This window comes from Anabas testudineus, chromosome 24 (assembly GCF_900324465.2).
Source record: "Anabas testudineus chromosome 24, fAnaTes1.2, whole genome shotgun sequence".
NCBI lineage: Eukaryota > Metazoa > Chordata > Actinopteri > Anabantiformes > Anabantidae > Anabas > Anabas testudineus.
Genome location: NC_046632.1, coordinates 15,911,524 through 16,055,702, shown reverse-complemented (window position 1 = coordinate 16,055,702; position 144,179 = coordinate 15,911,524). Strand labels below are relative to the sequence as shown.

The 144,179-nt window shown below is 40.1% G+C and overlaps 5 protein-coding genes across 9 annotated transcripts; 3 read left to right on the top strand and 2 right to left on the bottom strand.

Moving 5' to 3' along the window:
* The first annotated feature begins 15,297 nt into the window (after window positions 1-15,297).
* On the top strand, window positions 15,298-19,503 carry katnbl1 (katanin p80 subunit B-like 1). Of its 2 annotated transcripts, none has more exons than XM_026341767.1 (10): window positions 15,298-15,463; window positions 16,009-16,115; window positions 16,247-16,284; window positions 16,492-16,774; window positions 16,907-17,022; window positions 17,110-17,160; window positions 17,334-17,423; window positions 17,660-17,764; window positions 18,107-18,200; window positions 18,913-19,503. In XM_026341767.1, exons 2-10 carry the CDS (start codon window positions 16,107-16,109, stop codon window positions 18,943-18,945), a joined length of 819 nt encoding a protein of 272 aa, XP_026197552.1. In that variant the 5' UTR covers window positions 15,298-15,463; window positions 16,009-16,106; the 3' UTR covers window positions 18,946-19,503. The 2 variants fall into 2 exon arrangements, with proteins under 2 accessions (XP_026197552.1, XP_026197551.1); XM_026341766.1 differs by having other exon boundaries at window positions 15,991-16,115.
* An 872-nt stretch (window positions 19,504-20,375) lies between these two features.
* On the top strand, window positions 20,376-23,780 carry emc7 (ER membrane protein complex subunit 7). Its single transcript, XM_026341765.1, has 5 exons — window positions 20,376-20,725; window positions 21,854-21,973; window positions 22,060-22,198; window positions 22,591-22,671; window positions 22,923-23,780. Exons 1-5 carry the CDS (start codon window positions 20,493-20,495, stop codon window positions 23,070-23,072), a joined length of 723 nt encoding a protein of 240 aa, XP_026197550.1. The 5' UTR covers window positions 20,376-20,492; the 3' UTR covers window positions 23,073-23,780.
* Window positions 23,781-26,954: 3,174 nt separating this feature from the next.
* chrm5b (cholinergic receptor, muscarinic 5b) lies at window positions 26,955-38,167 on the bottom strand. Its single transcript, XM_026341763.1, has 2 exons — window positions 38,090-38,167; window positions 26,955-28,454 (listed from the first exon to the last, which is right to left on the bottom strand). Exon 2 carries the CDS (start codon window positions 28,422-28,424, stop codon window positions 26,955-26,957), a length of 1,470 nt encoding a protein of 489 aa, XP_026197548.1. The 5' UTR covers window positions 28,425-28,454; window positions 38,090-38,167.
* On the top strand, window positions 28,798-55,337 carry aven (apoptosis, caspase activation inhibitor). The gene is made up of 6 exons (XM_026341764.1): window positions 28,798-29,002; window positions 30,477-30,648; window positions 50,930-51,000; window positions 52,442-52,537; window positions 53,092-53,374; window positions 53,664-55,337. The coding sequence occupies exons 1-6, from the start codon at window positions 28,808-28,810 to the stop codon at window positions 53,813-53,815; spliced, it is 969 nt and encodes a 322-aa protein (XP_026197549.1). The 5' UTR covers window positions 28,798-28,807; the 3' UTR covers window positions 53,816-55,337.
* On the bottom strand, window positions 55,044-140,861 carry LOC113149556 (ryanodine receptor 3-like). Of its 4 annotated transcripts, none has more exons than XM_026341758.1 (106): window positions 140,780-140,861; window positions 128,876-128,995; window positions 125,327-125,431; window positions 118,890-118,964; window positions 118,682-118,760; window positions 118,208-118,320; window positions 115,710-115,809; window positions 115,419-115,512; window positions 114,881-114,955; window positions 113,944-114,100; window positions 112,403-112,567; window positions 111,301-111,422; window positions 111,007-111,187; window positions 110,742-110,877; window positions 109,140-109,235; window positions 108,930-109,048; window positions 108,101-108,234; window positions 107,728-107,969; window positions 106,611-106,803; window positions 106,108-106,324; window positions 105,098-105,202; window positions 103,624-103,727; window positions 103,092-103,175; window positions 102,773-102,932; window positions 102,462-102,606; window positions 102,017-102,222; window positions 101,741-101,915; window positions 101,200-101,408; window positions 100,395-100,558; window positions 100,257-100,305; window positions 99,979-100,139; window positions 99,294-99,456; window positions 98,244-98,330; window positions 97,826-98,052; window positions 96,647-96,859; window positions 95,284-95,893; window positions 94,756-94,956; window positions 93,208-93,310; window positions 92,830-92,964; window positions 90,284-90,557; window positions 89,966-90,080; window positions 88,388-88,520; window positions 87,046-87,149; window positions 86,348-86,483; window positions 86,077-86,260; window positions 85,399-85,501; window positions 84,222-84,342; window positions 83,179-83,348; window positions 82,083-82,303; window positions 81,497-81,587; window positions 81,086-81,226; window positions 80,380-80,543; window positions 80,101-80,179; window positions 79,857-79,946; window positions 79,435-79,578; window positions 78,774-78,836; window positions 78,542-78,617; window positions 78,293-78,416; window positions 77,980-78,095; window positions 77,793-77,860; window positions 77,569-77,690; window positions 77,290-77,339; window positions 77,144-77,204; window positions 76,808-77,046; window positions 76,100-76,181; window positions 75,143-75,273; window positions 74,863-74,981; window positions 74,435-74,633; window positions 73,611-73,705; window positions 73,310-73,455; window positions 72,985-73,072; window positions 72,772-72,864; window positions 71,181-71,348; window positions 70,652-70,711; window positions 70,420-70,551; window positions 70,096-70,208; window positions 68,952-69,048; window positions 67,801-67,913; window positions 67,438-67,489; window positions 67,276-67,332; window positions 67,090-67,189; window positions 66,477-66,556; window positions 65,592-65,668; window positions 65,436-65,509; window positions 64,585-64,599; window positions 63,679-63,759; window positions 63,445-63,533; window positions 63,226-63,354; window positions 63,001-63,105; window positions 62,774-62,855; window positions 61,344-62,629; window positions 61,197-61,249; window positions 60,964-61,126; window positions 60,792-60,878; window positions 60,150-60,347; window positions 59,886-60,016; window positions 59,597-59,639; window positions 59,333-59,460; window positions 59,031-59,091; window positions 58,785-58,931; window positions 58,093-58,227; window positions 57,385-57,541; window positions 57,129-57,193; window positions 56,390-56,490; window positions 56,240-56,291; window positions 55,044-55,178 (listed from the first exon to the last, which is right to left on the bottom strand). In XM_026341758.1, the coding sequence occupies exons 1-106, from the start codon at window positions 140,825-140,827 to the stop codon at window positions 55,083-55,085; spliced, it is 14,541 nt and encodes a 4,846-aa protein (XP_026197543.1). In that variant the 5' UTR covers window positions 140,828-140,861; the 3' UTR covers window positions 55,044-55,082. The 4 variants fall into 4 exon arrangements, with proteins under 4 accessions (XP_026197543.1, XP_026197545.1, XP_026197546.1 ...); XM_026341760.1 differs by having other exon boundaries at window positions 88,388-88,517; XM_026341761.1 differs by lacking the exon at window positions 64,585-64,599.
* Window positions 140,862-144,179: the final 3,318 nt, after the last annotated feature.

Here is a 144,179-nt window from a genome sequence, read left to right as displayed (position 1 = left end):
GGTCTCCTATGTGTATGTATGTGTTTTACTTTGCAACCATGTACATCTGGCTGAAGCAACAATAAGGAATTGTCAGCGTGCACAATCATACTGTCAGTCATTCATGACCCAGTTAAGGAAAAATTTAAATTATTGTAATTAAGGGATGGGCTTACAAGGAGAGATGATTGCACAGGGAGGAATTTGGAGGCTTGTGACCAAAGAAACCAAAATATGACTATAAAGGTGTAACATTGGGTCTGTCTGACAGTTTGACACTTCAAGACTAATACTCCAAGAGCCAACTTTTGTGATCAAGAAAAGTACGAATTTCATGTCAAAATGCATTCCTAGATAAATAACCAACAAAACTTCCCACCAGGCTGCAACATTTATATCCAATCACATTCAACATGTACATTATTTAATAGCAGCGTTTAAACCACGGAGCTGGAACTGTAACCTTGAACTGAACATCCATTCTTCCCGTGCTTGGGATAGTTCAGTATTAACCTGCATTAACAGACCGTAGCAGTGGGGCAGGGGGGTGCAGAGGGCAGGAATTTGCTGGTGTTTAAGTCTCATGACCTGAGATACTCTTGCAATAATAACAACAAGACTTAGTGGCTAATTGGGGCCAGGAGGAATGTTGGACAGCTAAAGTGTGACGAAAAGCGTAAAGTGTGGGAAGAACTGATTAGATATACAGCATAATTATAAGTGTAGGCATAGTAGCTTATCTTTTTAGCAAAGCGCCTTGGCTAAAATCAGAGACGTGTGTTTTAAATGTGTAATATGTTTATGTTATTAGGGCCAAATTTTCAAGAGTTAATGATATGCTTTTAAATTCATTGTAAGGATGATGAATACACCAATTTAACCAGTATCTGCTATTTTCCTGCAGGCTTTTTTCCATTATTGTTAATCTTGTTTGTAATAGCATTTCATTTGTCACAGAACTTTTATCTATTGTGCTCAGCATCCTAACACAATTCATGAGCTACATAATAAAATAACTGACACAAAACAACATCTGAGGTACATATTTTAACAGTACAGTAGGAACAGTCCCGACCTTGAGTTACAACCTAGATGAAAATCCAGCTGCCTACTGGGTCAGGTTGTAAAAACAGAAAGTGTGAAGTGCCGTGAACAGATGAAAGCATTTCTCAAAGTCTTTAGCCGAACTGAAATAAACAATTTATGGTTTTGCCTTTGGGAAAAGTAAACAGAGGTCATTTTCCTAAACAGCAGAAAGAACTTTGAGACATATCAACCTCGGCACGAACAGTCGAAGTAGCCGTGAGTAATGGCAAGTTATTAACGCCCACAATGCTTGACATCAAAAAAATTCAAATTAGCGACAGACGACAATCAAACACACATTCACCTCAAGCTTTGCGTCTTTGACTTTGTGTAACATGGACGTTGAATAACATTTTAAAAAGAAATAGATTTTTAGTCAGTCTGGGTTTGGTTTGCAAAAAATCAATCAATCAAATCGTACCTGTTAATATTGAATTAAATTGTCATAAATTGTTTTTATTTAGTTTACTGATACGTTCACCAACATTACATGTAGTCAGTTGATCTACTCAATAAATAAGGTTTGGTAGCTCTCTCTGTTTTGGAAACTAAAAGAATGAGAAGCTGTGGAACTGATTGAATCACATTTTTTTAATCATTGCATGCTTACAAAGTGTTAAAATGTCAAATCACAACTCACAGTCTAAAGGGTTAAAGGATTGTTATTAACTCATTTTTAGACAGGGCAGGTTACAGTACATATTCTCTATAACACTGATGAACCCACACTTGCAGTAGGTGGTCTGTTTCCCTCCTCAGTTTTCTAGTGCTGAAAGATGAACTTCGGCTACAGTCTGTAAACAGTCTGATGTTTGTTATTCTGTTCTCGGTCACTAACAGTGTGAAAACACGAGTCTTTAGCCATCTACACCAGAGGGCTTTCCACTGGGAATTTTTCATTTTGCCTGTATTTTGGTCCACTGTTCAATTCTATTTTATTTTAATAGTTTGGTCGTAAGCGCCGTGCTTCTAAGTGATGTTCATTTCACACTAGTGTGAACACCTTTAAAGAAAACTATGTGCATACAAGAGTCAAGTTGAGCCGTTTCTTTAAAAACTCCTTGCTTAAATAACGTCCTGCAAGAAGCTTCTCCAAAGAATTTCAAGCTTTCCTCATCTCTCCATGGACTTCCATCACTGTTGTTGCTCTCCTCCATGTTTATTTTTCCCAGACTGTGAGGTGAGACTGAATGATGACAACAGACAACTTAGTCATTTGACTTAATTGACTTACAAGGTACAAAGGCAGACAGAGTTGAGGGAGGCGATCTTACCCCTACACCATCCAGCCGCTATCCCACTCTCACATGATCAGACAGCGTATTAGTCAGAGATCAGATAGAAAGCAGATCAAGAACCAAATATCAAAATGATAGATTATATGAAAAAAATCTAATCTGAGTCACTTGGAGTCAAAAAATCAGTCTTGGGCCTCTTCAGCATGTAATATGAACACAGACATAACTTTCTGTTTCATTATCGTATTAATATTTGTTTTTAAATGTTGTTTTTAATGTTTTGGAATTGCTCATGTGTGTCTGTATTTTAAAAAGCTCAGTATATACAGAGAAACAATGGATACTTTGGATTACACTATGGACTTGGATTACCTTGCAGTTTTTCATATTAACATTTTACGTAGCATGCACAGGAGAAAACATAAGTTTAAGTCTGTGTATTTTCTTTGTATATTGCACAATATAACCAGAATTTAACAGAGACCCTACTTGTGTGTTTAACTTGATGTGGAAATGTTAGCATGTGCAGTGTAAGCAGCAGCCAGCTCAACTGAACAGAGCATCCATCTACCAGGGCTCATTGATTGTGGTTTTTGACCAGCAGGACAGTCCAGCAGTAATTTTGCATTCTGCTGGTAAAGGACCAGGCTTTGAATGAACAGCCAGGTGCTTTCACCAACCCACCCTGCCTTTCTCTCAGCTAACGGTTCCACTTTGTAGGACAAGAGCTTGGCATGCTGCAGAGAACGTGATCACCAAGTGTTTTCTTCTGCTTCACATGGACATGTGTTGATGTGCTGAGTGTTATTCCAGCAGTGCAGAGAGCCGCTGGCGAGGTTCTCACATCTGTTGAGCATGTTGCTGTGTGTTGTGTTTAGATCCAGCAACATGTTGTGCCGTCCTCTAACCAGTAGCTGTTGCTGACAGTGGACAGAAATAATACAGCACAATGCTGGTGACCTGGTCAGCTGGAGAGGACAAGGTGTCACACACTCTGCTCCTGACATTTCCCTGTGGTTCACTGACAAAACTGTTTAGTTCTGCATGGGAAATTACAGCATGACTGTGCCCCCTCTCCCCTCAGCTATTTATTCCCATTATCCCTTCCTTCTGTTACAAATTGTAGTCAGATACTTTTTGGTTAAGTGGTTCGTGATTCATGCTTTCTCCAGGTTTGTCCAATTACCCCTTAATAAGAACTGAAGGGTGAGTGAGAGAGCAGTGGAAATCTTGTTACAGTCCAGGTGAGACCGGTTGGTACGACGCTGAGAGAGCACAGCAGTCACCGAGGAGAAGGCAGGACAGAGGAATGTGTGTGGGTTGGTAATTTGGAGCCTCTAATACCACAGAGATAACAAGTAGATGGTTCATTTTGAGGAAGATGAGAGAATTTTCTTTACTCTTTAACAACTGATCATGGAAAGATGCTCAATGCTGAAAGAAGTCCAATTGCCATTACTGAACTTCCAGATATCTGACTAAGTCCATTTAATATCACAGAATACTAGAATAGGAAATGATATGTTCAATTAGTATTACTGGGTTGTTGTTTTTTTTTGTATTGATAATAGATTTTCCATCTGTTTGGAGAGTAGACAGAATGTTTGTGAACTCACGGGGCAGTGTATCAGCCTTCACCTGGCTCTAGTTTGGATGTCAGTGGTTGAAATACCCGTGCCGTTTCAGACTAAACTCCGCCAAAGAGATTAGCACCTGAACACGCAAAATGCAGCTTCCTGCAGACCTGATGGAGCTGTCATGGGAGGCACGTACCACCGGTGTAGCCAAACTTTCTTCAGCAATGTTTTGTGAAACACACCCACACTATCTAAGGCCACATGTGGAGGAGTGTTGGAGATGAGAACTCTGATGGTGCAAACCTCTGTTTGTGGAAACTCAGTCCATGTATATGGCTGTCATGTTAAACATTAACAATTCATTGTAGTAACTAACTATTTGTACAGACAAGTCCACTTTTCAGATTGTAAGGCCATCCAGACTTTCATCAGTGGAAGGTGCTGAATCCAGCATATGTCTTGGCATGAGGGTGCATACAACAATGTCTAAAGGTACCCCTTTACATACAGTATATCCTTTATTCCATTTTAGAAATCAACCAAACCCGGAGATTGGGTTTGTAGATGTGTAGATTATGTCCAGTAGTTGATTTGTTTTATTCAAATCCTCAATTTTAATTCTCTTTATTTTGCAGTTGACAGACAAGACTCCTCCTACACCTTTGCCCACTGCTGTACAGAGTTGTGTGTGTGTGTGTGTGTGTGTGTGTGTTTAATATGCATGGTTGCATGCATGTATGAGGTCATACATCATGATGCTATGGTCATCCAAAGCCACATTTAAAGGAAAATCCTGACTGGCAAAGCAACAATAACCACACGTGTCACACACCCTCTTCCTGTCCCAATTTTAAAATTAAAGACTGTTAAGTGTAGTTTGTGGCGCAAATTACTCTCTATGGGGACACTAGTAATGTTTACTGTGGAATATTGGCCTCATCTCTGGTTGCTGGGAATGGGACAGCTAACCTCCTGTATGGGGGCACTCTTGCATGACTCCTTTTGGCCTGAAGGTTAGAGTGTTGGGAGCTTGGTGTTACCAAAACAGGAAAGCCTTGAGCATTAAGATGGAAACTGCCCAGAAGATTTGCATGTGCACAGACTTTGAAAACTGTCAATCTAGTGATGCTGGTTATTACACTTGGTTGCCACAGACTATTAAAAGTCTTGTTGCAATTTCTTGTATTGGTGGGTAAAAATCCACAGGTATCACAGCATTTTGTTACATATACTAGAACACATCATTGGTATTGAAGGAACTGCACTAGGTTAGTTTTAATCCTATGTATCAAATAGACTGTGTTTGTGTGAAAGACTGTAAAAGTCTTCCATGCACACAAAAGTTAGTTATGGAGTCTCACAGGGTTCTATATTTGGACCAATACTTTTCTTTTAAGCAATATCATTAGGAAACACAAATTTACATTTTTACACAAATGATACCAAGCTATATTTATCTATAAAACCAGACCAGAAGCCAAAAAAGGAGTTGAACGTTAACATGTTTAAAAGACAAACATGCCAGGTTGTTCTGTAATTATTTGCTTGTCAATTTAGACAAACAGAAATTATTGAGAGATACGCTGTGTAATCATATAGCTGTTCTAGATAACATAATGTTTGCCTTAGGTACTACTGTGCTCAGGCTGAAACTGTGTCAAGCTACAACAGTGTTTTAGAAGTATAATAAAGTTTATTGTCCCTTAGTATACAGGAAAACTGCAAAGTGTGCATTAACCTCTTGTTGCAGCATTTTATGCTTTTATTTACATTCATTCTGCTTAACAAACATTCCCTTCTGGCACATACAGTAGATGCATTCTTTTCTGTCAATTTCATGCTGTGTGCAACCAAAGTAGAGAAAATTGCCAAAGACCTGAAGCCAAGACACACATTTAACGTCTCTAGCTAAAAATACATAAATGTAAAAAGCAACCATGTGTTCCATATATGCAAAGAAATGTAGTTTGCAGCCTTCAGAGTGAGAACCCTTTATCATCATTTGGTCTGTGCATATGCCGTGAACACAAGTGTATTTTTATTGGCCAGTCCAGGGTTTCACATTCTAAATTCAAAGGATTATTGTGACTAATGTAGGTGTTTGACAATCTTATATTCCCCAGTAGCTCTCAGGCAAGTGCTGAATGTGAAGTGCACTATAATAGAATAATAAACAGATATAGTGGTCCGGTTGGAAAGATGTTGAATAAATTAAAAAAAAGAACTTTTAATGAAAAGTTAAATGTATAGAGGGCAGCTGAGATTTAGGCGTTGTGAAACTCAGCATGCCTGGCTCAGAGTTATTGTTTGTTGGGAGCCATTTTCGTGTCATGTTGGATCTTGTGTTCTGGTGTTATTGAATTACTGAAAACTCTGCTCTCTGTCTTGGTCTACCTGATTTATGGCTTCTTGTTCTTCGAAAGTATGAGTATAAATGTAGCTATTAGAGAGATATATACTTACTTTTTCTATGTTTGATGCACTTTTGATCTGCCAGCAAGAGAAAGTCAAAGGTCATTCAACAGTGGTACTGTATGATTTTAAGTCTGGACACTCAAGATCATATTATAAAATATACAGTATCTATCTGGGTGTGTGCAGATTGTGCTTGACAGAAATCGCTGGGCTGGGCTATGCATGAGAAGATGTTTTTAACATAGATGCAATTGGAAAAATACAGCAAAACATATAAACCTGCATAAGGTAACACAGCGTTAAGATAATGGTCTTTTAATGTGACACGGTTGGTGGGTTTTATTTGTCTATGTGTAAATGATGTAAAAAACAAATAGGGCCTTTGTTTACATTAACTAACTAACTAATTAACTTTAGGTTGTGAACAAACATGAACAGTCATTTTGCTTATCTGGATGCTGGAAAACTGAGTAGAGTGATGTAAAAATTGCAGCCATTAGTGGCTTTCTGCTGTCACTAAGAGGAATGGGCCGTTGTTTCCTCATTTTTCATAGACTAGGCTACACAAACATGGCAGCAGACAAGGGGTTTTTGTGCCTTCTGAATTTTAGGCCCTTTTCAATCCTCCTTTTAATAGTCATACGCTGGGAGTTTTCCTTTATCTAATTTCAGGTGCATGCTTACTCAGCAGTTACTTTTTCAGTCTTACAGTTCAAACCTAATTCATTAAGCTCTTTTCATTTTGTTTTTCCTGCCAGAACCACTGTTATTAGCTCAGGTTTTATTTGCAGGTACACACCTAATTCACATTTACATATCTGACATTAATAAATGTCACAATAATGCACAAATATGAGCTGAAAATTTGTTTGACATGAGACGCAAGGTTGGTAGATCTGTCAAAGCAATGATGCTGAAACAAAACTGTTGAGTTGCAGGTCATACGTGCAACCTGGTAGCTGAATGGTTGCAGCATAGCCTACACCACATTACTGCAGCACCCCCTGCTTAAGTCTGACTGATGACCTTTGTTGTTGATGTCATACCGCTTCTCTCTTAAACATGTCTTTCTACCATTACCACCTGTGGCTGCATGATAAGCATCTGTTGTGAGATTCAAGATCAAGCCTGTAACCACACGTGCCACCTGCACCTAATTTGAGCAGGTTTCCCTGTCTTTATCTCCACCTGACATGTGGCACGTACCAGATGGAGCTCAGTCGTACTATAGAATTCCCTGCATACTGTCGCACCCCAAAATGGCAGCCTGAAGCTAAACTGAAACACAGTGGATGCTGGTGATACCAGTCACATCGTAGTGTAGAATTGATTGTATCTGTTGCTAATCGGCAGCCAGATGATTGAACAAACATGTTGCTGTGTCCATGTTCCCTCGCTCAGCTCAGGCAGATCAGAAATACAAATGCTGACTAACTTCTGACTGATCTATTTGCATCCTTTAAGACCAACTGTTTTCTATATAAATATTATTAAACAGTAAGTTCTCAGACTCCACAAAAGATGTGTCCAAACCTTTATTAAGAGTCACGAGGAACACATCGTACCACCTTCTCCATGACAAAGGTTTCTCTTTGTCTAAGTCTTGAGGCTTCTTCGTGACAAAGAGCAGCCTCTTCTAGCCTGAGTACTTTGTGAGACCGTCCAGTGTGGAATGAACAACTGGCAGTAAACCCGTCTGTCTAGACATCCTGCCAGACGTCCAACAGCTACAGACACACACTGCCATCTGGTGTTGGAATGAGCTCTCCGAGGACAGCGTGCATATCTTCATCTGTTTGCTGTAAAGGGCCACCTACATAGAAATCTGAATGTCCCAACACAAGAGCTCTGCCACTCATCCAGTCGTGCCTCCCCCACGAAAAAGAGGCTCAAACAAATCCACACATTGTCCTGAAATTGCAAACAAACTTGGCAGAAAACAGAACCAGACAGGTTTCTCTTACAGCATGAAATAAGCGTATGACCGGTTTGGACTTTTGTCATCCTGTGGAGGTTTTGAAGCTGACACACTTCATGCATGTGTTTGGTTTGTGTGATTGTGGTTGGTAAATAACTTCAGTGTACCAGTGACTGTTCTAGTCTATGAGATAAACAAATTCATAATTGACTTGACAAAGACAGACCCTAATTATATGCAGATTTGAGCACTTTAAACTGTGCAGACATCGTTCCCCAAACAATATCTCTTCTTTCTTAAGACAAAAAGAAATATACACAAACAAAGTGTTCAAGATCAAATCTAAAGTCCCTGATTATTTGACCACGTATGGAATCATTCCCACATGCAGCAATAGAACCGATGCTTGTTTACACGTCATTGCTTTAATAAAATTACATCAGCATGTCCCCTGCTTGGTCATCTGTGGACGCCTTTGTGCCGACTCATGAGAAGAGGTACAGCACAGATCTGCAGAGGATGATGTGTCATCTGATTGGTTGGAAGAGTTATTAGATTCCCCAGGGAACTATTTCTTCCTGGAAATCTGTCCCCGAGTCAGATGACAGGACGAAATTGTTTCATACCTCTCTCTTCCTGAGATCTCTGCCTTAGCTTTGATTTCATTTGGTTTGCAGTTTGTGAACGAGGACCTGAACAGAGACGCTGTGTGTGAAGCGCCTGTCAAACCGCTCTTACGCAATGTCAACACAATTACCAACATTAAGCTCCAGAGGCTGCAAGTAAATTCAGGGGCAACTTTCCAGAGTTGTTTCACTCCCCAATGTGAGGGCTTTTATGAATGAGTTGGGAGGAAGACAGGACAAATTAGGGAGTAGAGTTGATTGGTTTTAGCAAATTAAGTAGCATGTCCTCTCCATCTCCTGATAAAAGAAAGTAGCAGATTAGTTTTCCTGTTAGTTGTTGACCCCTGGGGAAGGAACTCATCAACATGACTTCCACTATTCCATGCTTCGTGCTTTATGTTAATCATTTTTCATTGTGTTGTGCACATTTGTACTAAAAAGATGGTTATTAGTGTTATTGTCATTAAGCATGTCATACTTTCAGACTTTCAAGCGTCCTTTGGAACGGGGGCAGGATTAACAGGTACTGCAGGTTGAGACAATGTTGCTTTCAAAAAATGCGGATGCTTTATATCTCAGAATTTCCTGAAACATATATTCGTCTCACAAATTTGACACTTTCTCTCTCCTCTTTCCACTCACCCCAACCAGTCGAGGCAGATGGCCGCCCACCCTGAGCCTGGTTCTGCTGGAGGTTTCTTCCTCTAAAGGAGGTTTTTCCTCTCCACTGTCTCCTGGTGCTGCTCAAGTGGAGTCGTTGGATTTTCTATATAATTCTTTATACAGTTATATTTTGTAAGGTTAAACGCTGTAAAGTGCCTGAGATGACTTCTGTTATGATTTGGCACCATATAAATAAACTGAATTGAATTAAATACTTAAGTCATAAAGTTTCCCTATTTCCTCAAGGCAGCATAGTCTCAACCTGCAGTAACCCACTCTTATTTCTGACCTGAAAACCTTTTTATACACCTATTTATAGAATGGTTTATTGATTTCAAGGTGGAAGATCAGTTTTACAGTTTTCAGCTTCAAATTGCTGTTTAATTTTGTTCATTAACTTTCAAACAACTATCTGACTGAACACAATTCAAGTCATGTTTCACTGCAAACAAACTGCCATTGCAGGTCATGCTGCTTCTTAGCAATAAGCACATCCTGCTAAGTGAGTCTTAGCCTTTCATATTATGAAGGGAATTTTCCTGAACCTCAGAGGAATTCCAGCTTAAAGCCTGCAGACTCAAACAAGGCTGTGTTTTTATCTCGAGGAAAACTTGTCATATAAATCCTTCCTATAAATCTCCTAATGTGCTTACTGACAGTGTGGGTGGTTGCTTTTTTCTGAGAAAATCAGATTTAGCGCTCTATGTTTATCTCTACCTCATTTTTTAGAGACTCTTGTTTACAGAAGAGCCCAGGGGATTGGACTGAACACAATGTGTGGTTCACAGATTCAGATAATCAGTTTCAACATGTCAAACATGGTGCACATTGTAAACATCACATAGAAATTAACAGATTCTGTAGTTATCAGCAGAGAATTAGGTGGAATCTGTTATAAAACATCATAGAAAGTTGTTGGGCCTGCAGCACTTGTCTTAATATCAAGTAACTGTTTTATAACCAGGAAAGATGTGTAAAAAATCGATTTCTAATAGACGATAGAGTATGACTAATGTTTTAAATTTGCATAGAATTTATTCTGGTGCATGGTTTTTATTTCGTTAATACACAATAATTTTATTCTCTGAAGTACAGAGGGAATGTCTGTCTAACTCTGCAAGGGGCTAGATTGCAATTGCATTATTCGGTTACAATAATTAAATCTGCCTCAATTTTAAGCTAAAACATCTGTATACTCATTTGTTTTAAAGCAAAACAATAATAGCTAATATGTGCCAAAGAAACTGCAGCTATATGCTACAGAACCAGCCCTGCACTATCATTATCACCTGTATATATATATGGAGCTGAAGATGTTGGAGTTGAATGAAGTCTAGGTTTTCTCACTTTACTTCGTCCCATTTTGATATTTTGCTGTTATGCTCCTAGATATAAGCCAATGAGCCATAATCACAACTTGTGGTGTACACAGTGGCTGATCTGCATATCAACAACACCTATTACTGTATACACAAGCTTACACCTGTATGCCATGCAAATCATGTACAATACTGTACATACATACAAAGAAACATGCCCAAACGCATGTAATACATTCCAGTATGTTGTTTACCTCCAACTTCAGACTGGTCTTGCTCCTGCAGACAGAATATTTTGTTACGTGCCTGTAAAAGAGTCATTTTGAATATCCACAGCGCTTGATTGAGGTCAAAAATGTGATTTAAGTCTTTAGACTGCAACCGTTCAGATTTGCCAGAATCTAATTACAATTCCATCAAAGGACTGGAACATTTTGTTTGGATAGTTCATATAGTACAGCACAGTGACTCGGGTTTATTTGTGTCTCTAAAAATCACAGCTGCAGTCTGACTCTTCAATCAGATTTTGCATTTTTGTCTGGTCTGAGGAAAGAAATTATTTTTGAACAAAGGTACTTTCAGGTAACTGCCAAAAGAAAGTTTGGATGAATGTGGGCTTGGCATGGATTCTACCAGTTAACAAACATATTAAAACACTTCAGTAGGTTCTAGAGAAAATCCTGTTGGACATGGTGTTGACACCACAAGCTAAAGTGAGTTATCAACAGTGTTTTTATTTTCAATCACCACTCACAGCCTGTGGAGACGATATTAATATTATCCTGAGAAGATTCACCATAAGGTGATGATAATCAATCAGAAGTGCTTTGCAGTTTTTGGCGCTTTCTTGCTGCTGAACAGTTTCGCTGTCAGGATGTTTTCCGCAACCGATGGATCCTGATGGACCGCAGCCTCTTGCCAAAGGGGGAGTATTACAGTTAAGCAGTTTCTGTCCAAGGTGGGAGCAGTGGACCATAATCTTCTCTGCATGCTTCAGGGCCCAGGAGGCCTGCAGATCCGAGTGAGATGGTAGATCGCAGCCGATCACCCTCTGGGACACTGCAGTCTGCTCTTGTCCTTAGCAGTGGAATCAGACTACCAAACAGTATTGGAGCAGTTCGAGATGGACATTACTGGCAGGTTGAACTGCTTCTGCTACCTGAGAAAGTACATCCTCTTCTTGTTAGAGAGACTGGTAACCATCTTCTCATTTAATACTCAGAAAGAAGGCAAATAACAAGTAGTGTGTGCATGTGACCTCTTGCTACGTTTATGACAGAAATAGAGACATGAGAGTAAACAGTATAAAAAATATTTCCACTTTAACACTGTACACATGGTAATGGGTCCGTTTTTAACATGGTTTCCATCATTCATCATTTTACACAATTTGTGAAGAGCACTGGTTCCAAAATGGTGTTTCCCTGTGCTGCATGGAGGCTCATTAGCAAAAGTTATTTGTTAAACCATTAGGAGTGTGGCTGAGCAGGTATGTCAGGGGTCACTAAGCTACAAATAGACCTGGATAAATGTTTCCATAACTAAACAGTACCTGGAGCAGACAGAACTCGCTCCTGAGAAACAGTGTTTAGTCACATTCATAAATCTTAAACTGACGTGACTTTAATGACCATTGAATATGTCCAGACCCAGAGTTCAGTTCATGAGTGATTCAGTCCCAAACTAACCTAGATGTGATGTGATGAAACAACACACATGTAAAATATGCCTCAGACACGTGTATGTGCAGAATTTACATATTTAACTGTCCTACAGTTTAAAATCAGACCACATCAGAGGTGAGAGGTTGAAACTGGGAAATATTCCAGGATGTTATGTTGTCTTCACTTTTCTTTAATCCATTTAACTTGTGTTTATTTCCTTTTTTAAGGAACATTGCTCAGAGCGATGTATTGTGACCAAAGGAGCGGATCATTTAAAGGTGGATGATCTGTGTTTGGAAAAATCTTGTCAACAGCTGAATTTAATTTTGTGTTTATCACAATAAGAAGCTGCATGCAGGTGTTTGGTTGGTGTGAACTAAACGTCCAAGATGTAAAACAGATTCCTATGCAGTCATTCTTTAGAAGAAGAAGAAACACCTTTATTTGTCATTTGTCACATTTACATGTTACAGATGCTTCAGGCAGTCCACAGTCTGTAGGTAACAACACTTCTTAGTGTTTCTTCAGGCAAATTTTGCACTTTGTGTACTTTAGAAACCTGTGTGCAAGTGGACCATTTCAGTGTTTAATGTGTTTAGCATTATGTTTGGGAAACCTTATATTTTTATAGGCTCATCATGGATGACTGTTTAACCAGCTGATCCACAGAGGTCAGTTCAAGGACCCATAAAATATTAAATAATAAGACATATGACCATCAACTGCTGACAAATGACTAAAAAAGAGAGACCAGGGATAAAAAAGGAGTCTGAGGGCTCAGACATGAGTGGTGTGCACCTTTACCTGTGCGCACCTCTACCTGTGCTCACCTCTACCTGTGCTCACCTCTACCTGTGCTCCCCTCTACCTGTGCTCACCTCTACCTGTGCTCACCTCTACCTGTGCTCACCTCTACCTGTGCTCACCTCTACCTGTGCTCCCCTCTACCTGTGCTCACCTCTACCTGTGCTCACCTCTACCTGTGCTCCCCTCTACCTGTGCTCCCCTCTACCTGTGCTCCCCTCTACCTGTGCTCACCTCTACCTGTGCTCACCTCTACCTGTGCTCCCCTCTACCTGTGCTCACCTCTACCTGTGCTCCCCTCTACCTGTGCTCACCTCTACCTGTGCTCACCTCTACCTGTGCTCCCCTCTACCTGTGCTCCCCTCTACCTGTGCTCACCTCTACCTGTGCTCACCTCTACCTGTGCTCACCTCTACCTGTGTTCACCTCTACCTGTGCTCCCCTCTACCTGTGCTCCCCTCTACCTGTGCTCACCTTTACCTGTGCTCCCCTCTACCTGTGCTCACCTCTACCTGTGCTCCCCTCTACCTGTGCTCACCTCTACCTGTGCTCACCTCTACCTGTGCTCCCCTCTACCTGTGCTCCCCTCTACCTGTGCTCCCCTCTACCTGTGCGCACCTCTACCTGTGCTCCCCTCTACCTGTGCTCCCCTCTACCTGTGCTCACCTCTACCTGTGCTCACCTCTACCTGTGCTCACCTCTACCTGTGTTCACCTCTACCTGTGCTCCCCTCTACCTGTGCTCACCTCTACCTGTGCTCACCTTTACCTGTGCTCCCCTCTACCTGTGCTCACCTCTACCTGTGCTCACCTCTACCTGTGCTCACCTCTACCTGTGCTCCCCTCTACCTGTGCTCCCCTCTACCTGTGCTCCCCTCTACCTGTGCTCCCCTCTACCTGTGCGCACCTCTACCTGTGCTCCCCTCTACCTGTGCTCCCCTCTACCTGTGCTCACCTCTACCTGTGCTCCCCTCTACCTGTGCTCCCCTCTACCTGTGCTCCCCTCTACCTGTGCTCCCCTCTACCTGTGCGCACTACTGTGCTACTACTGTGCTCACCTCTACCTGTGCTCCCCCTCTACCTGTGCTCACCTCTACCTGTGCTCACCTCTACCTGTGCTCACCTCTACCTGTGCTCCCCTCTACCTGTGCTCCCCTCTACCTGTGCTCACCTCTACCGTGCTCACTCTACTGTGCTCACCTCTACCTGTGCTCACCTCTACCTGTGCTCACCTCTACCTGTGCTCCCCTCTACCTGTGCTCCCCTCTACCCTGTGCTCCCCTCTACCTGTGCTCCCTCTACCTGTGCGCACCTCTACCTGTGCTCCCCTCTACCTGTGCTCCCCTCTACCTGTGCTCACCTCTACCTGTGCTCCCCTCTACCTGTGCTCCCCTCTACCTGTGCTCCCCTCTACCTGTGCTCCCCTCTACCTGTGCGCACCTCTACCTGTGCTCACCTCTACCTGTGCTCCCCTCTACCTGTGCTCCCCTCTACCTGTGCTCACCTCTACCTGTGCTCCCCTCTACCTGTGCTCCCCTCTACCTGTGCTCCCCTCTACCTGTGCTCACCTCTACCTGTGCTCACCTCTACCTGTGCTCACCTCTACCTGTGCTCACCTCTACCTGTGCTCACCTCTACCTGTGCTCCCCTCTACCTGTGCTCACCTCTACCTGTGCGCCCCAGGGGGCCTTTGTCTTCTAATCAGTGCGTGTTTGCTTTTACTTGTTGCATTTAAAACAACTAAACATATGTATATAGTTGTAGATTCTCGTAAGATGTTTATTACTTATGTATTTTTGCACACCCTTTCATTCTTTTTGCACATTACTGTTGTTCTGTTGTTCTTTTTGCACTGACCTGCTGTAGCAATTGAATTTCCCCAATGTGGGATCAATAAAGAATATCTTATCTTACCTTATCTTAAACACGTGACGGCAGCCTGGTGCGTTAGGACCTGAACGCGGACCCGTCCAGCAGTCGTCGCTGCAGCTCCAGCTCTTCTTGTCCAGACTCCGTCCCACAATCCTCCGGCACCGGCGGTGTGTTCATTTGAATGGTGGAACTTCACCGCTAGCCAACCTGCACACAGAGAAGTTACGATCAAGTTTAACCAAACTGTCACGTTTTGGATTTACTTCACTGAGTAGACCCTAAGACACGGCGCACAATGAGTCGGTTAGTATTTTATTTTATTGTTTAAGTTATAAGAGTAATGTTTGAAATACTAATAAAGACACCATATGTCCCTTAATGTGGAGGCTAACTAGCTAGCTAACGTTAGCTAGCGGCCGAGCTACGTGTATCTTTGATGTTTGGGCTAAAGCTAACAGTTAGCTAAAGCTAACAGTGGCTAACGTTTAGCAAAGACATGAGGAAATGTAATGTTACATTCATCTAAACGTCGGCTCGTTCATACAAAACGTTATATATCATTTAATTAATGTATAATGAGACTTTTATTGCAGCTCTGCCAGCTAATTTCAATGTTTGTTTCGCAGCAGCCAACGCCTTCATAGCCAATATGCAACGTTTTTGTTTAATCTCATTTGAATGTTTTATTTTACTATTTGTGAACCACAGTGTTGCATCTAACATCACATGCTAAACTTAACGAGCTATACGGTTTTTAGGGCCATAAAAGAGAGCGACTTGTTGCATTGTTGAGGCGGAGATGTGACTGATCACAAGCGTTTGTTCAACAGTGTCCTTTATTATGGCAGCTGGTAATCATGTCTGGCAACGGGAAGTCTTTAAGGTCAACAGGAATCAATCCCATGGCTTTCCAAGACCCTGTCTGCATCTTTCTGCTGAAAAGAACATGAAGCAGGTACGAGCCAATACCACAACTTAATGTATGAGTAGTTTCCTCTTAATCCTGGTCACTGTGAAGTTCAGTTCAGTCGTATTGTAGTTGTAGAGATTGTAGTAGTGGCCTCATCCCCTATCCTTTTGTTTTAGGTGGATATTATAAATAAGGAAGAATTAGATAAAGAAAGGTGAGTCTGTGATCCACATTTTGGGATTAATCAAATTATCACCACTCACTCGCTATGTGTCCCACAGATCATGTCTCTCAGTCACTGGACCATTAAGGCATCTTTCCATAACCCTTATCACTGTGTGTGTGTGTGGCTTTGAATATTATGCTTTTCTAAGCTAAGACAGCTTTGCACCGGGTCCATCTCAATTTCTCCTCTTGGCAGGTTTCAAGTGCATTACGGCGTACACAGTCCAGGCAAAACGAAGCGGCTGTCATCGTGCAAGAGGAAGGGTTGTCTGTTGGAGGAGGTGGGCTTAAAGCTGCACCGCAGAACATCAGATGTAGGCCGTGACCGTAACCCCGGCATGGCCAACAAAGAAAATGAGCTCACGTGCTCCGATGATGTGCGGGGTGGTTATTACAATGACAACTGCGGGCTACCTCTGAACTCTGCAGAGGCCTCCAAGATGGCAGGGGCCAGCTCCAAGTACAGTGACTTAACTGAGGTGAGTTAAAACCATTGCATGTGCTTCTTTAGCACTTTTCTGTTAGAGTAAAAACTCTGTTTTTTAAAGTTGCTTTGTGTTGATAACATTTGTAACACCGAGCACCCTTTGTGCATTGTTTGTCTTTTTAAGCTGTCAAAGGACCATGAAGCTATGACTCACGTCCTTTTTGGGAGGAATCTTCGGCTAAAAGTAGCATTAACACTATGGCGAAGAAATGCCAGTGAATTAGTGGCATACCTTGTGAGGTAGAGTGATGGCTAGTACTGCATTTTGGTAATTGTTGACTTTAAGTTTTATGAAGTTTAAGTTTAATTGTGTTTTTGGTTTTGCAGAATTCAAGACACAGGAGTGCTGCTTGACTGCTTACCAGTCTTAACAAAAAAGTGAGTTTCACCTGGGTGATAGTTTTAAGAACATGTTGCTTCTAAATTATTTGTGACTTTAACTTGATTCAAATGCAGGCTGTATATACTGGACCTGCACAAAATGACAATTCTGTTTCCTGTTCTGTGTCTGCTCATATTACCAGTAACCAGTTTACTTTCTGTCTTATTAGTCTTCAGTCTGAAACATTGTGTTTGTCACTTGGCTGCTGCATTGACCTCATGCCCCAAGTGAAAGGGATTCTTACCAGTAAATACGAAGAGTAAGTACCACTGAGGAATTGCCTGCATATCTGATAACATAGTTCTCTGATATTATTTCTTGATGTACTGAGTAAAAAGAGATAAAATTTGATGTTGAGCTTTGATGAATAACTAATGAACTGAACCAAACATGTGAAACGTCTTCAGTGAACAGCTAAACCAGACACTTTTAAAATTCTACTTCTGAATATTATAATGTTTGACATAATTTGACAAGCTCCTTCGCTTTTTACAGACATATACTGGTGGGGTTACACTGGGTTCAAGCCGTCATCAAGAAATGGTGGCAGGAACTTTCCAAGAATGAGAAACAACTGCGGGACAGTTGTTCAGAGGACAGGTGGGCACTGCATGCTTTAATACAACTTTATAGTCCTGCTGTTACAGCACCAAGACGTGAAGGGTAGTTACAGTTTCCAACTAGGCCTCAAAGATAACTTTCTCCCTTAAAGCCTCATTCTGTAATTCCTCCATCATCTTGTGTTTCTTATTAATCAGATATCCAGGTATGATTCTGTGTTAATTAATAAGACAGTATTATTAGTTGCTGTCTTTTTAAATAAGGGCCTAAAAGAAGGTGCCAAAACTTTGTGAGGGAGGAAATATTTGGTGCTTCTACATGGTTCAGTCCTTTCCCACTCTCCTCATGTTGTGATTGTAATGTTTGTATTGTTGACTGCAGGAATATTGAAGTCATGAAGCAGCGCCTGAAGGATTTGTGGAAGGAAGGAACACGATTATGTCTGATTCCAGGATCTACAGGAGAACTGGCAAAGGTGGGAACGATGCGAGTGCGATAGCTGTAAAATATGTCAAGTGTGAGGCAAGATGGCATTTCGCTGTCTGTAAAAGCTTTGTTTGGTTTATTAAGTCTCATGAAATGTGCTTTTGTATTAGAAGCTAAGGTTTTAAACAGATTTAATCAATTTCTCTTTGACAAAACTTTAAAATGAAAAGAGCATCACATAGATGTTTGCCCCTGAACTGTTTCACCACGCTCTGCACGTGCTCTTGCTGATTCTTTTTTTATTTTTCTGCCATCTGTTGATTTTGGGTGGACACAGGCAACCACTCCCATCCTAAAAATAACCCTCTAGGTCAAGCAGAAGCGTCGTAGCATTACCGTTTGTAACTCCATTTTCTAGTGTGTATTGTGGTTGTGCTTCATTTGTTTTCATCTCCACATCCTCTTTCATGCTGAAATACACCAAACCAGACAATATTATGATCTCAGAAACACGTCATGAGACATTCTGAAGGGAAATAAATTTACTGAATTCTCTCTTTAACATTTTTTCTTACATTCAAGTTTCATTTAGTAATCCACAGTGTGCTTTGTGTGTAGTAGACAAATCATGAAATGTGTGTGTTTGAACTGTAATTTATTCATTGTGTTGATGCTTTGTGGAAAAGCATAACTGTAATTTATCCAGACTGTTTGACTGGCCATGACAACAGCTAAAGTGTTATCTCTACTTCGTGTTTCAGGCCATTGAGGCTTATCTATCACAGCTGCACTGACGGTCGTCAGTGTAGCACTCTGAGGATGTGACCACTACTGTCGGATCATGGTTGTGTTTCGAACTGATTATGATACCAGAGAAATGGACTGGTTCATTCTGGAACTTAAACTCAAACCTCTTAACTGGGACTGAACTTGACAATTCAGACAGCTCCATCGGTTCGAGCTGGAGACTCCTAAAGGAGGGCGGAGAGAGCCTTTCTGCAAAAAGGAAAAAAAACACAGCTAATGACTGCTTCACATTGAAGTGGACCATCTTGTGAAGGAGCATATTTAGTGGACCTCCATGAGACTGGGTGTAGCGTCGCTCTATGAAGTGCCAAGCTCTTTGTCTGTCACTACACCATTCTTTGCCATGGATTGCAAATGCACTTGTGGATGTAATGAATGCTCAGTTGTTTTGATGTTTTGTACCTGGGTTCTCTGGAATCAGGAACTTGAATCAGTCTTAAGTTATTAGAGCTTGTTTTCATTTTGCCTCTTCATATGACGTTTGACTGTACAATGTAAAAAATGATTCTTTTAATCTTCTTTTAAATAAATTTGATTAAACTACAGTCTTTTTTTTTTATTGCACCTACACAGCAGTGCAATAAACAGACATTTACAAAAAATTAAGTTTGTCAGACAAAAGACCTGGAGAAGCTGCGAGTTATTGCTTCAAATATTGGTAAATAAAAAGTTATGGCAGAACAAATGCATTTTAATAAACATACTTAATTGTTATTCCCTGTTCATCTTGTTTAGTTATACAACAAAAGTGACCAAACAGGTTTTTCTGCTGAGTTGGGGCTTTATTACTTAAACCTGTTCCTGCTTTTAGTTTGTTGTAAAAAATACACATTAAACAGTAGTAACAATAAAAATAAAGGAAGATATTTCAAAGTTTAAAACTGATGATAGTAGTTTTAAAGAGCTGATCAAATATGCAAACTCTTAGAGGAATTTATTTTAGATAATAAAAAAAGGTTTGCCTAAATGATGAATGTAGTCTTAACATTCAAGTCAGACTGCTATTTATTTAGCAGAGAGCTTATTATGTTATCTTCTCACTGATGTATATAACAAGCACAAAACATAAGATAACTTACACAAAGTTCAGGTGACATCAACCGACAGGAGAGAAAAATATTAATTTTCAAGATTTAAGATGTATTAAAACACTTTTATGATTCATTACATGCAAGAAGGTTAGGACTTTAAAGAGGGAAAAGGCAGCAAACTACAGTAGGTCTGGATTAGAAGAATGTGCATGTTTGCACATAAAAAGTAAAGCTGTACAAATTATGACTATTGCATGAATAAAGTCTACAAACTTTCTCTAAAAACGACTTAACAGAATCATCACAGTAGAGTTTTAAAGTGTTAACGTGCGTCTGGACAATAAAGAAAAAAAAGAGGTTGCGCAATAAAGTTTTGGATCGTTGAAGTGACGTCACTTTCCGCCGACCCAGCTGGTGACGAGGCTCCCAGTTGCTCTCGGACACACACACATATTGATGCACACACAGTTAGAGGTTATTTTATTTTATTAAACACAGACAGTATGGTGTACGCAGACAGAATACCGCTGTGGTGGCTTTTCGTGCAGGCTGCGATCGTTGTGGCGTCGTGTTTCACTGACATGGACTCGGGGCCTAGCGCAGGTGTATCGACACAACCGAACGGAGACCGGTTTAAAATCGAGGGGAGAGCGATAGTCCCCGGCGTAAAAACGCAAGACTGGGTCTCCGCGGCCAGAGTCCTGGTAGAAGGTGAAGAATATGTGGGATTTATGAGGTAAGAAACAGCTACTGTTACACCCAGCTAGCTAGCTTTCCTGTTAGCTATGATTGGTAGCATTAGCATAGCCAGCTAGCCGCTGCTAGCCTCACGGCAGATGGTTGATTCTTAATCAATTTAACAGCTTAAATGTGTTTACTGTAACTTAGGCAGAGTGGGACAACAACATGATGGTCGTTTCCATTAACGCTGCTCTCCTGTCACTGAAGTGAACTTTATGTTTGACGGTGAACCGGGGCTTATTAGTATCGGAGCTGTAACCAAAACAAATCTCGGCCACACGGGAGGTGTCTGCTGGTGTTTACAGGCCCACTCCAATTAAATAAGACGATATTTTAAAACGCAAAACCCTGCTTTGAATTATAAACTTTGAATTATAAAATCCAGGTTTATACTGAACTTTTTATATGAACATTGAAACATCCTGGATTGTTTCTTTCATCCTGTTTCCATTAAAATGAAGATGTTTGCTAATCAACCTTACCACATTCCCTTTGTGTCTGTGGTGGAAGTTAGAAACCGGCATATGGCAGTAATAACATTTGGATATTACATTGAGGTAATCTTACATATTGTTATGTCACAAACGTGTGTCTTACAGGTTTAAAGGTGCGTACAGAAAATGTAGGTGTTGCACAGTAAAATCAAACACTGTTTTGCCATGAAACACTGGACATTTGAGGATTGTCAAGTAAAATGTAACTTTATTTTATCCTGTGATGGAAATTGATGTGTTTAAGGCCATAATGAATACACTAAATAGAACAACAGAAGAAAAGAGATTAATTAATATTAAAACTATATACTGGCTCAGATCCCTTATCATGTAAAATCCCCTCTCTCTGTGGCCCCTTTGTTCACCAGACATGTATTTGCATACTCAACATGTTGCAATAGTGACCATATAATGAAATAAATGGGTGATGAGGGCATGATTTCTTTGTATTTACACTTGAGATTTGGTTGCTTGAAAGTGATTCTTAGGAGACGGTGTGTTCAACCCTTTGAGGATTGGTCTCTATTCTGAGGAAGGATAAAATCAATATGTGCAGCTCACATGAAGAATAGTCTAAATACTGTAATCTTGTCATAGCTTGAAGAGCTCATTGCTTTCTCTCGTTACAGAACTGATGGCAGTTTTGCTGTGAATGACGTCCCTTCAGGATCGTATGTTGTTGAAGTTGTCACTCCAAACTATAAATTTGAACCAGTGCGTGTTGACATCACATCCAAGGGGAAAATGAGGTAAGATTTAATGTCAAAATTCAGGAGGTGCAAACGATTCATGTTGGAACTCCAACCCACAAAAGTAACCATGTGTCATTTCACAGGGCACGTGTCGTGAACTACATCAAAACATCAGAAGTTATTCGGCTGCCGTATCCTCTACAAGTCAGGTCTAGTGGCTCACACATCTACTTCATGAAGAGGGAGACCTGGGGCTGGACGGACTTTCTTATGAACCCAATGGTAAAAACACTGATAGAGTTGCTGCATATGTACGACCTGTTGTGTTCACATAGATCAGTGATGTAAAGAAATGTACATGTTTTAAGAGTTCACACAGCTGACATGATTTTATTAGATATTAGATAACACTCTTATGATTCAATAAGATGTTTGATGATGGGGAATAGAAGACTCAAAGAGGAGGACAGTCTTCTTGTGCAAAAGCTCTTATTTCTGTTCTGTTTCTAATGTGTACGTTAGTTTTTCTAAAAAGGTTTTGAAGAATTCCTCTGAGTAGACATATTGATTTTTAATTAACTCAGTCAGTGAGTTAAAACGTGCACAGCAGCAGAAGATGAACAAACTCATTTTGAATCTGTTGTTTAAAGTTTATATTTGTGTTGATCCTTTAGGTTATGATGATGGTTCTGCCCCTGCTGATCATTGTTTTGCTGCCCAAAGTGGTCAACACCAATGACCCAGAGATGAGAAAGGTGAGGAATCCCTAGTAGCCTGTGCATTGATTTATTGTTCAGTGACTCTGGATTGTAGACAAGTTGGGCTTAGTAATTATGTAAACATGTGTCACATATACTGTATATCAGTGGTTGGACAAAATGCAGTGTAAACATTTAACAGAGGTGTCACAGAAGTGTGTGATGGCTTTTTACAATCATTCCGAGTCCGTTTCCAGTCTTCGTTTCTCCCTCTACAGCTGTTTTTATTTGAACTGTCGTCTTCACAGGAAATGGAGCAGTCCATGAACATGCTGAACCCCAACCCAGAGCTTCCAGATGTGTCTGAGCTCATGACCAAGCTCTTCTCCGGCTCCAAGGGCTCCAGCAAGGCAGGCAGCAGCAGCAAGGGCACCAGGCCAGCTGCAAAGAGGAGGTAGTACTGTGCTGTACGCGTCTCCTCAGGATGTCTAAGGAAGCACGAGTTATGCTGTGGAAGCAAGAATTTTAAGTGTCATGTTTTTTCCTCTAGGTCTATTGTACAGTTTTCTTTATTAACAGATGTTTGAGCACATCTTGATTTCTAAAAGTCAATTGGAAACTGAGCAAAAATCAGATTTTCTTTTTCCCATAATGCACTGAAATTTCTTAAACTCTTTAGAAGCTAATATTCTTCATTTGCTCTCTACTTTCTACATCTCCTCATTCTTCCTGTGCTAACCATGTGGTGTGCATCTTTCCACTGCTGCTAATCCCACTACCTGAAAGAGAACATATATACATATTCAGAGATTTTTTTTCTTCGGTTTCAGTAATAAGACTGTGAATGAAGATGAATTGAATTTTTAAGATGGATAAATTCTTATTTAAAAACCTAGATAAATAAATTGCAATGGTTATATAACAACTTTGTTTTCATTTCAGACTGTCTGAAAGTAAGCACATGGCCTTCTTATTTTTTGAATTATTATGTGGCGTACTGCATGGCCAGAATTAATACTGTGCATATGTGCCTGTGTATAAATTAGGATGATAATTAGTGGTTGTTAATGTTCAAAGAATGACAGAGCTGTGTGGTCGCTTTCACATCTCAAGAGTGTAACTGGCTTGAATTAATAAAACGGACCCTTAAGTCCATATTAAAGTAACTAAATGTGTGTGTGATGCATTTCCTAAGTTGATGACTTTGATAAACGACTCAAGATGCAGTTACTAGTTATTTTCAGAGCTTTCAGCTCATTTCTTCATCATCAAAAAGTGTCAGAGCGGAATCTGTTTTGTGAGTGTGTCAGTAGCTGTTTAGATTTTAAAAGTGAACCCAACACGTTCTAAAGTGCTACATGCTTGTATGTCAGCAGATGAATCTTGATGAGCGAACAGCTTCGGTCAGTTAAGATTATTTTCAAGGACAAGAATAAAGCCCGGACTTTCAACTTTCAAGCACTTAAGGGGTATTATTAAATGGTTCTTTTATCTTTTATTGTTTTTCTTTTAAAAATGGCTTCTCTCATGCCGTCAGATCTTCTTCAAATAAAACAGTTCAGATAGGTATTAGCTAGGATACAACCTGAGGCCAACAGACTTAAGACGTGGGTCCTGGATCAAACATTAAACCAAACACAGAAATCTGTCCACCTAACCAAGCTGCACAGTGACCAGTGTTTGTGAAGAGGGGTCACAGGTAGACCTGGTTTCATTTTCCAACCGCAGTTTTGAAGAAATAAGACTTTTTTATGTTATCAACCAATTCTGAGGACTAAAATCTACTATAATCCATAATCTACTCCATGAGTAGATTATGGAGTTTACAGTGCACAGTTGGTATTTAAGATAACAGGAATGTTAATGTGAAACTAACTCAAACTATTGTGGTCTTTGTCACAATAATATTAATAATGAATAATATTGTTATTATGATATAGTGTCATTTCAGTAGAATCAGTTTGTTGTTGTTTGTCTTTCTTCAGATTTGTTGATCACCTGTCTTACTGATTACAATATGAGACGTGCATGTAAACTGCAGCTTGACTGGTAGACAACTGGGAGGCTTTAATTCTAGTTAACTCTTTGGAGCATATAATCATTGACTCATTCCTCCAAAAGAATCCAATCACATTCAACACGTTTGATGTTTATGCTAAACAAAGTATATTTCTGCCTTTGAGTCGGACCCTCACTGTTCATATCAGCGCACACAGACTTGTTTTCACGAAGCTGCACAGACTCGTTCACAGAGCATTTCCACAGCAGAACAAAATCCACAGATAACATTTGACATTATGTCAGAAATGACACGAAAGTGCAGTAATTTACAACAGCGTCGCGCAGCCATCAGAGAGACAAAGTGGTACTCTTCAGATGCCATGTTTCCAAGTTTTCGTTTTATACAGTAAGATGAATATTGACAGGAACAGAGAACTGTCATATTACCACTGTGAAACTAATGCAGGAAATGCACAGAAATGTACACGTTAGCCCTTGAACACAAGATCAGATACAGATTGTAAGAGCCAAAGTAGAAAACATTCACTAAACATTTAAACATTCAATTATTTACATTTTTGATTTGTGAGGTTTAAAAATTAACAGATTCAGTGAATTGTGCTCTTTATACTATAACTTATTTTGAAGCCTTCGTTATGTCCTATATTTACAGTGCAAAAGGCAGATTATATGAGGTTTAAAGGATAGGTTCAGAGGTCTTACTCGTATGTTCCAGCAGCATGTACGCTGAAAGCAAGTTTTCACTATTATAATCATTGCTCCTGTCGATACTGGTGCTGAGGCAGTAACTTTTTAGTATGACTCCATAGAGACTGAAGAAAATGTACTAGTGTATGAAATAAAACAGCACATGTACTATTATTATAATACATTCAGATGTATTCAATTCTAACTAATATAAGTTAATTAAAAATATAAACTGTTTAAATCATAACTGGTGCTGCCAACTGGTTTTAGAAGTTAAACCATTAAACTGAGGTTACCTGAGTGAAGTGTTATTGTAGTATAAATACACCTGCATCTTGACTCTGAAGCCTCAGGCAACAGTCGCTGTGTGTTTAGTTTCTCCTGGTTCAACTTTGGAAGCTTGAAACTCCTTCAGAGGAGTCGCAGGTGACCTGGTGGCGTCGCTCACTACTTTTAAAGGAGGCCCTGCTGTAGGTAGATTTGTTACCTGTACTCTAAGAGATACCCAATGAATTTTCTTGTATCCATGCCCTCAACATTTCTTTTCAATAAGCTTTCTGTGGAGTTATTTGAAGCGTTCTCTGTCTCTAAGGTACTTAATGTTTTTAATCAGGATACATCAGTCTTTCCACGTACAGGTATATTTCTCTACAATCCTTAAAACACATTCAGTTTCCTCAGGTGAGTGACTTCTAAAATCAACTGTTTGCATCAGTGATAACTTTGGTGAGTTTCTTACATAATTAAAACCTATTTTCAGCTTTACATTTTTATTTATATTATTATTACTGTTTCCACGATGACATGTTTTTGTAATTTTGTACCAGAAAAGCTACGATTCCTTGAACTTATATGGACAAATACATGAATGAATGTACAGTATTAAGAAGGATACAGCACTTTATATACTGTTGTATATATTGTTGTGTTATAGTTTGTTTATATTATAGTTTCACTTATTAACTATAACAGTAAAAATACACAGTTGTAATAACTTTTCATTATGCAGATTTTGAGTTGAGTTATAACAGAGTTTGCTGCGTGGAGAGAAATGATTGATGGCTATGCTAACATAATGAAAGTGCACTGCACAGATTCAGCATTGCACAAAACAATCAATCAAAAATTCAGAACTAAAGATAATTTCTTCCACACAGTTTTCTTTCCTGTTGGAACCTAATGCCTACATCACCCACAATGCAACTTGCATGTGACAGGTTCATCTTGTCAATAGCGGCTCATGCAAAGATGTGGAGCAGGCATCAGAGGTCTAGTCACTTCTTTGAGTTTCTTTTTTTTTTTTTTAGCTATAACTCTTTTCAAATATGTAGAATATTTTAATATTATAATTTAAGACCTGTAAACTGTAAAATTCAGAGTTCTCCTAAATAATCTGAACCTATTCTTTAAACTTCTTCAAGCCACTTCTCATGAGGTTTCTTCTCTGTAATAATCTGGAAACAGCAGTTTAACTCATGTTCCACCAACACAAACTGTAACACACAAAAAAAAAAGAAGTAAATCACATGCAGCTCTTCATGCTGAAGATGATCACCACTGACAGTAAATATCTAAAGAGAATACACATGTGGAAAAAGGCTGCTTAAGTACTGCAGCACCAGCTCATGTCCTCATCTCCTCCTCTTCCACTGGCAGAGCAGAAGCATGCGGAAGGTCTTCTGGAAGGTCTTGTTGCAGAGGGCGTAGCACATGGGGTTGACGGTGCTGTTCACATAGCAGAGCCAGTAGCCCAGGTGCCAGAGGGACGTAGGGATACAGTCTGCGCAGAATGTGGAGATGAGCACCATGATGTTGTACGGTGTCCACGTGAGGATGAAGGCCAGGAGGATGGCACTGAGGGTCTGGGCTGCCTTCTTCTCCTTCACCAGCACCATCCTCTTGCGCTTGGTGATTTGGTTCTTCAGGGCAGGGTCCATGGATTTGGAGGTGGTGGAGGAGGAGGGGGAAGCATTTTTGTCGAGCTGCTCTGCTTCAGCTCGGCAGGATGTTACAGGTGTTGGACTGCTGTTCGTCCCCTTTGAGCCAGATTTGGACTTAAAGGAAATGCACTTTTTACAGTTCTTCTTTTTAGGAGTGGAAAAATACTCGTTTTCTGTGAAATCTTTCACCTGCCCGTTCTTACTGTTCTGTCCACTGCCCTGCTCTTTGAAGGATCCCTGTGGAGTTTCTATTGAGACATGGTGCTCCTCCTCCTCAGATGAGGTGTAGCTGTTGAAGGACGTGATCTGGTCAGCTTTCGCCCACGCCTCGTCCGACTGAGTGGTCGTCTTTGTGGCGTTACTTTGGTTAGAGGAGGACCAGGAGGCCTGACTCCGGTCTCGCTTCTCTCTGGTGAAATGAAAGCAAGAGTTAATAATAGTTTTCTGTGGTTTAGTCCCCGCTGGGACATCTCCTGACGCGAGTCCTTGCAGCTCTGCCAGGTCTTTTGTCCGTTTCTGTGTCTCCTTGTAGATCCTACAGTACAGGATAGTCATAACAGAGACTGGGATGTAGAAAGCAGCAATGGCCGTCCCAAACGTGATCACAGGCTCAGTTAAAAACTGGATCTGGCACTGGCACATAGGCACTGTTCTCTCTCCTACAAAGTACTGCCAGCACAGAATGGGTGGAGCCCAGAGGACGAAAGACACAAGCCACGCGAGGCCGATCATGATGGCGGCTCTCTTTGGGGTCCTTTTTGCTCTGTAGGTGAGCGGCCTTGTGATGGAAAAGTACCTGTCAAAGCTGATGGCAAGTAAATTCATCACTGAGGCATTACTGGCCACATAATCCACTGCAAGCCAGAGATCACATGCAAGGTTCCCCAAGGACCAGTAACCCATCAATATGTATGTGGTGTATAAATTCATGGACAAGACTCCTATGATGAGGTCAGCAAATGCCAAACTCAGCAGGTAGTAGTTGTTTACAGTCTTCAGCTGACTGTTTACTTTGAAGGACAGCATCACCAACACATTACCGACGATAGTTATCAAGCTGACAATGGCCGACACTGTGGCGATGGTTATAGCCTCCCAAACACTGTGAGGCGCAGGCTGGACACATGATGCGTTTCCAAAAGTGCTGTTTGTAGGATCCATGGTGCTGTTGGTGACAGGGTCTGAATTTTCCTAAAACAAAACAAAAAAAAAATAGAAATAAAGATCATTAGACACAGTTATTGTTAAATTTAGACCACGTTTTGTTTTTGAACCCTTTAATATAGTGTCCCTTTATTTTTCATAAAAACGTATTTATATGTTCAAAGCTAAAATCTGAATTTTCTACCTGACAAAATGCAAATATCTTTATTCAAAACTTATTTTGTAGACTTATATATTTAAAAAACATGTTTAAATTTGTGATCAACACTGAGATTATAAATGTAAAAACCCGGAACGACTTAATTATTATTTTACCGTAGGACACAATTCAGTGTAACGCCTGTGCCACACGCTAAACTGTCCGGTCGCTGTTTACAGCAATGGAGGGAAGACCGAGCAGAGGCAGAGGAGGCGGCTGGAGAAGAGGCGGCCGGGGTGGAAACGACAGCGACAGTTTTGGCGGTGAACACCGAGGCAGAGGCCGAGGAGGTCACTACCGAGGCCGGGGTAAAAGAGACCACTACCGCGGCCGTGGACGCGGCGGAGGCAGCCAAGCAGCTGAGTCCCATCACCGGGTGAGAGAAGCGTGGACGCCGAGTGATCGCACTCTGCCAGACTGCACTGAAAATATCACGTTTTAGTGGTTTAGCTTATGCTACGAAACCTCACACACAGTGAGGCGATGATTTTAAACTACATAGGTCCTTCCTGTGAATTCGGCCTAATTAGAACTAATTGTAGTGTAATTTAACAGCAGCTGTGACAGCTGAATTAGCCCACTTGTGCACAGCTTAGTAAAAGCTTTTTAACCAGAGTTTAATTTTATTTAAGTGATTCAACAACGTTAACATGTTTTACCATTTGTGACCTGATCCTCATCTTATTAAAGTGAGGCTTGTAGAGTCTTAGTCAGATAACCACTGAATTGAATGGATCAGTGGCATTATTATTATTATTATTATTATTATTATTATTATTATTATTATTATTATTATTATTATTATTATGCACCTAATCGTCCTGTCATTATGAAGTTTCAGTGAGCAAGCTGTTGAAATATCTCCCACAATACTTAAACACTTAATACAACCTGAACCTTTGACTGTTTGTCTTATTTCCACTGAGATGTTCAGTTGATGCTCCTGATATGAGGGAAACTATAGGGGCTCTGATTGCAATCATCAAAATCTCCTTTGGCAGACAGGGGCTCCTTGATTACAGTCATAAAAATCTAATTTGGTTCATCCATGTGGTCTTTATTGGTTTTGCTAGGTAAAAATATGTTTTTGTGTGTGTTTGAGTTCTCATAGGGCACCTGAAAAACAGAGCAGCGTGACCGCTTTGTAAAAACTGCCACATCTCACGTAGAGCATTTCTATGACAACATGATTCAAAGGTAAAATGTAATTAAACAAAAAGAAATCTGTGAGTCAGACCAATTTAATGAGTTCAGTCTGGCACGGACGCCTCTTTTCTGTCGTACAGCTGGACATGCCATTTACCTTGACCACTTTGTTAGACCTGACTACCAATTATGAATAAGAGCTATGTGTTAATGACCACTTTACAAAATGCTCTTTGGATTCTAGATTGTGGAGCTCAGTCAGTGGAAGTGTTATTTTGGTCATTGGGCAAATAGTCACATTAGTCAAAGCGTGATCACAGACTCAGCTGAGACCATTTGAATTCAAAATGAATCACACAAGTCTGAATTACTTTATATATTTATATATATATATATATATATATATATATATATAACTAATATAGTAAAGATGGTTTGAACACTGTTTAACGTTTAAATCCCTCCATTTTTTCAGTTTTCTAATGTTCAAAATCAGATGAAAACGAGATATTTTCCAGTTTCCTTGAAAATTCATACCAACCTTTGACCATTTGATCTCCAACTTCATCTGGCTGAAGGGTTTAGGCTGGATTTCAGTTATATGGCGTCAATTTATAATCAATTACAAGCAAAGTTGGGTGTGACCACATCTTTAAAGTTCTTGTCATGTTTCTCTCTGCGATTCCCATCGTCTGTTCTTCCAGGATCAAGATGGAGGAGACAACTTTCAGGAGGAAGATAACCGCGTGGAGGTTTTCTCCAGGAGGAAGCTGGAGTCAAACTGGGATCGTTACGAGGAGTCGGAGAAGCAGGAGCCAGATGATGACACACCTACTCAGAGAGGAACTGATTACCACGTCCTGCTGGAGTCGGCAGGTAACATCAGCGCTGTGTTGTCTGTGTCGCCTTTTGTCTCTAAACAGATTCAGGATCAAATGTTTAATGCTGAATGTTGTAATCCTGCATAAGGTTTTCTGATGATATTGGTTAGTGGATTAAAAAAGCTGCAATGAATTATCTGGATAACTGCATCCAGTGCTATTCAGAGCAACGAATGGGAACATTCAGTTTGCATAGAGAGATATTGGCTCAGTCTGTTTCGCGCTGTGTTGGCTTTTAATTTGTCTTTTAACCTTATTAGATTTGGTGCACTCCGTGCCAAACACTCCAGTGAGTGTGAGCGTACTGTCTGAAGTTGTCTTCGTCCCCTAATTAGTTCAAAGGAAACGTCTGTGTTCTTGTGGGACTTTAATTGCTCTGTATGGACACTGCTGTCACATGGCTGCATAGAAGAGTAAGTTCAGCCTCAGTGGTCAGTGTTTGGCCCCTTAGGCTCTCCACAGACTCCTCCTGGATTCTGAGTAAGTGAGCTCTGGTGTAACCACTGTTTAAATCACTGTGGTCTGTAGCTTCACAAGCTGTGAGTTGACATAGAAATGTAAGTTTTATTTTTAGTCATAAGCAGGTAAACATTATGTAACTGGGTGTAGCTCCGTGTTAATTGTAGCCTGCATGGATTTACAGTTTGGATTTAAGATGAGAGCAGGTTTCTGTTGCACATTAGTAAACAATCTAAAATAGCTCATTAACGTGAGCAGCCTCTCTTTTATGTGTTGTAAGAACATCTCCAGTTACCAGCAGACACGGTGCACAGAGAAACGTGAAACCTCTTTAGTTCCTGCACTGATGGCAGCGAATGCAGCGCTCACGACCTGAAACAAAACTCTACACTCGCACTTTCATGAAACGTCTGTCTCTCTAAAGTATTTGATGTCTGCAGAGGTTACTGATCGTGAAGACTCAGGTGCAGTGTTGTCTGATTGGGTGGTGATTTGGTGAATTGTTATTTGATCTTACAACGTACATATGAAATCTTTTACCCTCTAAAACACTGTTATCAAGACACTTTAAAAAACAACTTACTGCTGATTAAGTAATTTATTGAGCAAAAATACTAAATATTTACTCGTGCCAGCTTAGAAAATGTGGTTTTCCTACTTATCTGAGTATTATATTATTATAATTATTATAAATGTATTATCTTCAATAAGAAAAAATTGTAATTTACACTGGACTCTAGGAACCTGCAATGTACAAGTCAAAATAAATCTAATAATAATTAGACTGTCTCTGAATGCCTCCACTGGGCTCCATTGTTGTCCAAACTAAATGTTTCCTTACAGCCTATTAATAGTGCTCAAGCCCTGATTTGTCAGTCTACTGTATATCTAAGTGTTTTCACATATGACACTGTGAACAGGCAGTACTGCAGTAATACACAAAACAGTATTTAGTTATACATGAAGCAGCCACATGCGTTGGCTGCAAATGCAAGTGAAAGATGGTTTTAAAAATCACTGTTGGTGTTTAAAGATTCAGAAAAAAGCCTTGAATTTATTTTGCATTAGTTACTATTATACTGCTAATTGTGAAGTACTGGAACACTTCAACGTAGGAAGTACAAATCTCACTTCACTTTGTTTTCCTCTCGTACGAGTGAGTAGGTTTCATAATGCACCGCTGCAGGTAGAGGAGCACCATCCGCTGTATAAGCAGGTGTTTCGGTGTCAGAATCTAAAAAGGTAAACTGCTGTTAGATCATTTGAATTTTCTAAACCAGCACAGCAGGATGTGATAGAGATATTAAGATGCCATTATTCAAATTAGGGTCGTGACAACACATTGACCTCGCATTAATTAACAGAGCTCAACCAGTGATGCTGATGTGATTTCGTTTCTCTTTGTTGCAACAATAACATTTAAATTAGATTTTATTTTGTCCACACTTGATGCTCTTTTGTAATTAACTATATATGTTTTGGTAAATTAGTTCCTTTAAAGGTTTGTTACACTCGTTTTTCTAAAATTCAGTTGTTCTGTACAGTAGAGTCTCTTGGTGTCTTTTCAATCTTTGTTTTGGTTCAAAGCTGTTAAAGAGGCCATATTCTTCTTTTTCTATTAGTTGAAACTTAACTTTGGTGATAGTGATGGTTGATCCATTAAAACCTGTTTTAAAAAAAGGATGAAACAATTCTTCAAATCCAGTTCTGTTCATGTTTTTTTGTTTGAGGTCTTTTGAAACACTGCTCTGTGGTGTCCCTGAATGCCTCTCAACATGGATGATCTACAAGTCTGCACTGTCCCTGAATGCAGCACATTGCAGCAGCTGATAGACGGTACACGCTGAGCTGGACACGGTGTTCATTTCTTAGCTCGAGAGTTTCTGAAGGCGTTTCAGCAGCTCCCAGAAACGTTCCAGTCACAACTACGTTCATTTTAAAACATTGTCAGTGAGGCCACATTTGTATTAAAGCTCTGCAATTGTTGGTTATTAAACTAGAAGGTTTAAACAGATTAGTAATTAGTTGTTTGATGCATTTAACTGAATGTCCATCAGACTGTCTTGTGTTTTCAAAGGGCGTCATAAATCAATTTTTAGCCCAGGATGAGAGTTTAAACATTTACCTGTGTTTATACGATTGTTTTTTTTTTCTCACGCCATTAGAGCGTTAGAGAGCGTTGCGGCTCTGTGTTGTCTCTCTCCTTCTCTTGTAGCGTAAATGCCAAAGGTGCTCTTGTGAGTTGTTTGACTCCTATCTCTCGTCTCTGTGTTTTGCCCACATTGTCAGATTAGTCATGCCGTACAGCAAGAGGCTCCCGCTCTTTAGAGGACACTTAATGTTACGTGGGAGGTGATGCTTTCAAGAGTCGTTTTTTGGGTCAATTAGGGTATCCATGAAATCAGGAATCTGCCACAGAAACCTTTCTTTTCTCCTTCTTATTGTGGAGCTTATATCACCACTCCTGTTTGTATCCAAGGTGTTGAAGTATTACACTTTTTTTTTATTGGCAAGATTGAGCAGAACGTACAGGTCAGGAGTGTGTGCCGATTTTACTTTTTGTATTTCTGGACAGAAATGGCCTACAGCAGAGTTTCTTATCTTATGAGATTCAAAATCCCAGAGCAGAGAGGTCGAGAGCCGAGTTACTGACTGTGTGGTGGAGGCGTCAGGCAGCAGTGAGATTACAGACAAATTTGTAATCAAGTAGTCATACTCTTAACGGCAAGGGGCTGTCTGTGACAACAGGACACTTGTTCCTTTATCCTTAATAATGTTGACATCCAGTGGTTTTAGAGCTGAGGACAGTCCAAAACTGTGTAAATCTAAATCTGACTGGGTTGTTTCTGTCTGATCTGACATTAAGGGCAGAAAAGTAGAAGAGACATCATCTAACTTTTGAAATTTAGCTTAAGACAAAACTAACAAAGACATTTTCTCTGTTTGCTGATAATAAACTCAATATCTTTGCAATTTGAACCCCAAATTCAAATATTTTGCACTAATAATGGAGGTTTTTAATCAACCAAAATGAGAATCGCTGGCTGCAGCTAATTGTGAATTGTTTGTTTTGGCCTGGAGCTAATGGTGGCTACGTTAATATTAGCAAACTTCAGATATTACCGTACATCTAAGTTCTTATGTGACTCAACAGCTTTTTAAGGGTGTGAGAAAATACAGATACACTTGAACTACATATCGTGGTGTGTTCTTTATCACGATACACTACTTTTGTTAATATACAGCTCTAATTATGCTGCTGTGTGCTATATTTTTCTATCATATTAGTTTTCTAACTTACAAGCGCGGTTTTGCTTTAAATTATATGAATGAAATGCAGTTACCAGATAGATTTTACACTCTTTGCGTTAGGTGGATCAGACTTAACAGACATGTGGGGATGTTGTACTATTACTATACTTTATTGAAAGGCAGGTTGAGGGTGTTCTAGCTGGAGAAAAACATAAAAAGTGCAGCTAAAGCTTGTTTTTTGCTGATGGAGGGCGAACAGACACCTGAAAGTTTATTAAAAATATTACTGGTGTACTGTACCACTAACTCCTCTTATTGCCAAGGTCGGTGTCGGCACCTTAAACACCAGCCTGCATCAAAACTCCTGAACCTCTGCCCACATTTGATTTATTTTTTTCTCCAGCTATTAAATGTGAAAATGGATTGAGAAAATAAAACAGTTCAGTGATTAACAGTCTACTATTACGCATAGACATCTATAAAAAGTTCCCTTTTTACTGGTGAGTTAATTTAGCTTCATATCCCAAATGCCAGCAGTAACAGATGGAAAGATGGAGCGATTGTCTTAATAAAACGGCTTCATGAGGACTGAGCTGCCAGGTTCATAATTATAGTTCTCAGTGAGTCACAGTCCACAACTGTGTTGTAAAGCACGGTGTCACACAATGTAATGTTGGCAAATGAAACCAGAGAGAAAATCAGACAGTGATGTGGAGATAGGAGAGTGTGAAGGAAGGAAGGAAGGAAGGAAGGAAGGAAGGAACCTGTAACCAGAGCTTTTATTAATCTGAAATCGTAAATCCATGTCAGATCAGACTATAATCGAAAAAGAAACATGCATAAACTTATTGTATCAGCCATCCGATGTCTCTAAATGATAACATAATGCCTCTGCAAACCTTATATGCTGATGAAGACCATGTCGTGTGATCGAAAGCTCCAGATCAGCCTCTAGAGGGTCTGATCAAAAGTCGTTATATTTAGTGGATTTATCAAATGTTTTTCTTTGTCTTTGTTGATTCTGCTGTTAGTCACTATTACAGTCATGTAAAATTAACCAAGCTACCATCTCATCACTACTTTATACGTCTGCTCCACTATGTTTTATTTGACATTACTTGTTATGATGTTACAGACTCAGATGAATAATAAATAAAAGAAACATCATCATCACATATTATGAATTATTCTGCATTTTACGTACATATTTTGTACATTTTGATAATACTTTGAGTGCATACCTTTAACTTGTACCAGTATCAATACCCTGTACTATAGCTGATGTACTATAAGAGTACTCCACTCCATATTTCCCATGCGTCACTGCTGTTTATATAATCTCCATCTTTACTTTATAACTTCACTTTTTTTTTTCTTCATCGTACCCAAATTACTCTTCTGCCGCAGTGACTCAGCTTTTCTACAAAGCCCCGTCACTGCATATGTGACACAAATATTTCCACAAAACCTAAATGCATCTGGAATTTGCACAAGCTTCCTTCCCTGTGAATTTATCTATTTTTTATTTTGAGGTATATGATTGAGTCGTAAGGGCGTATTGTATAGTTGCTGACCTTCTGTTTGCAAAAGCTCTATTGAAAGCTCCACTGCACTCGGTGTGATTAAGAAAAATGGAGCCTGATGGGGAAATTATGTAAACAGTCTGTTTGATTTGAATCGAAGGTCATTTTATGTTGTTTTTTGGCCTCATGGATGGCTATTATGTAGCACCGCTGCTTGTCCAAACATCTCGAGTGCTTTTAGCATTCATGTGTTGTGATTGGGTGCGATTAGATTTTCTATTGCATTCAATTCTGAGATTCTCCGTGTCAGGAGGCGAGGACGCAGCAAATCCTTTTTCATGACTGTGGCTTCCAGGCAGAGGTTGCTTTTCAAGGATGAAACCTTGGCGCTTTTGGTACTTGAAATATTTCAGAATCTGTGGTTTTGAAACGGCTTTTGTGCAGAAATCTTTTCATCACCTTGAGAACTTAAGTTATTGTGAAGCACAGAAGAAATTGCAGAAAACCCGAGATGTTTGATTGAATGAAAACGCATCAAGTTGCCTTTGAGCCTCACGGAATAAATTGCTGTTGACTGTTTTGTAACCTGAAGGTAATTTGATTTTGTCTAGTCTCAGTCCTTGTATTGTTGCAGGTTGATTATACTGTTGCTAGGGGTGTTGAACACATGGTGCGATTGCTGTATTCTGCGTGTGTGTCTGTGTTCCTGCATGAGTAGAGAGGGATATCTGGGCAGTAATTTACATCCTAACATGACCATCTATCTGTACACATTAACACAAGGATCAATCCTCCTCCCCCGCAGCCGTAGTTTAGCAAAGCTGCTAATGGGCACCTATCAAGGCTCAATCATAATGAGACAAAAGGAAATCACGTTAGAGCTTCGGTGATTCGGCTAAAACAGCAGGGATGTTTTCTTAACGGAGATGAATAGTCCCAATCATGCCATTAATTTATATGTTGTTGTGTCGTTATGGATACTTGATTAGCCACGTCGGCTGGCGTCACAGCAGAGGAATGAGGCTCATCAAATACTGTCTGGTTGGCAGAAACTGCAAACAAAACATTACAGGTGCTGGGTTTGTGTCCCTGTAATTGCTGATTATTAAACCAGTGGAGGCTGGCTCGAGACTAAAGAAAGCAGCAGGTGGATCATAGACACTTCACTGAGATCATCCCACAGTGCAGTCTGCCCACTTTCATCCTTAAATATCTCTGTCAATGGTTAACATGTAAGGGTTCATTGTAGGGCAGCAGCTATTTTCATTAACTCTTTTCTTCTGTTTGCTGCAGATTAACAAGGATTAAGTTTGTAAAATGTGCTAATAAATGTCTGAAGATGTGCAGGTAAAAAGACCTTCATGTGCTGCAGCCTCCAATCATGTCCGTTACTGATGATTTTCATCAATAAACTATTGTTTGGTTTCTCAGAGCTGAAGCTGATGACTTCAGATTACTAGTTTTGTCTAATTTTAACAATCCAAACTGCTCGATAACCATTTTACTACAGCACTCCACTGGTTCTACAGTTAATCAATCATCAGAACACTAAATTAATTGAGAAAATAATAATCTCGTTAAATAATAAAGACAATAAGAATCAGTTACATCAGTTTAACATTTAAAACGCCAGAACAAGATTAACATTACCAAGATTAAATAGTTGCCAATTTCATTTCTGTCCAAAAACTTTTTAGTTAAGTTAAAACTTAATCAAACGTCATGTTGTTTCTAACATGTGTTCAGATGCAGGTCATGTGACTTTTCATGCTCCATTGTTTGTAATAATGCCTTAAATCATCTAGCTCCAGTGGATCTCCCACTTCTTCTTGAGTAAAAAATAAACACAGCATCCCTACACCCCCACACTGACAATGAATTAAGCACGTTTAAGATTCAGGATCAATTAAATAACACTTCGGGAACGTCAAAAGCTGCTGTTTTTAATGAAACGCATACAAAGCAAACGGCACAATCACAGCTCGGACTGTAAAAGCGCTGGTGACAACTGATGAAGCCCAGCACTTGTTCCATGATTCATTAATGTAGTTGCACAGGCTGCATTTAGGGTTTAGTTAAAATACGTTTTATACTGTTTAAAGTTATAATTTGATTTTACTGAACAGTGAGTGGCGTCAGCTGCTCCTGTGAACTGTTTAATTTCCTGCCACAATAGCCACATCACACAGAATTGGTACTCACCCTGTATGGTTCTGACAGTCCTCCAGCATTAAACAGGCATTTGGCCAGGTTTTTGATGTTCTGGTTTTTTTAACTCCTCCTTCAGTCTAACAGAGTTCGCTCAGTTTCTTCTCCTTGTGTCTCTCTCAGCCTTCTGTGTCTTTACTCACTCCGTTTCCCTCTCGCAGCTTCCTACCTTCCCTCCTCGGAGCTCTCTTCTCCTCCCCTGCTCCCTCTCGCTGACTTCTTTCCTCTGTGCTCCTCTCTCCAACGAGGTGAAAAACACACTTGTCAAATACAGGTAGGTCATCAACACCGTCTCTCATCCTCGTCAGTTGCTAAGTACGAAGCGCTTTGATGTAAACAAGTTTTTCAGCATCATTGTTTAGGACTATAAATCTCCTGTGCTGAGGCTTCTTTCGGAGACAAGAGAGTAAATGCAACAGCTGTTCAGTGTCGGTGTCCATGTGACAGAGGAGCTTAGGTGCTGTTCAGACCTTTTTCAGAGAAGGGTGAATTACTGGAAATGGCTCCTCGTCCTCCACGTTGATAATCAAGTGAAAAATCTTGTCATTTCCTTCTTGTCAGGCGGCAAACATGAACTCAGTATTTCCTAAGATCCTTAAACAAAAGCAGCAAAAGTTATAGACTGATAATTTTTCTGCAAAGTCTGAGCGACTCCACTGCCAAGAGAAGTGGTTTAAAGCCTTCTTTGATTCTTAAAGCAGCACAGACGGACTTTTTGTCTCCTACCAGTGCGCTTGCTGTAGATGAAAAGGCTGCTTGGATGCGCTCGGCACTCACATCCTCACCAACACGCAGACTCAACTGTGAGCCTCTATTAGGAGAAATTCCCACATGGCCGAAAGCCTCATCCTGCATCGGAGCACTGAGCAACATGTGAGAGGAGGGAGGCAGAGGTGAGGAGGTGGAGGAGTAGGCTGAAGCTGAGGAGGGAGGAGCTGGAGGAGGAGTCGATGTGGGTGTCAGAAGAAGCTGACAGTTTGCCTTTCATTGCTACCAGCTGTATGTCTTCATCAGAGAGAAAATGCATTCACATAGCTGCCGGCTCTTCCAGTAGCCTCACATGTCCTACTTAGTGTTGACTGGGTTGGTTAAGTCCCAATATTTTTGACCACGTCCCCTTCGGTAGTTGGCCGAGTGACTGTTGAAGAGGAGAGTGGTGATTGGCAGAGTTTGAGAACTGCTTTCAGTTTGCCAGGCGATCTCAACGGCCTCTATTGGCCGTGCTTTCCAGTGTGTGCTTTGTTTCTTTTAGCGTGACCTTCACTGTGCAGATAAGCTGTAGATGTAGCTCCAAAGGGAGCAAACAAAATTCATTCTGCTCCCTCACGAGGAGCTGCGCCGAGGTGAGAAATAAATTCGATAAATTCAGAGGCAGAAATATGTATTGATTTAGTAAAAGGCTTGTGCAGAGAGGATACCTGTATTGACCCACATTGGATTTTCAAGGCAGATGAATTGTATTGACCAATTATTTTGTGAAACATGTAAGAAAACAATCGTAATAGAAAATCCTTGGTTGTCTTGTTCTTTTAACTAAGATGTTTACTAAAGAGGACATTGTAAAGTTCAGACTATATAAAGGTAAAACCAGTGTGCCAATATTTCTACAATAAGCTAAGAGATGATACAGTGCTTGAAAATGTATGAATCATTTAGAGAATTGTCTCTTTCTACATAAAACTAAATATAAAAACTTTAAGTTATTGCTGCTTTAAGGGGCTCACACCTCACGTTCACATACTTTTGTCACACACAACTGTTTTAGATTAAATATTTTTTTAAATAAATACATTTTTATTCATTTGGTTTCTTTTATCTAAGTTTAGGACTTAATGATTGTATTTCGGTCACATTTATGCAGCAATCGAGGAAATTTTAAAATCAATTCTAACATGAACACCAGTCTTAATTTAGATTCAGCCTGGTTGTGAAACGACACACATGCATTGACTGTAACTTTAATCTCAAACGTCTTTTCACCCATTCAAACGGAAAAAGCTTTGAAGAGGTTGTTGATGATTTATGCGTCTATCATAATAGAAGATGTGATGACCATTGCTCATCATCCAGCAGGACCCAGTGAATCAACCGTGCGACTGTCTCCTTGAGACATCACATCTTGTTTGAGCTTTCTCAGGGGAACACGGCCACAGCTGTTTTATCGTCGTTCTGTGATTGAACTGTTTGAGTGGACCTGGTACATGCATGTTCACTTGGAGCACTAAGCCTCAGGCTACCTATTGATTATCAGCAGACTGCGATACACATGATTCGAGGTCTGTGTAATTTTATCCCTCCAGGAGTTCATGTAATGTGACACATAGCTACATATACAGCGATTCTCAATTTACGTAGGTTGGACACATCATGTTTCCACCTACACAATCCCCGTGACATCAGCTCTGTGTCACAGTGACGTTAACCACTACTGTTGTGGATAGATCCTCACAGGTCCATGGAAAACCAAATGAAATTTAATATATAGACACATTTCGAAGCTGACGGGCGACCCGAGAACAACCAGGCCTGACCGAAGGATAACCGGACATTCTGCCAAATGTGGTCAATCCAAACAGACCTGAACAAAGAGAACACTTATCAATTAATTAGATCAGATATCAAACAGCAGGGGTGTGAAAGTGCAGCGTCACAATAATAATCAGAATGCTCTCAGAATGTAAAGTCACAGAATTAGAATTGTTTATGTTTCATAAATAAGTAATTTACTTTAAATTTCATTAAATTAATTTAATTTATGTAGCAAACAAAAGGCAACTTATTTAATGTCTTCAACAGTTTAGAAGTTTTAGCCCGCTGGATGGTGAATTACGTATTGACTATAATGACACACCAACACATGGCAGTAGAATTAGACCTGACTCAGTTATGTTTGGACCGGGTCCGTCTTAAGTTGAGTTGGGTGGAAGCACAAAGACCTGATCAGTAAAATTAGAACAAATACTGTTTACTAGACTGAATTTATTTAGCAACTCAAACAGCGTTTGGATGTAATTCGTACTAATACTAATACTGTTGTTGACGTTCTGGTCAGTAGTTCAAGACAAATCTGTCAGTGGCAGCAGGTCGGTGACCAGACTTTTTAAAATCATGTCCACTGAGGGAACATCTGAAAGAATCCTGAACCTCGTCGGCAGTAACAGGTGGCAAAGTGAGCAGAGGTTAGGCAGGATTTTACAAGATAACTGGTTGTGTCTGGTTGGTATTTAAGAGACTTGGAGTTTTAAAAAATAATTGGTATATTCCAGTTATGAGGGTGTCATGTTCCTCCGCTCTCCTGACAGGATGCTGGACATAAATTATTCTAAACCTCCGATTCAGAAGGAGCTGGTGAAACAGTGTGATATGAAATCTCCAAACAGTTAAACCGTTAAATAAATCCTGTAATTGAATGTGTCAGTGACATCCAGCCTTTCAAACTATCAACATACAGATTTATCCTGTACATACTGTATAACTGTGTCAGACCTACTTAGTCATTCCCAGTAGCTGAGCCAATCATTTGAAGAGACTGCAGTTTGGAAAGAAAAATCAAACGAGTCGTTTAATGGTGTGAATCTCTGCCTCAATTAAAGATAATTGCTTTGTGTGCTTCACACCTCCCACACTGTGTTGTTGCCTTGTGATAAATAACAATAGTAGTGCTGATAATAATGGCGCATCAAGCTTTTCACCACATGTGTGGCATCCAAACACATTTCTACCTGAACCTTTTTTCCACTTTATGTCAACACGCGCTGCTCATTAGCGGAGACCAACCAAACGTAACATTTGCCATCGTTCAAATGTTTTTTAGTCAAACAGTGTTTGTCCAGCTCCCTGTAATCAGGCCAAACTAGATGATCCTTACATCAGGTAGCCGCTGAATGATTTTTAACCATCATAGCCCTCCTTACTGTCTGGGATATTTTCCTCATGTAGCTAATATATCGGTTTCTATTGACCGTACAGATGAAGTTGTCGATATCTCGCTGACAATAGCATCTGTTGCTTCACTGAATCAAACATTTTTTATGTTGAATAGATGCCGTCTTTTTATAATCTTCATATGATCTGTTAGATCACAGTATCGTACTGGTGCAGCATGTGTGTCTCCATTTCTTGTTACTCCAAACACAGATTATTGTTACAGTGCCATTTGTCAACTAGTGGGATAGAAGTTAATGACCAGTTCTTGAAGTTGATGTATTGGACCCAGATAAAACCTCAAGGATCTAATGCAGCTTGTTGTGCATGGGTTTGTGTGGCAAGAGAGTTGGATGGAACAATAGAAGGTGGTGGTCTGGTCTGATGAATCAGGTTTTCTTTTACACCATGTGGACCAGTGGCTGCGTTGTTCTTCATGTGGCCCTGTGCTTCTTTGAGTCTAGGAATGGTATCACGGTGTTGTCTCTAAATTCCATCATTGTTTATATGATTAAGAGATTATATTCTGGGGAAAAAGTTTATTCCAAAAGGCCCCACCTTGCAACCAAGGACTTTGGAGATATGCTGCTGACATATCTGTGCCAGATACACCTTCAGACACCTTCAGGGTCTCTAACCTACACATCTTTAGACAGGTGCTTTTAATGTTGTGGCTCATCAGTTTAAGAATGAGAGTAAGATGTTGCCTCCCTGTGCACTTATTTACTCAAGATCTGTTTGATGCAGCCTCTCTTCAATGTTTATCTTGGCTGTTGAGCAAGACAGGGATTTAAACCCAATTCATAAGACATCACGCATACGAACTCTAGAAAATAAGATGAATTACATAATTCAGAATGGAAATGACTGAGATCTAAAAGCCTGGACTCAATATTTTGTTAATTCAGCTGCAGCCTTGGTGGGAAAAAGAACTCTCTCACTGTCTTCACGGGGCCTTGAGTTCAATGAACTATCCGCCGCTCTGTATTTGTCTTATAAGTCTTCAGAGTGCAGGTGTGTTTTGTGTCTGCATCATGATTCAGTCAGACAGTTAGGAGTGTCTTCTGATGAATTTACAGCGAGAACAGAGGAACTAGGGATTTCTGGAGTGAATACATCAAGTGGTGTGGCTGCTCTGGATATCTTACTCCTGTCACACTTCATCCGCTGAAGTCTTCAAAAGGATTGAACCATTCATGCTTTCTGGCAGTTTGGTGCTTATTTAAGACGATTCACAGGTCTTTATTTAGCTACTAGTGGGTGCATTGTTCTTCCTGTGGCCTTTGAGGGCCTCTTTTTGAAGAGATAAAAAAACACTGGTAATACTTTGCCTTTGAGAAACAGTCTTTAGAAAAGAAATTCACGCAAATCCGTCAATCTGTTCATTTATGGTGCGTGTGGAAAACATTTTCTCAACTAAATGCAGCTCTGGCAATCCACTGTACCACAGTAAAATATCTAGATTGCCATAATTCTTTGCTTAGACATTCATTAAACCAGAGGAAGGTAGGTTTGGATTTAAGATTTAAGTGCAGAGAAAGTTGCAGTTGCTTCTGTTTTCAGCAGATTTTTTTTTTAATTGAGAGTGATGCTGGAAATAATACAATAAACTGTGGTATTCACATTCATTGTTCACTCAGGAGGAATCGTAATAACACTGTTGATGCGCTGACTTTTCAGCTGATAACATGCATGTTTATGAAAACATAGTCAGACCAACATAATTAAAATAGTTGTGAAAAGTCATCTCCGAGTTGACCTAGCCTGCATGTTGTACGTTTTTGGAAGTAGGATGTGGCATTTGAGGTTTGAGCTCCACGAACAGCGGCCACATCTGCACACGACTTCATTAATAACAATCTCAACACAGACGACACATTCGCCGCTTTGTTTGGCCGATAAGACCGGTGCAGTAGAATCCAACAGTCCTGTAATACTGTCTGTAAACTGTAATAAATCCTCCTCCTATAAAAGTGATGTTTAGCTTTTGTTCGGACTGTTTCTGTTATTGAACCTGGCTTCTTGGATATAAATAGGGCTGGATGAAAACATAGAAACACCTGTCAGTGTAACACAATGCAGTTTAACATAACTTCATGAAGGTAGGATTTAGTGCAGGACTGTTTGATTAGAAGGGTTTAGTTTTATCTTGGTGTACCTAATAAGCTGCCAGCTGGATGTATCTGCTCTAAAAGGGAATTTCCATGGATTTATTTCTTTCGTATCTTATGTCTCAAACTTTTTTTTGAGCATTTCTTATTTCAGGTTTTTACTTTTCTCACTATTATCCAGCAGATGTAGAGTTACAATTGTTATTCATAATTTAAAATGACTCTTTCCACTGTCCTCTAATGTTATTATATCATAGTATAAATGTATTTTACCGCACTAGACTCAGTAGAATATTTTCACTCATTCTCTTGTTCAACAAGCTTGATTCAATATAACCAAATAACTCTGTTGGACACTATTGTTCACAGAAGTCCTTAATTTATTGAAAACCATGTAAACAACACCTACTGTTACCTAATAACGTCTGCCACAGAGCGTAATGGCCAAATTACCAGTATGTGATGTTTGGATATGATTGATTAGATGCTAGGTAAGAAGTGCCTCAGCTGCTGCCTCTTACCTCCAAACAAGCCAAACACCAATTAAACACATTCCTAATCAGAAGGAGGCCTCGAGTGGATTGGAGCTCTTCTGATATGACTTTAACATAAACACAACCTCGTGCGTTTCGCCATTAAAAGTTAAGAGTAAATAGCTTCAGCCCTCATTTTTGTCTCGCCTGGTTTGCTCAGGATTTTAATTGCAATTAGCGCAGACAGTGATTTATCGATGCGTAGTGGGTTTCAGCGCTGTGTCGTGTTGGGCTAATTGGTTTGGTTAAAAGGCGTGACAAAGAGCACGCTGGAGGTGCCGTCGTTCTCACAAAGAGCATCGGCTCCACGTAATACAACAACAAGTTTCTCTGAACCCTTCCTTGCTTCATTCCTTCCATCTTTTTTTCTTTCCCTGTGCCTTTTCTGCCCATTTTTCCATCTAGACCCCCTCTTAGCACTAATAAACACCCATCAGATGGGATTTGTCATGATAGTAATAACACTCAATTGCTCTTCAGTTTTCTCCTCTCTTATCAAGAGAGGATCTGTCACGACAGCTGGTTTAAAAGAGAAATAATCACTCACTGATCACTCACCATTACTCTACTGGCAAATGGAGGAAGAAGAGAGAGTGGGGAATGTGTGTATTCCTCTTCCAGTCACATAAAATGTCAACATTTCACTGCAAGTGTTAGTGGAGACTGAGCAGTGGTACTGTTGCTCCCTCCTGTTCCTGTTCAACCAGTCACTGTTCCATGAAAGAAGCCCAATAAGTCTTAATTTCAGCCCTATACTATAAGTGGATTAGGTCTATGCAGTGAGCTGTGTGCTTAAGGTGTGGTCCAGTCAATAAAGGTGTGCATGAAGCTCTGTCTGCATGGGAACCGACAGGGCAACAGCGGCATGCTCTGGCAAACAGGATGAGAGTTTTACATTGTGACACACAAAACACAGGATGCGTCAAGGCTTATTAAGTCTGGACACCCATGAGTATTTTAGTATAAGTGAAAAGTACTAAATACAACCCGTGCAGCACTGTTGGTCGAGCTTAAGCAGACTGTGCGAGCAAGGCAGCCAAAAACGATCTCAGAATTTGAAGTGATCTGCAGGATGAGTGGATGGAAATTCCTAAATCAAGAACAGAAGGACTCTTGGCAGGCTTCAAAAAGTGTTTGCAATCTACAGTATTTGCCAAAGAGTGGGCTACCAAGTTCTGGCACGACACAGTTACAGTTTAATATTTCCTATATTTAATTACTTCAAATCAAAAGAAACATTTTTATGTTTGCAGCAGGGTTGTTTTTATTTATTTTCCCTTGAACAGAATATTTAGAATAGTCTCATTTCACTCTACTTGTTTTCTAATCAGTTAACATGTTGATTAATGTATTGATTAGTTGATTAATCTGTTTATCTTAAACATGAAACTGAAAAATGAGCAATAGAAATTCACAGAATCCACTTCAGATCCTCAGGGTCAGATGTAAACAGTAATGTACTGTGAGACCAAGAATCCTCTCTACAGTCAAGATTCATTGTATCTGCTAACATTTTATATTCACAGGAACTTTATACACAAATGTACATTTATAGTAAGAAAACAGACAGTTTCTGAATTTTAAGTAAAAAAAACACAAATCGTTAGTAATTAAAGAACTAGACGAGTCAAAGATAATAAAAATGTTATTTTGTTATAATGTTATTTTAGTTGATTTAAAACTCAACAATAAACATTTTATAGCAGATTCACACATTGGAGAAACTGGAACATGCAAATATTTGACATTTTGCTTAAGAAGTTGTTGAAATGATCAGTTATAAAACAATGAATTAATTAAAGGATCAACAGAAAACTGTTTATTTTTAGTTTTGTAAGCAAAGAGACATATGTGCTGGTTTAAGTGAAGATTAAATCGTTTTCTTTGATATTAATCACATTTATGAAGGTGAATGTCTTTAAGATTTGGACTCTTTGTTGCTTGTGCTCTCAGTTTTCAGACCTTTTTATAGCCCGAAAGACCAACTAAGAAATTTACTGGCACAATTAATAGGAAATAATAAGAAATAGTGTGTTGCCATTAATAAGAAGCGGACAGTTACAGTGATCATACAGTCTCTATACATTTCTTTGATTCCTCCCCCTGCTCAGTGTGTTGTGCTACAGATGCAGCGTGTCTTATCTTCATCCGGACTCGGTACCCATACCAGAACGGAGGAGAGGGGTGAAGATGAACAGAGGTGGAGTGAGAGGAGAGTGGCGTCGAGTGCCGTAGGAAAAGAGCCGAGCGGAACAGCGAGGCCAGAGAGAGAGCACACAGCACATCCCAAATAGAAAAGAGGAGAGTGGGACTCGGCATTAGCGAGCCATAGATAGCTCAGCAAAGCCTGGGGTTGCAAGCAAAAAGCCACATTTGTTAAAAAGGGGTTCAGCCAGCAAGATGTCAAGAGACAGGATACCACATTATACAGAAGTTACACAATGCCAGCTGAGCCACTTAGCACACGGCATGAGTAATGCTCTGTTTATTCACTGGGGAATAACTCACTAAGGTTTACCGGCCCAACGGCCACTGACGCACTGGGACAATCATTTAAACTATGAATTGATCCTTAATCAGTTGTGTACAATAGGAGACGGTGCTGCGACGGCACTGACACAGTAAAAGGTTCTGATTATGTCCTGGAGGCCTTGAACAGTTTGGTAATGACAGAAATTCTGCTGTTGATGGATAAACACATCACTTCCCATGTAGCTGTACCCCGTCCTCTAAATCTGCTGCGCCCCCCCACAGCTGATTACCTGGTTCTGGTTTGTTCCAATCAGAAGCTCTAAGTGCAGGGATGACTTGAAAACATGCAGGGCTGTGGTTCTGGAGGACGCCACTGAAGCACAAACTGTAAAGTCGTGTTGATGTCACTCTCCATCTCTATGTCCCTTTCTTTGTTTTGTTTTTTGTTTTTCTTTAACTACAAAAGATCATTGTTACCCCTAAAGTGGTATTAACCTAGGTGGAGTCATGAGGTCATTAACAGTCTGGTTGTAGAGGTTATTTGTGGATTCATGTCTGATGCTGCATCATGTGTGTCGTTGGGGTCGTATGTCAAAATGTAAATGTTGTTGATCCTTTTATATTTTAATTCATCCGTCTTCAGTGGCTGCTACTAGAATTCTGGACAGATTGTCTGTTAATAGTTGGTTTAATTTCTGTCGATCAGCTGAAGAATCGAGTTTCAGCTTCAACCCTAAAACTCCCGTCGCTCTGTTGTATAACTTAACCTCGAGCAGTGTCGGTTTTGTGCTGTGTATCAGAAACCACACGGCTCCTTCTACACAGAGCTCCATCCTCAGATCCTCTGCAGAAGTTAAGTGTCAGCCGAGAGCAGATGGGGGATTTAAGTCTGGTTTGTTTGGACGAGCAGGAACCGAGACTCGGCTTCTCGCTCTATCTTCCCCTTCTCACTCGCTCACTCCTTTATCTCCTTTATCTCCCTCTTTCTGTCTAATGGAGGTTTCGACACAGATTTCTCTCATCCTCACCGGCACCTGTTGCCATGGTTGTGTCGGCAACTCCGAACTACCTGGGATGATATTTCCATGGACACAGATCAGGATGACACTGGGCTGTGAGGTGTAGGAGGGAGTCGGTTCACCAGTGTCAGCAGTTCTGTGTGTTGGAGACGACTGAAGGAGACGGAGCAGGAGGAGGAGGAGGGAGAGGGAGAGGATTAGAGTCTGAGAAGATATTAAACAGAGAGAAGCAGGAGCTGAAAAAAGAGTGAACACGAGTACGAGAGGCTGAGTTTTTATTTCTCTATTTATTTTTAGCCGTTGAAAGGGAATTTCACCTTGATGCAGATTTCTCATTTAGCTTTTAACACAGAACCCTTCAATTTTAGAGCAGTGAGAGGAATGAACCGAGGCACTCGGGAAGTCTGACTGAATCCTGGAGCCGTTCCATTAACGCTGAAGTGGACATAATAACATTTGAATGACATGATTATACAGGTTTTCCTGCTCTTCATGATGAATCACAAATCATGGCCTAAATGAGAAGGAGAGTCTTTAATGCATCATTCTCTGTTTGCTGACAAGGCCGGAGAGAAGTGGATTTTGTAGGTGGATACTGACTTTATTTGAGATGGATAATAAAAACTCTATACATCATCCTGGACTTTATTTTACAGTGGACGGATTAATCCAGTTTAATCAGCACTCAAATACTGGAAATGTCCATATGATGTGTGGTCATTTCATTAAACACAGCTTTATTTACAGATGTTTACAGGTGTGCATCATGTGATTAAAAATGACCCCTGCTGCTGCTGCAGTGAGTTCTGATGTGTTATTTGTTGTAAATATAGATTCAGAATCGACTCATGCCCCCTCAAATTGATTCTAATGGTAAAAGCAGCAGCTGTTCTGGACGTGTGCTGTTGGCACATGAGATGAGCTTAAGATACCAGCAGCTGTGAATTAGGTTAGTTGGTTATTGATTTCACGTCCACCACATGCAGGTTTTATATCCCTACATCTCTGCCTTTTGAAGGTGAAAATCAGTTGATTTTATTGTGAAGAAACGCATGTGGTCGAAGATAAAGGCGTCCACCCCCTCAGCCGTCACATAAAGCTGACAGCCCCCTTCCTCTTATCCATCGGCCTCGCAGTCGGTGCAGCCTAAATAATGCTTCTATTCATAAATCATCTTTGCTCGGCCTGTTTTGACAGCAGCGACGGACAAAAGCTCTCCTGCTGCTTTTCCTTTTTGACCTCCTTCACTTCCTGTACAGCGAAGCAATCAAGGACAACTGCAGATGGTGCCGAGCGCCGTGGCTGAAAGACGGAGTGTCTGTGATGTAACGCGACGAGGGCAGAAGAACAAACGGAGAGGCTGTGACTGACTCCTCTGTCAGATCTCCCGCTGATCGTCCATCTGTGTGTGGCAGACTGATCTCCTCAGTGCTGCACCACCTGATCAGTGGGCTTTAATTTAGCATCAACATAGCGTCCACAGTGATGTTCCCACTACGTCTGTCAGGAACCTGGGGGTGGTCATTGATGATCCACTGAGCTGATCCAAAACGAAGCACATCTCATTTTTGATGAGTCAAAACGGACACGTTACACCACTTTTAAGATCTGTGGCTTCCTGCAGCTGCTGCATCAGGTTCAAAGCCCGTCACCTACAAACAGCACCGTCCTACCTGAACTCCCTCATCCTGGTCTACAACCCTCTCGCTCACATGTCTCGTGGTCCCCTCACCTCACTCAGGATAAACGCTTCAGCTTCATGTTTACCCACCTGTGCACGCTCGACCGCTTCAATCTAAACTTTCAAAAACTTGTTGAAAACAGAACTCTTCAGAACCTTTTTCTGCACTTACACCTCCTGAACCTGAAGCAGCTCTTCCCTCAGTCTGTTCTTATAGCTCCTCTTCTTGGCGTAGATACATGTTTGCTTTGTACCTCACTTGTAAGTTGGATAAAAGCTGAAAAACTAAATGTAAATGTACATTTCACCCCCCATGAATTAAGACTATAAGTCTTGCATCAGTTTTTTGTAGCATGTTTTATACAGAAGAAACCTCCAGTTTAACATTACAGAATAGTGGATTTGGTTACTTGCCGTCAGTTTCAGCTTATTTCAGAGGAATCCTTTTATTTTTTAGTTTAAGTACCTGCAGTGCTCCTGCTAGATAGTAGAGAAAACCACATCCACAACATGATGGGTTTTGTGAGTGGTGCTTCACACCTGACATTGTGTGGTCCTCGTCGAACAGTTGTACTGGATGCTGCGTTTTGACCCTGCTCTCCTCACACATTGTTTACGTCTGTACCTCAATCGTACTCTGCAGTTTTCGGTCCGGTTTCCATTTTTGTGTCCAAAAAACACGGTGACAAAACGTCGTTCTGCTGCTGTTTGTGCTTATTAATAATACGACCTCCGTCTCTTTGTAGTTAGAAGAGCCCTCAGCCAGTTAGTGTTTTGGAAGCGGAGTGGTGTCACATGTTGGCGCTGCTTTAGCTCTCACACTGATCAACTGTTTACACAAAGCTGCTGACTGCCTTCCAAGGAAATGCAGTTTACTGTTTGAGACATTTTAGGTGTGAAGGCCTCTTGCTTGGCTCACACGAGCACAGAAACCGGATCAATCACTCGCCATCGCGAGTCGTCTCTGTACTTAAAAGAAACGAATACACATCCGATGACAAGTGTTGTTTTGGTGAGACAGGAATAAATCGGAGTCCTGCGAGGAGTCGAGTGCAGCAGTTAAATGTCAAACTCTGTTTCTGTGTCTGTCTCAGGGGATTCGTTCACACAGTTCCGGTTTTCAGAAGAAAAGGACTGGGAGATGGACTCGCTCGCAGCCAGTCAGGTAAATCTACAACCTGTGCTCTCGTTTCCTCACCTGTCACAGATTAAAACCACTTTGTGTAAAAATGCAGTTACAAAGTACAAAGAACTCATCATCAAACGAATCTTCTCATCAACTACCAGATCAGCTATAGCTAAAACCCAGAAGATGAGGTGATCCTCTTTCATCTAATGCCATAATTAATTTAAAATTGTCAACTGAGAACTACATTTATTACTTCAATCACTGCTGAAGACGTTATGTTGTAATTGACTCACCAAAGTTGTCCTCTGGCACCACGATATCAGCAGCATACCGACAATGTTCAGGTAGATACGTGTCAAAGTAACATTCAAATAAAGGCCCACAGCAGGTAAACAGGTAAACGTCACATCGGGCTCTTCCATAGTCCAGTTCTGAGTCAGTTCATCAAGATTTGACAACTTGAAACTGATGCAAAATACGTTTAAAAGGTGAAATTGAGACTCGTGAATTCAAAAAGATGTTTTCAACACAAACAAGCAGGACCTGCCTGCAGCACGCGTGTAGAAGGAACATGTTTCTGCAGTGTTGCAGTAGGTGATGTGTTTGGGCATTTTCATTATTCAGAGATAAATCAGATTACAGGAACCTCGTGAAATTATTTAGATGTTATTAATGAGAACCGACAGCTACAGTCGCTGCAGTGATGAAACACTACACAGTTAAACACCAGCTGACAGCACAGGTTAAACACAGCGAACACAATTAATGTTGGCATAAAAAAAAATTCAGACGTCTGCCGACTCCTCCTGTTTTTTAGATTCATTTAGAAAATACACCCGATATGCTGCAGACGTGCTGCATTAATGCAAAAACTCACATATTACAGCTGTTTCCAGTGTAAACGGGAAGAGACAAACTGTCAGTGCTGCATTTGAAGTGTTTGAAGGTCACATAAAGTGCGTCAGGCTGATTTTAGGTTGTTTTTCATCACTTTAACTGTGCTGCATTTACCTCATGACGTCTCTCAGACCCCAGTAGTGGACAGACATTCAGCTCCTGATGTAATTCAAATTATTATAATAATGATTTGCATCACATACGACTCAAAAGTAACGAGCTGGAAACGGAGGAATGTTTGAAATAATTGATATTGATTGATTTGCTGACTAATTGTTGCAGTTTGTAGATGTGATTCAGCAGCCGTGCACCAGCACCGGGCCTGTGGATGAAAGCGTTGTAACAAACAGATTATATAAGGGCTCCTGAACTCCTTCACTGTTTCTCTTATGTGCAAGTACAGACAAGTACTGACCTGCTTCAGTTGGCTGCTTTAAACTGTTAGAAAAGATTCAGCATGTCGCACTCAGACAAACACGTTTTCACATCTGTGGCCTCTTGTTTGGTGCTGGAATTGTATTTTGACTTCACGTTAATGTTTTCATTTCTTTCACGCCTGCTTCTCCCGTTTCCTCTCTAGATGTCGGCTGTGTTCGTGGACCTCCCAGCACTCGCCCAGAGCCTCCAACAGGTGCCTCTGCATCGGAGACTCAACCTGGAGGCCGAGCTGGTTCAGGTGGGCCTTCTGCTTTTAACCACAGAAATAATGTTTTTGTGTTTTGTGAAGTATAAAGTAATGAGACTTCCCTGAGCTTAATCCCAGTCTCCGACTAAAGACATGAATCAGTGGAGATATCAGTAGAAACAAATGCTTAGTGAAGGATTAGGATTAATTCTTGTCTAGGAAACCAGACCTCACTGAAAAGCTGTTATCAGCTGATCTGTCCATATCCTCGGATGTATTTAGAAAAGGATTTTATTTATACCACACATTTGTGTTTTCTTTTATTCTTAGCTTTAACATTTGTTACAGTACAAAGGGAAACAATGAAAATAGCTTTAAACTAGCGTCTTTATTCTATTTATTTACTGTATCTGTTGTCTTAAAGTTAATTTCTCAGTTTGACTACGTGAAGAGTACTAATTAAAGCTTTAAAAGTAGTCGCTGGTGATGTTTCCATACAAGATAAATGTGGGCATGACTTTTAATGTTGGATACAAGCATACTAAGGGGCAAAACATTGACATTTGACTGTAAATCATCAGTGTCCTGTTTCAATCGTGTTTCAGGTTTCAACACCGGTAGAGTTGCCCACTGTGACCATCGTGCCTAAACAGGAAGTCCCCAAAGCGTCCACGCTCCCTCCTCCTGTGGCAGTAAAAGTCCCCGTGGCTACAAACCCAGTGCCGCGCTCAGACTCCCAGGTTTCCTCACATGCTGCTGCTGCTGCTGCACTGCCGGTGGACGACGGCGATGAAGAACTGGACCAGCTGCTCAGTTTACAGAAACCAGTGTTGAGTGGTTTGGAAAACGGGTCCACTGCAGACGAGGAGAGAGCTGCTCCAAAGAAAGGTGACGATAGTGTGCACGTTTGTTAGAAAGCAGCTGGTTAACTGTCCAGATGTAAGAAAATCTCTTTAGCAGCATCTTCAAATTCACAAACAACCACATGCTCTTACTTGATGAGACCGGTTGGACACAGACTATGTGCTCAGACTGGCTCCATTTCACTTTCTGTTACATTATTTTATTACAGTTTATTAAAATACGCCTCATTCAGACATGAAGCCAACATGTTCAAATTCAAATGCTAGACTTCAGCATTATGACAAATAATTTTCTGTGCGATTTCAATCTGCAGCATGTGAAGAAGTGCAGGTGGTGCCGGAGGTGAAAGACGAGGAGATGGAGAAGGTGAAAGACGAAGACGTCACATCTCCGACGTCTGCTCCCGTCAGGCAGCAGATGACAGAAGAGGACCTGGAGGACTGGCTCGACAGCATGATCTCCTGACTGAGAAGCAGGCCAGTTATCAAGTTTATGTCCAGAAGAAGCGGTTTACTTTATTTTTAGAAACATTGTTCAACGTGTGGAGAAAGGACAGAACAAATTATACGGATTTGTCAGACGTTCCCTCCTGCAGGTGTAACTTTCTCACCGAGAACAGAGAATTCCTCGTGAGAGAGTTACACCCAAAGGGACGGACAGATAATGAAACAGGTCACGGAGGACACGTTGGGTTTATTGCGTCGATGACTTTATTCATTTTCTCCCTCTCATCAAAAGAAATGCGGGTTATCATACATACAAATGGTCGTACAATAGCCGTCAACCATTTTGTCGTTGAGTCTGAGTTGTTTTGTTTTTCTTTTCGTTGTCCGCTTGTTGTGGCGGTTCTCTTACTGTGGACAGAAGTGCAGGCGAGCAGGACACCACAGCTTAGGAACAAAACCAAACTAAGCAACATTTACACAAATATCATCTAAATTTTATACAACAAATGTATTTTTTTTTTATTATTATTTTAAAGCCACAAAACTAGCTTGAGCTAAATGTGCCTGTTTTAATCCAGAACTAGAGCACTGCTTGTGTCAAGAGGGACAAATCTTTTTTTTTTTCTTTGCATAGTTTCTCTTAAGGCACGTCGGCACTTGATAAACACCTAAAGTGAGATGTCTGGTCCTGGAAGAACCATCTTGATTTCAGCTAATAGATTTGAACCAGCTTTGAAAGGCAGAGCCGGTCTCACTCACTTCATGTGATATTAACGGGATCAACAGTGATCGATATTAGCAGCACACACTATTCAGTTGGTTTGGTAACAAGTGACACTAACATCCTGGCATTCATTGAGAAATTGTGCATATAGAGACATTCAGTTGTCATGCTGTAACCCTCCTTGTGTATCAAATGTCTACACACAACAAATTGTGCAACAGGTTGGGGTTAAGCAAGTGAAAAGGCAATGTGAATCAGAATCAAAAGAACTTGCATAAAAGACGCGTCGTGGCTAGTGACTATTTCCGGTAACAAAGACAAATGCACAAACCCAAAACGTCCAATCACAAGTCATAATATCATTTTCTTTAAATAACATCGTGTATTTGAATTCAAAATTGCATTTTTTTTTTAAATGGTATGTTTCTCGACACCATGGCAGCAGAGAAAGTCCAGCGAGTTTTCAGGTTCTGTTAAGAGGGTGAAGTCAAGTTCAGTGTCTCTTTCAGATAGAAGGAAAGTAGAGAGGGGGTGTTTGGGGCAGCGGACAGGACTGCCCCCTCTAACCCAACTGGTCCTCATATTGCTTACGGAAGCAGTCTCCAGTAGGGAAGAAGTCCCAGCATCTCTCCTGGTACATCTTCCACACGTAAGACTCCTGCAGGGGGAAATCAAACATTTGTCAATCAGTTAATTACTATTTGTTCAGGTGTTGAGATTTCCATCCTGGATTACTGCATCTCCCAAATACAGATAAATCTATATTAAGAACATTAACATCTTGCAGATCTGCGTCCCTGTTACTCAACAATCTGCAGCGTTGTAGTGAATAAGTCTGTTCAGACTCTCACTAAACGCAGTGAGTCGTGATAGGTCAGCGTGTGTCGGTCTGAGCCTCTTTCGTCACCCTGCTAACCAGGGTCAGACCCTGACATTTCTATCGCGGATAGAAATTTAATGATGCCACGTTTAAATGTCATTTAACTAAGAGACCGCTGGAGATGAAGTGAAACTTTTATCTGGTAATTATTCAAGGTGCTGCTGTGATTTATTGATTATTGTTTAAGTTACCAGGTTACTCAGCCAAATCAGATAACGCGTTTGTGGTAGGGCAGTGGTTCCCACCCCCACATGCTCTCTGCATACAACTAGAGAGGAAATGAAATGCTCGTTTGTGATTAGGATGAAGAGATGTAGAAGGTCTTGGGAAGCTGATCCGTGCTTCATACACAAACTTCAATGCCAAGAGATTAAAGAATAAAAAAAATGGCCTCAAATAATTTACACATTTCACAGAAATACTGTATCCATAAAGCTTTTTAAAATATTTACTGCACAAACGCTAAAATACTTGTAAAGGAAAAAAAAAAAAATGCTGTACTTGGTTCTCTGTGGCCTGGTGACCTGCAACAGTGCAAGTTCTGCTAAATTTGTGATATAAAAACGGAGCGTGTACATCGAGTTAAACCCATCTCTAATGTCAGGTGCAGGACAATAACAAGTTAATATCAAAAAAAGTCAAAGTAAACCCACGCATTGCTTCTTCCTCCTGCTAAGCTGTTCTTGTGCAACATTTCAACCCACTTGGTTTGTTGCATAAGTGAAACCTACTGATGTTCCAGTCAATGTGCAGGTTTTTCCTTTCTTTGCTTTCTTCAGATGATCTAAAGACGATTTAACACTTTCTCAGTTCAAGCTCGAAGGTTTTTATACACATACCTGACCCGTGTGTTCAGTTTCATCCTTGTTAATCAGGTACATCAGGAAGAACCTGCAGACAGGAGGACGAGTGTTATAGTGAATAACGATAAATCAGAGATTCTCAAAACACAATGCGTTTGGTCATTTTATGTTTGCTGCTGCACTCACAGGTAGTTCGCTAGGTTGTGCTCTTGTAACGTGTGGGTTTCAAACCCATGAGGCGTCCGGTCAAAGTAGTCATTCCCAATGCCACAGATGAAGCATTTGGTCTGAAGGAAGTGTAAGAGGACATGTTTTACGTTAGGAAAGCAACACAGTGTCTGTACTGAGTGTAGTACGTTTTAATGTAGTGAAACAACGCAGGGTCCAGAGGCTGGTGTCATGTATGATCCCAGAGGTCCAGTTGGAATGAATGCTGGTTTATAATATGTGCAGACTGGACTGTACGATGAAGTTGATCCAGTAGCAATGGTTTTCTCTTTGGTCGTGACAATTTCAGAATAGACAGCAGAAATATGGCGTTCGTGTTACACAATAATCCACTGGGAATGTTACTCAATGCAGCGTCTTGCTAGATGTGGTGTTGCAGATAAAGCTGAACTGGATGGATCTTTTCTCGGCATGAGGCTGCATCGTTTTGCAACATGTCTCTGTGGTGCAGATCCACGCTCCATTAAACGCACCACAGGACTCAAAAAGAAAGATTTTCCACACCTTGTGAAACTCTGTGTGTGAGAATTCCTTAACGCCTGCGCCGACTGCTCCACGTTGTGTCTTAGCCTTTTGGGCTCTATGTCTGATTTAGTTTTGCATCATATTTGTTTTTGTGTGTTTTTGAGTCTGGCTGATGAATAACAATGCAATGTTTATTAAAATAAATAAAAAAGTAAAGTTCTCTGTGGCTTACCTCCATGTCCTCCTTCACCTGCTCCTGCTGGTCTCTCAGTTCACCAAAGGCATCAATGATCAAACCTGAATGAGGTGAAACAGTGTATTTTAGTATTTGATGTAAATAAATTAAATGTTATGTTTCAACATGTGATCTGTTGTTTGTATCTTTTCAATCAAACACAGAATGTTACACAGCATTGCAATAATTCTAATTTGTAAATTAAAGTAACCCTATTTTAAAAGGCAGTGGTAAGTTGTTATTAAATGTGTACCCTGAATGATGGCCAGCAGGATGACAATGACGAAGAAGAAGAAGGTGATGTCGAACAGGATGCGGTAGAGCTCATAGGGGTCTCCAGCTGGGTCCTCCAACTCATCTCCAATACCACCTCCAGCTCTCACACCCACGTACATGTGGAACAAATAGCACTGTGGAAGAGAAAGAGGAGAATAACTTCAGTCACTGACTCTTTTATTCAAAGGTGAAATGTTGAATTGAGAATTCACGGCAGCTGTATTTTATTCTGTGGTAACTAGGAATGTAACTTCCTTTTATTATTATTCCTTTCAGACTAACTGTAGTAAACTATGCTGTACATGATTGTGAGTCAAGTTGCAGCTTAATTGGTTGAAAAGGATAAAAGAAAAAAGCCAGAACAAACAAAGGATGTGTCTTATAAAGAGAAATATGACTTTACAAACCCTATGACGTAGGTTGTTTCTCCAAAGGAAAATGCATTTATGTTAGACCCTTTAGAGCCAGTGAAGAGTTTGAAGAGGATTCATTCACTAATGAAAAATACCTTTTATTCTTTGTGGCAGTCACCTCCTGCCTTCAAACCGTGATTCAAGTGAGCTGGTTAAAATGTTTGCGTCATTCCACATAAAGGCGTCGGATATTTCTTCAATTCAAAACAAAGTGATTTTCACTTTTTTACAATTTTCTGCAAAAAGTAATCGATGAGAGATGGTCACCGTACCGTCATCATGTCATCACACTTCATGTCGGGCTCGTCTTCGTCCTCGCTCTTATTGTAGAACTTCCTGAAGAAGTTGAAGGCCACCACAGTGTAGAGATACACGACCACAGCCAGGAGACCCACGGTCAGCACGAGCTGGGACGAGAGAAAAGGTGAAGGTGAGCTGAGAAGACGATTTATAGTGTTTGTTTTATATAAATATTTATACACTACTTTTACCTTTGCTCCTCATTTAACTACTACTTTTAATAAACCTGTTCAACCACAAATACATTCCATTACGTCTAATCATTAGAGCAGGTATTTCAAATTTATTTTAATTAACTACTTCAGCTGTTACACATTTAGTTTGAACAGGAGCCTCCTCTCATCTCATCAGCTAATTGCTTGATTTGATTATGTTGCTCTTAAGTATAAACTATTGTGGAAATTGATTAGTCTCTATTATCCATCACAGGCCACATCTGCAGATTACCAGAAAATAAATGTCCAGCTATTAGATAAGACCCAGTTTATCACATCCGTAGCTCAATATTTCTCAACCCCCTTTTTAATAATTTTGAGGTGTTCCAGTTGTGAGTAAAGCTCAGAAAAAGGGGAATGGAAGCATTAAGACAACAGTCTATCATCCAAAGTTGGGTGTTGACTTTGTTTTCTGTACTCTGGCTCCCTCTGCTGGTTGAACTACTTGCCTGCTTTCCGTTGTGAGTGACGGATGACAGGATGGTACGGAGGGTCTTAAAGCCCATGGCAATGTCCAGGAGATGGGCAGCAAAGAAGAAGTTGTTGAAGTGTCCAAAAATGGACATGACGGTGTACCAGATCAGATACAAGAAGGACTGCAAGGAAAGAAAAGCCACCACTCATTAGTGACGGATATAATCATTGCATTGATCGGCCCATTCTTATTTGCACTAACACACATTAAATAAACTTACGTTGTCGGTCAAAACGACGCCCAATTTCCAGATGTGGTACTTTGTATCAATGGAGCTCAGCCTGTCGATGACAACAAAGGTTGAATTACATCATTTGTGTTGCTGTTCTGCATCACCAACTCATGTACGGGTATTACACTTTAAATACACTGTGCTCAATTTGAAATAAGAAAAACAGTTTCCATCATAATTGATGAAAACACTTTATATTTTCACTGACTGGAGCTAAAAGGATGAATCGATACCAATGATTCAACAATAACGGCCTGTAAACCTTTACAACAGTTGATTTCACAACTCACCAGGAGAGCAGCGAGGCTTCCTTCTCCACAGTCTCTACTGTGGGGTCGAAGTCCAGAGCGCTCTTATCCAGGCCCAAGAGCTCAGCGATGCGTTCAGCTCCATACATGTCGCCGTATTTGTTGATCACCTACACATAGAGCGGAAAAATTCACATGTGGCAGAGACAAATTTAAACTCCTTATTCTAACTCCACCAACTTTATTTCAGGTCAATGTCCAAAGAATCACAAAAATGCTGCCTATGTCGCCTTCTCGCAGACTCACCTTGCGCTTGATAAACTTGTCCCAGTAGTTGTTGGGGAAAGACCTGTAATAGAAAATGTAATTGGGACAAATATATTGTGGCAAAAAAAAAATTGTTTGATAAAATAAAATCATTGAAGAATCTGAACACTGGAGAAAAACATTAGTCTCTTCCAAGTGTAAATGTTTTTATATTTTACATATTTTACATAAGTACTACTTCACAGGATCAGTAAGATATTTACTATTTTAAGTTCTGTTGATAATTTCAGAACATTGATGCTAAGTGTGAACAATGCCGGTGACTCACGGGGTGTTGATAACAAGTCGATCCCACTGGCCCTTGATGTCGTCATCCGACGGCTGCTCAGTGATGTACAGACCATCAAATTCAAGTTTCCTGGCGATCTCCTTCTCCCTCTTGAACACCACCAAAGGAACCTACAAGAAAAATAATAAGATGGGCAAGTAAATTGTAACTTTGCCTTCACAATTTTACCATTTCCAAAGAAATTATTCTGGGATCCCTGAAGACAATTTCTTGAAACAGTGATAGTATCATGAATGTTTGCACCTTCAGACAGTAGTATCCAACCAAGCAGACGAGAGAGATGATGGTGTGGAATATAGCCAAGAAGCGAAGCGTTGGTAACATGTAGCCGGTGCTTTCCTGAAGCACAAACTCATCCATGTCAAAGAGTGTGTTCTCGTCATCCTCCTCGTCGGCACCCCAGCGGCTCTCCTCATCAACATCTTCAGTTTCACCAGTGACCTGAAGAACAAAATATACAATATTTGACATGTATACGATGAAAAGTCTGAGCAATTTGTAGTGTTTTTATCCCCCCAAATATACTTTGCATTTATGCCTTTATATGATAATATTAGTGAAGAGTCAGACAGAAAATATGCAGAAAAAAGAGGGGGTATGTGATGCAGCAAAGGTCACCAGCCAGACTTAAACCAAGGGGCTTCATCCTTCAGTTTCCCTAAAGGTTTTCTATAGAGGTTTCATTACATTTATTGTCTGTATAGTTATATTTAATTAAAACTTTAAGTTTTAGACCTTTAAAACAACTACCATTTGAGGAGTTTGGTCGCTCATGTTGTATAAAACACAAACGAGTGCCGAAAAATACCTGCGATACCGAGGAAAAGATCACAGTTCACCTTATACGTTATCCATGATATATGAAACCATACATTCAGGACTTACCTTGTAGAAGAGCAGAATGAAGTTGATTGCAAAACAGACAAACAGAGCCAGGAAACGCAGGTTGTAGAAGTTACGAGCCAGATAGTTCTACAAAGGAGAGATTGAAAATTAATTCAAAAACAAGTATTAATAAAGAAAAAAAGCCAAAAACAGTTTAGGTGTGAGGGCTCACCAGCACTTTGGAAAGGTAGATGTCCAGAACAACAAAGACACTGGACGTGAAGGCAGGTGCTTCGTCTTTAGTCTTACTCGCTCTGGTTTTGGGCTTCTCCTCAGGCACTGGTTCCTTGGCCTCCTCCTCCTTTGGCTTATCCTCCTTCTCCTGGTTCTCTGTGCTGTATTTATCACAGTTTTTAGTTTGCAGTTATTTTATAATAACTTATTATTAATTTTACAATAACTTACTCTGCTTTCTCTGGTTCACTTTCAGTGGTTTCAACAGGCTTGGCAGCAGCTTTCTGCGGAAGAGTGTTTCATACTAATTAGCTGCGAGACTGCATGGAGGTGAAATCATTATCACACAGATGAAGTTACAGAATTTAGACTGCGTACCTTTTTGTGATCGGCAGTGGAAGTCTCTCCGCTCAGCTCAGAAACGTCACCCAGGCCAGGTTCCACATGTTTTCCTCCTTCCTTTTTAGGCGCCGTCAGCATCTCCAACATCAAGTCCGCCTCTACTATGTCTCCTGCTGGTGCCATGGCCAAATCTAAGCTTCCTGATGACTCTATAGTCTCCACCTTCTCTCCCTCTATCACATCTCCATGAATACCAAACTGTGTTGGGTCAGGCATGTTTCCAAGGATGTCGGTCACCTTCATGTTCTTGGCACCTTCCACCAGGCCACCGCCAAACATGGAGGACCAGATGATGTGGAAGAAACCAAAGATGAGACTGTAGATTCCCTTAAAGAAGCCAGTGAAGAGCATCCAGAAGAAGGAGAAGAAGCCTGTGATGATCTCCTTGATGCTCAGTTTCTTGACTTTCTTGAACTGTTTACGTACGTTTTTAATTGAAAACATTTGCCGGACGTGTGCGATCTTGTTCTTGACCGAGCGACATGCAGTGGTGAAGGCAGAGGCTGATTCTAAGGCACCATCTTCTTCTCCAGTCAACTCTTCCAGGATGTTATGTCCTTCCTCCTCTTCCTCCTCTTCAGGTTGTTCAACTGCATCGGACTCAGAGATCTTTGAGGCCAGCTGCATCTCAAAGATGGTGTCTTCGCAGAAGTTCACAAACATTTCCATCTTCTCACTCTCTCCACCCTCATTGACCACATCAAAGATGAACTGACGCTTTGACTCTTTGACCTGCGGCTTCTCCCACTGTTCCCGGCTCGACTCGCTGATCTCAAAGTAAACCCTCTCGATGCGCTTCGCGCTGCCCATGATTTCAATACGACCCAGGTATGGTTCAAAGTAGCTAAGCACACTCTCTGCGAGATCCAAAAATGTGGCAAGTCGAGAGTCGTGGGGCATGTGTTCAGACAGGTTGGTCAGCAACACTGCCACGTTGAAGCCGATATCTTTAGCTGGCTCATGGAATCGCTCCACAAACTCCTTGTAATTAAACATGTCGTTCTCATCAGCCTCTGCACACGAGAGCAGGAAATCGATCTCAGACTGGCTGTACTGCTTCTGGCTTTCCATAGACTTCTGGAACTCCTTCTTTGAAATAATGCCTTTACACTCAGGGTCATACTCCCTGAAGTTGTCAGATGTCGTAAGATCCTTCAATTTGAGGAACATATCAAAGAACTTGAGAATCATCTCTACATTACTAGAAGACTCTACCAGGGTGTCAACCATCTGCTTTCCAATTGTTCCATTCACCACATTACCTGAGCAGGAAACAAAGTTCATTATAGGACTAAAATACAAACAAGCTTCATTATGAACGCCACTTTATACTCAAAACAATACAAATGATATCAGATATAGCTCCATGTTGGACAACAAATATTCTACCCTCTGTCTCTGCTTACCCTCTAGCAGAGACAGCAACATCACAACCATGTCCTTCTGTAAATCCATCAGCTCCTTTAACAGCTCAATCTGACTGGCATCCTATAAGAAGATGAGACCGAGCATCATTATTAGTTCTGTAAATATTATGTTTATTAATAAACCACTGTATAAAACTACTGCACCACTTTATCCTCTTTAGTTTTTGTGAGTATGTGTTGCAGACAATGCAGAAAAATCAGCGTACCTGAGAAAGCTTCATCTGCATGTTGGCAAATACATGCAAGAAGCCCACAACTGCATCCCACAGTCTGCTGTGAGCAAGACTCTGTTGGTTCCCAATACATGGGCCCTGAATGAGAACAATTTAAAAAGGAGACGAAGAGAAAAAACAAGAAAAGGTGATTGGTCTTTACATTGCAGTTTTAATGTTGATGGTTAAACATTTTTTTAAATAAAATCACTTTCTTGCCTGAATATACTCAGTGAGTGAGTTGAATATCTGTTTAGCTACAGACAAAGCTTTGGAAAAGTTGAGTTTTCCAGTCTCATCAATGACATCTTTGCCAGAGTAGTACCAGTAGAAGTCACTGATGGATTCCTATAAGAGGAGCATCACATGAGTAAAAGAATGAAATTAGCTTGAGAAATTACAGTAAAAATAGAGGCTTTATATCTGTGTTTTTCACACCTGAAGACGGAGCAGATAGTCAACAGTGCTGATAATGATGTTGACTGTGGTTGTGTTTCCAGTTTGGGTTCTCAGGAAGTTCTGGAAATCTGACAAACAAAAATCCAACTCTTACTCTAAGTCACATCTATATTTTTCATCCTTTTTAATAGATCATTACCATGAAACATTGTATAAATTAAATTTATAAACCCCTGTTTTGGATTATGTTGAAATATATAAATGCATCCTCACCTCCATTGTGACCCTCACACAGGAGTTGCAAAAACCGGAACAGATCTTTGGTAAACTCATCATTCTGCAGCACCTTGGAGCCTTGAGAAAAACAAAACGTGTTGAATACAAATGAAACCACAGAGTAATTTATATATATTTACTCTAAATGAGGAGGTCTTATGTGTGAAACTCCCATCAAAAGCAATTAATATAAGGCAAGCAGGAAAGATTTCATATTCAAAACAATGTTGAAATCCAGAGGCTTTAGATTGCAGGTTCAAAACCGAATCCAAAGTGCCTTTTGTAAAAATGCTCTAACATTGAAGTGTGAAACACTGGAAAGCTGGAGGAAGCCTGATAACTTTCACATGCAGGCCAGTATTGGGCCTGATAAACATTATCATTTCAGAAAAAATGAGCAGAAAGAATTCATTTTTAAAAATTAACCAGATAGTGCAGTCAACAGAGCTACAACAAATTAGCAAAATACACATCTATGAGCAGATAAAACCATGTGAAAGTTAGACATCTGTACGGAAACCAGCTTTGTGAAGTCTGAAGCAAGACAAAGCTTTGCCTAGGCTGTGGAAAAATCCACAACCCTTCAGTCAAACCCTTGGGAGGTGGCACTGATAGCCTTAGATTGACAGATTTGAGCATCAGTAATAGGATCTGCATTAGTAAATGTTAACATTAGGGGAATGGGAACAAATGTCACACAAAGGACAGGCAATGGATTGGGAACATTCACTTTCTGTGTACACGCTAACATTCATCATGCACAGTGTGTCCCTACAGACATCTGGGCATGAAGGAGCGAAGAACAAGGTACCAAATAAAGCGAAAGTATGGACCACAAATGTGAAGAAAACATTCAGGATGGAAGCATAGCCATAGTCAGGATCATCTAAATTTGCTATTTACCCCGCTGAGTGTGGACTGCCATCGATGGGTTTTTAAAATGACAAGAAGGAGACAAACAATTCACGAAGACATAAGCAAAAAGAGAGGACATCGAGTTACAATACAAAGAGATATGAATATACTGGCTACGAGTGGAAAAAGCATGCAGCTAAAAAAATGTTAAATTAAAATAAATTAACGGTTTAAGACGAGGGAAAATTATAGGTCTGGGTTGCGTCTATGCTGCATCTAACAAAATAGGATTTAAGTCATGGTGAAAATATTGTAACAGTAACAGACAAGAGTAGTAACAGTGAATCAATCAACACAGAACTCGGTGGAAATGTTTAGCAGGGGGTAGAGTGATGAAAAGACGAACATAGTTTGATGTGAAAAGCATCAAGGGAGTGTGAGTTAAGTTAGAGGGATGGAAGGTCTGGTATTAAATCTGGGCTGTGTCTTATCTGCATGTTCCTTATTTACTGTTCTCTACCGATGATGGAAAACCTACCTCATACAACCTTTAGAGTACAAAAGAAGACATTAAAGACACCACACCGACTTCAAGGCTGTAGCACAAGCAGCAGACTATTTCTATTAATCAATATTCCCAATGGTAGCAATGAAATTTAGATTGTTTTGTCTACAAGGGCCAAACAGAAACAACTAAATTAGGAACTAGCATTTATTTGAGATTTCAAATAGACACTGAGGTTATAGACTGCGGATGGTTCACCATTAGCTTAGTAAAGAAAAAGAAGGTAGAATTGTTTTTGATCTGTAATAGAGTAAAAGCAGGTGCTTCAACAACATGCACATACAGACAGGTAGAATATTATATAATACATCTACTAAGACCGCTCTTCACTTACTTGAACCCTCGTCTGTCACCATGCCTAGTCCTTCTGCTTTGTTCTGCCTCTCAAATGCATTCAAGTCCAGGACACTAGAGAAAGAAACTGATGAAGTTAGACATGAGCACTTGATGTACGAGGGGAGAGGTCTTTTTGTTGCTGTGTTTACAGTACCTGCAAGACTGCATGAGTCCTGAGAGACTCTTGAAAAAGCCTGCATCTCTTTTTTCTTTCAGGTAATCAAGCATTTTCTGGAGAAAGAGACGAAAAGAATTGTCAAAATGCAACAAGCTGGAGTGGGATTACTTTAAAAATATTTTGCCATAATAGCCATATTATGCTTAATTTGGGTTGTACCATTGATAGATAGATAGAAGATTTCCAAGTTACAAAGGGGCATTATTTATATATATATATATATATATTTTTTTCCTTCTTCTTTATTCAGCACCTCATCTGGCCTTCAGACTAAGCACCTCGGTCTTTAAGCCCTCACTTTCAAAAGCGTATTTTAGGGTTTTGTCTTTGTAAAAAAGTAAACCACGTTACATTTCATTCACAGGCGAAGAAACACTGTATGAGAGACATAAACCTTAGCATGAAACACTTGAAAAAGCTTTTTCTCTCATGGTAGCTGTGATAGCTAACCTCTGTATGCAGATGGATTACTAGACATAACTGACTATTATTACTATTACTACCATCTTCTACATACAGTTATAAAGGCTTTTTTAAAGATGGAAAGACAAAGCTTTGCCTAGGCTGTAGAAAATCCACAACCCTTCAGTCAAACCCTTGGGAGGTGGCACTGATAGCCTTAGATTGACAGATGTGAGCATCAGTAATGAGATCTGCATTAGTAAATGTTAACATTAGAGGAATAGGAACACGATGGGTTTCAGGAACAAATTGCAATTTGTTACTTGCCTTTGTATTTTACTCTGAATTAAACATGTTGTATGGGCAACTGTAATGGATGTTTATTCATGGATGCACAGAAGAATGATAACAGGACAAGTGAAAGACATGTAGTTTAACATTAAAGATGTATAAACCAACCTGCTGAACTTGCACATTTCCTCCATTTAGGATGGAGATTCCCAGTTTGAGTGTGTAGGTCACCATGGGGCCCAAGCGACCTGAGAGCAGAGGAATAATGTAACATCAAGTAATAAAACAGAGATCTGTAATTAGAGAGAAAAATATATATCTTCAGTGCTTGTCATAAAAAAGGTTGGTTATGAAAACCCATTAAACACATGACAACTATGATGTGCTAAGATTTCATGTTGTCGTTGTTTAATCCAGCACCATCATTAATCATCTGATACAATTAAGCCTGAAACATCGAGCGTTCCTACTGCGTAGGGGAGCAACAGAAGCACAACAGTTTGGCTGTAAAAAAAAAAAAAAGCTGGCAAAGCCTTCACAGACAAACAATCAAGAATAAACTGTATTTTTAGTTTCGAAGTCAGAGTAAAACCTCCATCTATGTGGACTACATGACTGGCTGTTATTTAATAAAAAGGACCACCTTTAAGTGTTAACAAGCAGAAACAGGCCAATTCCTTTAAAAGCCCTTTAAATGTTGAGCAGTGAACTGAAAAATTGTTCGAGCAAGAGTTTAAGTAATCATATATTTTAATGGATAAAAACTATCACATCACATTACCTTTACTGGCGCTGATCATTTGCAGCACCATCTCTGCTGCACCTCGAGCGTGCAGCCTCGCCTGCTGATACAAGATCTTCTGCTTTTCCATCTCCTTTTCCTGAAAAAACCAAAACAGCAAAGACAATATTTTTACCAGCCTGACAACCACTGCCACCTAGGCCTATACAGTACAGTATACAGTACCTCAAATGTCTTCTCTTTCCCTTCCTCTTCCTCTTCCTCCTCATCCTCTGCACAGCTCTGGGAACACAAAGAGGTCACACCAAATATTAGAAATCATGTGATTCAGCTCCAAAGTTGAATCGTACCAGAAATATATGACCAACAAACTTGAACGTCTACTACCTTTGCCATCATGTCTGCATATGCAATGTACAAAGGATCTTCTTCCAGGTAACTGAAAATAAGTAGAGGATGTGGTTTACAATTTAAAAACAACCAATCTACATGTTTATACTATATTTTAGTTCGTATATAGACACATGTGATTCAAAAGAACAGAACAAAACATTTTACTAGTGGAGCTTTAACTATCTTAACTGAAAATACAGTTTAATATACCTTATATCTCCAAAATGATCTTTAACATAGTTTATATTAAAACTATATCAATAATATAGTATAATAAATAAACCACAACCACAAATGGAAATAAATATACCAAGAATTTAAAATACATGGTCACTGTAAAAGTAATTTGACACTCACCTTCTTTCTGTCAGAGCATTATGGCTGAAGTGGAGAATGAGTTGATGGAGGGGGTCAGGCTGGATCTCAGCCACCTCCTCTTCCTCCTCCTCAACAATCTTCATGGGGGTTTTCTGCAGAAGTCCATGTGTCAACAGTTAGACCTGCCCAAGTCTTACAGTTCACTATTCATCAAAATATTCCACTTTTACACAAACTCTGTGACAATTGCGTCCATTCAACACAAATGTCAAAACACCAAAATCAATTATTAATTTTCGACTAGCACAAGCATGCAGATGAGGTTTTGTCATGTCCTGGTGATCTGTGCAGATGACAGGACGAAGAGTGGATGATGAACAGTTTTGGAACCATTTCTCAAATACATGCATGTTGTAGCAAACAGATACAAGCAGTAAGCCGTTTGGTGATATGACTTTGAACATGAAGAATGATCCTGACAGTAAAGAAGCCTGGCAAAGAGGGACTACAACTACCCAAATCTCCAAGAATCCAAGCTAATCTAGCAGATTTATAGAATAAAACTGACAATAATGAGTAATCTTCCCAACATGAACAGTAAATCTGATTACTTGATTACTGTACTTCTTTATCTAAAGCTGTACTTGAGTCATAATCAATGGCACACTTTTACTGTCTTGATGAATTTGCTGCACATCTGCATACGATCTAATATGAAATGTGATCTTCACATGACTATGCGAGCATGCCACTGACGTCACGTCCACAGAATGTACTGTAACTTCATCTTCACACTCACACTACAGGCTTACAGAGTACAGCAAAAAGACAATTAATGGATTGGATCCAGATCTGACAGCCAAACAGCTAGTGACGGTCTCCTAGTGAAAGGCCCTCCTTACCACTGCTGTCAGAAAGGCATAGCCTGCTTTTCTAGAGCTGTGAGTGCCGGAGCTGGCCCTGTGTCTCCTGAGTTGGTCATGCAGCCTTTGACCCTTGACGGATCTCTGTCTGAAGGATTTTGCACGCCTAAAGCGGGGGCCCCTGGGTGCTTTGGGCGAGGTCCCCACCCGGGCACGCTCCCAAGGCTCGACGGGCACGGAGCTAAAGAAGCATTCGGCAGACAGGACTGGCAGAGGTGTGCCAACACAGGGCACGAGGGGCGAGGGCAAGACGAGCCCAGTACTTACTGCCAGATCCTGAACTAGCTTCTCCTCAAAGGAGTACTCCTCTGCCTCTATCCAAAGTCTCTGATAGGCCGGGATGAAGAGGTTGATAGCGCGATGCCTGGGGAGGGGGAGGTGAGGGAAGGTGGGGAGGAATGGAGGGAGGTACAGTGGCATTAGGGCGGGTTCTGGTGAGTTTTTGGAGCAGACAGGAAGGAGAAATGTAGGGGGAGGAAGGCGTTACAGTTCAGGCAAGGTGGTGACTGGTCAATGTGGGACCCACTGGCTCTTCTGACTGGTCACGTTTGGTTTCTAAAATGACTGGAGTAACTTTTTAGAGGAGCATGCACACTTTTAGGGTGGTATGCAGTTTTCCAACACCTTAAACCATTATTATTAACATTATTACATGTTTCCTTTAATAAAGATGCACATACAGTATGTGTTGTAAAACTGCTAAACCTCTGTTGTGTCAGATAAAAAAAAATCATAACAGGAAGAAGAAAAATAACATAAAATACCTTTTACCTTTATCATACTGTATCCAAGCATAATATTGTCAACCAGCTAGCCAACTTATCAAAGTCAGGATTGTATTTAATGGATGTTTCTCTTTCTTCACTACCTCCCTGATTCAGGGTTCACTTGAAATCAAACAAAGCCCTGCTGTTGGCTATTAGTTTCCACTTTTCAATTACTTTGTCAATTCCTGGGCTCATTCTGGCTGACCAATCAGAATCAACAGTGCAGGAACAATTGGTTGCTAGGCAGAGATCGGTCGGGGAGGGGGGGGGGGGGGGTTGAACAGATGAAGCAGATGCCCTGTAGTTTCACTTTACCGTCAGCAGGGAGAACAGGCGGTCAAAGCTGGAGGCTTTGAACGCCCTTTCCAGCCAAACCTCCCGATAGCCATTCAGGAAGTAATTATTATTTTTGTATCTGAGGGAGGATGAAGTAGTGTTATGCAAAAAAACAACACAGAGGAGAGAATGTCATTAGGGAGGCGATGAGGGGTTTATATGGACACACAATCAAGAAAAACTGCCCCACCCATGACTACCTAATTGTTATGTGCTGTTAGACTAAACAACACCAGACAAAACAATGTCTCATTTTTCTTCTGTCTTTAAATAGTTTATGTCAATATTTATTTATTGACATACAGTACCTGGGTAGATTATAGAGTGGAGCCATTCGGAAACAAGCTACCACAGCACGCTTACGTTGTTTGGACAACAGCTTCTGCCAAACACACTTCTTATTCCTCAGCGGCTGCTCCACCTGAGGGACAGTAAAGATTAAGATTTAAAGACTATTCAAATTAAATGACAGATACAATGTGGGAACAACTAGTCAACATTTAGAAATTGTATTAACCAAGTTATCCTTTAAATAGTCTATTGTTGCTTATGCTATGGAGATTATTATTATTATTTTTAATATACTGTGAAGTATTGTTGACCTGGAGGCATAAGTGGAAGTTTGTTTATACCTGCTCCAGGTGGAAGACTGCAGCAGAGATGCTCTGTACACGATCCACCGTCTGTTCTGGGTTTGCTGGTTCCTCGCTCTTCACCACATCCTTGTACAAATTTAACTGCCACTGGACCGCTGGATCATCCGACTAAAATCACAACAACAAATCAATAAATAAACACACACAAACAAAGAAAACTTCTATTTTCTTGGTGCTAAAATGACAACTGCACAGATCTTTAACTTACTTTGTCTTGGAGATGAAGGTTCTGACGCAAGTGCTCTTTCACCTCATCATCTGTGTCTTTCTATGAAAGATAATTGTATTTTTAACATTGAATCTTATTACACTATTGTTTTATAAAAGAAAAAAAAAGAGGCATTACAACTGAAAAGTCTATAATTACTGACTGGCCCACGGCACCAAAAGATTAATTTTAGGACATTGCTCTGATTTTGTTTTCATCATCATCATCATTTCTAATAAAAATAAAATAAAATAAAGTCTCTGTAATGCAGAAAATATGCCTATAAAGAGGTTGGTTAAACTGCTGCTAAAGCATATAGCAGTATACTTTATGGAAGATTAAAACGTTGCACTCCTGTTCATCTAATTAACTTTGTAAAAGTTCCAACCTCATTAAAATTATCTATCAGTGAATCATTCATAAGATAACTTGAGATAAGGAAGAACAGAAAACTGAGTGCGTGTACATATTGGACCTTACATATATAAAAACGTAAGAGTAAAGCACAAAAACGTTTCCACCAGCTCACCAGACTGTATCGTATCTTGGCCAGGGAGATGAGCTCCTGGTCTCCTGGGGTGCACATGTTAAGGCCGATGGGCAGCATCTTCTTCAGTGCAGCGATGATCAGAGAGGTCTGGATTGAGTAATACTCTCCTCGACGGCGCTTGTGCTTCCTCTCCTGGTCCCCACCTGACTACAGAGACAATAAAAAAGCTCCTTTTCTATAACACGTGTTGTACATTAACCACTGCAGAATACTGCTCTTTTGCATGGATGAATGTAGGATTTGAAATAACATGTCTACTGTTGTCCAAGATAAGACTATGTTGTTAGGGCTCAGGAAGTGGTGGTGTTGGTGTTTCTGATGAAGATAAATCACAAACTAGGGACATCAATCAGTTAACAGGCCGAACAGACACAAAAGCTGTTACAAAAAAAGAAAAAGTGTGCAAATAAACAAACTATCCAGCTCTGCCAAAACAAATAAATAACAGGCAGTTGAGCAGCTGCTGGATCAAAACCTGTCAACATTCAGATATATGATCTGACTTTGATATAAAAAATACCCACAGGAAATGATGTATGTCGTAAACCCTCAGTGTAGAAGTGAATTTAAAGGCTGTGCGTGAACTCATACTGATTGATTTGTAGAAAATCCTACTTTCCTATATTCAGTGCGTTCACAGCTCTGACGGTGTTGCTATTAAAACACAGGAAAGTGCCTATAAGGATTTTTTCTTTCATTACCAAAGCCTGTGAAATACAATAGCAGGAACTGGAACACTAGGGGATCCTGTCACTTCAGGTTGTGCTTTTCCAAAGTGCTGACACAGTGAAGAAGAGCACAGGAGAGGAGCGAGATAAGTCTAAATTAAACCCAGAGAGAGACTTACTCTGCTCCATCTCTTGTGTTCAATACAACAGGACAGATGTTATCCAGAATGAAGTGGTCCTAAGAGAGAGAGTTATTTGTGGAAGGCCTCTGAGTTACCTCGCCTTTATTGAGTAAAGGTTATCTACACATTATGATTTTTTTACTGTCTGATAAGCCAGACTATTAAACCTGTACTATACTGCTGAGTATTTTCTGGTTGGATAATGACATTTCAAGTTGACAGAGCTTAATTTCAGACTCAAATAAAGTTCCTGTGGGTAGGAGATTTGATTGTTTTTCTCTCATAGTTAAAGTCTGGGACTTACTATAATTACTGTATTTGATTTTAAAAAATATTTTAAAAGTAAAAGGAAAACAATGTGTCTATCAATATGTGCTATTTACAGTATGGCACTTAATGCAGTGGTTGTTTGTACCTACTGAAGTCATAAATGTTAAAAGGCTTACAATGTAGTGTTTGACAAATGTTACTAAAACAGGAGTCAATATGGACTATTTTCACTTTCAAATTAGAACAAATTTGGTGCTTGAGTGAGTATTTATTGAAGCAGGATGTCGTGGGATTGATGTAAATAAACTAAACTGCTCAGGCTAATAAAGAACAGTCCAATGTCACATTGAAGCTTTACCCTACAGCTAATTGTTGGAGGTCTTTGTACTGGATTTAATAAAACTGAATTCTGTCTTGCCTCATACAGGATATATGATCCCTCAAACTTACCTTGGACATTTTAGTCTGGCCTTCACCTGTTAGGAAGCCCAAATTGTTGATCTCATTCTGAACCACAAAGTTTTGCTCCTCACGCTTAAAGTTCTACATTCACAAAGCAAAATAAGAGAAGCTGGTCAGAAAAGTTAAACCTTCAGGACAGACATCCTGCTGTCAAGAATCAGATTTAGATTTGTTTTAAGTAGATAAAATGGTAAACTTTACATGTGACTTGCACCAGAGGATAAAGATCTCAGCCACCATCCTGAAGAGCTCAGTGGAGTCTGCATGAGGCTCCTTAAGCCACCGAGACCTGGAGTGGACAAAGAGGACATGAACTATGTGTCATATCTGTGCATCTCAGGAATGCTAATTAACGTCAAATTACAATTTAATTTTTATTAATTACAAAGCAAGCCTTTCTCAAATATTAACTTCTACAGAAGCTGCACATTACATGTATAATGGAAATACTATCTGAGCTAAGGCAGTAACATATTCATGGCAGTGGACAGTAAAACTATCTTTGTGGGAATGCTTTGAAAGGCACCTGTTGTTGTCCACATAACGAATGAGCATGGGGTAGAAAGCATAGAGATCCCTGCAGAGCACAGCAAACTCATTCAGAATGAGCAGCTCTGCCTCCTGGTTGTCGCCTTTACTGTCGGCCTTCAGCAGCTCCTCTTCGGCCACGACCTACATTTGCAGTACATCAACAACTGATCTTAATTCACAGGATTAAATATCTATAAATTCTCTGATAAGCTCCTCTGACCGTCGACAGCTCCATGTACTGTATATCCTCATGTTGGAGTCACCACACTGTGCTGGTGTAATTTTCAAGCTCTCACCTTCACTGTCTTCTTCTTCAGTTTGTCCAGTGTGGACAGGAAGTGGGTTTTAAGAAGATCTGCTCCAGCTTTGCAGATGATTGGCTGGGAGTAGACTATAGAAAGAAAATGGGAAATTTATCCTGGACTGAAAATCTGATGTTTTTACTTATAAAATCAAGTATTTAGAGGATTTACACCATGGATTTAGCGAGCACAGAAACCGAAATTATCCCTGGACCCCGACACAACTGTCAACTTACATTCAGCACCTAGAAACCTAAGTAACTTGTTTTTAAACTTTGGTTTTACCCCCTTACTTCCCATAAAACAATATTAGCGTAAGAAAATTTTCCTTTTCCTAATTTTACTTGTTTATAAATGTGTTTGAAGTATGATATGCAAATCCAGTTTTATAAAGTGAGAATGTGCCTCAGGCTATCTGCCCCCACAGCAGCCAATTATGTTATCTGGCCTCTCCTGAACTACTGCTGAGGAATGTGGACTGAAAAAGTAAATTGTATAAGTGTTAGGTCCCTAAGTGAGGTCTCTCATTAAAAATACATTTTCATAGGTTTTATAATGATGCTCTGATGTTTCCTTGACCTTAAATTAGACAGTTTATGTTCAGACGAGGGTATGAACCAAGTAGCTTTTCTCTCTATAGTGAAAAACACACAAAAGCAAATAATTTGAAATATTCTGAACTTATTACACCGGCTGTTTTTGCAAATATAAAAATATATATATATATATAAATATGAACCTGACAAGTGGAAACTCTGTCACAAAAACTAATGAAAGAAAACTGACATCTTTTGGTTCGTCTGCCGTGTTCTTCTTACCTGCAATCCTCTTCATCCAGGGAGCATCTTCAATGCCCAGGTTGCTGTTGAGGATCTTGAGGATGTTTCCCAGGATGATGCTGAGGTGTTCAGAGGTGACCATGGTGCAGCACTGGGCACCTGGAGGTGAGTTCTCTGGACCTTTCTCCCACCAGTAGGATAGGTAGTTACACAGCATGGGAAGGATCACCTCAATGACCTGGAGGAAACGAGATGAAGGTTAAATGTCTCAATGAAAGAAAAGGCCAAAAATATTTTACATAGATTCCGGTTATTAATACAGTGGTGCCCATATCTAATGGGACACCACAGCCTGATAACTGGATCTCACCATTTCCACAATACACTATACATTAATGACGCTTTTTTGTGGGTACAAGCCCAGCAGCTGTTTCTGTACATTTAAATATCCCACCATCCCTTCAGACCTGTGGCATGTCACTGTAGCGAGCACCAGACTCTGAGACATCATTGACATCTTTCAGCAGTCTGTCAAGACAAGGCATCTCTGGACACATCTCCTCCACTGTGTCGGGCATACTGAGAACTAGAAAATTAAACAGTCACTTTAATGAGACACATCAGATACTAATTATGTAAAACTTGAAATTAGTCAAAGTAACTATAAGTTCATAGTTATGTAAGAACATGGCTCCAATTAATAAGAATGACTAAAAGAAGTAATGGGGGGACCAGGTGGACACTTACTGGCTCTCTCTCTGGGAGTCTTAGTGTTGAAGACAGAGAGGGGATTGTGGGCGTTTAGATGAGGTTCCAGGAACGCCACAGGAATGGCTCCTACCAGGGTCGCCAGACTCTCCCCCAGAGCTGGCAGATGTCTGAATATCAACATGTAAATTTATTTAATGCGGGGAAAAAAGAAGCTCATCAAAAAGAATAAAAAATATAGCAGCATACAACAAAGCCTGCATAGATTTCTGTAGAGTGCTGTGAACCCAGATGCCAGATGTTGGCAAACATTTTGGGGTATGGCTATGGGCAATCTTCAACACTCTTCTTTTCATACACAGAGCACAAAGACACAGAGCTCCACATGGTATCAGGATTAATACACCAAAACTGCATGGAAGGGTTGTGTTTAATGATTTCATGGGTTGTGTTACAGTCTGAGTCAGCTCAAGGTTAGAAACACTTTTTTAGTTTTATTTCCATGTAAACAATTAGGGAATAAATACATAAAATTGTTTTTAGCGGACGACATCTCACAATAGACAGTGTTTCTGTTGTGTCTTCTTGCTTGGGCAATGAAATCTTTAAACTTATAAGATATAATTGGAAGTATAAATTCCAAACTTCTGCCTTCAATCTATCACACCCAGAGTTATATTAACAGTAGAATGGAAAATAATGCACTTTTTACTTAAGTTCAAGAGTTATGAGCTATAAATCACCAAAAAAGTTCTTAGCAATTTTATCACAAGTTAACAAAAAACACTCAGCAGCCATTTCCTATAAGCATAAGGTAGTTTATGCTTTTCCATTTCACACTTACTTACAATACTAGTTCTGACAGATCACAGAAATAGAAAGCATTCATTGTTACGAGGGATTCTTAAACTTAATGATCAAATATACTGCTGTATGGCTCATGTGTAAAATCAGAGGCTGTTTTACATCCTGCTGCTAGGTTTAAGGACCTCCTACCTCTCCACAAAGACGTTTTTTCCTGTTCCCAGAGAGTAGAAACATGTCAGAATTCGGTAGCAGGACAGCTGCACATCATCCACTGTCAAATAAAAAGAATAGCAATTATTTAAAATGGAGGCTATGTTTCTACCATGTGCAGGTGCCCACTCAGGAACTATGTTCAGAGTTTGAATCAATACAAACACTCCAGTATGCATCAGGACCTTTAACACCACCTAGTTCATAATGCCATTGGCCACAAGTTTGTGTGCAATTGCTTAATTCCTATAATAAATAAAAACATTTAATTTGTTTGGTGTAACTGCCCTCTGCAGCCTATTTGTTATCTTAGTGTGCTGTTTTATTGAGGTGCTGAATGCAGAGTCCAAAATAGATTTTCCCAGAGGGACAAATAAAGTATTCCTTATCTTAAGATAAACTGCCTCTTTTGAATGCCATTTGGAGACTATGTAATGGACTCGATTAAAACACCCCCGTGCCCATTGTTATTTTATTTCATGCAATTTTATCTCATGCACTGAAACTATGCAATGACAAACTAAATTGTAAGACTGTTTATCGAAATTCATATCTCAAAAGAGGTGAAGAATAAAACAAAACAAAAAAATGTTTTGAGGAAGTATAGAATGTAACAGTTAACATACAGTAAATCCACCAGAAATATGTGCTTATTAAAAGAAAAAAAATATGGGAACACAAACTCACAGAGCAGATCCACTCCAAACTCATGTGTCTTGATGTGTTCAAATAGGGCAGTGAGGACGGGTAGTAACACCACAGTCACATAGTTGATGCTCTGGCTGACGCTCTTCATCTGAGCACGAGACTGCAAGAACTTCCCCAGTTTCAGCATCTCCAGCAACTTCTCCAAGTCCTCAGCTGCGTTCTCAAAGAAAGTCTTAAATCCGGCTTTCACCAGCTCTGAGCCAGACTTCATCACTGTTCTGAGAAGAGAGACGGAAACATGGGCTGGTGTCCATGCAGACTAACTGTCATTTGTACAGGCAATAAAGAAACTGAGCCCTGACAATTTTTGCTTACCTGGTGTCAAGTGAGTGAGTGAGGATGAGCAGACAGCTCACCACCATTGCAGAGTCACTTCCTGCAAAAGACACATTTATTGTAGATATGAAGAGACACAAAGCAAAAATGGCACATACATAACAAACAGGCAATGTCAACCTTACCAAAGAGAGAAATCCTGTGTCTGACAAGAGCTGCCAGCTTACAGAACAGGCTGGAAAAGATGGAAAGTAAGCACAGAACTGAACAAAAAACTCCAGAGAGAAAAAAGAAGAGCTGGAAAAAGCATAGGCATAAGGAAATAAGAAGGATGGAAATATATCTATAAACTCTCCACTGATAGAAGGGTTATGATATTACATTAAGCATAACTCCCCAGCAAAACGTGTCAGTTGACAGTGAAACACTGAAGATAAAGTTTTTGTACGGCTTCTGCAAAGTACCTAGTGACCATCTCCTTCTCTTTGTTGGAGGCACATCCACAACTGCTCAGGTTCTTACTGGGTGTGGACAGGAAGTAGAGACAGTGGTTCTTAAAGGTTTGATCAATGAGAGGTAGCAGCACCTGGAGAGAGGAAATGCTGCAATGAGACTAAAACCTAAGTTACGGGTAAATCATCAATATTACAGTGATTCATTAGCAAGAAGAGTTGATGAGCTTCTAGACCTTGGCAAAGAACTTGATTTCCTGATCATGAGGTGATTTGTCTGTCTTCCCACTAGTGGCCATAGCCTCTGGATTAAAAGTAAAGTTCAGCAGCAAAGTTAGAGCCATCAGGGAAGATTTTTAAAGCAGTTCACAGGTGGTTTTTATAGTGCTCAATGTGTCTGTGTTTAAAAATACACACACTCACCAAGGTGAGCGATGAACTCCTGGGCAGAGTCTACACATTTTAGCATCCTCCTGAGGAACTTGTAGGAAAAACGCTTCTCCATAGACGATGAGTCCTGCTCCATATCCTTCAAACCTCTATGAAACAAAAAGTACCACAGCTGACTCCTTTATCACAATACTTAAATAATTTATTGTTATGTATTGTAAATACAATCACATAACAATAAATGTTCAGTAAACTTTTGTTTTGTGCCGTTTTAACTTTATATAATTTTAACCCGTTTTTTTTTTTTTTTTTTTTAAATAAAGGGCAAACAGGAATGAAAGAAGACCTTATGATGGCATAGCCGCTGATCTGCAAAAATTTGAAGAGCTCCTGGGCCTTTTCTCTGTCTCTGTGCTTCTCTTTAGCAGTAAGGGTGTCATAGGGAACTAGCAGTGGGTGGGTCCCTCCTCCTGGTAGGAATTAAATTAAGAAAAAAATCAAAATGCATTTTAAAATAAGTAAGTAGTAAGCGTTATAGCAGCTCAAATCATTCACTCTCCTAGAATGAAGTCACATGCAAAAGCTTTTAACCCACCTTTGCTAAGAAGTTCACTTTTCTTCTTCTTGGCCCAGATGTTGTGATAATTCTCTGCAACCACCTCCACCATGCCCTGCAGAGACAGCAAAGATTTTATCGTGTGAATGTTATTTGTTCTATCTGTGTTTAGGCCATTGTTTGAGGCACTGAAAGTGTATCTCCTGCAGTAAGGTGCTGATTTTCTCATAAGATTAGAGCATATTTAGCAACAATTTAAAAGAAAACGAACCTGTAACTCTCTAGACAACGTCACATTGTGCAGGTCCATTGGAGCAGGACTAAAGCCATTAACCTACAAAAAGTCAGAAAGATGCAATGTAAGAATACAGAAGAAAAGCACAAAGTACAAAACATCTGACTTCTTGTAACACATATGCAACAAGCAAGTACATTTAGCAGTAAACATAACCTTACTCATCTCACTTTAGATCTGAACAAATAAAGTCACTATGTCCCATTTACTGCAGAGAGTCTGGCCTTTGAGCTGAACTCAACACAGCTAAGTCCTTTTTTAATCGCTGCAGCAGCTTGCCAGCAGCCTCAAATTTTCTGTATTTATGTGGCCAATTTTTATGTGGTGAGCTAGACATTAAACGGATACTAGTGCTGCTGTACACTAACAGTTTTGTTTCTTTGTGTATCTTATTGCAGGGGACAGAAAGTCCTATTTTTAACTCTGCTCTGAAATCTTTTTTTTTTGTAATGATGCCCTATCATAAAATTAAACAAGTGAAAATGCCACAGTTAAAGCTGAGGCTAATTACCAGAGGATAACCTTAAATAAATAAGAAGCTTCTTAGTTTTATCAGTAATGTAATAACTGTTCCAAAGTAAACACTTATGACTATATTGTCTAATTAGTAGTATCATACCATACATCAGGACGTCACCTGAGATTCTGAGATCTTTCTTTGTTTTTCACTCTCTCTTTGTTGGAACATGGCTTCTCCCTCCTTGGTCCTCTCAATGTTCCAGCCCATAGCCAACATGCTCTTCAGTGACTCCCTCACTGGCCAACGATATGTTTCTCTCTCCTAAACATTGAATACAGAAGTTTTAGGTTTCATTGATCACATCACATCCAACAATTAGATGTTTTGTGATACGTTTTTCTGAGTTTGGTTTAAAAATTCAAGCAGGAAAAACTGAGATATATACTGCATTTTATCTACAGAACTGTTTGTTGTTTTTGTTTAGTTGATTTTATAGCAAAGATTATCTCTCTGTAAATCCAGTTGAAGTTGTTTATTTGTATTCTCTATACTGTTGGCAGTAAAACACTGTTGACAGCTGTGTATACCAGTGTATTTACCTTCTCACTCAGACTTTTGTAAGGCTTCAGCAGTGGATGGGTTTTGGATTGCTCATCCAGACTGTCTCCATGTTTCCAACCTGCTGACACCTGCAACAGCAGCTTATTAAAAGTCATGTGGTATGATAAATTATAAAATCAGCAGGTTAAAAACTACTGCATCTATCATCCACCTCTATGTTCTGTATATAAGAAATGTCAGAAATCAAATGTAAGCATGTGTGAGCACTGAGACCACACTAACCTTGTCTGAGGACCACTTGTCATGGGAATGCTCTGCATATCTGTTAGCAATGTACTCAAGTTTCTCAGGAAGCGAGATACTGGAAAGCAGAGACAATGAATAAATATTAGTGTTATTTCAAAGTATATTTTACTTATGTGAGCAGGTCAATCTTTAACATGTATGAAATGCAGGAAATGAATTGGATTAAACAAAAAGGTTAAGGTTAGGATTACTGCATTTTGAATGTTAAATTACTTTTTGCATTATACCTTTAAAATGCATGTTTAGACAACTCACTTGGCAGTGTTGATGGGTTTGGGGTCAAAGTTGCCCTGTGTATCCACTGATGCCTGTTTCTCCAGTGTTGCTCCAAGGCTGGCATCCACAAAGTCAGGAGGCAGGGCTCCAGCAACAGCACATAGGCATGACTTGGCCATTTTGAAAAGTTCAGCATCATACTTCTACAGAAGAGGGAGATGGAGGAGACACGTAGGTTACAAATATTATTCTTCAATTTTTAAACATGTCTGTTTAGATTATTAGAGGGGTAGATTGAGCATGGCAAAGCCAGGACAGAAAAAGAGATATAGAAACAGAAAACAGAAAGATGGAAAAATCTGTACCATGCAATGGCCTATCACAGACTGATAAATGATTCATCTGTTTTGGCTTCGCCTCAGCTGCAGTGCACTTCATTGGGCTTTCACTTCAGTACCTCTGACTAACAAGAACTTTTCTCGCAGGAGGACTCTAAATTTCCACAGATTATATAAAAAAAAAGAAAAGCAAAAACCACTAGAGTACTGAAAAGGCTGTTATGTAACAGAAGGGAATGTAAGGAATATACTGCCATCTCTCCTGATACTTCAAATGTATTCTCAGAGTGAGTAAGAGGAAGAAAAGATGCTCAAGATAAAGACCAGTTATCCAAACTGATTCATAATTCCAGATTTTGCACACTATTGGCTTATCTTAATAAATGAAACATGATTGTGGATTGTACCTTCTGAGAAAGGGAGTCAAAGATTCCCCAGAAGAGTTTCTTAGTGAGGAGGAGCTCTTCCTCCGAAGCTATGCCAAAGCTGCCCATACCAGACGGCAAACAGTAGTACTTCCAGTTCTGCTCATAGTGGTTGATCAGCAGCTAGAGATCAGGGATATAAGTTAACATAATTAAGGGTTATAGTATTATAGCTTAAAACAAAAAATATATTTTCAATCTACTAGGGTAAAAAATGTAATGCCAAATTTAACCACTGGCTGAAATGTAGATAATTGTCTTTATGAATGTTCAACACACGAAGTGGGAAAGACAAATGTATCTGAATTATTAGCTGCTACTGCAAATATTATAAATATACTATAATCAACATAACTAATATTTCAAATACAAAAATGACAGGAAGTATCTCACCCGCAGAGGAATTTTGCAGTATTCTGTTAACATGGGAACATCAAACACCAACCGTCTGAGCAGCTGCTGCATCATGGAGGGACGGAGATGCCTAAGAACCAGGTGCAATATATAGTTTAAATAAAAATACAAAGACCAAAAATAATAGATTAAAAAAAATAACTGCAGAGTCAAACAAGTTCAAACAAATCTAAATCAAAGTAAATGGTGCTACTATAACAGAAATCTCCAAGCACTAGTAGTCAAGAATATTTTGGAATAGAACAAGAAATAATTTGTCTAATTTCTTTCTAAAATTGCTGCCAAACACTGTTTAAAGTCTTAATTGTCAGTGCGCTTATTCTGCAATATGGAGCAGGATGTTAAATTAGCATTAATTGGGTAATACTGAGCTTCCTCTAAAGTACTTTAAGTAATTATTTCCAGTAGTTTGTGCTCAAGCAAAGTGGAACAGAGGCTTGTTCACTTTGTGCTGTGCTAAAGACTGAGACAGTCATTGAACAGCAGGCTTGTTTAAAATAACAGGCTGCCTCTGTAAATTACCAGCTCCTAATTTTTTCAGTCAGTCAAGTTTGACAGGCCTTACTTGCAGATAGCCAGCAGGCAGTCCTCAATAGCATCCCTTTGAGCTTTGGTGAGTGAGCGACCTTTAGACAGCCTGTAGATGGTCTGCAGCGTGGAATCGATCAGCTGTGCATAGTGCTCTGTGCTGGCAAAGAGAGCGGCGCAGCGGGTCAGCAGAGGCAGCAGGGCTGAGCCAATGTACCGGTTCATGGCCAATGCTGTCTCAGTGGTGCTCAACGCCTCCTATGGGACACAGAACACCACATGTAGCTTTAGGATAGAGAAGCAATGTACAGTCTCCACATTTCAACATTTCTAAGATGCTGGGGTGAATATAAATTCCTGGCAGCAGCAAAAAGAAATATGTGGTCCTGAGGGTGAAAAGAAGGTAGAGCTGAAACTAGTTATTTTATGTCACTGTTGGGAACTATTGGAATCATTCACCAAGGTTTGAAAAGGGCACTGCATGGATAGAAATAGCCTTTTAATATTTATGTATGAATAAATATTCAGTTGCACCAGGTAAATTCTCTCCAACAGAAACAGAAATTCCTGATGACCTAATGCAAAAACAAACAATAGTATGTTACATACTATATGTTTGGATAAGTAAATATGAGGCATTCAGCCCCAAGAACACTGTTCCAATGGCATCATGCTCTGAGGCTGTTTTACTGCCAGTGGAACTGGTGCATTGCACAAAGTGGATGGAATAATGAAGAAGGATGACTCTCTCCGAATGTGTCAGCATAACATCAAACCTGGACGCTTCAACACTGGCTTTGGAATAGATAAAGCAGGCTTCTGGAAAGCACTGTGCAAAGTCCTGATCATAACCCAATCAAAAATTGTGGACTGTGATTAAAGTCAGGTCTGTGCTAGAAAACCAAAACATTTTATTGAACTCAACAAGCTGTGTCAAGACGAGATATCAAATACCCAACCAGGACCGTGCCATAATTTTTGATTGGAGAAAGCAAAACATGAATAATATTGTTGATGTTGATGCATTATATGTGTTATCATTTTCCCTCAGTGAAAAAAGAAACAATTTAAAGTCCAATGTCGTGGCAGTCATTCTGTGACCACAACTTTGTGGAGAGTTATTTTGGACTCACCGTGTCCAGAGACGCAGAGGCTCGGAGGTCGGGCAGGAAGCCAACCTCCAACATCTGGAGCAGGAAGCTCTGGTCCTCAATACCGTACACACGGTCCAGGAAGAGCACCATGGGGGCCTTGTGGTCCGGACAGAAGCTTGCTGACATGTCGGGTTCTGTCACTGTGCCATCTTAAGGTTAAACGCATTTTAGAGGAAAGATAATTCAGGTTTATGTGTCAGCATGAATGAAATACACACTATGACATACTAAGACAAGGATATCAATAAAAATACATAATGTTACAGATAATTACAGGCCAGTGAAATGCATTAAAAAGGAGAAAAGGGAGCAGAAAAGAGACTTAAGTAGAAGGTGGAGAAGAAAAAGAAAAAGCTGAATAAAAAAAGGTAATATTTAAATACAGGTGTAATACATGATCCAAAATGTAGGGGTTGGCTTTAAAAGTGAATTTAAAGTATAGGTAATTTCAGTTATGATAAGCTGTAAAAAATACATTGAGGACAGCTATTTACTAAGATGGTAACTACACATAAAATTAGGAAGCAAAGTGCAAACTGGAAGAGTAGCAAAAAACAGTGTGTAGGCATGATTTACTGCCATCTTAGAAACAAAAGGAAAGTAAACAGCACTGTGTCTTTATCTGAAAGACAGACTATTCTCAAAGTGCAGATATAAAAAATATTTTAATTTGCCTTGATTTGGTACTGTGACTTTCTTAGTAGTCAACTTTTTTCATAATTAAAGACATTAAAGAAATGAGGCAAACAGTTCAATGGGTTTGTGTGAGTGTACGTACCTTTACTGTATAGCATCTGGTTTTAAATTTTGAATCCAGTCCCAAGATACTTTTTCTTCATTGGATGGATCATTTTTGCTGACTTTCATCTGCTGTTAGATTTAATTTCAACGCGTCTAAACATTCTCAAACTAATCCTGCTGTTCTTTATTGCTCCACCATTTTTTAACTTAATTTAATTCTGTTTGTCTGTTGTTTTTCTAACTTCATGCATGACTTTATGTAGCAAACAAGACCATGATACCTTTATTAACCACAGGCATTTTGAGGGGGATGCTGATGATACCCACAAGGTCTGTAGTAGGAACCAGAGAGCGCAGGATGGCTCTGATACGCAGCGCTTCACCTTTACCAGCATTGATGAGCTGTGACACACAAATAAAATAATTCAGGTATAATAAAACATAACACAATAGCCTTTAGGTGGAAGATTTAATAAATCAGTGTTCCTGTTTTTTGATATGGAATCCAAGGAAGAGAGAACCTTATATACTTATACATTATACCTTGCCTGCCCCAAAAAAGTTACCACCTGGCTTTAACTAAGCAAATAGGTAAGAGCCTCCCATTGGATAATTACTGCATGGATTATTAAATTTCAGCTGACATTTAACCCTAACAGATGCAAAATGTTGGCTATGTATTGCAACCCCAGCTTCTAAGAGCTGTCGCAATTGGGTTTATCCGCCTGCGCATGCACAGTCGCTATTGGGATAAAGGCGAAGCTGTATGTATGTATGTTGGACCATAGCAGCAGACCTCTGGCTGTTTCCACTAGGCGGGCTCACGGGAACTGAGATGCGTCCGTGTACGTCAATATGTGTGACATAGCTCTGCCGAGGGGTACTCCTGTTAGCAACACGTAGTGGGTTTTCCAAAAAGGTGGAACTGACTGAATGGAGGGAGGGACAGACACCATGCGTCTCTTGTGACATATCAAGTCGACATCACTGACAGAGCTGTCACTACAGAGTGAGGCAAGATGCGCGAAAGGAGAAAAACGATCGCCTCCCATCTTGTGAGGTAGAGTTTTGCTTTCATACTGGATGAATCCAGGCACAGTCCCAGACAACTGATTGAGAGGGCAGTGGGGAGCTCTTTTTCAAATTTAAACAAAACCCAGCAGTAAGAGGTGTTCCACAAGCTGCGCCGTGTGGAGCGCTGTGGTTTCTCTGGAGGAAACCATCAGAATCAGGTTGTTGAGGTATAATAAAACTCTGATTCCCTTCCTGCATAATTACTCCAGAGTCGCTTCCACACATTGAGAGAATGTGTGCAGAGATAAACCCAATAGCAACAGAGGGCAAAGCCTATACAAAACAGAAGTTCATCTGTTTCAGAAAGGTCAAATTATTTGCATGCATCAAGCAAAAAAACAGGTTACAGTGTTATTCCTTAGCTTGGTTTGTTTAGAGCCTCACATGCATCTCCGGAGCACAGCGTCCCAGCAGGTCAATGAGGGCTGAGTAGAAGGACATGATTGCGTTGCCCATATGAATAATTTCGCCTTCTTCATCACCAGACCTAAGACACACAGAAACAAACAGTAGTCTCTCATTGTAATAAATATTTTTTCTTGTAATACGTCAAACCTTCCTTGTAACTGCATACTCAAAAACCACAGACAAATGGATTCCAGAAGATAGACTGAGACTAGAATGGGCAACAGGGGAGCAAGCATCGGACAATATTGGGAGAATGTATAACTGTGTTTTGGCACAGTACACCATCAACCTACAGGGTATAATGTTATACATATGGATTTTGACACATTCTCCATTCCCTCTTCTAACTTCAGGCAGTAATAACCTTGCCCATTAAAATGCAGCCAGTGTATTAAAGTCTTTGCATACTGATGTGTGCAGGCACCAACACTCTAAACTAGCCTTAGTTTTAATCAATGCTATCCTCTCTCTTTCTTAAACTTTCAAACAGACTTTTAACTCTGTACGATGTCTAAGGTAAATCTGTTTCTTAACATTTAATTGGCATTAGAATCATTATTACAAAACATAAACTGTCTGTGTTTTAGTGTCATATGATCTAAATGCTCATCTTGTTTTGAACCTTGTCAGAAACAAAGTGGTGTGGATCCATACCCAGTACTGACTCCAGCGGAAACCTTGGGCAGGTCTAGAGCAGGATCCTCAGAGATCTTAATGGCCTCCTTCATGGCAGCCAGCAGACCCTGGCCTCCCTCTCCTCTCAGTGCAGGTCCGAAACACTCTGGACGTCTGATTAGCAGCTTCACGACCACGTTAGCATTTTCCTCCACACTCTCACCTGATATACAGAATCGGACATTTATGGGACTATCTGGAGCTGCATGCTGAGCAGCTCCAAAGTAAGATCAACTGAAAATCAACGTACCATTGCAGAAGACAGCAAACCTCAGGAAGGAAAGATAACGCTCTCCCTCTATGGGGTTCCAGCCTAGGTCAGGGTAACCTTTAGCAACTAGGATGGCACAACTCTGAAGACCACAACCTGCAAGGTATGTCACCACCTACACACACAAACCGACTTTAATATTAAATAATAAACAAAATTATTGATTACTGAAACCATATCAGCTGAACATATCAGCTATTATTATTGCAAAATATATCGTACATACAATATGTACAGTCTTTCCATTAAACCATGTGCTTCAGCACACTTTATCTAAATAAACCCAAATGTACTAATAATATAAAAATAACTAGTTCTGTCTTCTCAGCATGATACAAGTAATTTGATTCAATTTTATAATTTTACAGTGCTTGAAATTGTATTCAACACTAAAGTAAATCAATCATGTGACAGACTCATCTGCTCCAACTACAAACATCTTGAGGTCATACTAAATACAAGGCACATGAAGAACCAGTCAGAGTGCTGTACAGCTGAGACAGTCACTGTACATTCACTTAAGTCTTCATCAGTCGTGGCATAATAGCCGTTTAAGGCTCAAGGATCAGTAATTGTGCAATTAAGAAAACATTTACTTCATGTGTGATCGTTATGGTGCCTCAGTCATTTGGTCACACTCAGTATTATTTTCACTACTGCTGTAAACTTTAACAAACCTTCTCCAGATCTGGCTCCTCCAGGGCCAGAGCCAGGCCGTTGTTGTCCATCACCGAAGATGCTGCCACATCTAGCGGAGTGGAGCCCCGCATAGCTTCAGAGGCTAAACACAGATACATAACAGTCATCAGGAAAGCCAACAAGCAATTAATGTAAACAACAGGGGGCAGTCTACCTACTTTTGTCATACTGATATTTTGTAATGACACAAGAGATGCTAACCTCTACAGCTGACCTTTAGATAAATGACAAACCTATTTGATAACTACAGCTGCCAACAAATATTTTCATAACTAATAAATATTATAAATAAATAAATCTTAATGCAGAACAAATTATACAGTTTTAATGTTTCACTGATTAACTCACTTTCATTTTGATGGATATCTGCTACCTTGTACCTTCTAGTACGACAAAAGTATTGTGATTTGTATTATTGTATATTTTTTCAAGTGTTACTACCACAGCTGGTATGGGCAGATATTAATACAAGTTAATTTATTAACACCCCCTCCCTATGAAAATCATCAACAATTTTGCAGGGAACACAGAATAACAAATAAAGTACAAAGAATATATACAGTAGCTGTTTTGCAGTTATAAATACATCTTTAATGCAAGCAATCTGGGCTATTTGCACTATAATAAACAAACATTTACTGACAGAAAAAAACAGGACTTCTCCCAGAAGCCTCACATTCACAGGATTGATGAGTAATCAAATATCAAATGGCTGATGCATTCTGCAATCTGTCCCGTGCAGAACATGTGAACCTCTCCTCTTTCACAGGCAGATGCTTTAGTTTATAGCAGCAGCAGCCAAAGCCCAGTGACTCATCAGTCCTGCCCTGCATGACTAAATAATCTCCGTCCCTTATTTTCCTCCTGCTGCAGTTCTTCTTTCTCCATCAACTGTCTGTTTTTATTTTTAAACTGACACTCTGGCAGTGTCAACTGGCATTTTTAATTACAGCCTGTTCCTTTTGTTCACTGACCACTTGTCATAACGTGGACAATAGGTTTGTGTCTGCACTTCAATTTGCTGAAGAGCTTTTCCAGCAACTAGGACCTGCTGGTTTAAATTCAAAATATCAAGGTATCCCTCTAAATACTTCCATCGGTATTTCTATCTACAACTATAAATCTCTAACTTTCTCTCCACTTTCTTCTCTCTTCTAATTTTCTCTTTTTTAAAAGCCAATATGTCACCATATTCTTCATCACCTCCTGCTCATTGCTCATATTTACATTACATTCACACATTTTTAGACTTATGCTATGTTATGTTGACTGTTGGTAGAACTGAGAAGAGACTCATTTTATGAATTTATGACTGCTTACCCAGGCCAACGCTGCTGTTCTCCAGCAGGTAGCTCAGGTGGTCGAACATGGCTTTTTGGTTCTGACGACTAATGCGACAGAAGTAGCACAAGAAACGACAACAGCTGGCCACCATCTTTGGGAAGGCAATCTCCTGTGGACAAGCAAAAGATACAGATATGATGGAGTCAAAGTAGACACTCACAGCAACAATCACCATGAAAATGCAATCCAATGTCAATTTTTTGTTATACGTAACACTGCAGGAAGAGACAATATGTTAAAGATTATATCTACTGTAGTATTACCCAAAAGGAGCAGATTTTGATTTACTTGCCTGGAGAAGTCATAGTTTTTCTGCACTTATGTTCACAAAACCTATGTAACACACAACTAGAAAATAATTTCACCTTCAATTCCCTTTTGCATAAACTCTGTTAGTCAAGCTCTAGTTTTGGTTCAGTCAAAGATTTGGTCTAAGAAACTAGAATAATTTCTGTCCATGCCAGAGAAGACAGTAAACTGCCAGAAGAATGTCAAGTTACCACAGGGAGAGAAATTCTCCTCCTACGTCTGGCAAAAAAGAAAAAGTCGCCCCAAAATGCATCCTCTTCTGATAGCTGATTTCTAATGGTTTATGAACACCAGAGGAATCTCACCTTTAAACTTTGCATCACCTTAAAAAGTAATATTATGTGGTAGTACTGTGGTAAAGTGGGAATCAAAAACTTTTTTATTTTATAGAACTGTTATCATTGATTCCGTGAGAAAAGACATTAATACTAAACCAATTAACCAGTAAATCATGGTTAGGTATTAGTGTATACAGTTCCATGTCCATCCAGGCAACATTAGAGATAATCAAAACGTAAATGCTGCAAACCTGATATTCATTTACAAGCTGTGGTGCTGCCACTTTATACAGCCACAGTAAGTTAACTGCACATATCGAGTGGCAGTGATCTGGCCTGGAATTTATGCCTGAGACTGCGTGATCAGACTGCTAGAGTCAGACGCGAAGGCCTGAATGTCTCCCCAAGGTCTGACTGTCTGAGGCTCAATTCATGCTTGGCACTTGCCCTGGCATTAAATGACAGCCACCTCTTCAAACTTCTGTCAGCACTGCCCAAAAAGGACAGGCTTGAGAGGCCCTCCCTCCCACCCCTTTCATGCCCTCCTATGCCTAGTTTACTCATCTGCCCTCTCTATAACCCTTGTGGTTTTTCGGGGTATTAAGTTGTTGCTCTTTACTTTCCTCACCGCCTAGGATAAAGTTTGTTTTCCTGAGATCAGTATACGACCTGCTAAGCATTAAAACGTGTGCCTCTGCTGTACAAATAGTCTAAATAACTTTATTCAGGATATGAATAAAGAACTTTACTTTAATTTACCTGATTTGTATAACTGTAAAATCCAGTTACAGCTTCTTAAATAAGACTATTTGCTGCTTTCCTTTGTTTTATTTTGATGTAAAGTGAAAGTCTTAAATGCTTCTATCCAGATCTGCAGATAAGAGCTGTGTGATATGGTCAAAAATTCCAGAACAAGCATTGGATTGTACTTAGTTAGGAAGTGCTGTTGAAATACTGTCACACCTACCTGTGACTTGTCGCCTCCCAGCACGTTGACCATGACCTCCATGACAGTCTCGTGCATGCCCAACACTCGCATCAGGTTGGGATGCTGGTAGAAAATTTTGTTGTTCATGATGTCGCTGGGAACAAAGGAAAGTAATTTATGAAGGCCATGATATATAGTTCTTTACAACGGCAATATACAGTACTGCACATTGGAAAGAGTCTGATTACACATATCATTATGTAATAAGGAACAAATGTATAATAAAAACTATTTAGCCAGAAATTAGCCATCAAATTTTCCATTACTATTTACATTAGCTATAAAAGTTTTTCTTACCCAAGTCCATCAATCATGAGCTTCTCCTCCTCTGTGCCCATACGTACGGACAGCAGAGACCTGATTTGACCCAGAGACGCCAACAGGTTAATAGCATCCTGCACAGATGTGGCACTGATGGTGTAGGATTTCTTCATGGCTCTCAGTAGCTCCCCGATGCCATCATACTGCCTCCTCAGCAGGCTGAACATCACTCTGACCAGCTCTGGGTCCTGGATATGAGACTCCTGGGCCCAGCTGGTTATGGTCTGTGAGATCAGCTCCTTCAGGTTGGCTGGGGAATTGAGAATTCAGTATGCATACAATGAAGAATGGTACAGGTAAAGTGTGTACTGATCTGCTGTCAAAGGCTAATTAGACATCAGAAGCTGCTAAAATTTACCTTGAATAATTTGATCAGAGGCCTCAAGGCAGCTTCATGACCACCAACAGCACTGTTTTCACATTTACATGTTTACATTTCAGGCATTTAGCAAGCAGTACAATCTAAAATTACATGTAATATGTAAGAAGCAAGAGGAAGGTAAAAGTAATATGTTCTCCACATCAAATGAGTTGTAAAGGAATCTAAGAGGTACAACAATATAGCTAATGAGAGTAAGTAAAACAATGTGTGATCCTGATGTTTAGTAGGAACAAAACCAAGCAAAAAGTCCTTGGTTCAGAGAGAACAGCTGAGCAGAAGTATGTCTTTATCTTCATGTCAGGAGACAACCAAGACCAGGTCTACTTTAAGTTTGCAGGGAAGATAATGGACTTGATTTATGACAGCATCCTGAACGAGGATTTGTGGATGTTGCGCATATAATGAGGCTCACTCTCACTCTATCTCTTTCTATATGTCTACATTTTCTCTCTAAATGTAATTATTTGCAAGTCCCTTGTTTCCCTCTCCTAACAATGCAATTAAAACTCCATTCTCTGCATCAAAGTCTTGTCAACACAATAACATTCACTCATAATGATGCAGCTACTAAAACAGCAACTTTTAATCTCAACCTTTTCCTTCCTGCAGTAATTTGACGAGCTTGTTAATGGTTAGGGAATAAGTGACTTTAGCTTGTCCTTTGAACTTGTGACTCCAGAGTACCTCAAAGGCTTTTCATTAAAAATAAAATGGGTGCACCTTATGCATTTTATCCACATTTATAAAAATACAAGACAGCTATATGGACAAACAAACTACACTGTACCCTAGAAGAGAAACATTTTCAGCTGTAAAGTTTAGGCGATTCCTTGAAAGTTTATTTTAGGGTGTCAAACATTAATCATACAGAAGACAAGCAACAATAAAACAGAAGAACCCGGTGAACTGGAGTGATAAATGTGTGCTGGAGCTAAATGCTGCAGCTCCCCAAACGATAACATTATTATTCAAAAGCTAACGCTGAACTTTGAGTGTTTAAATCAAACAGTGTAACATCTGTGGCAAACAAAGGGTCAGAATTGAGCAGAATCCTAATGAGAGAGCAAAGAGTGGGAGCTGCCCTGAAGGTGAACGTCTCACGGATTCACATCTGGTCTGAGTCATCTCGAACACTGGCTCACAGGGGAGCCATCATAGTTTCATAGTTGCTCTAGACCACGGGGGGGGGGGCAACTGTGGTCCTTGATTCACAGTGAATGAACGGCAGAAAGAGATTTGAGAATGTAAGGTGCCGTTTTTTAAAATGATCCAGCCTTGGTTTTCTAAAAAACCTTTAAATTGTGTAATCTGTTGAGATTAACATGTTTTTTATTGTAGCTTTATGTACAGATGTTGTTTAACTACAGCAATATTTTTATTAGTAAGTGTAGTGCAGAACTAACAGCTTTTCTGCATGTTTTGCCATGTTCAATTTATACTACTCAATCCCAAGGAGATTTCCTGAGTATAGAAAACTAATAAAAAAATAAAATGACTACTTCAAGTCACTACAAGTGAGAGACGTATTCATATGTAACCATAAACACTTTAGTACAATATATAATAATATAATCCAAGTGGAGCAGCTTGTTTCCTCTACCCATCATTTAACACCCCTCCTACACTTTTTGATCTCCATATGATGTAGAAAGTCTATCAGAGTCATCTCGATTCACATCATCTGTCCATTTATAAGCATTTTAATAATGCAGGACAGGTGTGTGGGAGGCTAGAGGAAGGCATTAAAATTTATAGCATGGCCTTGTAGAGGCTTTCCATTAGTCTGTTATTATTTGGTACAGGACACAACCATGCTTTTAGCAAAGGGCAGCACAAATAATTTTGAAACTTCCTCCAAAAAATGTTCTGTATCATTTATGATAAAAGCAGAGCTGAACTTATTTTTTGGTTTTTCAATATGACGCTTAATGACAAATATTGTCTTAAAGAGGGGTAAGGAATTTCTAATAAATTTAGTGCAGCCCCTTTCACAAATCGTTTAGGTGGTGAATAAGGAATTGTAGTTGTCTGAATTTAAAAGCAACAATATGCCGTAAGGTGTCCACAAACTCAATCAACCCTATAACAACTCCATAAGGTTGTTAGGCCACTTTCTTCTGTTCCTTTTAAAGTTACTTACTGGGAGCAGCCTGTTCTGTCTCTGTGGGTTCCTCCTCTGGCTTCTGAGGAGGACCCTTGATCTTGTAGAGCAGAGCGAGGAGACGGCCTTTAATTGAGGTGTCCTGCTCTTCCTCTTCCTCCTCCACTGGAATTCCTGCAAGTGCAAAGACGTTTCTGTCATACACTTGGAAATTCAACATTTTGATTGAGTAGTGCTGGTATTCAAGTACAAATAACTTAGACAGTTAACATGTATGTAAGTGATGCACTGTTTATTTAAAATGGTAAAAAGAGCCTTTCTCTGAGCCTCAAGTAGAAAACATGGTACTCTATCTATCATCTACTCTAAATACAAAAGGATATTTGTATGTTTATTAAGTAACTAATTTGACTCTACCACAATGCAAGCGCAGTTCTTCGTGGAAAGAGTTGAGTTCATCCTGGATCTCCTCAGGACAGGGGCAGTCCTCTCCTGCACTGAAATTCAACAGGATGTTGATCTGCAGGAAACAAATAGAACAACAAGGTTAGAGGAGCTGTGAGCAGGGAAAGAAGTACAACACAGGCATCTGAACAAAGGAGGGCAATACAGCACAGAGACATGGGAAAAAAAAACAGGGAAGTAAAATTATTATTCTGTGTCACACTCGACAGCACAAGCACTTATGTAGTCTTCTGCAGTCTTTTGCAGTGAGCACTCATATGGGCTTTTCATACAGTACGTCTAATCAATAGAAACCAAAATGTCTAATGCATTTCACATGAAGTCTACTGATGAGTGAAAATTAAAACCATTGAAGTAACACTGAACCACATCACACACAAATAATTTTAAATAATTTTCTAGCTAGCTGCAAACCTGCTGTGTCTGTTACATGCTGCAAGATACTGTAACCGTCAAACAGACTAAATATAAATGAGACACTTCCTCAAGCTAAGCAGTGTCCAACTTTGACTATTTAGTCTATTCTTGGCAGAGCTTTTAAATAAACCACATTTAGAGATCTTAGAGAAATGTGCCTACAGTGAACACCTGCTGCTGACCACTACCCCTTCTCTTTTTGGAACTAGTGTAGGCTTGGACCTTCTGGCTGCCAGACAGGAAGAATATTACACCTCCTCTTATTCTCTATTCTGATTCTGAGACACATTAGATTATTTAATGGCAGTAGAACAATTAAATATGTAAAAGGCACACTAGTTGTTCCCAGAGAAACAGATTTAAAAAACAGAGGTCTCACCGTTCAGTCTGCCTCCAATTTCACATTGGTCTAATGATATGGCACAACAAAAACCAAGTTTAACCTCTCCAGAGTAGAAAAAGGCTTCACCATCTATTGTGAGAGCAGGTACATCTGAAGGTGATATGTTTGCTCTAAAAGGTTCTGTTAGTACAAACTGCTCTGTCTGCTGATCAAACTGGTATCTTGGAAAATACACGATTGGACTTAGTGTTTTAATGTTCAGTTTTATTTAGCAATCCGCATCAAAGCCTGCATACTCTAAAGAATGACAGATTGATGTGTCTATGGTATTTCATAATGCATCCTGACCTGAAACACACCTATTATAAAAGGCTTGTTGCACACATTGTACTGTGAATTTCCTCTTTTGGACTAATAATCATTTTCTACTTTTTGCAGCGAGCTATTAAACTATCACTGTTCGGTGAAGTTGCTCCAAGTTCAATTTAGCCTCACATATGGCCCAATTTACCCTTTGGGAATACAAGCTGAAAATAAAGTTAAGGAACAACTGGGAACTGTTCCGGTCTTTGCCTCGGACTCTGTTCCTGTCAAGGTCATTGATATTTTTCCACACCAAGGCCAAAGTGTTTGTTCTTTTTTGTTCCAATTTCATACCTCAAACAACTGTAAACATAAATTACATTTCAAACAGGATGTAAACTGTTTTTCATGCACCTTCTACTCGTACAGTCTTGTACCTGCTCCTGTGGGGGTGAACGAAACTCTTTGGTTTTCTTGGCAGTGACTGCAGCGGACATGTTGAGCGCCTGCATCAGCTCATTGTAGCGGAACTTCTGGTTGAACTGCAGCTTGGACACAAAGTTGTCTGAGAAAGAGACGATGGACTCAATGCGGTGCTTCAGCTCGCAGTCACAGAAGTAGTGAAGCAGCTCACACATCTGATGGAACAGAAACACATTCAAACAGGTGAATTCAGCAACTAAAATAAAAGTTCATCTTACTCCCTGTATTATCTGAAATGTTAGTATTCAACCACTGTGTTCCTTTTCAGTCACTTCAAAATAAGAGAAAAACTGTAAAGGCACCAAATTATTGACAAGTGATAAATTAGTGTACCGACAAAGACAAATAATATGGACAAAATTACAATGTAATTAAAATCTTGGCATAAAAATGTATTGGCTTTAGTATTATTAATTTATTTTCAATCTCATTTAAAATCACTGAAAGGCACGTGCATGTTTTCATAATGATGTTTTTATCACCTGGAGTTTGACAGACTCGGGCAGTGACTTCTCCAGCAGGCCCTTAACAGGAGGTTTACTCTCCTTGGTCTCCTCCTCCCCTGCCTCCACAGCCTTCTCCTCATTCTTGCTCACCTCCTCCTTCTCCCCCGATAGAGCTACCTCATTGCCCTTGACTTCCTCATCCTCCTTGACTTCTCCAAACACATTGGGGTCAATCAGGAGGAGAATCAGCCTCACCTCCTCACTGGTTAGAACTCCCATGATTAACAGTGTGCCAATCAGCTTGAGGATTGGGACGAACTGGTACTCGACACTTCCGCCTACTGGGTCTCGGATGTGTATCCCTCCACTCTGCACAGCCTCTGTGAGCATGCTGATGGCTTTCTCTTTCAGGATGACCAATGGGATCTGGGGGCTGTAAAGGTACTGCTGGCGTTTGGTGCTGATGATGCCAACAGGAGAGAAGTTGACCCGAGGTTTCAGGGAGGTGCTCAGGCCCACACCAGGCAGCGAATGCCGTTTGGACTCATCAGGGAAAAGCTTGATGGAACGTGTCTCGTCCGTGAGGGGGATGATGAACTCATTGTTCATCATTAGGCGAGCCTCCTTTGCCGTCTCAAGATGGATACTGGAAATGATAAGAGGAACCACTTCAATCATTGCAAATGTTATGTGCCCTCGGCATTTATACTTATCATGACATAACCATTCAGTATTATATGTCTAGGTTAAGATAACGTTCCCTCAGTAGTATGTGCAATAAGCAGGGGTTCTTCAGCCTAATGGCACAAAATTACCATAATACATCTGTAGGAGGTGACAGGATTATGGATCGATACCCATGACTCAGCATTTACCTGACTAGCTGCTGAGAAGCAGAGTTTCGTACTCTGTTGCCTGTAATCGCAATTTTTAAATAAAACTTTCCACCCACAGAGACTTAAAATTAAATATTCAGGTGACATTCATAAAGTATGTTTTAGTGTCTGTCTGTGATTATGTTGAGGATGCACTGCAAAAAAAGTGAGAGATTTAATTACACTGAATGTGTGCTGGCAATAGAAATACATCACAGTGGCATTATTAGGATTTATACAACACATTTACGTTGTGGTCTTGAGTGCTGCTCCATCACTTTAACAACAATGATTTAAATGATGGAGCTGGTGCTGTAATAATTCTATCACAGATCATCATTAGATTTCCTGATGAGTAAAACTACTGCCAACCTCCTCATTTCCATGCACGAAAGTTGAGCTTATAAAATATTAACAATGCAACATTAAACTTTAACTTCCTTTATTGCAGAGATATAGAGAAGTAAGGTATCTATACAGTATATAAAGCCTATTCAAAATACTTAGGTGGCAGTGCAACAGACCTCATAAGGACATTGTAGAAGCCCTCTCTCAGCATACCAGAGAGGTACTGGTTGTCAATGGTGTAGAGGAGCTGTGATTGGTCCAAGTGGGTGCAGAGGGCATGAGCAACACGAGTATTTCCCAGGGCACAGAGGGCGCAGTACAGCTTCAGTGTGTGGTAGTGGAATTTTCTCAGGTCTTCATGCTCAGATAGCTCTAGGATGTCCAAACACCTGAAAGAAGTACAGAGAGAAGAGTATTATGAATAAGAGATGTCTTGTGTGGGTAATGCATTAGATTGTACACATACTGATTAGATCATGTACAAAAGAGCTTGTGTGTTTCTGAGTTGATAGAGAGTTGCCATGTAGATGAATATAATATTAATATGATGAGTAAGGACATGACCATGAAGATAAAGAAGATAATCAAGGGTAGTTAGGACATCTAGGAAACAAAAAATTGGTAAATAACTTATGACCATGATCATTTGCATACTGAATACAATTCCCTCTAAGTAGACTGTCATGTCAAAAATGCTCTCCAGGATGTAAGGAAACGCATATTGCAACGCAAAGGAGACTCCACAGGCACCAGTAACATGCCAAAAATAAATAAAAGTAGGCTGAGTTCTGGAACATAGCTCGATGGATTCATAAAACAGAAATCAACATCTATAAAAAAGAAAAGAAATCAGGAATAGCTCATGGCCTAAAGCACACCTTCTCATCTGTCAAACATGGTGGTAGTTCTCTAATGGCTTGGTCTTGTATGGCTGCCAAAAGGACTGGCATTTATTGATTTCACTGCTGACAGAAGCACCTGGATGAATGCAGAGCTGTGTGTACTCAGATTCAGCCAAATGCATCTGAAGTTGGCTGCAGCCACCAAGGAAAGCATTTTAGAGTCAGAGGCAGTCATTAACAGTGGCAAAGGAATTCCCACCAAATATTACATAAGATAATTGTTCTTGTTTCCATGTCGTTCTGTCCAATTAGCCCTAAACTTTGGGTCCTCAGTGTACCCAAGGAAAGGGGCTATACTTCTGTAGTGCTGTGTCGATTACTTAACAGCAGCACTTGGTAATCTCACCTTGATTTGCAAGACAGTATAACCAACACAGAACTAATGTATTTCAGGTGAATCTTAGAAGGTATGCATTATTACAAATTGTTCCACTCTTTATCTTTGCAGCAGACCTGTTCTCCTCAGGTATATGTACGGCCATCATCTGCAGCTGTTCCAGACACTGGACCACCCAGCCGTGTCTTTCGCTGACCCGAGCCGTCTCCACATTGAGGAAAGTGTTTGGCATCCGACTCCACAGCACAGCCACGATGGTCTGTACATCCAATCGTGGCGGGCACTGCGGCACTGGATTCCTGTGCTCGCTTTTAAATATGGCTGATGAGAGTGGCATGGCGTCCTGAGAACAGAGGAAGAAGCCAAATAGAGAGACAAAGCAGCATTCATTAAAAGAAAACTAAATAGGTACATGTTGTCATAGTGTACATGCACCTAAATCAACTTTAAGAGATTTAAATACACAGTGGGTGCATGGAAGATATAAACATCTACTACATCATGTTTAGTTCTTTAGTTAGGAGTGAAACACACCTTGATCTTGACAAATTCAAACTGGAACAGGTTTGCACTAGTAGGGAGTACAAACACCGCTGGGAAGAGCTTGGTATTTGGCTCCACCTGAAAATATACATATATTATATAAACATCATGTACAAACTCAAGATAATTTATGTTCACATGAGATTTACTGGATTTAATATGCACCAAAACAAAACAAGAGTACTGCAACACAAGATTATTGGCACAATTTATTAGTGTGAAATGCTGAGAACTAAACCCTCAGTGGAATCTAAAATCTGTGATACCCGTTATTATCTTTAATGCAGCTCTAACCTTTAGCATTGTGTTCTACTGATGTCTGCTCAAAGCATGTCTGAAGGCATTCAACTTCTAAGATCATGGATTAGTCTGCATTTTAAATACCAGTTCAATGAGTATTAGTTGGTGTATTGATTACAACCATCAGAGAAAGAAGATAAGAGAGAGAGAGAGATACAAAGACAGAAAGCAGAAAAACAACCAAAGCTTTGAGGTAAGTGGACAAAAAGCTTTTCATCAGAGTAAAAGCCTCTTGATATCCAGGGCTTCCTTTTAGAAAAATAACAATTCACGGATAAATCAAATGAGTAGAAAAAACAAGGAGACAAAAACAGAGACAGTTTGATGTCTAAATATTCAATAAGGTCTTTAAGCTGAGACGAGGATTAATGAGTAGATGTGTGGCTTTGTTATTTCTCTGTTCTGAAATACGCATGAGAATTCAGCTGTATCATTTCCCTAACTGCTCTTCTGCAGGTCCAATTTACTGCAGCACAAATGTGTTTACATTACCTGAGAGGAACATACAGTAGAAGATCTTTTAAGTGTATGCAGGCACACAGGTGCCATTTTATCAAAGATTTATTAAAACAATGAAGACAAAAAAAGTTCTCAGACTCCAAATGTATTAGTAGCAGTAACCTGCATTTTCAGATTGATTGTAGTCACACTTTAATGCACAAGCTTACGTTTATGAGTAAGACTATCTTTGCACTTCAGTCCTCTGAGCCCCATTAAAGTGCTGTTATTGCTGTTATTTACCTGATATGTTGTAGGAAGCTCCCTGCCGTTGGCAGTGAAAGAGACGAGGCCAGTGGCCAGGTCAATCAGACAGCCGATCTCTAGGTCAGAGTTGGCGCGGTTGGAGGAAGATGGGCTGACTGCATCTGCTCCACACACCATGTAGCAGTTACTCCTCTGAACACTGCAACAATAAAGCACAAAATTATCTTGGTTTGCATTAATCCATGTGAACACCTACATGTAGAAAGAACTTGTGTATGACATCTTTTAATTATGTACCACATTCATCGATCTGTGTTTTTTGAGAATCTTTTCCTCATTCATATTTATTCTCTTAAGTTCCTCATTTACTTCGCTGACCACTGAAGGAGGATTGAAACAGGCTGATAAAGATATTATACCTTTGGCTCTTCAGCCATAAAAGCACCATCACTCCAAGGTCCAATTAGAGATGGGGATGTTTAGAACACTGCAATACTGGTAATAATTTTATATTTATTTACTGTATATTTAACTTGAAGAAATGTATTCAGCTGATAAAGGCGCTGCACATAATATGTGGTCCCTAAACAATATTGTATGAACATCCCACATTTTCTAAATTCACTGGTATTTCTTTATTTTACAACACCAAGTGCTGACAGCCTGTATGTACTAGCCCTCTTAAATCTTGCTATAAATTTTAAGTATTAATAGTGCTTGCCTCTCATGGACACGGCCCCTCTCATCTCCCAGGGTGACTGTGACTGTTCGTGTCTTGCTGAGGCTGAAGTTCTTGCTATAGTAATGATAGTCTGGCGTGACCCAGCCTATCCACACTGAGGCAGGATCCTGTCCAGCAAACACTCTCACTGAGTGGTAGTACTGCCAAGAAAAAGCACACACAGCACAATAGGTTACTCTTTATAGACAGAAAGCTGCCATTTATAACAGTATTTTTTCAGGAGCCATTTGTGTTTTAGAAAATGTAGGTTGATTTACAGTTGTGATGCTTCCGTAGTCAACAGTTCCATCTTCTTTTGGAGGATGGCTGCAGAAATCACAAAAACAAAACCAGGTTTTATTTTTTGCATTTAACAAAGTCTCCAGTGCTGTTTCAGCGCGGTGTTGATGTCTAACCTGAGTTTCAAGGACTCGTCCAGAATCTTGTCTGCAGAATAGAACTCTACTGGCATGCTCAGTCGACAGTAAACCATGTCATTGTTGCTGTTCTGGGTGCCAAACGTCTTATGGGTGACCTTGAGACACGGGGGGCTGTCTACCGTTCCATCAATCCTTGTCACCTGAGGAATTAATAGTCAATAGGTGGAAATCAACATACAACACCAATGTGTCTATCAACACCAGCCTCTCAAATTTTCTAGGCAACATTTAAAGAAACACAATGTGTGTCAAATGTGTCTACCAAATGACTAAATGTAAATTTGTCCTGAAAAAGTTTGTCTAGTGGTTCATTTTGTACATGTTCTGAAGCGCCTCCTAAAAGATTTAGATCAACAAAATCATTTTGGGTAAGGCAGTTGTTGAGATTTGGGACATGCACCAATTAGTTTGACAATTCCAATCGTAATTTGATTTGTATACTGAGAGTTTCTGTGCATCACTTTGTGTGCTCTACAATCTCAGGGCACCTTTAACTACTGTATGTAGTCCTGCTTACAGCTTACTGCTGATTAGCTTACAGTGTAGGTAAAGACAGTAAATATATACAGAGGGGCAAAATCGAACATCACCATCAAATAATACATCTATTTATGTGAAAAATATATATTTTAGGCCATATTGCCCCGTCCTAGTAGGACATTCAGAGGTCGTACATTACCTACTACGCCAGAGAGATGCCCCAGATGCTGCTGTTACCATGCAGCCTTGATAGCCAGTAACTGACACCCCCATCCACATATTAATGGTAATATTTTTTCACCTCAATATCCAAATGATCCTGGGGTACATTGACAAAGGTGGGCAGGCGCTTGCTGAACCACATGGTGATGTCTCTGTTCATGTTGACAGCAAAGGGCTCAAATCCTTCCTGGAGACCATACATGGTGTAGTACTTAAAAGAACTGGCGTCCTTGCCCAAGTTCATACGTCCGATTTGAGACATTCCCAGACTGCACACAGGGATGAAACCTGGGGGGAATACACAATTTTAATTGTGTATCTATATCAACCTTGAAAAGCTCATCAGTGTACTGTCATGTACAACATAGAAGTAGTTTGCAAACTGCCAGTACCGCAAAATTCACTCAACAAATCAATTTTAATCACGTTATTCCTCTGTGACTGCATCCCCTGTGTTGTCCTGAAGAATGCAAGTTCACTAACTTAAGCAATTTGTGCTTTTTGTGTCTCCTGCTAACTGCCAAACAAGCCCAATCATAACTCTGGAGACATCATGGCGAAAACACACAGAATAAATGAATAAATTAGCACTAAAATTCATTGGACTATGGCACACTCACCATCCTCCGTCTCAAAATCAGTGAAGCAAAGCTCAGAGCCCTTGCTGGTGATCAGGAGCTCTCCGTTCAGGGTGAAAATCATAAATTTGTCCTCCATATTGATCATACAACCAACGACATCACCCTTTTTCCAAGGATGTCCAAAGTAGCGGCTGCCTGCATGCATACGTCGACCCTTAAGAAAAAGGACAACGTTTTTGAAGTATATACCATATAATCATGTAAGAAAGGTGATCATACTGTTCAACTTGTCAAGCATAGCATAAACAACTTTACCCTATATCCATCAAAGACAAAGGCCTGGTCATCTACTCCTAGTTCAACATCAGGTCTGCATCCAGGTCTGGCCCAGCCAACCCTCATATCTCCTCCACTGAGAACCTCAAACTCAAAGTACCACTTCCCGGTCTTCACTGCATATGTCTGCTCCACACGGAAGAAGCGGATGGTCTCAATGCTCTGATCGTCCTCCATATGAACAACTACCAAGAGGCACAATACTCAAGTTATTATTAAATAACAACTAACCAGTGACACAAATAGTATACGTAGCTTATTCTAGAAAGCATGTTCAGTATTTAATTATACAATCAGAGGTCAAGTAATTTAAATTGAAAAGGATATGCTAAGTTTGAAGATGATTATAGGATCTGAACAGACTGAGCTAAATTGTTAATGTTGCCAAAAATACATCTCTGACATGTCTACGGCATTCTCTCACCCTCCTGGTCTGGGGGATCAATGTCATATCCATATCCAACTAAGGTCCTGATGGCCTCTCTCAGACTGTCCCTGTTAGATTTCTTAGTGCGCTCATCCAGTAAAGCATATGGTACCAGGCGAGGATTACGCCTGCTCTTCAAATCCTGAACCAAGCAAAGAAAACAAAGCGTATTGTAAAAAGACTCTAGTAGAATATAAATTAATACAAATTAAATAAAGCCATTATCTGGCTACAATTAACTTTTAATGTAATGATTTTATCACTTGGCAGTTAGATCTTTTCTTAGTAAGAAAACAAGTGTATTTTACCTGCTGGATACCATAGGTCCATCCTTGTTTAATTCTGTCTTTGGCCCACACATTGTGTGCATTCTCGGCCAGTTTATCAACTAGAACCTCCTGACCTGCAGTCAGTTTCACATCAGAAAGTTCCAGTGGCGCAGGCTTATATCCATTAGACATCATGTAGCTGCAGACAATACACAGCATCAACAAAAGATACCATGGTTATTTTTGGAAACATTTACCCTGTAAATTGCATATTGGTTAATGGGTCTGTAACTGAGAAATTATATACACATACAACTTTCTTCTGTTAAAATACACAAATATCAATATAAAGTCATACTCTTTGGGTAGTTTGATTTTCTTCAGATCGTCCTCAGCATGAACATTGACCTGGGCAACATGGCAACCTAATGCCAAAAGGGTCCTGAAGATAAAACAGACTTGTGAAACAGATAGCACATCAGCAAAATCAATTGAAAAACACCTGCAATTTCACACAGCTGATTTTACATTATTACATTTTACTCAGTCAGTACAGTTAGTTTTGGTTGTGTAGATACACACAATGCAATATGAGGAACAACCGATTGTAATCAAACTGCATGTCTGATTGAAGGTTACTGTAACTGGAGGTTGCTTTAAAAGAGTCAAGCCAAATGTTTTTACAGTCAGGAGACGCTGTACTTGGCTCAAATAAGCTTTGGAGGCAAGCTTTCTTAAAAATCAATGCTGGGATTCACTCAGGAGATGCAAGTCATCAGAAGAACTGATTTAATCTTAGCCCTAATCTGTTCGTGCACAGCATTCAGCAGAGAGCAGCTGCAATTGCCTGAATAGGTAATTGGATTATTTAACAAACTGCTTGGCCTTACTTAAGTGTTTCGCTAGACATCTGCACGTTGTAGTTCCTTTCAGTTTCAGGCAGCTTGACGAAATCCACAAGGCAAGGGTGCTGCCTCTTGTTGTCATCACGAACCTTGGGAGAAAGCAGTTAAGCAAAATTACTTTCACCTCACCACAACAAATCTGTACTTCTTTTCCTTGCTCTTATAAGATTGTTTACCAGTATTCAGAAAATACGCTGCAGCTGAATTTATCTGCAGTGGAAATTAGCAGATGCATTTTTGTTTGTTTTCGACTAATTTAAACTGCAGGTGCTGTTTTTTTAATGAAGCAGAGATAATCATAAATCAACTCAGAAAACAGTTGTGTTACAAGGGGGCTGAGCTATATTGCAAGAGAGTTTACCGGAGAGAACTAAACTGCTACTTCCAGAGTCCTAATAAAATGCTGCCAGTGACGTTTTCTGATAATGCACCTTTGTCTGCTATTGACAAAGGTTAAATACAAGTTATGTGCACACAAGGTATGAGCACACAGTACAGACAAGCACTCAGATACAAAACAATGAAGCCATATCTAACTTTAATATCACCCTGCCTGCAACGAATTTGCTACTTTCCTTAGAAGCGTTATCTTTAAAACGGTGAAATGTCATCCTAAGCTTACTAAGGCTTGTTGCATTAAAATAAAATATGAAGCAGCTACTTGAACATAGATTTTGTCCTTTATAATAATAATAACAACAATAATACCAGTGCTATACCCTCATTTAGGCTTTGTCCTAGTCTTAATTAATGTGAATGTCATAGTCTAGAAAGGTGAGACACTCATTTAGATTTGTTAAATGGCTGCAGTGGTGATGGCCTCTGTCTGAATTGATTCTGTGATAACCACTACAGCACAAAACAGCCAGTATATGTGATCAGACTTGTAACGGCCTTCCCATTCTGCAGTGAACACAAGTGACTAATGTCTTTGGAGGTACTGCAAGTTAACTGCAATTCACTATCCCATCCTATACTTTAATGTCTGAATAATTATTCAAACATTTACACCGCACAATGTTTGACGCGGTTGTCACCAAGCACCTTTGATGCAGTATAATTTTGACACTTTGCAGGACCATGGTGGAGATTTGCATATATAATCTCATTAACAGTGTTGCACTTCTTTATATATTATTGCTTATTATTTTAAGGCTTTGATTGGGATCGATTTGCTATGGATTTATACGTATAAATATAAATGAAATGCCATATTTGATTGCTTTTATGTTTCTTTGTTTTCGTTCTTTTGTTTTTTACCTTCACAAAGAGTTAACAGACTGGTCACTTAGTAGCTGTGTCTAATGTAAAAATGGGACATTATTACATTCTCAGTTGTTCGAGTTAATGAGCTACAACATGCATTTTGCTGGAGGGACTGGAGTTGACCTAAGTGACTCTTGCTTCCAAATACACCCAGGGTGTTTTGTATGCTGAATGTGATGGATTGTAGGTTTACCTTGCCATAGGTCCAGCCCAGTTCAATCTTGTTCATCCCCCACAGTTCATGGATGTTTTCTGCCAGCTTGTCCCGGACATTTTCCAGGTGAGGGGGAAGAACAATCTGCAGAGATTAATTGCATGAGAGATTCCTAAATTCTAAAGGATTATTTTCTTTTCAAACTTCTTACAGTAAAAAAAAAGATGCAATGTTTGATCAACCTATTGGAATGGGTCAGTTTTAAGCTTGATTAGCCATGACGCTGATTGGCTGATTGGTATGAGATATCAAATTGTCACAAAAGGAGGAGGGGGAAAAAAAAAAAAGGTATGTCCAGTATTTTTGGAAAGATGGAAAATATAATAAAATACAATGTCGTGAATCATTTCCATGCTAATATTTAGCATTTAAAGTTAAAAGCAGCTAAATTTCCAGGTTTCCAGGGTACTACCCTTTGGAATGCAAGAAGCAGCCAGGGGACAAAAGTGTTTGGTTCAGCGACCTCAGTATTGCATCTCTGTTTTGGCAGATGATGGCTTCATCAGGCTCTGACTTTCAGGATGTTCTGTGGTGGTTTGCAGCCAAGTGTAATGCAGCTGGAGTGAGAGTCAGCACCTCTAGGTCTGAGGCTGTGGTTCTCAGCCAACAGTGGACTGTCTCCAGGTAGTAGGGAGTCTTTGCTCCTAATGAAGGAGTTTAAGTATCTAGGGGTCTTGTTCAGAAGTGAGCGTTAAATGGAGAGAGACGGACAGGAGGATTGGTCCATCATCAGCAATAATGAGGTGAAAAGAGAGCCGAGCCGAAAAGCAAGGCCTTCAATTTACAATTCTATGTTTCAACCCTCACCTATGGTCACAAGCCATGGGTAGTAATGGAAAGAATGAGATCATGAATACAAAACCCAGCCTTTGAAGGTTATCCAGGCTCATTCATCTGGGGATCCCCCAGGAGGAGTTGGGGAATGTGGCTGGGCAGAGTGACGTCTGGGTTGCCTTACCAAATAAATAATAAACGGATACTATCCTCACCTGACTGGTGTCAACAGGAGTGGGGATGAAAGACGCCTGGGAAAGGAACTGCGTGGTTCCTAGAAGGTCACGGACTCCCTCAGTATCCCTCTTGTACTCCTTGACAGGCTCTACGTGCATCTTCTCCTTGGGTAGCAGTGCCTCGTAACACGGAGAGTAACCAGCAGGTGGCAGGAACTTGAAATCTCCATGGCGCCCACCCAACAGGAAACGGACCCTGAGAAGTTAATAATACAATAATGTGTAATATCTTTTGATGTTACATATTTACATTGTGCCTGCCAACTTCACTGTTAATATTTAAAAAATGTTAAAAACTAGAGCTGCACTTGGGGTCAATTCTAAAATTTTAATTAAAATACTACATCACTGTTTGAAATCTAGAGTTACAAAAGCTGACAAGCTGTAATTGCATGGTAGCGTAAAAATGGCTCCAGCTAAATTAAAATTGTATCTGTATTGCAGCTTGTTCTTGTTTGTACATTAAAAATGCACAGCCTTACTTGACACCTGCAGAGAAGCTGACAACAGGGAAGAAGAATCCGTCTGTGTTGAAGTTCTCGAACATGCCCTGAACAGGCTGCCCATTGATCCTGAAGGACATGCTGGGAGCGCCCAAATCCAGACAACAGCTGACCACATCGTCTGAGTTAAGCAGGTGTTGGTTAATGGAGGCCACGGCCCTTGGGATTCGGCCTAGACAACACCAGGCAAAGACAGAGAGTGAGGATGGATAGCAGTTACAGTCACTGCTAATGTAGGGCAGTATGATGGGTGAGGAAAAGAGAGCAGATAGGTGGTGGAATGGGTGATGAGTGTTTTAAAAAGGATGGATGGGGTTAGGTGATGGGTCTTTAAGTAGACTTAGACTAGAAAGGTGAGAAAGTGAATGTATTTAGTGTGAGAGCAAACACAAGATGGCATTCAAAAGACTTAAAGGACTAAGGCGAGAGTTGACTAAACAAATACAAATAGCGGCAAGAAAACATATGTGAACTCATAGAAATTACTTGTGTTGATGCTATTAACACAAGCAAATTATTTTAAATACTCTGGTTGTGGAAAATGAGTCAATCAGGGTGAGTGATGTGATTTTTTTTTTTCCTGTGGAAAATGTCAAGAGCAATGAGGAGAGAGTAGAGCAGGTTCCTGCATTATTCACACAACGATCAGTTGAATCAAGTCCTACCAAAGCCATTAGACTTTTTCTATATCTCATCTTAAGTAAATGTAAAATAGATTCAGCCTTAGGTTTTCTCCTTACAGTAGGAAATTTCACCATAAAAAATATTTTAAATGTTATTCAACATTTCCCACCCACATCATACTGACCAACATTCTGGCACTCTGACCACACTGTGGCTACAAAGCCTGATACACAGCAAGGCACTGACACATTTTTAGTGTGTTCGGACCCTGTATAGTAGCCTTTGTTGTATTAATGCATGAATGTACCCGTTTATAATGTGTCTCTCCTTTGATTTCTGTGTTTGATACCACTGCTAATAACGTTTTATCTCATCTTTGTATTTCTTTACATTTTCAGATTTCCATTGGTTCTGTGTCCGTCACCTTCTGGTAAGAACAGTCAGAAGTAAAATATTAAGTCAAGATGTCTACCTGACCAGAGATGAAGCCCATCAAAACTGTAGGAGTACAGGTCATCACCAACACCATTGCCTCCCCATCCCTCTCCTCCACCAGGGTATGGAGCGTAGCCTCTGGTATTGGCCCAGCCCACTCTCAGGTGGGTTGGCTCCCCAGTGACAAAGTGGTCCACCTGGTCGATTACCAGCTCAAAGTACCACTTCTTATACTGAGCTGAACCTTCAGCCATGCCGAGGAAGATGTTAGGCCTCATACTGAAGGTGATAAGAAGAAGAAGCTTTAATAGTGCAAACTACATATAATAATCAAATGTAATAAATTATAATATTAATTAGTAACCATAAAAGCACTGCCTGATTTAGCACCAACTAGTGGCTTTCTTTACCTCTGAACATGATTGACCAATCGAGTCTGAAGCAGCAGGTCCCTCTTGGGAAGCAGGTTGTCACAGATCAGGTTCTGATTGGCTCTCACTGCCACGCCATTACAAACACAGAGAGAACACAGCACATCCAGAATCTGAAAGAGGGGGAACAATGAGATAACAATTTTTTTCCAGGCAATTCTTATATATTTTAGTTTAGTTTTAGTTTCTTAAATAACTACTCAATCAGATTTTTCATTTGAGCAGTGCAAGTAAGACACATGGTAGGAATGTCAAACACAAAAAAACTATTTGATCTGAAGCTTCAACTCAGCAGCTACTAAGATTTCAGTAAACTAACATTTCAAACTCTGCTTTACTCTATATTAGGAGTTCAGCTGCTACTGTTCGCTTACTGAAAAGTGAATGATTAGAGCATAAACATATCCCTGATTTTTATAAAGCGCACTGTATCTTAACAGGACATAGCAGCATGATTTTGGGTAGAAATTGTTTCCTACGCATCCAGCTAAAATAGCATGTTGACAAACTACAGTAAATGTCTACATTATACCCTTAGTATGCCTTAACAATTACCCCCATAGGAACTATTTACTAATATAACTAGCACTAGCTAGATTGCATTACAGTGTGTTAGTGTGACCTGCTAGTGTTGGCACATGTGCAATATACATGTTTACATAATAATGGTATGCATGTCAAAATGCTAATTCAGTTTAAAATGATGTGACGACAAATTAAAGTATCAGTATCTCACTCTAACAAAAAAAAAAATTATAGTCCTACATTTTGCTAATATTTAGGTTACTGTGCTCCTACTTTTTCCCACCTTGTGGTTGCGTCCATGCTTATAGAGTAAAGAGATGATGGATTTTATGTGCCCTCTCTGGATGATATTCAGAGCCTCTGGGCTTTCTACCAAGATACAGTGGAGGACTTCCAGAATGCCTAATAGGTCACACAGAACAAATATATAATAAGCAAACCACATTCCAAAAATCAGTGGGGCAAAGGAAGAAAATGTGTTTTTCCAGTATACCTGATGAAGATTCCAGTCTCTCCAGTTTGCTAACCAACCAGTCCAACTTGCGGGAAAACTGCGTGCAGTTGTTTCTGTTCCCACGAATAAGTGCAGCTAAATAAAGTACAAAGACAAAACAAATGAATGACAGTTAAAAATGGAAAATAACATGCAAGCAGCTGACTGATGAGATGACTGAGAGTGTACACCGCAGACAGTATGACTTTAAAATTTTAAAAAAGTCCACAATTTTCCTGTCATTGTTAAGTCACTGTCTGACATCTTCAGCCCACGGGTAGACATTAAAATTAATTAATTCTGTGAAACCACACACACAAGTCAGAAGTTCTATTCTCCATAAAAATGTAAGGTGTGTTCCGTTGTGCCCCTTCTCTGTCACTCACGACATTAAGAAGTCTTTTTATTACTTTACCGTCTCATTTTTCACCATTAAGATTCAGGGACACTGGACTGATAATGCCTGTGAAACAATTTAACAGGCAAAGGATTACTGATGGATGTCTAATCTCCTTTGATTCTGCCATTCCAGGAAATCTATTGTTCACTATGAACACATGGATAGAGCCACACCAAAAGGCAAGGGCAATGTCAAGGATGCAGGGAGTGGAAGACGTTAATATTAATGTTATGTTAAAAGAGAGATGGAGAAAAACCTAACATAGACAGACTTTGTACTGTTTTTTACTGATAGCTGGTGTAGACTTAAAATAAAAATGTAACTAATTGTTCTGTCTTTTTTCCCCTCCCTATATTTGGTGACTGAGCAGTCATTAACCATGATGGATTAATCTGATGTCTGACTATCTGGACAGTTTACTTGCATCTAGTACTAGATGTACTCCATTAAAAAGAGACCAGCGCATTTACTAAGAAGAGAAGTGTATGCCAGGACACAAAATACTGCACAATTCATCATACGAAAAACCTGCTTCACCAGACAGCATTTGCATCCTTGGGGGTGACCTCACTGGGGAGAAGGCTGTAGTATACACAGGAGTGTATTTGTGGGTTTTGAACTTGTGTGTATGTGCATGTTGGAGTACATGGGGAGGGAGGTGATGATGAATACAAGGACAGCCAAGGTGAGCCGAGGGGAAGCTGTTGATGGGAAAGCTCCAATGACAGCAAAACTAACTACACAAGAAAAAGTTGCCTAAAATAAAACTTTTCAGGGTCAAAGTTTTAGCATTCATTCATTCAACACTGGCCCTGGGAACAGGATAATGCCAGCACCTGTCATAGCTGACATTTTGTAAATGATGCCTTCGTTTATGCAAATATTAATATTATGTCCACCCCTCACCACAGAGAAGGAAGGATGTGACCCAAAAGGAAGGTAGTTATTATTGCACAAAATAATATCAGAGACATTTAATCTTTGCTTCAGTCTACTCTCCCATGTAAGAAAAAGCTGCACCTCAGATGTGGCATACAAAAAACAAGAGCAGGGAGAAGGAGGAGAGGAAGACAGATGTATAGAAGGTTGAGTGAAGACACTGAAGGAAGATTAATACTGCACGTCTACCCAGGGTCAAAAGCTGATGGCAGTGACAGAAGATGTGGGTATTTCATGTGATCCATTTGCTCAGGTCCACTTACCCAAGAGTTCATACAAAAGGTTGAGGATATCCTTCCAGGCTGCACCCGCCTCCTCCCCAGCCATCTCTCCAAAATGAGCAGCACTATTATACAAGTTCATCCGATCAATGCATTTGGACAGGAGGCTCAGCATGCCCTAAAAATGTGAGTATATTGACATGAGTAATATTTCACAGTATATTCCCTTGTGTAACAAGATATAAAATTGTTTTTTTATTACAGCAGCTTCATAATCTTGTTTGGTAGCTTCATAATATCCTCTCACCTCCTCTTTGAAGAGGTCTTGACGTTTAATGAGTGAACGAAGAAGACCTTGCTTCTCCTCGTGCTCAAGCTCTGAGTCAGGCTGCTTAAAGTACTCGATGAGGTCGTTCAGCGTCTGCAGCACCTCTTCAACGTACCCACCTACTGCTGTGGAGTCACCCTCTGCAGTGCTGTCCAGAGCCCTGAGGGGGAGGACAGGGAAGACCAAGGAGAAGACTCAAACAAAAGAAGAATTAACATTGTTAGGAGTTCTGTCATGTTGTATGTGTCAGAGACGGATAAACCCAGCCGTTACTTGATAAAGTTGGTGAAGAGCAGCGTGGTGTTGCGGATGATGCGGGCAGCCCGAGACTCCTCATGCTGACAGCGCTGAAGGGTCAGCCCATCATCCATGTGACCCTCAGAGTGTAGGCAGGCCTAGAGCAGAAAACAGAAATACACATTTATTACAGAACTATATATTTGATTCTCCAAGGGGATTGATAAAGTACGTCATCGTCATCATTATATGCCTACAACACTACAATGGTGACAGCAATACAGCCAAACACTAATAACTGTCGTTTTGTCTAATCAGACTGAAATCAAATTCTCTTGTGACCAAGGGACCAGGGACACTCTGACATGCGGATCTGAGTCGAACTACCAATATGTTCGCCCCAAAAGTCTTGATATAATGTATATCACTTTATCAGATAAGATGAAATTCAAAATTTCAAAATAAAGTAAACCAAAAAGCTATAAGAAAAGTCAATATGTCATATGTTCAGTGTGAAGAGTGAATCTTAAGAATCTACACAGCTACAATGAGCGTTACCTGACTTACTGTAATCAAATAGCATAATCAAGAAAGAAGGGATGAGGCGATATAAGTGTTGACTGTCCATCACCTCCAACATGTCAGGTGCACTGGCATGCTGCCAAGGCTGCAGGGACCGCCTGGCACCAGCATGAGGTGGCGTTTGATGTCCCTGGAAGTATGCCCAGCGATGAGCAGCGCTTGTGTACCATCCTAATCCCCCCCCCGTCTCACCCAAAACTAACTGTCACCCTCCATGCAGCCCATTATCACATTTAAATGGTTTGCTACATCATGTGCACAGGACGGGTACATGTGTGAGGAGAGCGGCTGTGTCAGGAGTATGCAAGCACTGTTTTTAAATAGACAAAAAGAAATGAGTTTAAATGGTCACATAAGCAGAAGAGTACTTAGGATCTTACAATAAACGCAATGATAGTTTTTGTCAGCACAGTGCTATAGGGAATTAAAGAGGGTTGATATTTCCTGATAACTGCAACCAATCGTGACATAAAGTAACACTTATTTTGCTGGTTTTCTAATGACAAATCTGTTCAAATGCAGTGTAAATCTCATTTTTTATGGCTAACCCATTTACCCTTCTTTTCAGGGGTCCCAGGCGAGACGATTTGGCATCAGGCGACTGGTAGGACAGCCACAATCCTGTTGCCACATGCATGATGAAACAGACAGAATCCCCATACTTGATCTCAGGTGCTCCCATGCCGTCAATATCCCTCTTTGGGCCCGAGTCAACCTTTTCCTGTGGTGGTGACATTGAGAATCACACACACATTAGCAAATACACAAGGAAAGGAAGCGGATACACAAGCAGACAGAAATGGAAATATGACAAATGAAGATATACTGCAATTATATTGTAATCTGAGAGGCAGGGTGAGGAGAGTAAATTCACTGGCCTGCCAGGAGGTTGCTGCTTGCCTCATTAGCTCTTTTACATTTCTGGCTCAGCAGAGATGGAGCGATGGAGCTGATTGTAGTCGACAGCAAGTAGCAGGGAACATATTAATGCCGATGTTCAACATGGCAAGCCACTGACCTTTTTAGATATGGGAACCAACTGGCACTGTGTAGTATGTACAATGTGTAGAGGGAGAGAGTCTATCTACAGCTTATTTATTTTACTAATGAAACCTAAATAAATAGCCTGTAGTTCCTGCAGGAATAGTGATTACTAAAAACAATTATGCTGTATTACCAGAAGTGGGATGGCTTGGAAAATTAAAGCCTCAGATGTGGACAACACTGAAGAGGATTTGATACTGTACCTATTGTAGATAACAGGATCTCTACAGGTTCATATTAATGTTCTGTGAATGTGGCTGTAGACTGCTTCAACAGTGAAGCCAGGAAGGTGCCTAAAGATATACTCACTACACCCTACAGGCGAAGACAACTGAGCACAAAAATATTCACATAAAGGGCAATATGCCTATTGTATTAGGACATGTCCACAAAAGAAAGATGAAAACATTTGGTTCATGAGATCACAATGTGAAAGAAATAAATAAAACCATCAATCTGTAATCTTGTGTCATCTTCTAGGCTGAAACTGCATAATTTACAGGTAAATATAACAGAACATCAATGAAACACTTATTTATGATTTTAATCTGAATTTTAAATAAGCAATGTGCCCCTTTCACAGAGCTAATTTTAGTAGTGACACTTTATTTTTGGAATACACTATTAAAAAAGAAGACATGAGGAGCCTTTTAAGTGAGAGCGAGTTCAGAACAGAGTGTGTGGGACTGAACTGGGTAATTGAAGGAAAGAAATTAGCTAATAATAGAATACAAATGAGTTATCCTGAAAACCCCCATTGAATCAGAGTGAACCCCACTGATATACTACAGTTTTGATGATAAATTTGTCTTAATTTTGTAATTGAAAATGCTCTGACTAATTGAAATCAGGGCAGTGGACAATATAAATGTTTGCTCAAACATTTACAATCAACAGTCTACTCGTCAGTTTTAAAAAGGTTCAATTATTGAATTATAATAACGGGTCATGAGCTCATTAAGAGCGTGACAATTTAGTCTACTTAGTTCAAATGAGCACGTCGAGTTGTACAAATAAGTACATATATATGACACAGGGATGATGAGCACTAACCTTGGAGGCCCTGAAGCAGAAGGCAGTGGAGTTGGTGTCAGACTTCTTCCTGTCTTGTAAGACCAGTCCACGGTCCTCAGTCAGGGCCAGGTAATGGCCTGTAGAAAGGTGGCGTAGTCTAAAGGCTTGGCCCCATCGGATGTGGCTACCGGACCAGCTAAACACAGAGAACTGGTGTCACGGACTTTAGATAAAACTCTGGTTTGGATGGTTTTAGATAACTGACTCTTGACAGACCTGTTGAATTTCTAGATTTATGAAAGGAAAATGTATATAAAAGTAAAACTTAATTTATTTGAATGTACATACTGACCCACATTCTTAATTTCCTATTTGAAGAAACAATGCTATTTTATTCTGTATTGCAAGTTCAACTCCCCTATTAGAATATATTCAAGGAGGAGTATGTCAGCTGAGAAATGTTAGCAATGTAAATATTATTATATTTGCTCTCAGTTGAGGGGTCTTCTACAATGTTCTCTACATGTATGATGCTTTGTAAGAAATACTGTTCAAAATTCCTCCCTTAACTGAAAAGGAAAACATAACTTAATAAATGCACCTGCACTATTTCAAAGTGCACAGACTGTGACAGGCTGTCCCAGTGAGAGCTGGTAGACGATGTGACTGGGGAAAAATTACGTGGGTGGCCAGTTAAAGCAAAGAGTGGAACAGGAGAGAGGGTGACACTGAGAGAGAAGCTGATAGAAAGGGACAGTAAACAGAACCTCCCTTTCTGGGGAAATCTGACAACTAATTGGTAGTGACAGCTCTGAGGACAGAAAGACGATCTGTTTATATAATCAGCAGTACAGTAGCAGTGACACAAAAATCACCTCCATAAATGCACATTTCTAAAGGACATCGACATCTGAGTATTTTACTGGTGGTGATGGTGCATTTTATCCAGAACGTGTGTATTCAGGTCTTATCTCACCTGATCCTGAGAGGCTCCATTCTCCACAGTGAGCGGGCCTTAGATGCTCCTTTACCTGCCTCATAGTTGACTATCCTGAGAGAAGAAGAAAGAAAAGGAAGCTTCTGTTATTTCTGAGTAAACTGGGAATAAACAGTTCTTGCTATTGCCACAGTGTTAGCAGAGGAAAACCTGTGTGAATGCCCCTTTGAATGGAAGTGACAAAGTGAAATGTACAGCCTTTATAGATTTCTGGAGCTGGATAATTGCTCTATAATTCCTCTTCATATTGATATGTACTACCTTCACACACAGGACCTATGAGTCAGATGCAGCCTTCAAAAGCACTTTGGCTCCAAGTAATCTTGCAGAAAACGACTGTTGCTCCTCATTTGTCACATCCAACAACTGTTTTAGGTTTTTTGTTTTTTTTTTAATTATTATTATTATTAGTAGTATTTCAAGATAGTTTCAGAGAGCTGAAAATACTGACTCTCTAATCTCACTCACTTGACATTAACAAAATGTAGTTCAATTACTGAGCTAATTGTCTATTTACCTCTGCTCCTCCTCACTCTTGTCTGCTCCAGGGATGGTCAAGCTCTCATCATGTCCATGACAAAGACGCATCACATGTCCACCAATCAAATACCCTGACAGGACAAAAACAGTAACACTTAACAAGATATTTTCCTCTTTAATCGTGCAGAAAGTTTTCTGCATTCAAACATACAAAGATAAAGTCAATATGGAAGCACAAATGTTAGAGACCTCAACATAGACAGTATTTAAGAAGTCTTTAAAAGAAGTGGAAGAGGAACAGTTGTGATTGCTGTTGCCTTGAACTTGCCTACAGCCATGTTGCTTGAAGAGCAGGTTGGCTGTACATTCCACAGTGTTTGCATGAAGGAAGCATCCACCTGGATGTTACCATTGGACATAGAGAGGTGCTGCAAGAGAGAGGCAGGTTACACAGAGCTTTAGACAGAAGAAATTGGCAATAAAGTTATTGTGTTAGCAAAAGTAAAACTGATGTGTAAGATGTTCCTATGTTGGGATTTGAAGAGAGATATATATAAAAAAAAACAAAAAAAACACAAAAAACGACTTTGAGTCTCCCTTCTGGAGCTGCCAAACAACGTTATAACCCTATGGGGCTGAAACTCACTGCTGCATCAGTGTTTCTCTATGCAACAGTCCAGACAGTATTCTGCAATAATTCCTTTCAACAAAAACACTTGGAGCAGCTCCCAGGTCCCTACAGGCAAAATTCAGAGGTGAGTGGAAGCTCAAAATGTCTCTTCAGCTAAAGTGTTAATTGGCAGAAATGTGGTACATTGTGTTCCCTCTCTGTCAATTCCATCTCACTGTTACAATTTACATAGCTGTTAAAGCAAAGTGTTTGTTGAAGCATCTGTTTAGTATTTTTTATTTGTTCACCTCGATGCTTCAAAGATTTACTGTATAAATGTACAGTATTTCCTCTACAGTTTACAGTATTTTCCTTGTCTACATGTCGGCAGAGCATGACATGCACACACAGAGCATTAAGAAACTGCCATTACAAAAATCAGCCCAACTTGACACAAAGCAAAAAATGACATGCCTACACCATGAAAAGCCTGCACTGTGATCTCTGTGGTTGTTCACAATAATAGAACACTGATTGCTTTTGCTTGAATTTTTGATGCGTCTAATTCTTCAAAAGTTGGGGTTCTCTCGTGCTAAAGCAGGTGAAGATTTCCCACTGGAGGAGATGAAAGCCTGGCTCTTTGCCAGTTTTGTTTTAATTGCACACTTCCCTCCCTGAAGGGCCACAGCAGCCACTACAAGCCAGCACTGTTCACTCTCCCATGCCCGGCACATCACTCTCCCTCTCAAAATCCCCCCGTTCTCTCTCTTCACCAACTTAGTTAATTGAGGTCAGGAGCATATATTTGCATAAGGGAGGCAGCATTACCTCAAAGCTCAGCAAATGGATGCTTTCCCTAAAAATATTTTTTAAAAGTAACTGAACAAGAGGGCTTTACAGATAATCAGATTTTAATTACAGATAGCAGTTCATAGTAAAGTTTTAAAGTTTTCCCTTTGAATTGCCTTGTCACTCTTTGCTGGAGTGAGACAGGTATTAGAGCTGCCAGACAGCTATGTAACTTTCCAAAGTGCCCTTTGAGACAGACCGTGAACTAAAGCAGATAACACCAGCTATGCGGGGAGCATAATCTCCTCATACACACACACACAAAAAAAACAAGTAATTTCTGCATTTGGCACAGTGTACAATTCTCTTGCAGGGTTAGAGGCTGACAGTTTTGCTCTGACATGACAACATTTGGTAGGATCAAACATAGCTGCACAACAAAATTGAATTAAGTGCAAAGCAGAGAAAGGAAAATACAATAAATAGTCATGAGACGAAAAATCTCCTATATGAGAAACTGTATAGTGGTCTGCGGATTTAATGAGAACAGTTTGAGCAATGAAACCATGATCTTATCTTTTAAAAATGCATCTTCTTCTATTGTGCAATGTTGAGTTTAAGATCATCCTCTATTGACAACATTCTTTAACACTTTATACTAAAGTACTTAAAATAAATTAAGGGAACACTTAATCATCACAGTATAACACCAAGTCAGGTAAACTTCAGGGCTATCAATCCGTCCATTTGAGAAGAACATTTATCAGTAATGTAATCGGTTTCAGCTGTAATGGAGGGACACAGGAGAGACAACCACTAAAAGTGAAATGATTTTGTATGTGGTAGCCCCAGACAAATGCTCTCTCTATATCCTCCTAGACTGAATCTTCTTGAGTTCTAAATTGTCTTGCTATGGTGCATAGCCAATGGCACACTGACTGCTATGAAGTACCAGGATGAAATCGACAGAATTATTGTCAGAAATTATACTGGTGCAGTGTGCCTGGAGTTCATCCTGGGGCAGGATAATGCCCGGCCTCATGTGGGCAGAGTGTGTAGGCAGCTCTTGGATGACAAAGGCATCAGTGCCACTAACCGGACCAATTACCTATCCCTCCTCCAGGGTTTCACTTTGCAGCAGTGCTTTGAAAGTTCGTCAACATAACATAACAACATTTTATTTTTAAATCCGTGAACGTCATCATTGACATGTCTTACACGATGCACAGCTGTGCTTCACTCTGAATCATATTGTAACTGCAGATGGTATGTATGGAGAAAAAAAAACTGTGGGGGATGTTGTTCTGTTTAGCCAAATATGCAAAACTGTCATAATGAAGTATCAACTGTGGTGCTATATTGGCACAACTGTCCAAAAGGGTCTATAAAAGGATCTACTGTATTGAGAATCCATGAGGATGACTTACCAAGTATCTCTCAGTTGACACACTGACAAGAATCAGGTCGTCTCCAATGCGGACTTTCTCTCCTTCAGATCTCTGCTTGGACGCAGGATGGATGGTCCACCAGCAGGCCTCTCCTATTGACAAATAATCAAAAGCATTACTCATATATTGACGGAATATATACATATGAGCAGGTCTATTGCTCAACACTGTTACATGTGCCAATTTAAACGATGCCAACTCCTCTTTGGTGTTAAAGTAACTGAGCAGCAACAAGCATAAACATATCCAAATTTTAGAAAGACTGGTATATTGGAAATTCTCTTGCTGTAGTTCAAATGTAGCACTCCCACACACAAAGTACACATCCAGTTTCAGTATTCCCCATGGGTATTGAGACCATCTCGAGGTTAAGCCATTTGGTGGGTACTGAATTCAAAGAAAAGAAGTAAAAACTGTCAATTCAATAAAATGCACATGTTTGTCATACTGTACCTATTGAATCCTCTTGTAGTCCAACATCAAATGACAACTTGTCTGTCAGAGACCTTGATGTCTTCAAACAGGTCAGGTACTGTTTAGTGAAAAATTAATTAGGTCAAAAGAAACACTAAAACAAGATGTGGGTGAGACTTGCTCATTCATTAAGCTAAAGTACATAAATAAGCGATTTGGTACTTGGCAGTATATTGTCAGTACTCACCATGCCACTGAAAGAGTGGCGTAGAAGGATGGCATGACCGTAGAGCAGGGTCCGGTGTCCACCCCCCTGACCCGCCTGCCAGGAATGGGGGGGAAAAAACAACAACCAACAGATCATTATCATTTTCCTGTATCTTTGATGTCTGGACCCAGTAAGGTAAACTGCATGGAAGTGAACAGATTAAGTATCTTTTAATTCACATCTGTGTGCAAGCAGTACACAGACAAGGAAAGAGGAAGGGACACACAAACTACACACTCAAGCAAACCAACAAACACAAATATGAATATAGTACCACACTGGGTTCCCATTCTTGTGACAAACAAGAATAACCGTGAAATTCAACAGCAAAATGCCTGAGGAAATGTGAGGAAGTAGTTGAGCAAAACGTGAAGAGACTTCCTTTTTCATTACTGTGACAAATAAAGAATATTCTACTTACCTTTTTAATCAACTTCTAGCAGCAGTAAAAAAAAAAAGACAAGATACCATGAGCAATAGGATTTACATATAAACCACCCCCTTATTAACATTTTTGAATTTGCATATTTGTATTGTAAGTTGGAGAAACACAACATATTTGGAAAGGGCCCAAGATCTAGTTCACTCAAATAAAAGACACAGTTTCCCCATTAAAATGTTGTAAGAATTAAGTTTCGTTTCTGGTCATTCACACGTTGTATTTATGTTAATTAAATATTAAATATTGTCACAGTGGAACTTACTTTTAGCAGACCTGTAAACAGACATACTATATTTGCCAGAAGTTAGTTTACAGTATACAGTCTAGCTAATTTTGTCTTTTCATTTAGCAAACAATATTAAAACTACTTATAGATACAGTTGGGACCAAGTCCAGGACCAGGGCAGCTCTACTGCACCAGAAACTGCAGTGTTTATCCAACAAGCAATACATGGAGGCTATCCTCTTTCTGGCCCACCTGTCAGTGTTAAATTGTGTGTTTGCTTGTAGGGTCAGATTTAAACTGACCTAAAGAGAAGTCCCAACTGTCCCATGAACATGACCCTACGCTAGCTCTTAACTGGCTACCAAGTCTCTCCCAGATGACTTGTATAAGACAGACAGAAATGGAAAGTGAAGATTCGATCAAAAGAAAAATTGGAAGAGTATCCAGCAACAGCTGGGAGTGAGAAAGAGGAAGAGGGCCAGCCTGTATTTCAGGCCTGCTGTTGTGCTGACACATCACTGCCAGGAACCATGACCTTTGGTTTGCGGCCCCTCCTGTAAGTAGACTAGTGTATCCCAAGTAGCTTGGACTGCATTTGTTAGAAACAGAGAGACGAGTTTGTTTATACATGCATTTGTGTTAGGGAAAGAGGTGCGGTACAAGTTGTATCTTACAAAAAGGTTGAACTTTTTTATTTTTACTTGGATTCCTAATAAACATTTTCTGTTAACACAAAAAATGATCAACATTTATTTACAAATTCCGTGTGTGAATTTGTTTGCTAGCAAAATAAAACAAGTGGATGACACTTGTAAAGTATGTTGCTTAAGTGAAGTATACGATATAAAACAAGTGGTTTTACCACAACAAACAACTTAACAGTGGATGGAGGTTTATAGTTAATTGATTGACTATGCTAGCCAAATGTGCAAGTTAGCAAGCTAATTTTATAAATACAGTATGATTAATAAAGATACTTCTGTTACATGAAAGCTGCAGTTAATGGCATCAAAGTTAATAACCTGACAAACAAATGAATTTTAAATTAATGGAACAGTGCTATTTAGTAGAATTAAACTTGGGTGAGCTAACTAAGCTAGGTTAACGCACAATAGCTAAAGTTAATTTTAGCTAACGTCAATGTTAATGTACAAATGATCTTGGAATTCAAGTTAGATAAAATCATCACTCCTGCTTCGTGAACCTGTTGTGCAACTTCTCATATTTTACCAATATAGAAATAACAAGTGACTTTAATTAAATCCCAGATATTTATCGCAATAGTCTAGCCCTTTGGTTAACATTAGCTGCTAACTAGTCAACATGGTGTTCTATTAAGTGCTACTGCAGCTAACTACAGAAACACAGTGATGTTAGCATTTAATATTATGGTACTATATTATGGTACTTTAGTTAATGTTCCAGTTCTACAGATGTTCTAATTACCTGTTTCCAGCAGTAACACAACATTTTAGTCACGTTACTACAGGTGCGGTGTTCTCACCTTTGACTGACAAACTGTGGACCAATCAGAGCATAGAGCCCGCCCACTCGTCAAACCAGCCCAATTCAGGTTTATTTACACGTAAAGTATTTATTTATGTATTTTTACCTGTTTAACAATAAAAGAATCTTATCAATTCTTTCAAGTATTCTGGAGAATGCTTCATTGAACGCTGAAATGGCTCATTTATATAAACACCTGACGATGAGGCAGGCTCTGCAGTTAAATTATAAGCCAAGTACTTCTGATTTTAAATTGGATTTGTAAAAGTATATTTACAGTTTATACAGATACAATGGTACAGTATTTACGAGATACAAGATGCTGATTTAAAGTAGCCTAACCTGCTTTTAAACAGTGCCAGGTTCTGTAGGTGTAAACCACACTAATCATGCATAAACAACCAGATTTATAACAGCCTGCTCAAATCCATTTTTTACCAGCCCATTTCAGGAACAGTTAGTCCAGCTGGCTTTACCTGATAAATATATTCTGGGATCATTATACGTCATCTGATTTACCCGACGTTTCAGTAGCACTGCTATATCCTTATGTTTAGGGCCTGCGTGACTTTACAGGAATTAAACGGTGTCAGCTCAGTCTTTGCCAGAACCATAACGTCAGAGTTCAACTAATTAAACTAAATGCGTATCCCTGTAGCTTATCTTATATGGAACAGCCTGAGCATGGTAAATGGACCACTAATAATCGTTAAAGGCCATGTATCAGAGAATCATGCCATACTCATTTGCTAAGTATCATGTGATATATTCATTCTCATGTATATAGTTAATGTCCTCTGTCCGAGACAGGCTGTGCTTGAATTGCTTTACATGTACTCCATAAACTGTCTATCGAAATATAAGGGGCACCGTGATGTACAGTACATAACAGTGAGAAAAAAAGAAAAGTTAATTCAAATCTATCCAAATACCAAAATAAATTATGTGTGAATCATTTACAGCATCTTTGCTCAACAGTGCTACATGTGAACACTCTGAAATCAAATAGATTTCAGGACATTTCCTCATGTCAAGACCCTTAAAATTAATGGATGTTAGAGACCAAACCCAGAGAAAACAGAGCAGCACACCCAAACAAAAAAGTGAGTTTTCTGCCAACATGTGGGTTTTTTTAATCCTTAGGTACAAATATTATCCTTAATAAGCAACGATAATGAACATATGGATGTATTTTCTGACAGTACAAACATGTTAAGGTGTGTATTAAAGGTTGAATTTATTCCATTAAAAGCAAAAAAAAAAAAAAAGCATGAATGCTTTAAAGCAAATAAGAAGCTTACACGATCACTTGAAAGCGCTGTCACACTTGCACAAAGTAGTCTTCAAAGAGTCCAGGCAAAACATTTGACCCATGGGTACAAGGTGACAGCATCAGAAGATGTCTATTTTAAGACTGTCATAGGTCAAAGTGCAGAGACATATTTGACAAGCTAATTGATTGTCTCTACAATGGCTGAGGGAGAAAGAATATGAATGAGAGATAATGGCAAAAGCTTCATTTACTATCCTGAGGGAGTCTACCCTGATATAAATGTATTCTATCAAATTGCTCAATTTGTGGTGAGGTGGAAAAATGAAAACGTTTTTTTCATTAGCTTAAAATCTCTTCATGACACAGTATATGTCATACACTTATAAACTCTGCTGTACAAGCTATAAATTCTGCTTTTATGACAATCAAGAAATGGGCATCGCTTCAAGTGAAAGTGCGGAAATTAAACCCTTTGGTTGGGCAGTCAGTATGTTGGTCATGCACCCTGACAACATGATGGATGAATGAATTGATGGACCTACCCATTTTTCATGGTCAGCACTCTAGCAACACACAAATACAAATGAAAAAGAATGTGTTATTTGGATGTATGGCAGTCAATTACACAAATCTGAGACCAACAATAGAGAGAAACGGACCCTAACTGCAGAAAGGAAGATGAGGCTGATTTATTAGCCTTGCTACCAGAGAGTTTGTACTGTAGCCAACATCATGTTGTCTTGCCAAACAAGGCCAGCCAACACTGTTACACTGTTGAGCACAAAACAAATCTGCTACCCAGGCTAACAACAATGCCGGCCTAATTCTCCAGAGGAGAGGGTCCAAGTGGTATAGATAATATAAAGAACCATCTGTGCATCAGTGCATGAAGGTACAGTACAGTACAGTAGTAGCCAGAGTCATCTAGCACAGCACACAACTGGGCTATCTTGGATCATTATTACGGGATTTTGTGGGAATTCATCTTGCAAATAGCACTGTAATGTTGTGCAGTGCCCAGGTTCCTCTAATTGCTACAGCTGTAGTGCACAGTGATTCATGCTACCACAGCTTTGTCATCTCTGCTCCAGGAATACTAGTGGTCTGTTGTTCTTTAAGTAGTGGCTAATAATGATAATGGAGCCCTTAAACTGAGGAATGCTTTCAAAAGCAACACTGACCATGTGTATCCAGGTGGAACAGAGATGCAAAATACAAAAAATAAAATAAATAAATAAAATAAAAATGCAGTTTTTACACATTTGGTGGTTTGTTTGTCCCAATTTGACTGAGAGTTCAGTGCTGTTTTCTCTTTGTTTTTCCCAAAACATATTAAGAGGGTTCAGAATGACATGACATGTTAACCTCTGCCTTTGAATCTATAGTAAGTGCTGGGTGATGATGAGATTAAATGACACATGTAATGACTCTGTTAGAATATAGCACTGTTATTAGAATACATATGAGCATCTGACAGGGGTTTACAGTCCACACGTAACCCACGGAGTGCTTCACTCCCATCGACGACACCCCTGTGGCACTACAGTCTCTGCTCGATCAAAGATTACTTACCTGCTCTAATAAACATGCCAAGGGAGCTGGAGCGGGCCTGGGAGGAAGAGGCTCGCACTGTTTACCATAAATCAAGAGAGTGCAGGGTGAGGAGAGAAAAGGCTTTGGATGCACCAGTGAACTCACAGATAGTTTCCCTCCTTTCTTTGACCTCAAAGGGATTTTCACTATCAGAGACCTCTGATCTCTATTTACAAAACAGGAACGTGTTACAGAAAAGTGAAAGAGACAGCCTCTACTTGGAATTAAATTACAGTTCTTTGTGTTTAAGTAGTTTGGAGTAGTGCTTGTTCTGCCTGTTCTAAATGCTACTGGGATTTTACTGACTCAAATAGTTATATAGAAAAAAATAACTATTAAGTATGTGAAGATTATGCGAATGTGCTCTGTCAGTCAGCAACAATTAACAGGGTTTCTGGTTCTCCTTTCATTTATACACATTGTTATGGTCAATGCAGTAGAATACATCCATTAAATTATAGTTTAAGGCTCAAAAGGCTCAAACAAATAAGTTCTCCTGCCTAGAGCAAAAGTCAATCATGCATCTTGCAAAAGACTTTCAAGCTTTTTGTTATCAATATTTATTTGTAGCTTAAGTAAATTAATAATAATAATAATAATAATCAAGGTCAGGTTTTAGTGTCAATTCAAAATTATTGACTTACAACACTATTTTTGATTCAGATTCATCAAACATTCATGTTACCTCATGTAGCAGAGTGAGCTACTTCTTGGTTACTGTTGTCATCTGCAAAGTCTGAGAGCTGTTACAATCAAACCATCTGATCATGATAACATTAATACCAGCAGGTGGTTTTTAATGTTGTTGTAGGCAGGGGTTAGCACGAGAGATTTAATGCTAACCAAGATCAACATGTGTCAGAAACCACAGAGCATAACAGCTTGCTGTCTATGGGGCTGTGCTGACCACAGTCCACCGCAGCATTAAAGTAAACAGGTGAGTTTTTACTGTGGCTGATCGGTGTAAATTTTGACGACTGATTCTATAAAGTTGTGTTTTAATAAGAACCGATTTTAAAATCTGATTTAAAGGGCTGTTTCTTTTGTAATGGTGTGTTCCTGGAAAACCCTAAGAGCATTTGAATGCCACATTTTGGGACAGCAAGAGCAAAAACATCATGACTGGACATTTTCTTGTATTTGAGCTAAGAAATCCTTCTAAGCAGGCGATGTGTGAGGGACGTCCTTTCAAGTCCATTCAATAAAAAATGCCTAAAGGTAAATTTTGTTAACAGGGAAATCGTATAAATTTTAAATTGCAGCGATCAAGATGACAGAAAGAGTTGAAGTATGTGTTAGATTCACCCACACATTGTACATGTACATGTGCATGAGACAAAGATATGTGGTGTCAGTGGGAAATAGGAGGCACTCACCCCTTCACTGTTCTGCCCAGTGTTAGCCAGCATCTCCTGCAGGGCCCGCACTGACAGGGACTGCTCCAGCACAAAGTTACAAATACAGAGGTCGGGAGGAACATACTGCAGGATGGAAGGACAAAAAGAGAAGGAAAGGTAAGGAGGGGGTGGAGAGAAAGACAAAAGGTACAGACAAAAAGAACGATTAGAGACAGTGACATGGCTCCTGGGTACTAAAATTGTATTGTAGCTCATTCTCCTTGAATTTCCTCAACTTTGACTTTATTATTGCATTCTTTGTCACCTGTGTGGCCTTTTAGAAAAGCAGCTACACCCAACTTCTCTGATCTGCAATATACAGAGCTAAACAGTTCCTCAAATGTCCTTCTTGTGCCTATACAAACTGAATTTATTTAATAACAGGAAGCTTCAGTAAATAAATATATTGGTATTGATTTAAACACATGCACACACAGACAGTCCATCTAAAGGATTTCACATTTCATCTACATTGGCATACAACTACAACACACTATTAATCTGCTTAGTGAAGACCGGTGCTCATAAATAATTCTGATGACTTGCAACGTTTTTGCCATCCTGTTATGTTGCTAACGAGTGCCAGGGATTACGAGGAGGGCTGTCAGAAGGTGTGTAGCCTGCAGCTGCAGAGACCAATAACAAGTTTGGCTATTCCTCAGCAAGCAGAGTGGCTTGGCTGTCTGCTCTAATGGGCTTCAAATCTGTCTTCCACTTAGTAAAGAACACATGTTGAGAGAATATAGAATAGAATTAAAGGTATGTAGAGTATATCTGAAATACTCATTTAGGTAGTTAGAAAAAGGTGGCACATCTGAATTAACACTTTAAATGCAGTCAGACCTGGGGGGCGTGTTCATTACTTGCATCAACTGGTCAAAGTATGAAAGATTAATTCACTTTTTGATGTGCTAGATGGCACTGTTGATAAGCAGTTCACTGCTGACATGACAGATGAATAACACATTAACAAACTAATTAACCACCCACACAGTTGATCCTGCAACAACTATGATATTATCAAGAACACACGGTTAATACGGTTTAGCTCCTATTTTATAACAATAGCCAGCTTCACAGAACACGCATCGATTTTCTTCTCTCTCCAACTCAGAGGAGGATGAGGAATGATTTCAGGTGTTGGGTTCCTGCCCTGACTCAGTAACACAACCAGCTGACCTTTGACCTCTGCTGCGAAGTGAGAAATGTGAGCAGAGAGGAGGGTTGCAGGGTGATAATGAGAATGGCGCTACCCTGTAACCCAACACAAACATGCATGGGAACCTTCAACACCACGGTGTTCATGTGTCCAGTTCTGTGTGCTGAAACACTAAATTTGACAGCCTGCACACAAACGCTGTCCACTCAGATATGAATCATTTAATTGTATTTACACCAAGATAAGAGTTTGCTAGAGATAAGAAATCCAGGAGAAGTCAAAGAGAAAGACTTTTAAAGTAGGTTAGCCGTTATCTCCCCATCTAGTTATCGCACCACAAACTCTGACATGGTCGGCTGAATGTTTACTTTTGCTTTTAAGAAGCTCCAACATCACATAACACACATGGTGTCATACGACCTTCCATAGTGATAACTTGCAACCTGTTGCAGACCTTACACCTCTTAAGAATATTCTACAATTTTCCAATTATCATACTTCTTCAATGCATTGGGAAGATATACTGAACATTTTGGGAATAGCTTTGTGTTCCACTAATTATCATCATTATGAGAGGTGATGTCAATGCCACTGTATCCTCTATTGTAAATAAGATATTGTGTTCTTATAAAAGAGAAGAGAGTAGGCACAACCTTAATATAAAGTAACAGTGTGCCATGTCAGTATATCATACATATCTGGAACAATACCACACTGAATCTAAAACTCTGTCTCAGAACGGTTTCACCTCAGCCTTATTATGTTCTCCAGCAACGGCAGGCAGCCAGGATTCATTAGAGTCTGGGAAATGAGGTGTCAACACCTGAGATCAGACAGCAGAGGACAGCCCCTCCCGTCTTGCAAAATCACAGCCACTACTCTCGACACTCAGCCACTTTTCACACCCAAGGAGGCCTGAAGTTATCACTGCTACCAAGGTGAAAGGAGTGTGATGGGCTGCTAGTGCTCTGCAGGTGTTGTCCTCAAACTCACTGACACCCTTCCCTCCAAAAGTAATGGAAACGTGAGGCCAGTTCCTTTATTTTTGCTGTAGACTAAAAACATTTGACTTTGACATCCAAAGACAAATATGAGACGAAAGCTCAAGATTCCAGCTTTTATTTCCAGGTGTTTACGTCAGGATCCAATACACGACTTAGAAGACAGAACCGTTTCTTTAAACCCACCCATTTTTCCTGTAAGCAAAAGTATTGGAACATGTTTGTTTTTTTTGTCACTGCTCAGTGACCCAATTAGATCCGGCTTTAGTTGGAACTTCTAACATCTAAGAAAAACGTCTACACTTGGCGCTGGAGAGCTTTATAGTTGTGATCAGTGTGTGTGTTAATGTGACAGGCAGCTCTGTTGTGTTGCTACACCACTGCAGGCAGCAAAATGCAAATACATAATTCAGTCACAATCATAAACTACAGTGGTGAAGATCATCCTCTACATATCAGATTTATTACTGATGGATCTGCCAGGCTCCATAACCAACCACTAGGATGCACCAGTGCAGGAACACCAACTCTAACTGACCCCATAAACTGTTCGCTGGGATTCTGGCCAAGCTGGAACCACCGCAGCTGGGAACTGAACCCGGGTCGCTGCAGCAGTAGGGGGGTGTTTTTTACCCTCAGCATCTTCAGCAAGGCATCCATCTTGAGATTGTTTTTATCCAATTAGCTGGCACCAAAATGCCTGTGCAGAATGCGAGTTTTCTAATTCACTCCCTTTATTTGACAGGAAAGCTCTTCACGAGCCAAAGCATAAATGGTCTGTTTTAAGTTAAAGTGTCTTTTTGATTTACACCATCGGGAACGAGATTGCTGAGGAATAAAACTGACTTCAACACTAATGTGTGTTTCTATTTAACTTTAAGACACAAACATGACAGATACTAATAGAACTTTTTGTGTTTAACACAGTATCTTCACTCTGTTTTTTTACTAAATTGTCTGAATATTTATATCTGGGCCAGTCCCAAGAAGATGAGCAAGCTGCACTCGGTTAATTACGTTTCAGGAATGCCCCCCTGCTGGATATGTTCACATGGTTAAAACTAATGGTTCACATAGTAAATAAATCTAGTTAAACATGTCAAGCAATAGTTTGGTATGCGTCGCTGTAACAGCTGTGAGGACACCACTGCATGTGCACATAAAAGATGAAGTAAAGAGAAATTTATACAGTGAAAGACAGAGGTCAGCACCAGCTTTCAGTCATTTTCAGAAGCAAACATCTAGAGAGAACTGCCCCAGCTGAAAGGTCATTTGCTTTCTCTCTGCTATAGATGTGTGTTTGGTGCCAAACTGCAGCTGACTTGCTGTTTCTCCACTATATCTAAAGCAGCTGTGTTCCATCCTCACCTTCGCTTCAGATGTGGATTCCAGGTAACACAGGCGGTTTCCAAGTCCCTCAGCCGCCAGGCAGAACTTACGATGCTCCTTCTGGATGGTGGCCACACACTGGAGCACCACCTCGTCATCCTGCCAAAGGAGAGACAGGCGTTAAAGCCAAGCATGTTTGACAGTGACCTATCCAACGTAAACAAGAACAGACAGGAAGGAAATAATCTATACTGATGGATGCCAGAGATGCACCTTTGACATGCAGAGAGAAACTTACAAGGGGAATAAAATACAAAACTCCTCCTTCACATAATACTTCACATGTTGAAAAGGGGAAATAGCACCTCAGCTAATGTTATGGCAATCTCATGGAAATTAAATGAAACGTGCACAATGGGACTAAAATGTTCTAACAGATAAACTGAGAATAAAGTAAAGTTAGAATGAACATTTCATTTCAGCAGCAGAGAAGAACCAGTGCATTAATCAATAGAAGTGAGAACAAAAGCAGCTGTAGTATCATTTCTAAACCTGTTACGCAGCCTCGAGTATTTCTGTGAAAGATCTGAATTCAATCAGTGCACCCGACAAGTGAACATCTGTACCTGTCATGGTGAAGGTGGCAACACACACATGCACACACACACACACATATTGATTTGTGTGTGTGTTTGCGTGCCATCTCCTGCCATCTTTCGTCCCACACTAATCTGAGCTGATGGTTGCCATGGTTCTGGCTCCCACCTCTTTCGCAGCAGTATTAATTTTGTAGATTTAGATACAGGCTGTACAGCACCCACAGACTCAGGAGGCGAGATAACAGACCCTGACAGAATTTCAACAACAGTAAAAGCCTCTGTGTGAAGAAAATAATTCATGGGGTTTTCAGCGAATCCCATTATACCGTCAGATGTTTAAGAAGCATTCACTGCTATCTGTAGTATCCAACAAAAGGAGAAGACTGTGGTTCTAATTTGTAATTTCACACTCATGTATAAATAGCAAATGAGGAATAAAGTGAAAAAGAACAAAAAAGTGTCTTTAATAAACCAAAGTACAATTTTCTAGGGATTATGGCTGATGTAAAAGTTCAAGCAACAAAAGCTCATTACGTGTTGTGTTCTCTGTCTATCTGGTTTCTACATGTGGGAGTTGTTCACAGTAAAGAATCAGGTCTGTGTTCTCCGGCAACAATATGACACTTTAAATTAATTTACCAAGCAACGCAAAGCTATTTGTGTGAAATCTCACACTGGAACTAGTTAGTTAAAGGGCACTGAACAAATCTGTATCTGTAATCCTGCAGAAATCTCTATTTCTGCATAAATATGATCTACAACGTGCTCTAGTAGTACGGTTTGGACTCCAGCAGATGACCGTCAGGCAGAATGTGTACAAATGGGAAACATGCAACACTACTTGCTGTTAAATTGTCTTGTTTTGCACAATTAATAAGTGCATGTGTGTATTTCTCATCGCATTTGTTTAATTAGATCCCCTTTATCTAGTTTTAGGACCAATTGAGAGTCTGATCAATTGAGAGTCTGATCCCATATTTATCCAGAAATATAGAAAATTGTGTGATACTGTACTTTAAAGGCAAACAGCTAAATTTTGGGGCAAATTTTAACAAACTAAATCTACCCTGAAGCACTTTTCTGAGATAAAAAGAGGAACAGTGGAGTTAAATGTCACTGTGGAGTAAATGAGCGGCTGAGCTGGCACAACCGTCCATACCAGGAGTGATTTAAATACCCCACCACCCGACTTTGGGCGTCATGGAGGTGATTACTGATAGCAGAAAGCATCTGTGTTAACGCCAAATCACTGCTGCAGCTTTTCTGGTTGCGTGATGGAGGAAACACAGCTTGTTGTTTCATGCTACAGATAAGGAAACTCAATATGGCCACAGGATGACCAAAGACTTGTCACCTCTTTAAAATCGAGTAAATACATCTGTTTCTTTTCAGCTGACTTGTGCTAGCCTTAAGCAACCAACGGGCCATGGCTCCATTAAAAGCATACTATATTTATGTCTGTATGAGGTGGAGCACAGCTTTCTTAAGGATTATAAAGGGGATTATTTGTGCCAAACTATCTTATTAAAGTCACCAATTTCACAAACTGTTTCACTTTTCAGTAAAAACATATCAGTGTATCTCAAAACCTGAGCTAGTTTTGTACCTGTTAACTAGTGTCTACTTGAATTTGAACAAAAAGATCAACCACACTGAGGCTCGTAGGAACAGAAATGGGTTTTTGCTTGTTTTGATAGAGCAGCTTCAGAAGCCGAGGTAGTCAGAGCTGCACTGGGATCAAAATACAACATAGACAGGATACCATCCAGCCATCTGAGCAGTTTGAAGCAATGGGAGGAAGAGCAGAATGGATGATAATGCCAACATTATTATAAATAAATACAGTCACAGGAGACACTGTTTATTCTTGGGTTTCAAGTCAAGAGCAGCTACATCGTGGCGTTCTCTCAAAAAACTCAATTGCTCGCTGCACCCCTGACTTGATCCCAAGCCAGAGAATCTGGTGAGTCTGAGGCAAAGTGATCCTCACAGCAGCAGTGCAACCATCTGCTAGACCGCTAAAAAGCAGCATCAGTACTATGTATAGGGCCCTGGCCTGCAGCAGGAGGAGGTAAATGAGGGTTGGGTGGCTGTTTTACCCTGCTTCCAAGTGTAGAGGGGGAACTTGACCCTGTCCTCTCCCAACCCGACCCCACCAGTCATTAGTGCCTCAGTATGCCTCTGGATTCTGAAGGGGCCCATGTTCTCCGCTCTAACAAACAATGTTTTCCACACGACTTTGGGTTTTTCTTGAACAACCACTGGCACGGCTAAATGCGTAACGATTCCACAAAAGACCCTCAACCTTTCCCCGCTCTTGCTTTCCTTTCTTTCCCACTACTTCGCTCACTATAGCTTCTGTGCGCCTCAACAGACAGCAACAGGTGGTTTAGCGTGTATGTGGCTCGATGCCTCCACCAGTCGAAACCCGAGAACTCCCGATGCTCCCGAGTGCCAAATAAACTCCCACAACTCACCCACCGCTGCCACCAATGTGAACTTGAGAAAAGGTGAATCTGTTCAATCCCTCAGCGATGCTATTTTGACTCTCATGCTTTGCACATGCTCAGTGCAGAGCAACAAGCGGACTTTGGAAAGGGAAAAACCGATTCACAAGGTTCAAAACTGAACAGATTAAAGAAAAATTCCTGCACGTTTGACTCCTTGTTCACACTGTCTGAGTGTGTAGTCTGTCTAAATTGCTCTGACTGTTCAAGAGTCGTGTTTCTCATAAATGTCAGTCAGGGTGCTAAGTGCAGGTTGACCTACGTGTTTTTAGTGAAGCTTAGCTCAGAGCATGGAGAGCAAAGTAGATGCAGTGTAGATGTGTGACAACTGCAACCTGATAAGCTGGATAAGCTGACTATCAGTGCACCGAGACTCAAGTCTCCAAATGTTTGTTTCTATAATACAAGACTTTTTAAAAGCTTGTACCAGAGTATTGTAAAATAATCATAGTTCTAAAGAATCTTTGGATTCATCAGTTATCTCTCACCCATGTGCACCTGACTAAACATACATTATTATTATTCCAATGTTCCAACCATATAGTCAAATTTAAAACCCATGTGGAGCCTTAGGAAATAGGAGAAGTAGTGATGGTGTAAAAAAATGATTAAAGACAGTGGAGAACAGTGCAGTGACAGTGAAAAATAGAAGTTAAAAAACAAACAGAAAAAGATTAAAAGACAAGAAACAGAAGGAGAGGAGCAACAATGAGCTGACTTTTTAGCATTCTGACATTTTTCTGGAGCTCCACAGACATTTTTCAGAAGCCAAGTTGCCATGAAGGTAGAAATAATCTCATGGGTTGAATGAAACCTAATGACTCAAGTCAAATACCCTCAGTACTCCTTGCTAATAGTAAAACTATACCAAGTCTGATGCTGCAAGATGCAAGAGAACCCTTTATTAAAATCTTGAATAAAGTTGTCATAACGAATGCCCGGGTGGTTCCATAATTAGTATAAGAATCTGAGGTTACATGCTGTAAATAGTCCAGTTATAGGATGGACTATTAAGCAAACATTCAGAAAAAGTTCTGGGTTGACTGGTTGGACAAAGTGAGGATCACTTTCACTGAAGGACTTTTCTTCCAATTCCACAGATGAGTGATCATTTGAGTCCACGGAAGACTGAACAAATAGTACACAGTAAGCCTCCACTATTCCAACTCACTCCACCTGTGACGCTCGCCGCCTGCATTTGTATTCAAATGACAACTGCAGGTATCATCATGCTTTACTGCTTTATTGGAGCAAGCAAAACAAACCAGTCCCATTGCTCACTGTCAAATGCTGAGTGGTGTCTGACCAATCAGCAGAATTCACCACTGCAGGCTCCACTACACCAGTTCCTGAAACTTTAGAAATATACACCTGGTAGAACAACTTACTGGAACTTTAGACCCTGGTTCCTCTGTGAATGCAGGTAGAGGAGCTGATAACAATGTCAACATAATATTTATCTCTATTTTAAGACAATATTTTGCACAATTAAACATTAAATTAACTTACACAACATAAGACCTGTGTATTTTTGTAGAAACAGTAGGATCAGAGAATATGCTGGTTCATTTTTAAGTGTAGACCTCCATAGAGGCTCATATCCCTCCCTCCATAAAAAACTATTTAGAGGTTTCTCAGCTTTCTAGTTAAGCAGTGGTAGCAGTACTGGGTAATGTTTCTACGAACTGCAGACAGTTTTTTATTATAACTGATTAACCTGATATTTAATATGACAGATTAACATTCAGCTTGATATCAACATGGAGCCACAGTACAACATGCTGCTTCAGCAGAAAACACAAGGATTCACTCTATTTCTGTGTGTGTAAATTATTACTAAAGCAATATTTTATACGAAAAAGGCTTCATGGGGCATTCATACAGATAATTATAGATAATGACAGCATACAATATGTTTTTTTCTAAATGCAAATGAGACACATTAGCGCCTGCCTGGTTAGAGAAACACTGATTCTGTCCGGGTTGTTCCAATATTTTCTATAGTTGCATTGCTAGTTTAATTTGGAAATTATAAAAAATAAAAATAATCAGCTATGCACATAGTTTATAATCTATGATTAATGTCATAGAATTATTTCACAGCATGAAATATCTTTCAAAACGCTTCATAAAAGTAATTTGAATGTTCTGTAGGCGCCCACAGCCTCAGACACAAATCTTTGTTTGACAAAATATATTTAATACATACTTCAGGTATCCTGTATCTGACCTCAGGAGCTACATACTGACATCATTAAAGATGCATTTATGCTGTCACAGTCATGTGTGCAGACCAGTGTGCACAGGTGTGTGTGTGTGTGTCTGGGATGACATCATGGGTCAAAATGAATAATGCACCTCACATCTAAGCTTTATCTATCTTTAAAAAAAATGAAATAAAATTCTACAGTCAAGCAAGTTTTGCCCTGCAGTGCACTGCCATGGATCACAGACTCTAAGATTTATGTGGTGTTCCTATAACAAATTGGATTTTCTTGGCTTAGTTTGTATGCATATTGCTTCAGAGCAATTTCAAATAATAGAAACCTCCATGTGTGCAAGGCAGAGGCATCCGCCTCAGCAGAAGCATTGAGAAATGGGGAGGGCCAGACCTCCGGTCAGGGACGGAGCTCCAGCCTCTCTGAAGTCCATCATCCTGCCTGATGAGACAGAGCGGACACAGGGAAGATGCAGTGGGGTGTGACAGAGTGAAAGACAGAAGGTGCAGAGACCAAGAAAAGTAGTGACATTCACCTGAAGCTAACTTAAGCCTTATTTTCTCCCTCAAAGCTCTCAGCTGCCGCCACCGGCCAACAGCTGTTTTAACCTGCTCTGTGTCCTGTTTGATGCAAACTTACGAGTCTCATGCTGCAAAATCTTCCAAAGACAGCAATATGACAATACAAGCACTTTTTCTTCAGAATAGATTTCACAGAGGTCAAACCTTCATTCCTCAGACAGACTCAATAGCTATGGGTCAATAGAGAATGTGGCACAAGATAAATTCAATGAGTATTAAGTGTTTTGCAGTACATCAGGGTCCAGCCTGTGACAAGGTAAACCTCCCTCCCTCACTGCAGGGGCTAGCCAAAGTTTCCAGATCCATCAAAGCTGTTACAAGATGTCATCTCTGCCATGGCTGGGTGCACACAGCAAACAGAAAATGTTGTGTCAAGGATGCTGGTGGTGAGAGCGAATTATGAGCAAATAGAAGTAAAACATCTTTAAATCTTTACTTGTCAGAAAATAATTTTAAAGGGATCAATATTTCAATCCATGGATACTTTTTTTAGCACTCTGACTGCTTGATCCTCACTTATTACTATGAGGTTCCCTTGAGCAAGGCATGCTGCAACAACAGAGCTCCGTCTGTGCTTTAATTAAAGCACTCTACTGTGCATATATCGCCTACAGAAACATGGTTCTAATATGAAATAACAATTTGACTTTGCAGTGACCTTGTAGCAACAAACCTACAGACAATCTTTACCCAAATCTGCAGACTGCCCTTGACTTTAGGGAGCTTTAGAGTAAGTTTAATCTCATTGCTCAGCCTGCTGTTTTAATATTTCGATTCACTCTCAGCACTCAGGTGTGATTTTCTGCCGCAGCATGCAGATGTTTTGGAAAACAAAAACTAAAGACTCACTGTACACAACCTGCTCAGCATGCAGCAGAGGACTGGTGCAGGTACTAGCTGGTAAACATGTTGGAACAGCAGCTATGGAGACATTTCTTTCAAGAGTTCCCTTGGAAACATCACTTCAAACTAATACAGATATTGTTCATATCTAAATAAAACTGCTTGATTTTATGTTAAATAATGTTGTTAGATCATAATTTAAATGCTGCTGAAATCTAATCTTCGTGTGGGTTTGTATAGTACTTTTTATTTGTATTTAAAGTGAATGTACAAACTCTAAAAAACTAGATAAAAAAAACTGAGCCGACAAACTGAAGCATGTTGGCATTAAATGAAAATGAACTGAATGACCTGAGGGACACTCGAAACGCCAAGAGGCTCACGGTCTGCACCTTTTTTCAGTCCTCCGTTGATTAATGAAGGTAATTATTTGGGTTGAGAGTCCACTCACGAAGCTGATGCTGCTGCTGCTGCTCATTTTATCTCCACAGTAATCCTACACATGTATCCTTCTGAAACTGAAAAAAGGCCTATCAATACTGAAATACACATGTTACGTTTAAGTTCATTATTCGTTTAACAATAAAACTTGATGCACACAGTGTAACTTATATTTGAAATGAACACTTATAGGACCTGGAAATAAAGACAAACCTGGAGGCAACACAGTGGCTTAAAAGACAAAAAGCCTTGTCTCACCACTTTCATAATTCATAAGCTTTACAAAGCCAGTTCAAAGCTGCAGACATACAACAATGCAAATATAAGTCTTCTTTATGGAAGACCTTTTTTCTTTTTGCATACAGCTTCTCTCCAGGCATAAGCGAAGAGTATTAAGAAAGTCGCACTTTTAATATTTAATATTGCTCTAATGCATTTCTCAATCAACTTCACTGTTGATTTTAGGTTTACATGTCTTTGTCTGTATTTGCTTCACAGGTATTCATCCTCAAAATCAACATCATAAAGTTTCACAAACCTTCATACATTTTAATGCAGCTGCAAAATGAGCTCATCTCTCATGAAATATTTAAACAAATGTCAGCTTAGATAATGAATTAGTCTATTATTTGACTAAACAAGGCCACCCCAGTCAAACCCCTCACACCTCATTAACAAATGACAAGCACTAAAGCACACTTTGTTACGTGGGGTCCTGCCACCTCGACGTCAGGACTGTGTAAATGATGGAGATGGCAGCGGCCTTGCTGTCCTTCAGTGCTGATGACTGAAAGAGTCAGAGCTGCCAGACAACCTGTGATGCTTTGCTCAATCAATACAGAGGAAATCCTTTCCATTCAATTTTGATCAAGCCGAGGGAGGTGCATTTAAGGTCGTAGGACTCAACACGCTCTCTCACCAACTTTGAAAGGGCATCAACTAGTGCAATATGGTTAATGCATAGTGGAATAATGGCTCAATGACTCAGAGACACTATAGATTTTGCTGCCAGGACAACAGTTTGTCTAATCAGAACGTCAAATTAAATTTATATGAATGTGGCTCAGGTAATATGAGATGTAAAATAATCACAACAAGAGGAGAAATAACCAAACAAATGACAGAAATACACAATAAACGGAAACGACAGCTCCCAAAAATAAACAACCAGAAACAACATGACAACAAAACATGAAACATTTCCATAATAGTGACACATGACGACGTAAAATAGAAACAAAAAGACGTCAAAGAGACAAAAAAGAGTAAGAAAATATTACAAATCCCAACACAAAGTGAAATGTTTCAAACAAAATTGAAACAAAAGCAAGGCAGCTGAAAGAATAGCTCCCTAGAAGTTTATCAAACTGTGTGTGAGCTCTTGCTGCGTTCCACTTGAAGGCTCAGTGACACTTATTATTTATTACCGACATATTAAGCTTCAGAAAATGCTGTATACTGCTGTGTGGTATCAAGCATCTCATTTCTAAATGCGACTTTATCCTTATAAAAATGGTGTTAAAGTGTCACTGGTCTCGTCCTGCTCCAGCTGAAGCTCTGTCCCTGATGTGGTTTAGTGCCAGGGAAGCAGAGATGTATGTGCTGTGGTGGCATCATCTTTAAAAAGGCTAAATTTAAACCCCAAGAGTCCCCGCCTTGGTATGCAGAAGGCTTCCAGAACAACATAAACTCCAAATAAGCCCAGAGGAGGTACTGGTGGATAGCAAGCCTCAATTCACCTGGTTTTAAACACTGAACATACTATGAAATACTTTGAGACGGAAGTAAACAAAAGTGGAATTCTCCTTTGTAGGAAGTGACTGAAGTGACAACTGGTGGGGTTGTGAGCTACGGCTATGTTAGCTAATTAAGGTAATGTTAGGGCAATTAACTCGTTTAAAGCAAAGCTGTCAGTTCTGCTTTACAACAACAAATAAACAAGATATAAAAAAAAACACTTTCCAAGCAAAATATTATAGGACACTGAAATAAAGAGACAGCTTTGATTTTGTAATGCAGAGTAGAGCATAGAGTAATTAAGTACAAGTAAGGCAGTGAACCTATGTCTGTGCATCATTATCTGATTGCACAGTAGTCACCATAAAACAATCTGATAACACTGAACCTAAAAACATTAAACTAATTCTGTAATTCTTGCCGAAATTAAAGCCAAAACAAACTTTAAATCTGCAGCATCCTGTGCCGTACAACACCAAGTTGTGCAGCTATTGATGTAAAGATAAACCCAGCAGCATCTCCTCATTAAAAGAGCAAATACTATTTTGTTCTACTCTCTAGATGTGCAGTAGAGAAAGACAACGGACAAGCCTAAAGCTGATCTTGAGCTCACTGCAGCACACTCCTGTCATTTTTATTCCAAATGTAATTTCTGCAGCCTTAATGAGCTGTCTACGAAAACCCATTGTGCTCATTCACTCAGCACGGATAAGTATTGTGATTTCATTTCTTACATATGATCAAGTGTTGGCGTTAAATGTAAACCTGTGTATCTTCAGTATCAAAACAGGCTTCAGTGTGGGACTATACGTTTACAGCAGAGGCTGCTGTCTTCATCTTGCAGCAGAGCCGTAACAGTTTCCTTCCTCTTAGTTGTATTTCATTGCCGTTTTCTGTGACAGAGAAACTCTCATCGCCACCAGCTTTCCCAACACCATCAACAAGATGAGACTGCATCTGTGCAGAAACTGAATTACAATGCCTGGATCTCAGTATACTACATTGTACTTTTAACCACATCAAACTCTTTCACACATTTTAAAAAGTGCATATTCCACCACATTCTGTCCTCTCATAATTAGAACAAAAACAAAACAGACCCTGACAAAACTAAAAACCTGCCACTTGTACACAGACTCATTCACCAACGTCCAACAGATTGTTGTGCAGTGTATTTCAATTAACACTCTCATTTTAGGACTTCCTGTGAGGGCATATTTCTCTCACCACTGAGGTTTGATAACAAGGCTCTGTGAACCTCAAGGGAACCCCCCTCCCCGCCCTCTGAAATCGCTGTTGTCATCAGATAACCAGGATGCCTTTATGACAGAAGAATCTGAGAGGCATGGGTCAGCATCTCGCTGGCATAAATAGGAGGAGCTGTTAAGTACAGGGTCCCATCTGCTACTAACAACCACTCATGTCTTTATGGGTTTTCATATAGATTCAACATCTGAAAGCCACGAGAAAGAGATACACGGTGGTTAGAGTCCAGCTGAGCCACTTATGACACAACAAACCAGCAGCGAGAACGGTCATTTACATAATTCAATATCAACATATTTCCAAGAAAAAGCCACCTGAAGAGTTTGAAAGACACGAGTCCACAAGGCAAGAAGGCTGTAATGAAAAAAGTCAAACTGCATGATGGGAAATGTAGAATCCACAACTCTGGGGGCACGACTCACATTACAGAGACTAAGGATACATTGGCCTTTGCTGCTTTGATGTTAACCTTTTCCAAGCCCTGACGGAAGCTACAAATCACAGAACCATTGGTTTCCATTTATTTCTGCACAGTATGAAAATATTAGCACACTAATGAAACCTGATGGAGTTATAATCCATTAGTTAACAGGTGTTTGTTGCCATTGCAGCTGCAGTCCATGACCACAATGTGATGTTAATGGTGATGGATTACACAATAAAGCAACCTCCAAGTGTGTACAAATGGACTTTTCCCCAATGGACATGAATGGAAACCAGTCGTTGCATAAAAACAATGCTGTGAATCAACTTTTCAAACTTACAGCCGCATAGTTTGGTCACAAAAAATGGTCTAAAACATGCAAATCTGCTGCCACAGTCTTTAATATACTCAATTTAAGTTACACAGCAACAGATTTGATCCAACAGGTTGTGACAAAAGACAATATGTCCTGAAATGTCCATGTTTGATCAAATGGTGCACATCCTTAGATCTATATCCTGCTAAAGTTCACTCATGTGTCTCTCTGGGGACAAATGTCTCATTCAGAATCAGGTGGCATGAACCCATGTAGACATCTCTGCTGTGCGAGCTGCCTGAGGCATCACCGAGTGCTGCAGCTTCTTCATGCAACACCTGGGCCACAAAGCTTCATGAGGGGAGAGGCGCCTTCAAACCGCTGCCATAGATATTCCCCCCACACCAACATACAAGCTGTCATATCATTTACAGGCATAACTGCTGTGCACGACCACGCAGCGCACGGACCCCGTAAGCAATCTGCGTCAAACCACTAAAATAGTCATCGGAGGGGGGCACAACTTAGTGAAACTCTTCACCCGGGAGGAGAATAGGTCCATAAAAAGTAAGAAACGGCAGCGAAGGACTGAGGAAAAGAGGTGTGAGGAGGCACAGAAAGCGATGATGATGATGGGGAAGGAGAGGGGAGCATGTTATGAAAAGCCAGGAGGGGGCTTTTTGTTTTTTTTGCCCTTGCACCTGCAGACAGGATCCTCATGGAGACTCTCCACATCGAGAGTCCTGTCGACAGGTGCGCTGTGGCCGCGGGGTGCAGCGTGCAACCTGCGGCACCCTGCAGACACCATGCAGAGACCAAACCTAAACCGACCACGAAGGATTCATTTTTATTTTTCCCGAAGAACTTCTACAAAAATCCAACTTGGATCGGCGGTTAGTTCATTAACGAGCTGTCTGCCGCCTCTCGACGCGTTAATTGGCGACTGGAAACTGACGCGCACGCCAGGAAACGGCTCAGCCGTCCGCACCGATGAAATACTCTTTACTTACAGTTCTCAAGAACTGGATCTCATCTTCCCCTTCTCCGCCCTCAGCCATGGCTGTGAAGGAGCCTGCTCAGACTCTGGAAGCCACCACTGACTGCCGGCAGAAACGCGATGCTGTGCTTCTCAAGCCGATATTAGCATAGAGCTCATCCACTGCCATATAGGGCAGCCGGCCGAGCCCCCCCCCTCCTTTCCTCTCTTCTCCCACCTACCCCCACATCCACCCTGTTTCCCCCCTCCTTCCTGCGCCCCAACGCCAGCAGCAGTGCGGAGCAGCGGACGGACAGAGTCGGGACATCAGAGGACGAGCTCCCGGTGGTGATGATGATGATGATGATGATGATGCTGGCAGCAGTGATGGATGATGATGTCCGGAAGCTAAAATAATCTGAAGAGTTTGCGGTGAAATCCCTTTGCCAGCTGAGTCAGCAGTTTGCAGGACTCCCTGTCTGACGCATGGTGGTGTGAAGATGGACTTGAATGTAAAGTTGTGAATGGTTCCGTCTCCGTTGGCTCCCACAGCGCACTCCACCCTCCACCTCCACCTCCACCCTCCCCATTCACACAACAACCACACACCTGCCACGTCACACAGTGTCTGCAAGTCTGCACACAGATATCATTTTAGGTCACACAAACCACCTGCTTGATTTTAGGAGAACTTTCACTTCATGCTCCAAACCTCTGGTCACTTGTTGCTTATGGAGCATCTTACAGGTTCACTCTGAAGATGCTGAACACTACACTGGATCAGTCATTTATTTAGTTTCTGCTGCTGTTTGCCTCAGATAATACAGATAATCTACTCTGAATGATGTTTAACTAGAGCAAAGCCCGATCTGTATTAGTCAAGTGTCCATTTGTGCCCTTCACATGGTCAGATTCACTGTTAAACAGAGACTGTACCTGAGCAGAGCAGGTGAGCATGTTTGCTGCTAAAGACATCACTGACATCTAGTGGCCAATTAGTGCAACTCTCAGTGTCAGACACTGCAACTAAATCAGAAAGTTTCCCCATTTACAGCACATGACTTAACTTGGTTAAAACAAATGTATACTTAGGTTCTGCTATGCTGCTAATGTTTATTTTGCAGTAATATCACATCATCTATGCAGTCTTTGTCCAGAAAGATTAAAACACTCACTGGTCCTCTTGTGTATATATCACTGTTGGTGGCTTTGGTGACATTAACTAACGTTACCTGTTAAACATCTATAATCCATCAGACATCAGGACAGCTGTCCAGCTGATCAGATTAGCCGCGTGCATGCGGTGACCATCATGCAGCTCCATATGGTGCTGCTGACCGTGGTCAGTGTGTGACAGGAGGGCAGACGTCACCCACAGTACACTTCCAGTAAACAGAGTTCATACAGACTGTAAACTTTAGCATGAAACCACAGCTGAAATGCACAAAGTGTGACATTATTTCTTTGTGTTCATCTAAGACTACAGGAAGTACTTGTACTGTACAATACAGTTTTGCTGTTTGTACATTACTTTACACTGCTATCCACTGCTTTTTACTTCAATACTACATTTCAGATGTAAATATTGTACTATATACTTCACTACATCTGTTAAAATATAGTTAAAAGTAGCTCTACCTCCGGCTATGATATGAAAATGTGGCTTAAACAGCAGTTGAGCAGCACTGACAACACATCTGTGTGGTAGAAAAGTAATTACAGACTCTTATTCAGTCGCTCATTGTGAAAAGTCTAAATCCTCAGTGATCCTACCTTCTGTGTCTGTGCTTCCCTCCAGTACCTGTCAGATTCCAGATTAGTGTTAGTGTCTTAGTCTTTACCTGCTGAACCAATGGGAGTAGAGTTCGACTCTCCAGAGACAGCGCTGATTGGACTGCGCCACTGTCTGTCACTGCAGTGGGCGGGCAGTTGTCTTCTGTCACCTGTGCAACAGAGCAGTGACCTGCTGCTGCACGGAGGAATGCAACGGCTGCAGGTAAGTGAATACATAATAAATAAAATAACATGAATGTCTAAAATCTTACATTATAGGTGTGAAACTTGTTTGGGATACCCAGCACACATTTATTTAATGTGCAAATTACTGTATCTTAAACTGATGCATGTTAACTATTGGTATTTTTATCATGAGGTCATCGGCAGATTATTTTCTCGATTAATCATTAATCATTAATCATGCAGCAACATCTCTTTTTTTAATGGATGCCCTTTTCTGCATCAGGATTCATGTGGTTCCCTGTAAACTCTCCTAAGAATCTAGCTTTATCTGTGGTAATAAAACATCATGGAGGACACCTACACTATGTTACGCCTTTACGTGCCCATCAGTGAGAGAAGCTGCTGCTCCCCATGCAGGGGCCCATGCTCCCCCTCCAAAGCCCCTCTCAGCTTCCACCAGACACTAACCCCTAGATGTGAGGAGGAGGGCCCAAATGAAACAGTGAGGCTGGGACAAGCAGACAAATGCGTCTTTACAGACTCAACAGGAGTGGACGACACCTCTGAGTTGATACCGCTGTGTTTGGAGTGCCAAGCCTTCATGAGCATGGGCAACCAGCAGGGCACAAACCTTAAGACAAACTATCCCAGTTATATTTGGAGCAGGGATACGTCCCCAAAATCACCCAGAATCCAGATCCCTCGAAAGAGAAGACGGAGTGCAGGGGGGAGCGGCAACCTTCAGCATAAACCCAAGGTGACACCCAAGACTCAACAGATGCCTCCGAATTCAAGGAGAATGACAAATTTTCAGGTAACAAGCTCTCCTGTATTTGAAGGGCGGCATTTAGAGGAAAACAGACCAATCATTGGCACTCCTGCAGCCAGGAGAAAAGACAGAGTGGAAAGAAGTGTTTCATTGTCAGAGGAGAGGAATATAAGAACTCCACAGGAGTTAAAGCCAGCACGGGGAGCAAAGCTGCCTGATGCCTCATCTGCACATGTTTACAGATCCTCCAGCCAAAAAGACACTTTCTGTCACGGAGAGGATTTATCCACAAAGGAAGAAGATACTCTTGTTGACTCAGACACTGACCTTTCAGAATATGACAACGAGACATACTCAATGTGTATCTCTCAATCTACCACGGACAGATACACTAACCCCAGCCCATCTGGCAAGACTGAAGGCAGTACTGCGAATACTGGAATACCAGGAGAAGCTTTTATCACTCAGTTAGAAAACCACAAACATGAGGGAGGGAAGGCAGAGGTTGGGGAGAAGAAGTCCTCTCAGTGGTGGTTTGAGGAGATGGCAAAGAGGGCTGCAGCGCAGCGAGTTATAGGTAAGATAGAGGAAGTGGAGGAGATCCTACGCCGGGTGAGTCTCACCAGTTCAGACTGGATCAAAGAACGCAGCAAGTGGGGGATTGAGAGTGACCCATTCATCGAGTCCAAGAAGACTTTGTGTAAGC

Coding starts and splice junctions, on each gene's coding strand:
- chrm5b (XM_026341763.1), bottom strand. CDS start 28,424: ATGGATCCTACAAACAGCACTTTTGGAAACGCATCATGTGTCCAGCCT.
- katnbl1 (XM_026341766.1), top strand. CDS start 16,002: ATGGCAGCTGGTAATCATGTCTGGCAACGGGAAGTCTTTAAGGTCAAC. Junction 16,285..16,491: donor GAAGAATTAGATAAAGAAAG/GTGAGTCTGTGA, acceptor TCCTCTTGGCAG/GTTTCAAGTGCATTACGGCG. Junction 18,201..18,912: donor CTACAGGAGAACTGGCAAAG/GTGGGAACGATG, acceptor TTCGTGTTTCAG/GCCATTGAGGCTTATCTATC.
- aven (XM_026341764.1), top strand. CDS start 28,808: ATGGAGGGAAGACCGAGCAGAGGCAGAGGAGGCGGCTGGAGAAGAGGC. Junction 51,001..52,441: donor ACTCGCTCGCAGCCAGTCAG/GTAAATCTACAA, acceptor TTTCCTCTCTAG/ATGTCGGCTGTGTTCGTGGA. Junction 52,538..53,091: donor TGGAGGCCGAGCTGGTTCAG/GTGGGCCTTCTG, acceptor ATCGTGTTTCAG/GTTTCAACACCGGTAGAGTT.
- emc7 (XM_026341765.1), top strand. CDS start 20,493: ATGGTGTACGCAGACAGAATACCGCTGTGGTGGCTTTTCGTGCAGGCT. Junction 22,199..22,590: donor ACTTTCTTATGAACCCAATG/GTAAAAACACTG, acceptor TTGATCCTTTAG/GTTATGATGATGGTTCTGCC. Junction 22,672..22,922: donor ATGACCCAGAGATGAGAAAG/GTGAGGAATCCC, acceptor TCGTCTTCACAG/GAAATGGAGCAGTCCATGAA.
- LOC113149556 (XM_026341758.1), bottom strand. CDS start 140,827: ATGGCTGAGGGCGGAGAAGGGGAAGATGAGATCCAGTTCTTGAGAACT. Junction 86,484..87,045: donor AGGAGCCAGATCTGGAGAAG/GTTTGTTAAAGT, acceptor TTGTGTGTGTAG/GTGGTGACATACCTTGCAGG. Junction 80,180..80,379: donor AAACCCATCAACACTGCCAA/GTGAGTTGTCTA, acceptor TCTGCTTTCCAG/TATCTCGCTTCCTGAGAAAC.